This window comes from Falco peregrinus, chromosome 7 (assembly GCF_023634155.1).
Source record: "Falco peregrinus isolate bFalPer1 chromosome 7, bFalPer1.pri, whole genome shotgun sequence".
NCBI lineage: Eukaryota > Metazoa > Chordata > Aves > Falconiformes > Falconidae > Falco > Falco peregrinus.
The window spans coordinates 4474891-4615314 of NC_073727.1; the positions used below are offsets into that span (position 1 = coordinate 4474891).

General features: G+C 46.4%; 4 protein-coding genes across 8 annotated transcripts; 2 read left to right on the forward strand and 2 right to left on the reverse strand.

Moving 5' to 3' along the window:
• Positions 1-347: 347 nt before the first annotated feature.
• Positions 348-19458, forward strand: PLEK (pleckstrin). The gene is made up of 9 exons (XM_005232996.4): positions 348-534; positions 4774-4929; positions 10298-10479; positions 11635-11726; positions 12465-12649; positions 14341-14445; positions 16156-16239; positions 17419-17488; positions 18359-19458. Exons 1-9 carry the CDS (start codon positions 487-489, stop codon positions 18496-18498), a joined length of 1062 nt encoding a protein of 353 aa, XP_005233053.1. The 5' UTR covers positions 348-486; the 3' UTR covers positions 18499-19458.
• On the reverse strand, positions 19322-32598 carry FBXO48 (F-box protein 48). The gene is made up of 3 exons (XM_055810460.1): positions 32482-32598; positions 32064-32399; positions 19322-30664 (listed from the first exon to the last, which is right to left on the reverse strand). The coding sequence occupies exons 1-3, from the start codon at positions 32596-32598 to the stop codon at positions 30503-30505; spliced, it is 615 nt and encodes a 204-aa protein (XP_055666435.1). The 3' UTR covers positions 19322-30502.
• APLF (aprataxin and PNKP like factor) lies at positions 32570-58600 on the forward strand. 4 transcript variants are annotated; one of them, XM_055810000.1, is made up of 9 exons: positions 32570-32645; positions 33780-33931; positions 35333-35459; positions 38163-38344; positions 41003-41391; positions 48931-49056; positions 51487-51533; positions 52828-52870; positions 57631-57803. In XM_055810000.1, exons 2-9 carry the CDS (start codon positions 33833-33835, stop codon positions 57659-57661), a joined length of 1044 nt encoding a protein of 347 aa, XP_055665975.1. In that variant the 5' UTR covers positions 32570-32645; positions 33780-33832; the 3' UTR covers positions 57662-57803. The 4 variants fall into 4 exon arrangements, with proteins under 4 accessions (XP_055665975.1, XP_055665974.1, XP_055665976.1 ...); XM_055809999.1 differs by having other exon boundaries at positions 32573-32645; positions 52828-52866; positions 57628-58600; XM_055810001.1 differs by lacking the exons at positions 32570-32645; positions 33780-33931; positions 35333-35459 and adding an exon at positions 35904-36506 and having other exon boundaries at positions 52828-52866; positions 57628-58600.
• Positions 58601-114818: 56218 nt separating this feature from the next.
• Positions 114819-124787, reverse strand: SCCPDH (saccharopine dehydrogenase (putative)). Of its 2 annotated transcripts, none has more exons than XM_055811055.1 (12): positions 124531-124787; positions 124090-124202; positions 123311-123391; positions 122709-122838; positions 121180-121229; positions 119435-119565; positions 118788-118905; positions 117575-117694; positions 117411-117467; positions 116769-116880; positions 115899-115980; positions 114819-115472 (listed from the first exon to the last, which is right to left on the reverse strand). In XM_055811055.1, the coding sequence occupies exons 1-12, from the start codon at positions 124739-124741 to the stop codon at positions 115367-115369; spliced, it is 1311 nt and encodes a 436-aa protein (XP_055667030.1). In that variant the 5' UTR covers positions 124742-124787; the 3' UTR covers positions 114819-115366. The 2 variants fall into 2 exon arrangements, with proteins under 2 accessions (XP_055667030.1, XP_055667032.1); XM_055811057.1 differs by lacking the exon at positions 124531-124787 and adding an exon at positions 124411-124424.
• Between the last annotated feature and the right edge of the window lie 15637 nt (positions 124788-140424).

The following is a 140424-nucleotide window of genomic DNA, read 5'->3' on the forward strand; positions in this document are numbered from 1 at the left end:
CTCATGTGCTCACCCACCGGGAGACAGGCTTCAAAGGTGGGACGAAGTGACTGGACCAGTGAGTTGGAAACCTGCTGCTAAGATCCTTTTGGCATGCACCAAGCAGCAACACAGCACGCCACCTCTTTGTTGTTTTGCTAGAGTTTGTGTATTTGCAGTGGGCCTGGTTTCTTTGGATCAGGCACTAAAATGCTTATTTAATTTCCCAGGGCTCTGTCACCAAGGCTGGCTGCGTTTGATACAGTTGAGTGTTTTGTCAGGCTGTTGGCTGTTCTGTCAAAGCCAAACTATAAATACACACGTGTTTCCGCGTTTCCCTATCTCTCGCTCTGTAAGAGGAAACGGGCTTGTTTTCATGTGATTAGCAGGCAGGGGAACTTCTGAGAGTGACACAGCTGTGCTGTAAAGAACGCCAGCCCACGGACTGCGCTGCAGAAGAACTTTCCTGCCAGTGCTGATAGACCCGAGAGCTGGATTGCCTGAGCCATGGAGCGAGAACCCATGCGCATCAGGGAGGGCTACTTGGTTAAGAAGGTAAGTGAGCAGGTTTGGACTGAGCCGGGGAGGAACTAACTCTGAACAGGCTGAGGAGGTGTAGGAAAACACACTTGGGTTTCAGTTATTAACAAAATGATTTTTTTTCAAAGAAGAAAATGCAAATGAACAGAATTCCTTGAGCAGTAAAACGAGGTGGTGTTAGTGATTATAGAGGTACTTGCTAGCAGTTATAAAGCATTTTGCATGTATCTCAGATGTACCCTTGGATCAAAAGATTTGTGTTTTTATGAAGTAACCTAATGCCTTTAGTGGAAGCTTGGCAAAACAGGTAACAGCTTGAAATGGCCGCAGCCTACTTGATTGAGCTTAATCGCTGAGTTAAACATCAGGGAAGCCTAGTGAGATTAAAGAGGTCAGATCACCTTGGCCTAGAGACAGCGTGTGGGGCCACAGACACTTCCCTCTTTTGCGAAGGTAGTTGCTTTTAATTTTTTTTTTTTTTTGCCCCACAGTAACTTCTGCTCTGGAGTCTTTTGCGGTGGAGCCCATAGGGTAAAGCCTTGACTTTCATTTAAGTCCTTAGTGAGATCAGTCTGGCTGAAAGCAGCCACACTAAACAGCGTCAGTCCTGGAGCAAGAGACGAGCTCTCTCCTGTGATGTCTCTGCTCATCCAAATGAGAATTTCACTCATTAGAACAGCTGGCTGGAGGGATCTCTTAATACGGGACTGAGGCCACTCCTCAGTCTTATTTCCACTGATACTGAAAGGAAGTATGTTCATAAAGTAATCACAAAGCTCCAGTGGTGCTGTCATGAGGAAGGAGACAAATTTGTGCTGTGCAGGTTGCACATCTCTAGTTCCTGATAGATAGAGCAAGCGGCTCACGAGATGTATATTCCTCCACGATAGGGCAGTGGCTGGAAACCTGGACACTGGGACAATCCCAGACTGTGTGCCTGCTGGGTGTGCTGGGGAAAAGATGCATACAGATGTGCCAGCATCAGTCCCTCATATTCCTTGGGGTGCTGGGTCCCCAAAAAGTGTTTCTGTGCGGTACTAATGCAGTTGCTGCTGGGTGCCATTGCAGTGGTGACAGGGAAGTGGGAATTGTGGCCATTTCCCGGAACAGCCTCACAGGTGGCTCTGTCCTTCACGAGTGAGCTGATGCTGGTGGTGCTGAGCAGCAGCATGCTGGAGGGAGGGCTAGAGGGCAAAAGGAGCAGAAGGTACAGATCAGACGGGTACCAGCTGTTTGATACATCAGTGAGGCTGCTGTGCATCCCACAACCAGAGCTTCCAGCAAGGATGAGCATGCTCTTGATTAACCTTACCTGTTAATTATGTACTCTCCTCACCTTTATGCCTGTAAAGTGAAGCCAAGGATTGGACCTCTCAAAGGAGTTATCCATGCAGCCTCAGCTCTCTTTGCAGGGAGTGAAAACCATTTGTCACTGACTTTGTCCTGGTATTTACATTAGGCTGGGGACCAGTGCTGTCCCTGGGGGTCAGTGCTTTAGCTGGGACAATGTGACCTCCAGTAAATGTGGGTTCAGACTTCAGTGTTGATTTAGGTCAGCTTAAACCTCCATCTGTATCTTTTGTGGACCATGTGTCATCTTCTGAGCACAAGAAACAGTTAATTTTCAAATCTTGTAGTGCCACAGATGCTATAAAAAGAAGTCGTTCTATCAAAGGGAAGTTGCATGTGTTTTTAGGGTGGCTGGTGATTTCGGAGGGTAATTCCAGCAACACCCATCTGTATGTGCCATCTTTGGAGGGGATGTGACAATTTGTTTTTCAGTCCAGGAAAATCAAATCCAGCATCCTGCTTGCTAGGGTTTCGTGAGATGTTTTAGATGGGAACAGTGTGACCCTGTTTGGGTTTGTTTGCCGGTGGTGTGGATCTGAGACTGCCCGTCTGACGCTGCTCTGTGGTGGCTTCCATTGGCAAAGCGTGTCGGAGTCTGGTCTTCAGGAAGTGTTGGACTTGCCTCTTTATGAGCAGAAGTTTTCTAACCTGTGGTAATCCCACACGAGGAAATTGCAACAGTTCTTGTCTTGGCTCATCATTTTAATTGAGTTCTTAGCAGAAAATCAACCAGTGGGTCAGTCTGAGCTCTGAGAAAATGGTAAATTTTTACGGCTTATTAAGAAAAAAAAAAGTGAGAGAGAAAAGAAAACAGCAGTAAACCCATATGTGGTACTGAGAGGAGGCGTTTTTTTAGTAGTTCCCTGTTTAACTGGGTGTCCAGAGAACCCCCCGGGGCAGTGACTTTCCTTTGGAAGATAACATTCTTTTATGGGGCACCTCTGAGGGCCGCAGAGGCTGGAAGCGGGTCCTGCTCTTAATGAGAACTTGGCTGGAGGTTTTCCCTCCCCACCCTGTAGTTGAACATAAGGTCTGAGTCAGAGTGCAAAAAGCCTTTCTTGGAAGGTAGGGCAGCCAAAAAGGCTGTGACAAAGGGTTCATTTGGAGAATAATAACAATAATAAAAAAAGACTCAGCAGGTTTGTGCCCTGGTCACTTCTGCAGGAAAAAACATAATGCAAATGTCTCCTACCCCTGCTCAGCTCTCAGGTTTAACCAGCCGAAGGCAGGCAGTGGCACAGCACCGCGGGCTGCCTTGCTGCTGCTGCCTGCAGCTTCAGTGGTGCTCAGCTGCCACACTGGGAGAGGACAGGGATGCTGTGCACGGAGCTGTAGGGGGCGGGGGAATAAATTTAGGTCTCTCTTTGTAACAGAAGGAGCAAGGCAAGCCAGTATTTGTGATGAATAGCCTCTGATTTGGGGCCCACAAGTGTTGGTTGTGTTTTGGTAACTCTTCAGAGGAACTGTTGGTATTGAGCATGTCTAAATGTTCATTTTCCCCCTGCGCTGGGCACCGGTGAGGCCACCCCTGGACCCCTGTGTTCAGCTTTGGGCCCCTCACTGCAGGGGGACGTGGAGGGGCTGGAGCGTGTCCAGAGCCGGGCAGGGGGCTGGGGCAGGGGCTGGGGCACCAGCCTTGTGAGGGGCGGCTGAGGGACCTGGGGGGGTTGGCCTGGAGAGGAGGGGGCTCAGGGGGGACCTGATCGCTCTCCGCAGCCGCCTGACAGGGGCCGTAGGCAGCGGGGGTCGGTCTCTTCTCCTGGATAACGAGCGACAGGACAAGAGGAAACGGCCTCAAATTGTGCCAGGGGAGGTTTAGGTTGGATATTAGGAAAAATTTCTTCACTGAAAGGGTGGTGAAGCATTGGAGCAGGCTGCCCATGGAGGTGGTGGAGTCACCATCCCCGGGGGTGTTTAAAAAAACCCACATAGATGCAGCACTTAGGGACAGGGTTTAGTGGTGGGCTTGGCAGTGCTGGGCTAACAGTTGGACTTGATGATCTCAAATGTCTTTTTCAACCTAAATAATTCTGTGATTCTTTGATTGGGCTGAGCAGTAAGTCACCTGGGTGTCGGGAACTGTGACTACTTTTGAAGCTGGTTGCAGGCAGGTCCGGAGAGGTCACCTAGCTGGAGTGCAACGGTCTCAGTAATTCTAGCGGTTAATTGTGCCTGACACAGAGAAACAGGTCGTTCCTCTCGGAGTCCCTGAAAGTTTTGCTGTGTGTTGTACTATATGTAGGATCCATCCCTGTCTTTATCTCCGTATTTCTCACATCTAACAGCTGTGTTTCAGGAATAGGAAGTAAAAGCTTTAAAATAGGAAATGAAGCATTTCTATTCCTCACCACAGCAGCTGGAGATCTGTGGCCTCAGGCCCTTAAACTATTCATTACTCTTACAGTTTGTTCTTATATGTCTAGAAATCCTCCAAGATGTGTGCTTTCTTACCAGCCAGCCAAGCCTCAACAACGCACTGTACTGTAGCATCAAGCCTCAAATATAGCACAGGATGCCCAAGTTAATGAGACAGTCCTAATGTGCTAATTCACACCCTGAAATGTTGAGGATCATTCATGATATTGCCACTATGTCATCTTGAAGACAGCGGTTGGGACTACCTGACACTGGAGAACCACCTGCTCAGGCAGGCAATGCTATTTTGGGAAAACTCATGGCTGGGGTGACCGCAAGGGGAAATTAATGGTGGTCAAAAGAATAGCGACAATATTTTTTTTCCCCCTCCATCGTAAGGTGGGTGGGGTTGTGGTATGTTCCCCTTGAAACACTAACTATAGTTATTTTAGCATCAGTCAGGCACTCCCTGGAAGGTTGTATCTTAAGTGCATATCATGTGAGGAGTGATTTATTGACCATAATATACACGGTGATTTATTGATGCAGGGCAGCATGTTTAATACCTGGAAGCCAATGTGGGTCGTGCTCTTAGAAGATGGAATTGAATTCTACAAGCGGAAGGCTGACAACAGCCCCAAAGGGATGATACCACTAAAAGGAAGCTCTATTAACAGCCCATGCCAAGATTTTGGCAAAAGAATGGTAAGTACTTCTTTTGTAACAAAAATTGATGGTATACTTAGGCTCCTGGAAGCACTGAAGGGGCAAAAGGCTTGGGGTTACAAATTCCTTACACTCATCATAGTGGCAATTCTCACTTGTCTTAGAAGATCACAAGCAGGCTTGGACCTGTGTAGTATTTGAAAAGTGTGACTGCTCAGGAAAAATTCAGGATACTTCCAGAGGAGCAAATCAGAAAATGATTTTTAATTTTTTTTTTTTTTTTTTAATCTCTGAGTCTGTCAAAGAGCAAAGCTAAATTATGTTGCTGTGAGGACGCTTAGCAGCTGAATGGTGCAACTCTTGCATTAAATATAAATCTAGCTGCCACAGAATAAAGGTGTGAGAAACTATTTCATACTCGGTGGAAGCATTTATTTATTGTCCAAAAGCAAGGACTGACTTGCTCACACAGGAAGGAAATAAATGCTGTGACAAAAATGGCCAAGTAAAGCTGTATTCTAAACCTTTTTGTTACCATTTCGTAACTACCCGATGCCACACGCTTCAGATTCATGTGGTCTGTGTTAATGACCCACTGCGCTGTTACTTGTAGGGCTTTTGCAAGTGACTAAGAGTCTAAGTCACTAAGTGACTTGCAAGCAAAAAGCAAAACTGATTTAGAGAAAGTACTTCAAATGCTGCCTAGACATTTGGGATCTCTAATGTCAAGGGTAGCAAACAGACAGGCTGAGGTCCTGGTGCCCAGTGAAACACACAGGTCACCGTGTGCACAAATTCTGAGTCTTATTTGACAGAAAATAAGATGCAGGAAGATAACTGTACAAGCCAAGGTATTTTGTTACAGGGTTCCTGAAAAACATTTGCTGGTAAAACAGGGTTTCTGGTATGAGCAAAGAATCATATCTTTAGTCAGTCATTTATGTCAGCAACTCAGTTTCATCAAATAGGCATTAAAGCCCCAGGAATTCCTGTGACAAAGGGGTCCCCCACAATCGGGAAGATTATCCAGTTACGGTTTAAAGCAATTTACTGCAAGGATGCCTGACTAAAGATAGTCTTTGAGAGCATTAGAAAAATAAAAAGAAAGTAGGAGAGAGCAAGCTGCAATTTCTCATATGAGTAAACTGAGGAGAATTATCCTTGCCCTTAGGTTTTGTGGTAAGCAGAGTCAGGGTCCCTGGTGTCAAGTTTGAGCCTGCTGGCTTTCCTTTTCCATTCCTTTCTGCTTTTCTTTCTTCTGCTCCTTTCTTTCTTTTTTTGTTTTTTTTTTTTTTTTTGTTTTGTTTTTTTGTTGTTGGTTGTTTTTCTGCAGACCCCACATTTATATGGAAAAAAAAATAAGTTGATTCTTAGGGAGTCTTTTTAGACTTACATCTGTTAAGAAAAAGAGTCTCTTAGAGTTAAAGCTGTCTTTAAGGCAGTACAATAAAAGGATGGGGTAGAGAATAAAGTTTGTTGTTAATCCTGTGCTGAGTCAAAGAAGTTGTAGATGGCTGCTTCTCCTGGGAACAAAATGCTTTAGAGGGCCATTACCTTGGAAATCCCACCTGGAGCAGGATCAAGAGCTACCTGCTCTTCCTGGCTCTCTCTAGGTACTGGGAGTTGTCCACAGGAGGAGACTGTTACCATGCCTGGAAGGAGAACTGCACGATCATGCATTCCCACCCCATGCCCATCATAGGTTTTTGCTCTCTGAGCTGGCAAGGGAGATTGTCCAACTGATCCTGAAGGGTTTGACTGACTGCTGGTCAAGCCCATTTACTCTTCCTTATTGCTGGCAGCTCCTGCCTGAGCCGCTGGTGGGCATGCCTGGGAAAACCTTACTGTTTAACCCCTGCAGCTTTGGATCGGACCTCCTGCTTCAGCCAGCGTGGCTGTGTGGCACTGCACTGCCTGGGCACCAGCTGGGAGCTCTTTGTTACAGCACTTGGCTTCACATCTATTGCAAACCATTAATAATAAAGGTGAATGAGTAATTGCATCTAGGGACTAGAGCACAGGGCAGGAGCATTAAACAGCCAAAAAAAGGAACAGAAATTAAGTGTATCTGCAGACATTTACTTCTAATTCTGCCGATTATAAGCCATGTTCCTACATTATCTAATTAATATGCCTCAGCACAACTCTCCTTACTCTATACATGAGGTATAATGCATGGGGAGAAGGGTACTATGTTCAAGAGTATCACAGATCCGACATTATAATGGTAGAAATGAAATTTTTCTCACAAAGCCTTCCCTTCCAAACAATTTGGGGCAAGGCAAGGGCATTTGGTTTTGTTGTCATTTGTTTTTTAACTCCCACAGAGGCACTGACATCAGTATTGGTCTATGGTAGCTGCCTGGAAACGTCGGTAACAGTAATGCATTTAACAATCGTGAAAAGGTAATTCACCAGCGTATGTGCATTCATATTCTACAAAATAGGCAGAGAGGTCTGAAGGATCTGGTGCCTCCTGAAGAGAGATTCTCACCTGTTGAGGATGTGGCAGTTTGCAGAAGCGGCATTGTCTCTGCATCGAAGGGTGATGAAGTCTTTGAGGATCGTTCCTTCGACTGCATTGAGTTTTATGTCATGCTTTGTTTTACATTATGAGTTTACATCTGGAGTTTTGCATTATGTTTCATTGTAGTTGGTGGGGCCTTTTCTGAGGGAGAGTAGAGTAAAAAGGAAGGAGCTCAGACCTGGGGGCTGAGGCACCCAAAACACCTTTTCATAAATGAGACCTGACGCAGTTTGCTGAAGTCAGTGGAAGCAATCCAAACTATTCGGCAGGTGCTGGAGCAGATTCTCCTTACTGAGTCGGTGAGGTCGTTCTGCAGGTCCATGGACTTATAGCCCTGGCTATGTATTTTCGCTAAAAATTTGAACTGTTCCATAGTCAAAACTGCAACACACCATCACTGGGGTTGTTCTTACACATAGTTACTGCCCGATATGATTAAACCTAAATTTCTACATGTATTCCTTGGAAATGTAGTATATAAAGTATATAAAAAATGACTTCTGTATCTTAGGTTTTACAGCTTTGCTATACTGCTGAATCCAATGCCTCTGCATTCCGTCCTGCTTTCTCGTTGGTCACATGTCAAAACATACAGTTGTTCTGTTCCCGTTCTTATGGGAATTACTGTGGTTCTTAGTGGTTTGAATTCATTTACTTCATATGGCTAGAAATGCGAGTATAATTTTTAGGACAGAATTTCTGTAGGGTGAGAAGTGGGATAATTCTCATTAGGTCAGTTTTAAGTGCAGTCTCACTCACCTGACCAGTGTGGAGCAGGGACTATTGAGGACTGCTTGGAATTATTTAGCACTGTTTGGAGCAGGGACTGTGGAGCCATGAGCAGGTTTTTATATTCATCTGGTTAGATTTCAGCTTTTTGAATCGGCTTGTGTATCTGCATCAGGACCTAGCTGAAAACCTCAGGGCACATCACCAGCACCCTTTGCTTACTAAATCATTTCCAAAAAGTAGGTGCTGAGGGGAAAGGGAGCAATCCTGGATTTGTTAAACAAAAATAGCCTGTTCAGAAGAGGCTGCGACTGCGTATTTTGAGATTTTACTTCAAAATGCATTCACTGCTCTTTGCTGTTCTTGATCTGAAGTTTGATCATGGCTTAATGTGATGTTAATTCTGCTATACTTGTGCTTTCTCTGTTTCCCCACGGCTTTTCTGTGGATAGCATTATCATGTGTGCTTGCTCATAGTCAGATTAATTTGTCCTGACTTAAGCTATTTAAAATCGTGGTGTTTAGTTTGGTCTAATGGTCTAACTTTCTCAAAAGCACAAACAGATACACATCATCAGAGGGAGACTTGGTCACTTCTAGCATTGGAAACTCAACCTCTTCCCCAGTTTCAGAGGAAGCCTGGATGTCCAGCTTAGTGACCTAGCTTTCTAAAAGCTACATTTAAGAGAATTTTCCCAGTCTCCTCTGTACTGGGAACAAAAACACTTCTTTAGTATTTATCTATATGTTGCTTCTCAGCTCTTCAGCTTGAAGAATGCTGATCTTCCCTTTGCTAAAAATTTGCTTTAATGCTTTGATATTTTGTTCTGTTAATCTGGTGTGTTAGCATCACCCTTGGATATTGGGATTTGGAGAGATCTGTCTGTTTTCTTTGCACATGCACCATACATTGATTTTCAGGATGTAGCTCTTTACTGCATAATAGAAAAGGTGGATATTGCTGGAAATGCAAACAGTGTCGGATAAGAAATGGTCACATTCTGTCTGAAATGGAGTTTTGAGGACTCGCTGCTTTGTACATTTGAAATCTGTCTTCCATGAAAGCCAGCGGGACTTTGCACCATTTGAAGGTGTCAGATTTTTTTTCCATTGGCAACAATCTGGAAGATGCGTATTAGGGATGTTCAGAAATGTGCCATTTACAAACAGAAGCTTCAGGAGACTCATTCAGTGTTCTGATCTAATTGCTATAGGTTCACTGTGCGCTGCTCTCTGACGATAGTCTCTGCTTTACTTGCCCTCATATCGCCGTGCTGTTTGCTTACTGATTAGCCCCTCGTTTTTAGATGCCTGCTGAGTCAGAACCTGTTTTATTTATTCTAATAAAACTACTTATGTGGAACTATATTTTAGAAGAAGTGGAAACCGTCTTGACTGAGCAATTACATCCAGATTTTCCATCAAAAAGATCACTGAATGAAAACGAGATCAAACTGTGAACTTTGTGGTTTGGTTTGTTGTTGGTTGGGTTTTTTTTCCAGGCTGGTGTTATTTTTTTCTGCTTAGAACTACCTTTAAAAGATCTTTTCTCATTTTTGGGAAATACAGACTTTCCATTGTTTCTAGTGCGTTTAGGTAGGTAGTGATCACAAGGTTGTGACAGCCAAGCATTGGATACATCATCTCCCTACCAAGCCCCTGAGGCTTTGCTAGGGTGCAGATGTGTTCAGCTACTCTCCAGTGTGACTGTGACCTTTTTTTCCCCTATGAATCAGCAGCTAAGCAACACGATGTGGGTTTTTTCCCTCCTTCAGACTGACCACATTGCTATAAACATCAAGATGAATTTACACCCACCGTAAACCTGCAGGGGCTGGGCACTTCAGCTTTTCAGCTGCGTTGAACTTCCCAGTCAAAGTTAAAATCAGCAGCTATATCAGTGCTACTCACCTTGGCTGTACTGACATCACCAGGATTGCTCATAGGGAAATAACAAAAGGAGCACTGACCTGCACTGCCTTCTTTAGGTTTTTCTTCAGAGTGTTTTTTTTTTAATTTAACTGTGCTTCTAAGGCACTTTCCATAGTCCCTTAGGCACGGGTAGGCTGTATGTTGTGGTGGTGCTAGGTTAATTGTGCCCAACTGGCTACACCAAAGTAACTTTTAAAAACCCATCATTTATCATTCCAGTTTGTCTTCAAGCTCACTGCAGCCAAGCAGCAGGACCACTTTTTTCAAGCTGCCTACCTGGAGGAGAGAGATGCCTGGGTACGGGATATCAAGAAAGCAATTCATTGCATAGATGGAGGCCAAAGGTTTGCCAGAAAATCCACGAGAAGGTCTATCAGACTGCCTGAAACAATCAACCTGAGGTTTGTTCTCCTAGCTCTGCTCCTCCGTTTCCTTCCATCCACAAACAGTGTGCCAGGTCTGTAACCTTGGTCTGGGAGAGCTGTGAGCATGCCTGCCCATGCTGCCTCTCTGGTTTCACTGGGTCCTTTCTGCATGACTAACAGTTCCAGAGCGTACAATGTGGCAGAAATGAGCTAGTGATCAGAACTGGGAAAAGCATTTTTAATACATCATCTTTTACCAAAACATGCTGATTTATCTAAGGATTTTGCTGATGAGATTTCTGAGTATGCTGCAGTGCCAAAGGAGACTCCAGCCAAAGTGTGATTGTTCCAGGAGAGGCATTTTTATACTATATATAATTTATTGTAAAAGTATTTTAAACCTTTTGTTTGCTCTCCAGAGAAACGCTGATGTTAGCCTGGTGGTGCCTGCCAGAGGATTTGGAGCTGGCAAAGGAAGGAGAGGAGATACAGGGCACACACAGGAAGCCATCTGTTGGTCAATGCTTTAAAAAATTAGGGACAACTTATTCTGAGCGAGCCTGCAATGCTCCTTATAGGACAGTAAAACTGCCCAGGGCCAAGATGCAACTAAATCTGACTTCACAGGCTTCGGCAGAGGGTCACCCTGACTGACAAGCCAAAGGACTTAACCTCTGACATTTAATATTTGTCCTTCTTGTTATTCCAGAGCTCCAAGGAATTAGAATTCTGAGCAAGTGAGAAGTGGGTGGGAGGAACAAAGTCACACCAGGGTTCGCTGAGGTTACTTAGGGCCTCTGAGAGCGTGTGGGCTTTGGGGATGTTAGTGACAGGTTTTCTGCTCGGCCAAGGACCTTTAGGGGAACACAGGGGCCCTGTGAAGGTGCCCCAGCGGTGGGCGCTCCTCCGTTCGTACGGCAGGCCCCACACGTTGTTCCAGTCTCAGAATACGGGGGTGTGCAGGGCCGTTTGCACACTCTCCCCTCTGCTCCTGCAGCCGTGACAGCCACGTAGTGAGGCCTCCAGGCCCGGCAACGTCAATTTTTCAGCAGATTAAAGTTAAGCTATAGTACTGCAGAGAGCAATGTGCCAGCAAAATGTGAAGATCCCCTGAATGACAATGATATTATTGTACGCACTGGCTAAAGCTTTTTATTTGCTAACAGCTTTTGTGGTTCTTTTTATGCATAGCGCTTTATACCTCTCAATGAAAGATCCTGAAAAGGGAATAAAGGAGTTGAAGCTGGAAAAAGATAAAAAGGTGTTCAATCACTGCTTTACAGGTAAGGAGCTCTTGTCTCTCTTTTCCATACAATGAAGGGAGCAAAGGGCCAAGAGGCTAAAGATAGATAAAACAGCGCTAAGCTCTGTAAAGCACAGAGAAGTTTGAAAGGAAAACCTGGGAGATGTTTTCTTGACCAACACAGGAGGTGCTCAAAGGATGAGGCTTGGAAAAGTGTTCAGTTATGGCCATGGAAAGCAAGAGGGGAGGAGGAAATCTAACCAGTGCCAGAAAGTTTGAAGTAGATCTTTGTAGAAAGTCGCATGAAACACTTAACTACAAAAGAATTATTCCTTTCTGAACTTTTCATCAACAAACTGTGTCACATTGTAATTCCTGTCCTGCTCCAAGTCAAGTCTGTGAGGGCACGAGTCGAAAGTCACCCTGTGATGACAGCACTGTGTCAGTAACACAGCAGCCTGGAAGACTGGCTTCTCCAGGCTTGGCTGTCCTTCATACCTCCCCTGTCCCCGAGGCTTCCCAGCTCAGCCCTGCCTGCCCTCCCAGCTCTCCGCTCCTCTACAGTGTCCAGGAGTTGTGCTGGCCCCTGCCATCAGCTGGATCAGCTGTACCTCACTGGATGACCCCAGCATCCTTCCCGATCAGCTCTGCGTTGTCACTAAGAACATCTTTCAGGAGGTTGATGAATGGATGGAATAGGCTTGTTGCCTGTGTGTTTTCAGGCTTCGTCGTGTCTGTCTTGGGTTGTGGCTGATACTGTTTGTTCCTTTGTAACCAGGCACCTCTGTGATTGACTGGCTGGTGTCCAGCAAATCCATCCGAAATCGCAAAGAAGGTCTCATGCTTGCCTCGTCCCTCTTGAGTGAAGGCTACCTACAGCCTGCAGGGGACACGTCCAAGGCTGCTGCCGAGGGACTCTCAGACACCCCCTTCTTAGATCTCAGCGATGCCTACTATTACTTCGTGAGTGTTATATTCTGGGGTTTTTATTGTCTCACACTTACTGATGCTCTGCTTTTCTCATGCTTCTTATTGGGTTTCTTAAGTGTACCGGAGGAAAGATTGTACAGAAACGGAGAGATCCACGTTAATTGTCTTTCCCTGTGTGATTCTCAGAACAAAATGGCTCACTTGAATATTTGTAAGCAAGATTTTTTTTTTTTTCTGGCAGACTTCTAAGTGTGAACTGAGTTCTGAGCTCAAGCTGGGTTTTTTAACTTAGACTTTGTTCCTGGTAATTTCACCAGTAACCAGAATTTAGTAATCAGTTCCCCTGATGATTCAGTGGAAGGGAAGAGAGTAATTCATTATCATGGGGCTTCTCAGGGTGGCACAAGCTATAAAACCCATTTTGGTGCTGAGCCATCAAATCTGACTTAGTGTGTATGTACATGCACGCACTCACACACACACACACACACAGAGCTGTACAGAGGGAAGAAGCAACAATTTGTAATACCCCCCAATAATGCCTGTCCTGGGTAGCTTACCCAGCCTTTTCAATTTATTGCTTCGCATTCTGTGGATTGACTTGAAGAACTTGCAATATCACAATGATAGTCAAATTTTTTTTTTTGAAAGATATTTGGCTTATGAACTCAAGTTAACAAAAAAGTGCGCCTTCTGTCAAGTAAAACGCTTGAATATTAGAATTCTGTTTATATTTACCACATAGATCACTTGACTTCAGTAAAATGACTTTACCATTACTTCATTTGTTTTCCTAGAATGTGTCTGTGCTAGGGAGACTTGCCCTGTGCAGCAATGGAAGCAGAGACATTGCTGGTGAAGGTAGCCCTGTGGCCACCGCAGTTCCTGGCTACCTGGGACACTTCTCGCAGCCCACGTGCACTCTGCTTGCTTCCAGCTTCTTTCTAGTTTGATTCCACACCAATGTGGCATGAGGAGGCCACAGCAGGCCAATGTCTGACTTGCTGTCATGCAAGTAGGCAGCACAGATGTTTGCTCTAAACCGTACAAAGGGTCCCCTGCATTTACATCATTTGAACAGTGTAAAGTTTCAGTAAGTAACGTCACAGTTTATCTGGTGTGGAATGGACACGACGCGTAGGTCCTGAGACAGCCAGTGCTCAGTGCACACAGCGCAACATCACAGCTATAGGAAACTGCAGATTTCCAAAATTAGGGGTAGTTCTTGTTGGAGAAGACAGCCTAGCTGAAGAGCATTTCTTCTTCCCAAATTCTAGATGGTCGTAATGGGCGGAGGAAGAGAAAGGGTGTGTTGGGTGCAGGGATGGCCAGCCTGGAGGGTATTGGCTGTGCTGGCATTGCTTCATGTGAACTGCTGTCTGTGCATTTGAAAACCTGCAACATCATGGGATTGAGGCAGTCTGTCACGGAGGGAATGTGACACCAAGAATCACGGAGAACGGAGACACTGGCATAAACACAGATGCGCCAGCTCACTTCAGATGCCCTGAGACCCATTGGTGTAGTCCTACCTCACTCTGAAATGCTTCCGTGGTGACTTGGAGAGCTCCTCAACCTCACCAGGAGATTTTTCCAGTAAAAGGATTGATTTTCTGGGGGGCAGAAAACAGGGTGGAGGGAGGCCAAAGGGAAGGCAGATTTGTACATGTACATTAACACGCAGCACCTGTGTAACTTCTGAATTTTCTCTTGTGGTCCTGCAGCCTGACAGTGGGTTTTTCTGCGAGGGAAATTCTAGTGATGATGATGTAGTCCTGAAAGAAGAATTCAGAGGCATAGTAGTCAAACAAGGATGTTTGCTGAAACAGGTTAGTATTGAACGTGTTCCATCCTTACACTGAGATGATGTTGCATGGGTACAAGATTAGTCTTTTATACCTCAAAGCTTTAGAGAAGAGAGAAACTAGCCTATGCCACCTCCACATGTGACAGGTTTCATCTCTGTCCCTCTTGCTTTTGCACAAAGAACACTTGCTGTAGCATGGCATCAGGGCTTTTGTCCAATGTTACAAGATTTATGGCTCTTATTAGAAAATAAGATGGTTTATAGTTTTAACCAAGAAAGAGTGCTAGAGCAAGAGATGTGACAAGTCAGTGATACGATGCAGAACTGAACTTAGGTAAAAAAGGCTGCCAATCCGCTGTCCCTCTGACACACAACCGGATTCAGCTGCCAGTTTTCACAGGCTTTTTCAGCGCACCTGAGCAAAGGAGTCCCCTCAGTCACCAAAGTTTCATCCTGTCCCCTTTGTAAGATGGAAGATAACTGTGTACCTTCATTTCCAGCAAAAGTGTAAGCAATACAGCGAATGCCATGGTAAAATCCTTACTTTCTGAGGCCATTGCAAGCAGATATTAGTAAACTGAAGGCAAGACCAGAGTTCTTCAATGAATAGAATAGGTCAGTAGGAAGGGACCTGCAGTGACCATCCAGTCCAACTGCTTGCCCACTTCAGGGCAGACCAAAGGTTAAAGCATGTTATTAAGGGCGTTGTCCAAGTGCCTTTCAAACAGTGACAGACACGGGGCACCGACCACCTCTCTTGAAGCCTGTTCTGGTGTTTGACCACCCTGTCTGTAAAGAAACGTTTCCTAACAGCAAGTCTAAACCGCCACTGTTAAAATATTCCTTGGGAGCCTAAGGACGTTTTGGTGGTGCTCACTTGTGTTACTCTTGCTCAGGCGGATTACTCAGAAGCGATGGAACAAATCAGATGCACGTCTTTCTGCCAACTTTTACCCTGTCACATTCATGCCTGCCTAGTTAGTACAAGCTTCCTTGCTAACAGTGTAGCTAATTGAGAAACCGGTATTTTGAAACACTGAGAGGAAGTGTTTGGTCACCCTCAGTGACTTGTGGATCATTACTTGGAAGTGTCGCTGCTTCTGCTGAGAATGCTTTCAGCAGATCTAGATTTCCCCCACCCATCACTTCAGCCTCAAAAACAGGCAATAAGGCATCTGCGTCCACATCGGAAGGTGGGGGTATTTCTGCTTGAGCTTCTTGGCCATGAACCCTCTCCTGGGTGCCTAGGCCAGATAACCCTTTGGTGGTGGTGGTGGTTGTTGTTGTCTTTGCAGGGAGAGAAGGACCTTTGGCTCGTTCTTGCCAATAGTCCAAGGTACTTTCCTTGCAAGGTGTTTTGCAGCCATTTTCTGGCAAGCATTTAAACCCAGTTCTCCCTGACCTCATGTGAATGTCATAACTACCAGACTATGAGATGTGTTTAGAGGAATCTCCCATGTTGAGGCTGTTCTGCTTTGTACAGAAAACAAAACAAAAAAAACCAAAAACAAAAAAAAAGAGAGAGTGAAACCAGTATGATAGCCCAGTTCTTGCGCAAATCAGTGGGATGCAGAAAGGCCAGGTTCAAGTCCTAATCTGGTGAATATTTCCTGTCCAAAATATTCAGCTTTTTCCCTTTTGTATTTGCCTGTTCTCCCATGTGTGGGTAAGGTGACTGCAAGTGCTTGCAGGCAAGGCAGTCCATGACATTCCTGGTTTTGAATTTTCCTAGGGACATCGCAGGAAGAACTGGAAAGTGAGAAAGTTTGTTTTAAGAGAAGACCCTGCATACCTTCACTACTATGATCCTGCTGGAGTAAGAGACATTTGGTTTATTTCCCTGTTTGTTTTAAAGCCAATGCCTTGTGGAAGTATCTGAGTGGAGGATTTTCACGGGCATGCGTGATAGGGGAGCCCCAGCAGGACGGTAGGGCTGTTTGTGCTCACACGGCGTAGCCATCCTCAGGAAAAGCAAAGTGAAGGATGGTTTCTGGGGCTGCCAAGTCAGGGTGGCAATTGCCACCCAGACCTGGGAACAGGTAACACTGAACTGTGCTCTTATCTCTTACCTGTGATTAATTAGAATTAATGTATGCTCTCACCTGATTGAAATGAACTCGGTCATAAGTGCAGATGGACACAACAGGGACGTTTTGCAGTTTATAACCGAGGTATTTTCTGTGTCAGGCTGAGACACGGCATTTCATTTCTTCTCTAAGTCCAACAGGTCAGACCCCACCCTAAGAAAGGAAGGAGCATTGCCATGGGCAAAACCTGCCCCCCAAAAGCTGGCAGTCGGGTAGATTCAGCCCACAGGTTTTATCTCATCCTGCGTTGCTGCGGGAGCGGTGCCGTTGCAGGTTACAGGTGTTTCATGCCACGCTGTCCCCCTCGGCAGCCTAGACACGTGGAGAATCAACACCGTGGAGTTTCTGACCCCCCTGCTCCCAGCCTGCCGTTCCCTCTCCTGGCAGCCCCTCTCGAAGGGCTGAGCTGTCGGTTTATAGGGGTTGCTTCTTTGAAACTTCCGCTGACAAAAATGCATCTTCGCCTGTTCTTTAACTATCACTGTCCTGAAGTGCCCACGAGGCCAGATTGTAAATAAGGGTGTAGCTGCTCTTGCTGCTTGGTTACAATACTTCTAAGATCTACTCTTTTTCTAACTAACGTCCTTTTTCTATTCACTGTGACAGCAAAAGAAACGTTACAGTTGGCACAAGGCTTATCTTCCTCTTGTACCTTTGTTCAAGACATGCTTAACACTCTGCAGATCCTGAATTCCAAATCCCCAAACAGATTTCCTAATTATTTGTACATCTTCCCCTTATTGCACCCCCCGCTCCGTGTCACGTACAGACCGAGGGTCCCCTGGTTTCCCAGGTGACATACCCAGTCGGCAAATGTTTTTGTATCCATCTGGGAGCCGTAGCCAGATATTCACAACTGAGCAGTTCCAGAAGTGTTGCATTTCATTTTGATTTCATGTCCTCACTAGGGAGAAGAACCACTAGGAGCAATTCACTTGAGAGGCTGCGTGGTGACAGCAGTGGAAGACATGCCAGACAGTAAGGAACCATGTTGAATGAGCTGTGTAATACGTTTTTTGTACATTCTTTCAATCTGCCTGAAATCACAAGTGGCTTTTTACTCAGAAGCAATCCACGTGCAATGATTCCGTAATTTCTCTAGTAACTAGTCTCTCTGTTGCTGTCTTAATTACTGGAGAAGGACACTGTAAGGACAACAGGGTTTTGTCAGTTGTTTAGACAAGACTTGTCAAAAGGATGACACCATCCCTATGTTAGGATAACTGGCCTTAGACAGAGTAAGCAGAGTTTTCTTTTTTTAGTTGATGAATTTGTGATGAAAGCTTTACATTAGAAGTGGTTATGCCAACAAATTATTACTGCCCACGCTCTGTTCCCTCCCCAAATGAGAAGTTGTGGGAACAGCAATGGTTAAGCATTGCTGCAGGGAACAAGAAACACATTCCACATGTTCTCCTCTCCAGGGGAGAGGCCATCACACCCAGCAGAAAAGTCTGCTGGCATCTCAACACCTGCGTAGGCTTTGCCAGCAGGTATGAAAAGAACCAGGGATTCTGGATGTGGCATGACCTTGAACATCTTGGGTTTGGAGCTGACAAGGCATGGGAGGGTTTGGGGAATATGACCTGTCTGCAGGATTCCAGATCCTTCCGTGCTTGGAGATTGGTTAACCAGAGACTCCTGAAGGTGAAATGTGCAGAATTCACGGGTTGTTTCTCCAAGAGGGAGACCTGTCTCATGGGCTCCATCATGCAACCTGTCTGTGAAGGCCCAACCAGGCGCTGCTGTAGAAAGGAAAGGAATCCCCTTACAGCCTGTAAAGGGAGAAACGTTGTAAATGCAAGACTTTATTCTCTCATAGCTGACTTCCTTATTTCTTCCCCATAGCCAAGAAGTATGATGTTGACAACATCCTCTTTGAAATCATCACAGCAAATGAAATCCACTATTACTTGCAAGCAGCCTCATCTGCAGAGCGTACAGAGTGGATCAAAGCGATTCAGGCAGTTTCTAGGACTGGGAAATGAAGATGACCTGCCAGCGAGAAGACAGACAACTGAAATTAGTTGCTTAAAACAGGGACTTTAACATTTCACTGAGAGAAATCACTATCATCCAGAAAGGCATCCTAAGGCTCGTAGGATGCGGGTGAGGGTGGGTAGTAAGTTTTAATTCTATAGTGGGCACAAACAAACTAACATTTTTCCACTGGTGTGATGGTAATATTTTACTCAATGATAGCATAATCATACCTTTCCATGCTGCCACAGCTGATAGAATTTCACCATTAACAGGGGACAGAGTCATTGTCACTGACTATAAGCGAGAAACTCCAGTAGTCACCTACCATTCAGCCTGTCTCAGTATCTTCAGATATTTCAAAGTCTTCCCAAGACAAACTTGACACTTTCTTCTTTACCCAATCTTTTTACTGCTTGTTCACCTATACAAGTAATGCCATAGATGTAAGGAAAGAAATCCATTCACTTGGAAACTTGGTTCACTCCTTTATAATCCTTCAGTGTTAAGGAAGGGAAGACGGCAGGCTGCTATGGAAGGACCATGTGGAAAGCAAGTACAACTCAATGACAGTGGTATGAGGAAAAGTCCCTTCCCCCAGCATTTCAAACTCAAAGTGATCTCAGTTCAACATTTTTTCACCTGATTTTGACCTTTGCTAAATTTATCCACAAGAATCTGCCCTAGTGCCATTGTTTCCCTTCATTAAGGGCTCCAACGCAGTTGTTAGGGTGTCACGTACTGCTGATTTGACTTGTATGTGAGTTAAGAACCTTACAGGAGGAGGGAAAGAATCCATGGGTTGGTTACTTGATCTACTGGTTGAAGTGGTTTTGTTTAGCTTTTTCTTTTTTTTTTTTTTTTTTTTTTTTTAACCTCTAGCAACATATTCAGTCCTTGGTTCTGTGCCTTAGTAATATGAGAGAAACCTTATGCTTGCTGTAACTGAAATAAACATTATTATTTGACAGGGTCAGTTTATCTGATCAATCCTTATATTTTTGTCTGACTGTATCAAAGTCTTAACCTTTAAGCAGGACTTGAAAGTCCAGTTAATGTCAGATTCCGCACATAGGCTGTTCCTGATGCAGACTGAGTGCAAGTAAACTTCAAAACTTGTAAAACTATTTGTAGATCTAATAAGGTACCTTATTATCCTTATCCTTAAAAATTCTTATTTAGATTTCTTCCGTCTAAAAACAAATCTAAACGCAGCTAAAGCATCTCTTTGATTCTGCTTAATTATACCTGTATCTGAGCTAATGAGCCTGCAGGTCTTTTGCCTTAGTATTGCTTATCACAAAGCAAACACAGCCTTGCAGGGGCAGTGGGCTGGCAGGCACCGCGTCATCGTCATCGTGTCCATTTAAGACACCGGAGGCAATCAGCTCCTGGCAGGCATTTTCTGTATCTCATGCAAGCTGACAGAATCACGGAAGCCTGGTCTGTCCTTCTAAGGAAGGAAGACTCATGGCAAAAAGATACCCAGTTTGCTTAGCCTGCTTTCTTGATAATTGCTTTGTGGTTGCTGCTTTCAGAGTTCCCCAACTCAAAAATACCCTATGACACAGGAAAATAGAAAAAAAAAACAAACCCACCACACAACCAAACAGAAATTTACCCAGCTTTGCAAAGGAGGGATGCAACTACCAATTTTTAATAAAATGAAAAAGTTTTAGCAGTCTTTGACCTTGTCATTTCTCCCCGTGCCCAGCCAGGGTTACAGCTGCCCACCTATGAACAGTATGTCCTCTGGCAGATGGTGCTGGTCAGTGTATTTGTGGAAGAGCTCTGATGTTTGTACCAGACTGTGTCAACAGGGTCTCTGACACAGGTAGTTACTTTGAAGCTAGATCACAAGGGTTTGTAGGTGTCTTATTCTTGGTGGAAACAAGAAGATTGGAAATTTACGTCTGATGCCTACCTACATTTCCACCTATCAATGCTTTCATTTGTCTGAGACTGGTACTGGGAGTGACTCCAACTGTTCTTCCTTTCAGTCAGGTTCTCATGTACTCCTTGACGTCAATAACGAGCTCTACATCCCAGGGTGAATGTGCTCTAGCCCATTTCCAGACAAGGCCTGACAAGAAAACGAATACGTTTCATGGACCTCTCTTTCTCTCTGATAAGCTCTTCACAAGGGATGCGCTGGGGACCAGGGTTATTTTGGGGCTAGTTTTCACAGGCATTTAGTTTCCTAACACATGCCAGTGCTTTTGAAAATCAGAGTAGGTACCTGAATTGCCACCAGCAGCCTGACCTTAGAAACTGTGCAAGGGATGATGACAATCATCACAACCCTTGAACTGAGTCAGAAAAGTCGCTCGGGAGGGAGCTACCAGAGCTGAGACAAGGGGGTGTGGGCTACTGTCATAGATGTCTGTGTACAAGGGAAAAAAAATTAGTTTTACATCACTACCATTTCTAGAGGTACTAAATAGATCTTGTCCGAGGCAATTTAGTATTAAAAAGCAACTACGAGTCTGTCACAGATTATGAGGCCAGCCTAGTACTCAGAAGACATGGAAGGGAGGTGGCATGTACCCTGGGTACTAACCCAAGAGAAGAGAAAGCAGGCCTGGTGCAAGGAACTACCCATCGAAAGAGGAAAAACAGAAGAGCAGACCTTCATATGCCCTGCTTCCTCCATTTGTTTTCACCCTTTAACTATTTAAATCACGCTGCTTCTACGTACTCAGCACTTACTACATCAACATCAGTTCCTTTTTTACTTGTAACATGAATTAGTCTTTCTTCATAGAATAAAGGACAACAAAATAAACCATTGTGGATAAGGACTATATTTATAATGTCCAATTACTGTAAGACTTGTATGATCTACTATAAAAATCCTCTTAGGTTCGTGTTTGACTTACCACATCTTACAGTGAGGACTTTTCCCTCCCCTGGAACGTTCACTCCGTGCTTATTACAGTCAGGTTTTCAGGAATGTTTATTAACCATCCACCCATAAAAACACCCATGTAGACATGGAGCTCCTTTTGCCGTGGTTTAAAAGAAAACAGGACAAAGCAAACCACACACAGCAAAAAAATAACGTCCAGGAGAACTGCAACCACCCAACGAGCTTCCAGGTGTTAATTCTTGGTATAATGCTGTAAACACCACATCTGGAGGGAGCTCTGTCTTAGCCTGTCTCTAGCAGTGGTTTCCAAGAGCTGTTTACTTTCCCTGCTAAATGTTTTTAGAATTAAAAAACATTAGTATTATTTTGTTGCTAAATGTAGTTATTTTGGTGTGTTCTTTGCAGTGTGCCGTACTTGCTTTTTATTTGAAGGAATCGTTAACATAAAGTGTTAAAGGTTTACTGAAAATGTGGTTTTGGTAATAGAGCAGTTAATTAAGAAATCTTTAATCAAAGTTTGTTCATGAAGAGGAAAAAATAGTTAAGGTCTCTGAGGTATGATCTAGTGTATACTGTAAAATCTCTCTTTTAGACCAAGTTTTTTTTTGCATTCTTTCTTGCGATATTGCAGCTAATTCTTCAGTGCAGTAATACTGCTGCTGCCTTTGTCTTAGAGCTCACTTTGTTACAAACATTAAACACCAATTCTTTTTTTTTTTTTTCTTTCCTAATTTGTTCTCAAATACTTCAGAAGTTATTCTAGGTTTAAACTTTCTTCACAGAGTCCTGGATAAGAGCTTTTTATCTTTTTGTGATGCATCCCCATTTGTTCTGAGTTCAGGCTTGGGCAGCAGCAAAACTAAGAACCCCGAGAACTTCCCTGAACTAACCTGTTTGGTGAGGCCAGAAGTGCTGTGCCAGGGTGGGGGAGGTTGAATTGGCTTTTTTTGTGGGGAGCTTTTTTTGAGTGTGTACCATTTAAAACCGTAGGAGACTATAGGAGGAACTTTAAAAAGCAAAACAAGTAGGTAACAGTCCTCTGCTGGTTGTTGGTAGTCGGTATTTCTGGGGGTGCCTTCAGTTGGGGTTTTGGAAGTTGCATGTATTTTCCTTTGTGGACTGCGGTCTTCCCGTTGATGTGTAGATATTTTACTGTGCTCAGCGTGAACTTTTGTGTGCAGCAGAAGACTTGGGGTTGGGCTTCAAATTCCTGTCTCTTGTTTGGGGTTTCCTGCTGGGTAACTTGTGTGCTCGAAGTATTTTCTTCTTACCAGCCACCTTTCTTGGAGGAGTTTTGGGGTTCGACGGCTTTGGCAGCCTGAGAAAACTGCATGTGCCATGCAATAAACAGTGCCAAGTTCTTTAGCCCACCCACCTGAATTATTTTGAAGTAAATATATTACCTTGAGTTTGTCCTAAAGCAAATCGAAGTGGAACATATGTGCTCTCATGGGTTAATAATATGCCAGAATATGCAAGAGGTTCTTTTCACAAGCTAGGGTAACGTCAAATGCTGCACTGTTCGCACAGCCGCTGCTTTGAAGGCCTGTTTCAAGATCATACAGTTAATTACACAGCTGTATTATTTATCCCATAAGATGAGCGGTTCTCAGTGTGCAGTGTCAGATGTTAGCCCCGTTAACACCCAGAGGCAGGGTGGAAATCTCGGTCCTGCTCCTTGTGACCCGTGTCCACAGTGAGCCAAGGGGTCTTTCTTACCCTTTCTCTGCCGCTCAGGAGCAAGGTTCCCGAGTCTCTCTCTCCTACCTTTCTGTGTTACTTGGGTGACACCAGGGAACACCAAGAGGACTCAAAAAGCAAACGGCTGAGGCGGTGTCGGCGTTGTGGCCGGTGCTGTGCCAGATGACCTGGCCTGCCCACCGCACGTGGCTCGGCTGCTCGAGGGGGACTCGTTGCAATGCGGAGCCTTTGCAATGCTCACACCTGGCTTCAGCAGTCGCTGGATTGCAGCCTGGAAGAGGAGAGTGTCTTTTGCCAGCTCTGTGGAAGCAGCTTCAGTATTGGAATGAGACTTCATTCTGGCTGATCTGAAAAATGACCGTGGCAGGGAGCCGCCGCCTGTACCTATGCATTGTGTTTGTGGTGTGAGATGATGATATAATTGAATCTGGTGCATGAAGAATAATTTGAACGTGTTGACTTCATCACCTTTTGAAGGTATTTTAGGAATTGCTTTACTTCTTAAAATGGGTTGGTGTTCTGCAAGCCAAGCAAACAGAAAAATGCCCTTCAAAAATCTCTGACTGAAAACAAGGTTCTTCTTTTGTTGTTACACAGGAGGCTTGAAACAGAGCTTCTCATTTGGTTTCAAATTAAGTTTGTTTCTTTGTTTCCTGGATTAGAACATAGGACTTCCTGCTTTGCATTTAGAACCAAAACTGTGGCTCTCCATGCCTTGTTTCTGTTTCTTGTAGATTGGTATTTTTTTTTTCCTTTCAGTTTGGTTGAAGGGAAAGTAAATCTGTGTATGAAAGCTGAGGAAAATGCTGCTTTTCATACTTAGTTGGACTCCCATTGTAAGTGTAACAGGGTACAGTAACATCCTCCACCTTCCCTGCATAGACTCTGAAGATAGCAATATATTCTCCATCCCACTAAAAGATGACCGAGAAGGAGGGAGGAAAGGCATTGAAGGCAAATGCTGATGACACTGGTGGATTTTTTTGCTTTCAGCAGTTGAAAGGAAGGGAAATTATGTTAGTCAGTTTTAAAATTTTGCCTTCAGTATGTCTTTCATCAAAATCTTGAATATTAATAAACCAGAGTGATCGAGGGAGAGGAGGAGAAACTGGGGATCAACTAGTTTAATTAAAAAAAAGGCAACAAATCCCAAACTAAGACACCCCAATCTTCCCCCATCCTAATCCCCAGATATTTAAAAAAACACAGAACTTTCTTCCTAGTCTATTGCCATTAGCCCCTTCCTCTTTATCACATACACTAGAACAATCTACTGCATATTGACAATTATATAAATCAATGTATAATCAGTCTTTTCATGCACCTGCTTCCACATCATAAGAAAAAGTCTGAAAATCCTTTTTTAAGCACCATATCAAAAGAAAAACAAGACACAATCTCTTCTGTCCTTCATTGCTTCTGCTGTGTGTGTATGTAGGTGTCCTGCTCTGGAAGGCTTAAGTTGCTGTGTGTCTCCCTATAGCATGTGATGGTCAAAGGACAGTAACAAAAACAACACACATGCGTGAGATATTTTTGAATAATAGGAAGAGTTATTTATATCAGATTTTTAACACCTCTATATAGTGTTCTATTTAATAAAAGGAAATACTGCATCATTCTGGTACATAAGTGGCAAAATAGATTTGGTTCTTTTTTTTTTTAACTTAATATTTTTACTTAAAGGAAGTAAACTTTTTGCCCCAAAGTTGCATCTTAAATTTCCCCTTTCTCCTCTTCCCCCCACCCCACCTCCTTCTTCCTCAAGCTATTTTGAGGTGAACTTCCAAATCTCAAAAGAGAGCTTCTGACTCTGCTTTATAGGCATCATCAACTGAAACTCTGATACAGAAACTTAAATGCCCAGTGGCAATTCAGATGTTCCACAACACCCCATGTGGTCTTTAGTCACCCCTCCAGAACAGCAAGAACTTCCTCTCCACTCCTCGTACCTATTGCTGTGTATTGATGTTTGGTTACTGTATGGGTATCGGATGCCGTTAACAGTCTCTATTTAAGCATTTGACGAGCCCCAAGTGTTATTATCTCTAAGTACGTGTGTTGATACAAATTGCATGTTAGAATGACTTTAAAGAGCAGTGTAATTTAGTGGTAAAATTGTCTACAGACTAGTGATATTCAAAAAGAAAGGAGCATTAGAAAAGCTGATTGCTTTGGTCAGCCACATGAGATGAAACACGAGGCACCTTTCTGTTACCTGCTGTACTGTCAAATGGCTATATACTGCGTCTTGTGGAACCTAGGTGTTAGGATCTCCCAGCTAAATTAGTAGGAGATCTTGTTCTTTAGCATTGTGATAGAAAAATAGTGGAAGCTATTGAAAATGTTCCCTCAGTTGAACAGATGAGTAAAGTTATTCTGGGGCATTGTCATATTTTGTTTATTAGCTGTAAGATACTGCTGCTGCAAAAGATATTTTGTCTTTCTCAACTTTTCTTTTCTCCCCCTTTAGGATTAAAGGCTTAAGGTGGTTTGTTTGCCTGACATTTTCCTTCTGCTCCCAACTTGCTCAACCTATACGTTCAGTTCTGCCTTGGGCTCTGCAACAGGTAGCTGGTAGCATCTTGTGGTCTTTTGTATTTGGTGTTCTGGTATCACTGGGATGTTTAAAAGCAATATTTAGTGCTATGGCTGATCCATTATCAGGCATTACCATGATACATTACCAGTGGTGTCCTGTGGCATCTGGAGAAGTCTTTGTGTTCAGCTTTAAGCGTCTGGCATCTCAGCAACAGAACAGCCGGTGCAGCTGACACCCCTGTATGGGCCAAGGAGCTGCTGCTTGCCTGTTAAGATTTTCAAGGACTGTGCATTAAAACCAGCACGTGCTTTTCTAACAATATTTTAAAATGTGGATCAAAATAAGGTAATGTGGTGCCTAATTTGCATGCTCTAGCAGGCTGATATTCCCACCCTGGCTTTGTAAATCCGTGGTTGCTGGACATGGGTGGCAGTGTCGGACAGGACAATTCTGAGGAGTTTGTGGGGGCTGCAGGCAGCTGTGCTGGTACACAGAACTGTCCTCTTGGGTTTCATCTTGGTAGGTCCCCCAGGACCTCTGAGTTTCCTGTCCATCACCTCCCTCCTTCTCATCCTTCTAACCACAGTCATAGTTTGGGGTTTTTTTTGATTTACCAGAATAGCAGAAGTGGGTCTAACCCTTAGCACTGAAGCTTGAAAACCAACAAAAACCACCCCCACCCCCCAATTCTTAGTGTTGCTGTGCTGACCAGAAGCTTAAATGTTAAATGCAGCAGGTCATTTCTTCCATGGTTTTGGGGACAGTCTTTTCTGAACAAGCTATATGCTGAAAACCAACCACCAATGCTGCTCAGTCAGGATGCTCTTGGGGGTCTGATGTGCCTCTACCCAAGTTAATTTGGACAGAAAATAAAAAAAAAAATAACACTACTACCTCCCATCTGCACATCTTTATTACCTTTCTGTCAGCTCTGGTGGGCTGAAGCAGCTGATCCCAGTCCTGAGCCTAACTGCTCTGGCTAAAGCTGGGATAGCTTGGTACCTTCCAGAGATGACCTGGACAGAGACCTGAAATGTCAGTGCCAGCCTATCAGAAGAAACACTTCTCTCAACAAAATTAGCTTTGAAATTTGGGTGGTCTAATGAAGAAAAGCCTGTGGTGATTAAACTTCTCGTGCATTCTGTTGCATTTAGTCTGACTGTTAATGGCAATGGCCCAAAGCCACATCCTGCACCGTGATGAAATAAAGCCACACTATCAGCTCCTCCCTTCGAGAATGGAGCACTGCAGCGCTGGGTAGTTGCAAGTAAGGTTCTAACACCGCAAGCGGTTTGGGAAATACAGAAATAAAATACCGACCTCAGGGGACCTCAGGTTGAGCCTCAGTGCTGGGTATTTGGATGTCCAGCTGTGTGCAGCACCTCGGGACATTTTGTGCAGCAGGGGAACAGAAGCCTGGCTGGTTTAAGCCCATGTTGCGTAGTTGGGGTGTGTGGGTGGGGGACATCCTATTTACTCCGCACCGCACGGGCTCCACAGGCTCTGTCCAAAGACCTCTCTGCCTTAGGAGAGCTGGGCGGGCAGGACAGCCATGGGTCTGTTGGGGTGTCTGGGCGATGGGTGCCTCGGACACCTTTCTGCAGCCGACACCTCCTGAGTGGGAGGGTAAAAGCGGTGTGTGAATGCAGTGGGAAGGTTGTGGGGTTTGCTAAAGTAGAACTTTCCACTTCCTCAGAAACTTACGGGTAAGAGAGCAGAGCACTAGGGCAGAACGAGGGTTTCACCAGCCACCTAGGTGTGAGGATAGCTGGCGCGTGTCCTGGGCTTACACGTGGCCTTAGCTGCCAAAGATCCTCTTGGAAAGGATACCTATGTATTAGTGCTAATATAGGCACCAGTGTGATCTTTCTGTTGCTGGCATTTCAGGAGGTTTTGTTCACAGGTAGGGGGGGAAAGAGATGAGCCCAAACCAGCCAGTGCCACTGTTTGGGGGGATGGATGGTGCTGGGGTATCTTTAAAGGGAAGGGAGCACATCCAGCCTGCAGCAGAGCTGAGACACTGAGTAGGTGGTGCAGGGGCAGAGTGGGGTAGGACAGAAGACTAGAATTGATGTAGTGGAATCTCCAGGGGGAATTAAAACCCTTAAAGGAGGGGGTCAGAGTGGGGAGGGGAAGCAACTTTGTGAGAACTTGGTTTTTTTCTTTCAGTAATAGATTTTTCATGAGAAACTTACACGACGGCTACTTCACATTTAAAGATCCAGGCCTTGGCTAATTGCATAGCTGAGTGTTTAATTCCGTATGTGTTTGGAGAGGCACAGCCACCTGATCTGGACAGAGGCAGAGGCGTGACAGACAGCGATGACTCCTACACTCACACGAGAATGGGGAAAAGCTACAGCTTAAACGCAGAGTGAAACAACTCTGTGTTTAGATTTATACCAGAATAATTCTTCTATTTAAAAATTGTAGCCTGAGTCAAATATATGTGAACTGACAGCTGAGGGGCAGGAAAGGAGCAGGAAGAGGGGATAAATGTCTGGGAGTTACAGGAGGTAACGGAGGAGGCTGGGTGAGAAGGTTGAGAGACTAGATCCATTATTGTGCACTTTTTCTGTCTTATGATTAATAAATTGGGCATTCCCTAGAATGTATTGAATATTCCCTAGAATAAATGAGAATGTATTGCTAGCATTATTTTCTTCTTTATTAATATATATGCACTTTCAGCGCTCTTAAAGTCAGGGTAAAAGATACTGTGAGCAGGGAGTGAGGCAGCAGCACCTGCAGTGTAAAAACTGTTGTGCTTGGGTGTGGTGTTTGTGTATTTATTTTTTTTTTTTAATTTGAGCTAGCTAGATATGATCTTAGAGCAGAATGGGTAATAATAAAGGAAGCAGTGTTTGCAGTTCATTGAGCTTTGTGCTACACCCACTGTACTTAGCAATGCTCTTTACTCTGAGTTACACTTCAGCCATGTTTGGCAGCAGGGTGTGACAGCAGGAGCTTCGGGGAATTTTGGATACTGCATCCCTTTTGGCTAACACAGCAGCTGTCCCACAAGAACCACATCCGCTTTTCTGGCAGAAACAGGAGACGTTGCGCATCTTAGTGAAACCCAGTGCAATGGGGTCCTGATGCTGGGACTAACGCTTACCTATAACGAATAAATTACAAAAGATGTAGAAGAAACATTACCCAGTCATCGCATCATGTCATGCTATGTTGATGAGAAACTTGTCTCAATTAGATACACTACTCATGATTTCGAAAAAGTACCGGTGCTTAGGAACTGAAAACCTTTTCTAATAGGAGAAGATGTAGGAGGCTGAGGGGAAGTGGATCAGTTTTGATGAAATCTGTTGAATGCTCCAAACCAGAAAAGGGATCAAGTAACATACTGTTCTTGGAAGCATTTTACAACTACCTGTTTCACCCAGCTGTTCTGTTTCTTCCTTGGCACCTGCAACAACCAGCATGTGAGCCCAGACACTTGCAACAGAGTAAAAAACACTAGGTATTTTCACCAGATATTCTGCAATGGTTAAATAATTGTGAGAAAACAAAAATGCCCAAGTAAGACGCAAGTTTAAATTAACGGTTTGTTTAACCACCAGCATGGTCTGCATTTTCAGAAGTAAAATGCTCTGCTGCTCCAAGTGTTATTAGGCCCCGTCAAAGGGGAGGGCTGGACCTTATTTAAGTAAACTCCGTATCTAGTAAGGGCCTGATTCAGTGCCATTGAACCTCATGTTCATGACAGGACACTTCCGTCCTTACGTTGCCAGAAGGTCCTTTGCCAAAGTCTGCAGCAGTTGATTTGAGATCACTTCATGTTGACCACATTTCATAAGCATGGTAGAAGTCTTCCTCTAGAAAACTGATCCCAGATTGGTGTGACTGATTTTTGTCGGGGTGCCTCAAGCAAAAGGGACCTTCCCAGTGTTTTCCCACTTACTTTGCTGTTTAACGCAAAGTAAATAGGCAAAGGTGGTATTAATAAAGGTGGTATTAATTAAAGGTTGTAATAAATTGGTTTTGTGGAAACTTGTTACATTGAGTAACAGGACTGGCATTTCTTTTTCTACTAGCAGCAGCTTTTAAAGGGCTGCTCCATCACGAGGGGAGCCAAATACCAGTGCTGGTAAAGCAGAATCTGAGGGATGGGAGATCATCATGTAGGAAAAAACTAAGTTTCTGAATGTGTTCTAGCCTGACTACAAAAATATCTGAAGTTTACTTTATTCTGTGTATATATATATATCTATCTCTAAGGTGTTATCTCACATGGGTATCTTGAGTTATTTTGTTTGAAGGAGTAAATTTTGCTCTACTTGTCACACAAATGACTAAAGTGCATAGCTAATGGCAGAGAGGGTGTTAGTTACATGGCTGCTTCAGCCCTGCCCGGTGCCTGGATCTGCGAGTCCTCATCCAGAAACCCCACAGCTGCGCAGTGGTAGCGCAGCGCTGCTGAGCTGGGGATGTTCAGCTGACCCTGAGGCCGCTGCCTCATCCTTTTTTTTCCTTTCCAGGGTCTGGATTTGTCCTTTCCCCAGCTCGCCTTTGTGGGCTCTCATGTTGTGCTGCTGATAGGAATCACTTCAAGTCAAAAGTCAAACACAGTTTTTTTTAGAAAAGTAATCTCTTCCAAAATAAAAAGTGCAAACTGAAAGTACAATCAACATCTTTACAGCCAAATATTAAATGTAACAAATATAAAATTACAACTAAATATTTAGTCTCACTTAGAATTTTACAGAAAATTAATCAGATAAAGTGCAAATAATAAAAAAAAGACACAATGTTATTTTTTTTTAGAAGCTTTCATCATATGTTTGCAAACACAACTGATACTGAACGGCAAAATATTTACAGTTTGGCAGTCTCTAAGTTGTTGATAGGAAGTCCTTGAGCTGGAAGAACCAACACTGGTTTCTCATCTCTCAAGTTCTGCTTCCAGGATTTCTCCCCACGTGTCAACATCCATCGGATACATGCTTTTCTCTGGTAAGCTGTTTTGTGAAGGAATGTTGCTGTATTTCCCACTCAGCCATTCTTGCTTCACTTTGCTTTTCCAGTAGTTTCTCAGTAATGTGATCTGATGGAAAAACAAGACAGCTCAGATCTTGGAAATGAACTGATCTAAGCTGCATACATTATAGGTAAGTTTTGCATTGGAAGAGTAATGCTAGAAAAAGGATGTGTAACATGTCTTTGGGTATCTAGACACTAAGCCCAGGAAGGTGCACTGCTGCCAAAAAAGAGACTTGGTCTACTTTCAACTTTTCTGTTCTAAGCTGGGTGGAGAATTCCTTCTTGCCTCAATTCTTTGAGGGTCAAAGATTAAAACCCTAAACCAGGAATTTATCTTACTCCTTAAAAGAGGTGCCTTTCACCTCCTCTCCCTGTTTAGGTTATTTGTGACATTGAACTCTTGTTCGGGCTCTTAATGCAGGTTGGCTGGATTCTTCCCTTCAGTCAGGCTTTTAGTGCAAGAAAACACTGGCCTGGTGTGTTTGTGGCTTCTGCTTCAAATCCCCTCCAGTTAAAATAGAGAATCAGTGCAGGGAGTCCTGAAGATTCCTGCAAGAGTTGTAAGATCTGTGCATTCTGAGGGCAACCACTACCTGCTTGTGACTTCGCTTCACACTGAAACACCTCTACTGAAATGTCCAGAGTCCAGAACTGGGGTGCTTTTGCTGCTGCTTATCTCTTCACTCCTCCACCACCCCTCTGCTCTCAAACACAGCTGCTAAAATGAGGTGAGGATCACTCTCTAGGTGGTCTGGAGTACTAACTGTGAAACCACTTCTTTCCTGATCTACCTCAGCTTGCAGGCTGCACTCGACAGCGATAGATCTTCCAGCATGTTCCGCCCCTAAATTCTGAGAGCAGCTGTAACTGGGGGTGTATGGGGAGAGTTTTGAAATAGCTTCTCAGAGCTCCTGCTTGCTTCCTTTTCTCTACCCCAGTTTTGGTTTGTGGTTTTGTTTTTTTTTTTTTCTCCTGGATGCATGTCGCTCAAGGTATACTGCAGCAGAGCTACCCAGGATGAATTTCTGGGAAGTTACTCCTCACCAGCAGAACCACCCCCATGAAATACAACCAGAAGGCACACGCTGTCCCCTCCCAGCCCTGTCTAGTGGGATGTGGCTTCTCCTCCATGTCAGGGCTGTGCAGACTTCGACATGATGGTTATCAGCACCGTGATGGTTATCAGCACCAGCCCGTGAGGGAGGAACGAGGTGCGGTCCTGGGCTGCGGCCAGATGTGGCCCTGGGTTCAAAGCAGGGCAGCTTGCTGTCATCCTTTGGTTGGTTTCCAGCCATCCAGCCGCCGGGGTGCCCTACCCAGCCACGCCACCACTGCTGTGGCGCTCCCGTCAGGCCGTTAGGCCAGGCGGGTGAGACGGGCTGATGTCCTTTCTTTCTGTATTTTTAGTGGCAACCCCTGAAGCCTGGCTGCTGCCGAGGTGACCTCAGTGAGGTGACATTTACCTTCCAGGAGTACCCGCTGCCACGATCGCCATCGATCTCCCGCTGGCAGACGGCCCTGGCGCTCAGGCAGTGGGGCCTCCACAGCCCGTCGTCGCTCTCGATGACGCGATGCCAGCCCTTACACGTCACCGCGGCGTGACACAAGCTCTCAACGTCCAGGTCGCTGAAAATCTGAGAGCTCACCTCCGGAGGGAGGACAGCCACGAAGTCACCCCTTCCTCCTCCTCCTCCTCCTCCTCCTCCTCCTCCTCCCCGTCCTTCCCCCCCCCGCGGGTCCCGCGGCGGCCAAGCGCTCCCCCTCCATCCCCGCGGCCTCAGGGCGGGGCGGGCCACCTCCTGTCACGGCGGTGGCTGCAGCCAGCAGCACCCGGGCCCGCTTCGTCGCCCGCCGCCATGTCCCTTCGCGCCGCCGCCTCACGCCGCAGCGGCGGACGGGTGGGTGGGTGGTGGGCGGGGTTGTCCCTTCCCCGGCCCGCAGGGGGTGCTGGGGCGCCGCGCGACGTCGTTGCGTCATCAGGCGGCGCCCGCGGCTCATGCGGGCTGCGCTCCGTCCCGCCGGCGGCGGCCGCTCCCGGCCCTGAGGTGAGGCCCGGCCCGTCCGTGCAGAGCAGAACCGCGGCCTCCCGCTCCCAGGGTCCCGGCTGCAGCCTCGCCCCCCCCCCCCTCGGCCTCCCGCTCCCAGGGGCCCGGCTGCCGCCTCTCCTCGCCTCGCCTCCCCCCCCCCCCCCCCCCCGGCCTCCCGTGAGGGGAAGGGTGCAGGTCGGAGCTGTGCTGCAGGCAGATACCTTCTCCCCCCTCTCCCCCCAGGCCAGGGGCCTGTTGTGCCTTGATTCACCGCCTCTAGAGGGGCACAGGCTGGAGCCCCGGGTCCGGGCTGGCACCATCGCGGGGGGAGCCCCGGCAGCACCGAAAGCTCCCGGGAGGCACCTGGGGGGGCCTGGCTGGAGGGGGCAGGGCCTGGGCGCTGGTGGTTCTCGCCGGGAGGCGATGAGCAGCTCGGCTGGGCAGCCAGGGCCTTCCCTGTAACGCGGGACGCTGAGGGGGGCGGCAGTGGCTCCCGAGGGGTGCTGTGCAGTGAGTCCAGCAGCAATTAGGCGTCCCATCCATACACCCCATTCTTCCTGCTAGTGAATTGACTAGTGGAAGGGCAGAGTGTTGAAAGAAAACTAGTTGCAGTTATGGTGCGCTTCGTGACTGAAAGGCATTTCAGACAGGGCCTCTGAAGCTTTTAAACCCAGCAACTGAGTACGTGGTGTCAGCGCTGCAGGCTGGCAGCCTTCCATGAGTGAACTTGCCAAGGAGTGCTGGATTCGTTGGGCATCTGACCCTGAAAACCGTATCTTAACATTTCCTAACTTTTAGTATAGAATTACATTTTGGGAAGGTGCATAGCTTCACAAGAAAGCTGTGATTTCAGCTTTCTCAAAGTTTTGTCATGGCAGTGACTAGCATAAATTCTGTGCTTAAACATCAAAATGCTACAGTAGTGGTCAGCAGTGACTGGAAAACATTTTGTTCACAATACTTTCAGTTAAAGGCAGAAAGGCAGGCATGTTTATTTCCTTGATAAGTTGTTGCAAGAGTGTGTTGTTTTCAGTGTACAAGTGCACCAATGGAAAATTAATGGCATTCAGACCAACTTCTGTGTTTGAATAAAAAGTACGTGTTTACATTTGTGATGAGTTTGACTAGCTAAAAATGATTTTGATTTCTTAGAAAAAAATTGGGAGGCTGGTACAGAAGAAGCACCAACTGCTTATCCTGTTGAGATGTCTTGTAGTCCACTGTTAATAGAGGCAGCGTGTTCCAGCTCTGAGATACAGGGAGCCGCAAAAATGAGAAAAAATGATGCTACTTCCAGATGTTTGGTGAGTGCTTAATTTTTTAATTTAATGTTTGTAAGCATGTGTTGAAAATTAAAAAGGTGTTGCATGTTTTTTTTATTTTTCCTGAGAATTACAACGGTCAAATTGTGAACTCAAGATATCTGTTGTTTTATTGATTGGGATGTCATACTATACAAGTATATAAATACATTTCTATTGTGTATTTCTGTTTATGATAATTACGCTGCAGTAGTTCGTTCTCTCAAATATAAAAAAATTGCCATTGCTACAAGAATGTTTTGAACTAACAATATTGTAGCTGATTTCAGTACTACAGAACAAAGTCCAGTTCAGTCGTGTGGTCTGCATCAGTTACTGCCCTGTCAGTACTTGTGAAGGTCCAGGGGAATGAATGGCTGTTCTTCCAACCAGCCTAGAAGCCTCTAAAATGTCTCTCTGGAGAGCCTGTAGTTGCCCTGTAGATACCTTGTGCTGCCTGTAAATAGTGTCTGTTTATTGTGTCCTAGCAGCCTGTTTCATTTGAGTCGTACAGCTGTGATGGAGCTGTGTTGTCAAGATCCATTACAAACACACAGCTAAACAACCAACCCTCCAGTTTTTCTCTGGTAGCCAGCATGCTGTCCAGCAAAACAGAGTTTTCAAAAAAACCATCTTTTGCTTTTTGAAAATGTTACCAAGTCAAGTGGCTTTCAGACGGTCTGATAAATAGTGTATGGAGCAAGTGGGATTTTTCTTAGATCTTCTGTTGTGTATCCAGCTAGAAGGGACACGTTGGTCAACATCATTGTATAGTAGATAATAACTACATACAACAAATGAAGTATCAGCCTTTACTGTAGCTGAGATCCCTGGATGGCTGCTTACCTTTTAGTAAGTAAAGATTCAAACTGATAGCATTACTTGCAGTAAAGAAATATGTGTCGAACATGACTTTGGTATATTTGCATTGTTTTTGCAGCCAAGGTTTAGAGTGTGGTTCATTTCTAGAGAAGTAAGTTGAAAGAAGGGTAGCAAGACTTTTCTGGGTTTTTAGTTGGTTGGTTGGGAATTTTTTTTTTTGACAAATAAGTGTTTGTTTGTTAAACCTGCTGTTTGTGTTTACCTCTACATGTGGAAACTCTATAGCAAGGTGCTGGTAAGGCTCTTCTATGAAACTTAAGTTTGTAGCCTTTCAGATATTTACTCCAAAGGTCTAAGGAGGTTTTTTTACTGCATGAAGGTTTCTATAGATGTTGTTTTTTCTGAGTGAGGGAGAAGTGTGGGGAAAAAAAAGAAATAATTTCAGGCAATGGACACCATCCAAAAAGTAGGTAGTTGTCCAGGCTGCATTTGAAGGGCATAACTGGTACAAACTTGTGATCTATTTTTTCCTCCCCTCTTTTGTAACTGGGAAAAGGTACTAAACAGTAAATGTTTTTTCAGGTTCCTCTTTCTGGCGATAATGAAAGCAAACCATCAAAATCTATTCAAAGAAAGAGAGTGCTTCCATCTTGGATGCTGGAAAGAGACCTCCTGGTTCAGAGGATTTCTGAGCCTCTAACGGAAGGAGGTAGGTTTGCAGTGTAGTACGTTTGCATACCAATATATATTTATGTGCTTTGATATAACTTTAATTGTAATGGTGGTGGTAGAAAGTATTAATTTGTTACTTCTCTTCCTGTGCTCCATGCCTGGCAGCCAACAGAGACTGACTTCTGCCTCCTTTGTCATCAGTCCTGGGTGTGACAGAGCTCTTTCTGATCAGTTGGGTTTCATTCTGGTGGGTTTTTTTGTTTTGGTTTGGTTTGTGTTTTTTTTTTTTTAATGCCAGGTAACATACTCTCTTTGGACAGCTGCGTGTTGGGAGCCCTTTCCTATAAACTCGCCTGTTTTGTTTACCGTGCAAATTGTAGGTAGCTTCTGTACCTTTAATTCCAAGCCTTCTCAACGTTTTAAGTCACTCATGTATTGCCCTTCTAAAGTGAGATTCTTCTGATTTCACAAGTTTTGCAGGTGGGGTTTTTTGGGTGGTGGTGTGTGTTAGTTTTTGAGCTGTGACTGAATCAAACTTGATCATTTAGTCCAAAGTTACTTCGTAGAAGGAGTAATTCATCACAGCGTAGTAGTTTCTTACCAATATGAGGCTAAAATAATATTGCATTCCCTCTTGTTTGTTGTGCAAAAGGAAACTGCTGAATGTACGATAAACTGCTGCTGCTGTGTATCAGCGGTAGCGGCAGCAGAATACTGTGTGAAGTTACTATCAACGGGAGACACAAGGGTGCCGCTTTGGCACAATCCCAAGAAAATTTGCTAGCGTGTCTGGCTTTAGTCCTGGGAGCTTGTGAAGACTTCTAAAACTGCCACTAGACATTCTCTGACAAACTTCCGGCAAGGCACTTACTGCTCTGATGGCTTTTACCACGGGGACCAGAGGACTCAAGAAACAAGAGGATGATGACTACGTACATTAATACTCCTCCAGAATTTCTGTCTTTCTCTGTACTGAAGACGGCGTGCCCCACCCTGCTTGCTGTTCTGTGGGGAGGTGGTTTAGGTGCTAACTGCTGAGTTTCCTTCGGTAGTCAGTCTTCAGTGTATGAACTGTGGCAGGCGGGTGTGTGTCCGCTCCTCTGTGTCCGACAGCTAGTTTTTTAATGCCTCTCTTTCCACCTCCTGTTTCTGCCGAGGTGGTGTAATGCCCAAGCAGGCCCGCAGAAGTGTTTCATGCGGTGCCTGACCGATTGCTTCTTACATCCTATAGTAAATGCAGGTGTCTGTATAGATTGACCTGGGCCATTGTGGCTTAAAGACATTAGTTGTATGCCATTGATTACCCTGCCTATTCCTTTCCTCAGAAGCTAATTTTGAGAAAATTAGAAGAAGCAAAAGAAACTTTACTTTTTTTATTATGATTTCATTTCCCCCCCTTACTTCCCCTTTCAAACTCTAGACTGTTCCCTGCTGGCTTATTCCCTCAGATATAAAAATTGCACGTACCAGAGGACCTCTGCTGACTGTCTTTAGTCCTGCGCTAGCGTGATTGCTTTCTTGCGTTTGGAGGGGGTGTATGTGTGTAGGGTGAGGGGTTTCGTTTGTTTTGTCTCCGCAAGTACTGTAATTTTTGATATGTGTGTGTATCTAATGTTTGTTTCAAAGGCTGAATGCTTTGGTCAGGTAGCTGTAGAGATTTGAAGCTGTGTGGGCCAGGGACACCTGTGTGCTGTTGAAGGCCTGACCTTGGGGGAGCTAGGGATATGTATGAACACTACTGGAGCTGTTTAAAAAACCCCTATGTGAGGGAATGATTCTAGTTTAGGATGGGCTGCTTTAATAAAACAACCGATCTCTTCTGCAAATCTAAAATATTTCCTTAAAACTGTGAAACGGTTTGCATCTTTCTAAGGTGATATTGGGTGGGAAGGTAGAAAGGTAGAGAGTAAATCTAAAAGGCTGCCCCTTTTTTGTTTTTCTTCTCCCCCTGTCTGTCTTCTTACTGGGAAGGTAACACTGATTTGTGATTTTGAAGTCAAACATTAAAATTTGAAACATTCCTTGCTTTGTATACATGACTCTGGCACATGGCTATTTTTTGAAGGGGGAGAGTTTTTGAAGTCTTGCAAAATGGCATCAAGTATTTTCCTTCTGCATGCGTTTTGCAGCAGATGGAGCTGTATGGCCCTGGCTGTCTCCCAGCTGTGTATCCAGAAATACCACTTCAGGACAGAGATCTTGCGGTTTTCTGAGCTGTGAAGCTTTCCAATGGGAGGCACAACGTTCGCTGTCTTTCTGTTGGTTACTGGCCGATGAAATAATGGGCTGTGATGTGGGTGACTAGGCAGGTGGGCATACCCTGATTTTGCCGTGTCCTAATTGATGTTTGTGTGCATAAAGTGGTTATCTGAGGTGATAGTAACACAAAAGATCTGTGGTAAAAGTTGTCCTTGGACCGAGTAGTTTACTGATCCGCTCCTATTGTGTAAATGAAATTGTCAGTGGCACTGATACATCAATCCCGAATATCCTTTGCCACATATTTATTGTTTTCCTCCAAATTTGCCCCTCAAGCATCTGTTTCATTCTAAAATATGCTTTTTATTCCTGTAAGCAGGAAATGAAAAATGTGTGGTTGAAACGGCACATGCCCAACGCTGCTATTTCTCATGCTTTTTGCCCAATGTTCTGCTTCAGCGCAGATGTAGATTTCTAATGTGGTCAGGATTTCACTGTAAAAAGTTGCATTCCAAAAGAACCCTTTTGTTTTTCTTTTAAGGTAGTAGAATGAAAAAAGGCCAAGGGAGAGGAGGAAAAAGTAATATGGTGTCATTAAAACCAGAAGTAAATGTGCAGCAGAAAAAGAGATTAGCTTCTGAAGAAACTGCAGAGGATTTTGAAGGTGAAGAGCAAGATCAAGGGAAAAGGAGCTGTCTTTCCATGCCTGTCCCTTCATCTCAGGTAATTTTTTGGCTCAGGGAAGAACCGTGGTATTTCAAAAACTGAGACTGTAGTTCACAGTGTGGTGTTGAAGGCTGGGTCTACGTGTGTTCTGCTTGTAATTTGTTGTTCAACAGTTGTTTTGAAATGCCAGTCCATTGGAGAGCTCTATAGCGAGGGTGGTGGAAGCCTTCATGAGACTAGGTTTTTTGCACTTCTTCCTTGGGATCTGGAACTTTGGCTCCCAAAGTTCCACAGAAATACCAGACTTTTCAGCTTTACAGCAAGAGGCTGGTAGACATGGGCCAAAGTACTGGTCCTAGGAGTGGCTTGGTGTGTGGTTTCTTTCTCCGAGAACCTTTTAGGGGTAGGTGATGGTATGACACTGATGTAATGTGGTACTGGACTTTGCCCAAACTCGTGCTGTTCTCGGTAAAGTTTTATGGTCAGGGAACGATGGTACATGGCGTAGCAACTGCTGCGTTTTGAAGAAAGGTAGCATGGAGTGTGCTTATGCCACAATCTCAAAATCTGAGTCAAAAAAGAAGGAAAGACAAGAAAAAGTAATCTGAAATCCAAAATGCTCTGTGGCAATAAGTGAACAGACACTTCAGCTGGTCAATCTCTGTGTGTCCCCAAATTACAGCTGCGTTTATAGGCAGTGAAATGCTGCTAGTAATGAAAAGAGGAGGATCGTTACCAAAGTGAAACAGTATTTTGGTGAGAGCAAACTGAGGCTTTCACTGACTTTTCCTTTAAGTGAACAGCCTGGGGGAGGTGTTTCTAATCTCTAGCATTAGAATTGCCTGGATCTGTTCTAGGATCTATAAAACACTTAAAATACCGTTACTTGATAATGCTTTGTGGATTTTGACACTGAAAACTCTTAGGGTTTTGTTTTTTAATTAAATCTTAAGGTTAGCTGAAATGAATTACTCCTGGCGAGCGTACCCTTCGGGATAGTTGGGATATAAAGTAGTGGCTCTTTTTATCTGAAGAAGTGTTCTGACTTGTGAGCTTGTATGAAGCCTTACTTATTTTCTCCTAATCATTCTAGAAATATTTCTTATCTGAAGCACAGTGTACTTGCCTTCAGAACTTTGCAGAAAAAATAATAGGTTAGTTCAAGCACAAGTAATAATCTTAGAGAGCTCTAAAAGACTGGAATTTTGATATCAAAACCAGAATCACGCCGCTGCTGTCATAATGAAGGCAACTGAGAAAATGTAGTGTAGGGTAGGAACTGAAAAGATTCTTAGTTCTTTTAAGTGCCAGCAGCCACCAGATGGCAGAGAGGTCACACACGTGTCATAACGAGTGCCAGTAGCGCTGTTGTCTTTGGTTTTCTTTGATTCCAACCTGTTTTTTAACTAGTCATCATCATACCTGTGGAAGTGTTTAGTCTCATTACATACAATACAGGCATGTAATACGTAGTATGAAGTATGTAGCAGAGAAGTCACAAGTGGAAGTGGCAAATTAGAGTCATTTAGTTCTGCTTTGCAAATGAAGGCTTATTTCCTAAGCGGCAGTTGTTTACTGAGCCTTAATTTGGGAGTCTTAATAAAAAAAGTCACCTTTGTCTCCAAGCCGACTTACTAAATCTGCTGCTGTCTGGATCATTTGATACTAATTCTGACTTTGCCCTTTCTTAATCACACCGCTGCTCAAATGTAATTGCCTCGGGTTTTGGTTAACAGTTTATGAGGCTTGCATTGAAAGGAACAAAATCAAATAGGTAACTGCCACCTGATTTTCCAGCTCTGCCAAACACATCCATGTAAACTAAGTATACATCTCCTGGAGGAGGAACTTAGATCATAAACTGTAGAGAGCAGAAACTTTTGAATAGTTTGGTAATGTACCAAAGTAGTTCAGCCTTCGATACAGGTCTGCTTCTGGGTGACGTCTCAGTTGTTGGGACAGTACTCTTGTCTTGGTTACGTATCTCGTATCCTTTTTCTAAAGCACACATCTCTTATTTTCAGCGTACGTGTGTTCCAAAATTTAAAATACAGTATTTGTCAAAAGGGAAATTTTTACTTAATGGTGTCTACTGACAAACTCTTTTATGATTTAGAGTCACAAGCTGAAGTGTTTAAGATTTATTGGGGTGGGATTAAGCTCAAGGTATGTGTCATGAATTCCCTGTATCTCCTGCATATAGATAAATATATATCTTCCATCTAGCTTGCTATTTAAGGGATTGAAATTGATTATTGTATAGGAGGGTACGTTCTTATAGAGGCTACTGTATCGTCACATGTATAATCCGCATTCCTTTTTCAGGAGCAGTACTTCTAATCAAAAGTTAGTTTAAACTGAAGTCCTTGGACTATTCACAAACGAGGTGGTGAGAGAGGAGCCTGACCGTGTCGTGAGGGAACTGAAGCTGAGGACAGGAGCTCTAGAATAAGTTTTCCTTTAAAGTGCGTGTGTGTTCTGAACTTGAGCCTTTCATTCAGCAGGTGTATTTAGCAGCTAACTTGAGTTTGGAAAGTGGAGTAGAAGATTTTTAAAGGCTGGACCAGATGATCTTTTGAGGTCCTTTCCAACCTGGGCTCTTCTATGATTCTCTCACTTTGAAAACAGGAATGATGAGGCGGAGTTTACCTTAAAGCTTTTAATTCTGAAGAGTGTACATTTTCAGGTCCTTCAAAATGTAACCTTGTTCCACAGAATGCATCTGGATTTCCTCTTGAGAATACCATGAGAAACATGGAAGGAAATGGCAAGACTGGAACAAAAACCCCTGGAAGTTCTCTGGAAAAAAAAGATAGGCAGCTGCATAGTAAATTGTCTAAAAGAGTAGGTCAGATCTCCAGTAAAGAAAATAGAATTGAGGAAACAGAAAACAAAGAGCAGATTACTGGTTCTACAAGCCAACAAGCTGACTGGGGCAGGACTTCCCAATCTTTTGGTGCCCAGGAAGGGATTCTTGAGCCTGATGCAAATCTGGATTACAAGACTGAGATTTCTGATTCAACCAGAAGTGCAGATACTTCAGAAAGCTCCAAACACAACAAGCGTAAGAGGACACCTTGCATGTATGGAACAGGCTGTTACAGGTAAAGCAAAAATAAAACTAGCTTAAGCTGGCTTGTTATTAAGAAGTACTGTGTTAGCTACAGAAGAGTAAACAGTAAAGTGGTTACAAGCTTTGATTTGAAAAAGATCTTTTGGTAAACAGGGGACTGATGAGAAACCAATGGCATAACAAGAATTCTAAAAGTCTAAGAGGAGGAGCCAGGATGTCTTGCTAACTGCCAATATAACCTCAACAAGGGATGATTTACTTCAGCAAATTGAACAATGCAGTGTCGTAGGAAATAAGGAACAAAGGTCCACTTTAAAAAGAAAAGAAATAAACCCCGCTGTGTGTAGAGTACATGTACCAGCAGGGAGAAGAGATGTAAATGATTGAAATGCCCAACATAGACCCTGTAGGCTTATTTTATTAGCAGCTGAAATTTTTATGAAAGATGAAGTTATTGCATGCTTTGTGATCTGAATATTGAAAATACCTACTATTTGTTATCCCTAAATAATGAAGAACTACTTTTGTTATAACTTGGCCAGTCTGCACTTTTGGGTTTTTTTTAAAGCATTCGGTCCCCCCTTAAAACCCGAACAAGACACACTTATAAACTCCCTGTTAACCCTTATCTGGTCAGTACCTTTACCTGGTCAGTGTCTTTGGTGATACTTCAATTGAGGGACAATATATTATTTTTTTTTTTTCTGCTACTCATATCCCCTCGATTCACGGTGAAGGATCTGTCATACAGATGTTTTGTGCGCTACAAAGGTTGCAGCGAAGTTAAAAAACTCCAGTGCTGCATGCCTGGTCTCCTGCTAGTTCTTTCTGCCCAGGAAAGGTCTGTAGTGTGGTGTGTTAATGTATTGAATGGAAGATAGGAATCTAGAGGTGTTCCTGAGGCTAGGAAGTGACCAGTGACCTGCAAACTGCATTTTGGAGAAGGTTTTGAGCTCCAGGTAAATCCATGTACATTGTAAACACAAAAGATAAGGCTAATCCAGGAAACAGGGGGGCCTGTGATTATTTTTTAAGAAATTATTATTACTATTATTGCTTTTGTATTTTTTTCCTCTTCCAAGTGGCTTGAGCGATAGTAAAACCTGAGGTTGCTCAGAAAACAAGCCGGGACAAGTAAAGGGGTTCTTGTATGTATTTGGTGTGCCTATTGCTGCAGGTAACGGTATATCAAAAGCGTAAGGCTGTCGCATTAACGAACACTACAGACTTCAAGTTTACATGTAGCATACTTTCACGCATCTCAATTTTTGCCCTTAATGATTATGAGGGAAACATGTTTTATTAGGCAGTCAAGCTGATCCGGTAGTACAAATGCAGCCTTTAGTTTGCTCCAGCTGCTTTTCTTTTTGCTCAGACAAGTTTTCCCCTGTGTGGGGGTTAAGCTGGTGTAATGCTCTGACATGCTGAAGGGTTCCTAATGTTTTGGAAGGCAAGTTTTAGTTACAGGTAATATGGAATAGGAGTCTGCATGTGCACATTTCTTCTTGGGTCTTTATTCTAAAACATTTGGCGGCAGCACTTTTGGGAAGCGTTGCTTTATAAGAAAAAAGAATGCTCTGAAATAGCACATAACAAAATCTTACTTTGTTGGAGAAATTTGTCAATAGGAAGTATCAAACCCATCGGTTCTGATCTTCAGGAAATGTCATGAGACGAAACCTGCTTGTTTGCAGCAAAGAAAGGTGCTTTGTAGTCTGTCTTGGTGGGCTTGCATTAAAAGCAAATACTAAGTAGTCATTCTGCATCGATGAGATGGCTATGGTGGAGTAAAGCAAGCCGTTGCAGTTACCCCTATTTCTGACAGAAATGTACGCATGTGTGATGTGAATGGACGCTTTGAAGGAACACATGGGTAGCGTATTCAGTTTTTCATTGTGTGGTGTTTTCCTTGAGCAAAACCTGGTTTGTAGAGTTGCTAAAGAAGAGAAGCTGCTTTGAGTGCTCTTTTCAGTACAATGAGTGGTTGGTTTTCGTCTCCTTCCATTCACCTTATGAAAGGTGTCATCTGACACAAGGTGCTGTAGGAGTCAACATCTCAAATGAGGACTGCTTTGGTAACCAAGCCATTTCCTTAAAGTGTTCTTTCTAGGTGAGGTTTCATAGTTATCAAATGTCATTTATCCAATAACTAAATGCTCTTCAGTTTTCTAGTCTTTATTTTGTGAACTCCTATTGAGAGATACTTGCCTTCTGGATATGACAGGCACCTTTGGTAGGTGCCTGGTAGAACAGCACAAACTGAAAAGATGAAATGTTAGTTTAGTTGATTTTATTAGATGTCTCTTACACAACACATGGCTGAAACATTTAGGAAATAACTTTGTAACCCATAGCTCAGTTTCTTCGTTTATGAATTTGAAACCACTGCTTTTGAAAGAATCCAGCTTGATTCACAGCTCTCGCTCCAGAGATTCTTCTTGTTGTCCTCCTCAGTGTGAGATTCCCTTTCTGTGGTAGTCTGAAGCTTTTACCAAATCGAAAGAAACTGCTGTTACCACTAGGAGGCAAAGTGCTCTGTGTATGTTATGTCTGACTATATTTGTTGTCAAGGAGCTGACCCTTTGAATACTGTCTTTGGTTCATTTTCTTGTCTGCTGCTTGTTTTTCCCAAGTTAGAAGAATAGGGAATTAAAAATAAAACCAAATCCGAACCCACCCCCTGATTTCAAGGGCTGCATAGTAGTGGTGTGATACAGCTGAACTCTCATCTCTGAAACTGTCATTCACAATTTTGGTCCAGGGTTCTGTCCTTTTGCTAGCCAGTGATACTGTTCTGTGCTGGCTGGGTGTGTGTGAACCTTTCCTGGAACTGTCAAAGCAGGGCACACTCAACCAACCTTTGGATTTGTGTGTGCATTCTTCGAAGTACTTTGATCTTTGTTTGTTTGTTTATGAAAATCAGTATTTTTCATTTCACCTTAAGCTTGTACATCTGGCAGCTAAAGACTTGCATCTGTCTTTTTTTGAGACCTGTTTTCTAATAAGACTTACAATTTAGAACTTACACCGCAGGTGTGTGTAAGGTGTTTGTAACTTCAGACTTGAATTCCATGGCTTTACAGCTAGTGCTGGTAATTCATTATATTTTCACTACCAGTTTCTTTAGTAGGCTGAGAAAATAAGCCCTTGAGATGGCAGGAGTCTCCTGCGTGTGATTATGAAGAGCCAGGGATTCTGACCTTACCACTTAAATTTGCGTTAGAAGAAGCTTTTAAGATGCTTTTGGGAGCTGCATCGATGAAAACTGTCTTGAATATTTCACTGAGCAACACTCAGCTTCTGCTTGAGATGACTGCATTGATTCTGAAGAACTTTCTAAGTTTTACTTGTGTAATTATTTGTGTAATTTTCTGCAACGCAAAGTGCAAGGACACAAATTCAGAGCTTCTGTATATGTTTATGAGAAGGCAGGTCTCCTAAAACTTTATTCTTAAAATAGGCTCTTCATTGGTTAATTTTTGTGCAAGTAAAGCTTAATGATTTTCTTTTGATCATACTAATAACATATTCCTATGCAGCAAGGTTTTGTTGTAAAACTAAATAACTTTGGAGTGCAACTTCCAGCATGAAAGATGGTGTGCTCTTACAACTGACATCTCTTGTATTCAAAAAAACCCAAACAACCCTCAAACCAACCAAAGTCCCAATAAAAGGAAGAAGATTTTTGCAAGAAGGGATAATATTTGCTTAATAGAAGCTATGCACTTCTCTGCTTCTTTTCGTTTTGCTGGATATTGTTGCACAACATATAGAAGTGGAGTGAGTATAAATTATCCACATCAAGGTAAGATAAATTATGATATTTTTTTTTTTTCTAGTCCTGAGCATCTGAAGTAGGACATGTTTAAGGTGCTTCAAAGGTAAAGTATAATTTGAGGAGCATCATCCACTGGCCCAAAAAATCCTGAAGCCCAGTGATAGGAAGCATACATCAAGACCCTTTCCTTTTTCTTACTGCTTCCTCCTATACTCTTTTCTCTCTTTCCTCTCCTCTCTCTCTTTCCTCTCCTCTCTCTCTTTCCTCTCCTCTCTCTCTTTCCTCTCCTCTCTCTCTTTCCTCTCCTCTCTCTCTTTCCTCTCCTCTCTCTCTTTCCTCTCCTCTCTCTCTTTCCTCTCCTCTCTCTTTCTTTTCTCTCCTCTCTCTTTCTTTTCTCTCCTCTCTCTTTCTTTTCTCTCCTCTCTCTTTCTTTTCTCTCCTCTCTCTTTCTTTTCTCTCCTCTCTCTTTCTTTTCTCTCCTCTCTCTTTCTTTTCTCTCCTCTCTCTTTCTTTTCTCTCCTCTCTCTTTCTTTTCTCTCCTCTCTCTTTCTTTTCTCTCCTCTCTCTTTCTTTTCTCTCCTCTCTCTTTCTTTTCTCTCCTCTCTCTTTCTTTTCTCTCCTCTCTCTTTCTTTTCTCTCCTCTCTCTTTCTTTTCTCTCCTCTCTCTTTCTTTTCTCTCCTCTCTCTTTCTTTTCTCTCCTCTCTCTTTCTTTTCTCTCCTCTCTCTTTCTTTTCTCTCCTCTCTCTTTCTTTTCTCTCCTCTCTCTTTCTTTTCTCTCCTCTCTCTTTCTTTTCTCTCCTCTCTCTTTCTTTTCTCTCCTCTCTCTTTCTTTTCTCTCCTCTCTCTTTCTTTTCTCTCCTCTCTCTTTCTTTTCTCTCCTCTCTCTTCTTTTTTTTTTTCTCTCCTGCAATAAGGGCTGTTTGGTATTGGCCAAATAGCTTTTGAAGTAAATTTTTGAAAGGAACTGGCTGTCACCTAAAACAGAATAGGTTAGCTAATTGACAGCTGTTAGGCCTTCTTTCCTTGGTGACTAGGATCTTATTGTAGGAATAAGTATTAAAATGATTTCACAGAGCATTAGCTGCTTCTGTATCCCTTTGAGAAGATGAATTGTGTTTCAAATGACCGAATTAAAATTCTAGCTAGTATTGCTAGTAAGTTAGCTCTGTGCATTTAGAAAACAAAGCAAGCGGTCTCTAAAATTACTTGGTTTCATCCCATTTATTTTTCAATGGCAAAGGAAGTAGGCAGCCAGCCTGAATTTGGTGGTGTTCCCTGAGAACTTGTGGAATAAAAGACTGCTAGATGCAACTTTGCAATGATATCTAGTGAAACAGTATTGACTTACCCTACAGTCTGCAGAAATTAACAGAAAAGACCAGGACGAGGCGTCTGTCACCTGTGTAAATAGATCTGAGGGACACTGGACCTCTGATAAGTAACTCATGGAAGAGTTTATCGGTAGCTTGCTTGCTGAGTTTCCTGAATGAAAGGTGCCAGGCAAATGGAGATGTAAAGTATTAATACTAAATATCTAGTCTTTTTTTTTGGTGCCTGAATGGTTAGTAGAGCTCACAGCACTCAAGTAATCATTTTGCCAAAGCTGTAACAAAAGCTTTTTTCTTATGTTGTTAGTTGAAATGCTGAAATTAATACTGACTGTTCCGCAGAAAGTTCCGAAGAGCCAGTTGTGAATTTAAAGGAAGGAATGCCTGTGGTCAGTGGGGGAGCTGTTGTGTATGTGGCTAGCTACATACGTGTTTCTGGCTTTGTGTTTCTCAGTGCAGCAGTAACAAGTACAAATTAAAGCAGTACTCGCTCTAGTTTAAAGTTGTTCCTCTTGCTTGAGGCAAGCAGGTAACTTCTATAATTTGCACAAACATGTTGAAGATTATGTGTTCTGGGAATTAATGTGGTAAATCACAGAAGTATTTTGCGGATATCTTTTGGAAAATCATTTCTTAAAACATCTCCCATTTCTTGCTTTTAAATACGCTTGAGAAAAAGTGTCTAAAAGAAATCATTGGGGAAAAGTAGATTTGCTTTTAGTACAGTATGTTCACACTGTGACATAATTTTTATGTAATGTCTTTTGATCTGTCACATGAATTTCTCCGGAAGTCATGATGTGTTTTTCTGTGTTCTTTTTAACATCGCTTTACAGAAAATCTTCACTAAGTGATGTTGTTTATAGTTGCCGTGTCTTGTACGGTGTGCATGCAAGCCTGTTGCCTAGAAGCAGTAGAAAAGGCCTTTGAATGATGCATATATGTGTATTCACTGCTTGCTCACCTTGGATTCGACTAAGTGTTGTAGAGCACGAAGTCATGGATGCTGGTAATGCGCTCTCATCACTGACGTTGGTGTGGCTCCGAGTTGTGTCTTACGGTACAACTTCATGTCATCGTTGTGATTTGGTATTTCAAATAAAATGCCACGGTAGCCAAGGCAAACCTGAGAGCACCATCAGCGTCATGTCCAGTAGACTGCTCCGTGTTTTGCCAATTGACAGGGTCGGTAGATGGCACACAGACACCAATACACAAAATAACCTTGCTTTACTGTTTGTTTCAAATTAATGCCGAAAATAAGGCATATGCATGTACAAAAGGGTTAGCCTATGATACCCTGATTCAAGCGGTAAAAGAGATAAGCAAGGCAATGCACCCGATCATTACTATTCACCGTTAGCTGTCATGATTAAGACAGATACATCACCAGTTGCCCTAATACATTACCATCACCCAGATCCGCAGTCGCTGGGGATCTTGTTGCAGCAAGGATCTGGAGAGCCTGTCCCGGCAGCTGGGAAGTCCTACGCAGGGCATCTGGTGGGTGAGGTCTCCAACGTCACTGCGAGAGGCTCCAGCTTTTATGCTAGGGAATAAACAAGTTCACATAATTTCAAATGCAGAAACATCTGGTTTCGCTCTCCTGTCAGATCCCACCAAAGCCTGGCCAGGGCTCAGGGAGGACCCGAGGGAGATTCCTGTATCTACTGGATTTTAACCACAGAAAATACCTGGTTTCATGGCCTTGACCACCTGCCTCTAAGCAAGGCTGGACACACAGTATCTTCACTAATGATTATATTTTATCTGTCTTTTGCTGATGGTCATACATAGTTAATGATCGTGCATATTTCGCTAATGTTTGGATACTAAATATATTTAATGTTTGGTTGGTGGGTTTGTCTAGAGGTCAGCTTTGGGTCGGGGCCTGTTGCTCAGGCCTCAGTACTTCATCCCTCTGGAATAATACGCTGGCATTTGAAGTATTCAAGTGAGAAGTAACTTTCATACGGAACAGAATGATTGAGACGTATTGCCTAAAGCTCACAGGTGATCACCGGAGAGCGTGGGAAGTCTCCAGTACTGCAGTTGCTCAGCTGCCATGGGTGATCCTTGCAGCTTGAGCTGAGACTTTGCGAGAGGTTTGTACGGCACTTGCACAGCTCCAGAGGGAGTCCTAACGGAGCAAGCTGCTCAGTAAGATTCGTGCTATATGACTACATCAGTAGATTGTGTATGTGTTGGAGGTCTGAAACTTGAAGCTGGTGGCAAATAGGAGAATTCGTGTTTTAACCTCTTGTGGCATGTGCTGAGACAAAATTTTTCTTCTCTTACCCTGAAAGCAGGTCTTATATTCTGCATAAAGTTAAACGTTAAAAGCTGCTCTTTCTGTAACCACAGAAAAATGAGTTGTCACTGATTCAGTAACACCTTTCTCGTCTCCACCTTCTTGCGTAAAAATTGAATAGTCGGTTCTTGATCTATCTTTGTCTTTTGCAGGAAGAATCCCCTTCACTTTCAGCAGTTCAGTCACCCTCATGATGATGACTATCATGAAACAGAGATCGTAACTCAGGATAACAAAGATAACCGGCCTGAATGTCCGTATGGAACGGCTTGTTACAGGTAAGAAGCACTGTGCAAAATGGCTTGGCTTGTTTTACAGGTTAAGAATGTTCTCCCCTGGAGCTGCAAAATGACTATAGGATAGTGATGTTAAACCTCAACTGTGGCCTTCCAAAATTTGCTGTGGACAGACTTCTACCTTTAAAGCACCCAAGTCTGTGCAAAATTTTTTTTTGTGATTTCAGCTGGCGAACCTGAAGACTTGACTTTTGAAACCTATTCAGCGGCCCAAAAATCAAAACTTTTTCACTTTTCAACATGTAGTAAACTGTTGTTCTTGTATAGAAACAATAATTTATTGTTACGCGTTTTTCCTGATATGTAACTTTTAGTTTAGATATTGATAAAATATTTGTTGAGGTTTTGTACAAACACTCTGTTTTAATCTGTATTTGATGTGTAAGCAAGCATAATTTAGGTACCAGCAAGAAAATCCAGTTCATGGCAGACTGCTGCTTCTTTTAACCACTGTTGATTCAAAAGATCCTTTTGTTCCATTTGTTTCTCAACATCTAGGTTTTACACTTTTATTTAGCAGAGTTTAATGACTGCTTTGTAATTGGTGCAATGGACAAAAGGATATATTTTGAGGCAACAGCCCTTCTGTGGGGGCATACTGAAATGAACAGCTGCTGTTCAAGATTGTGCTTGAGCAAAACCATTTTCTCTCTCTCCTGGGAAGTGTGATGATCCTAAAGAGCGTGTTCTTTCCAAAATGTAAGAAAATGAGGGTAGCTTTTAGGAAAAAGCCATCTTACGTTCAGCTAACACAGAAGTATTTCTCATCTGAAAAACATCTGTGAGATGAATTTCTCATCTCGGGAGGAGAAATCTGGGTTTATACCGGTCATGAAATTGCCGACATGCTTTCCAGGAGTACAACGGAACTAAAACTGTCTCCCCTTGCAGGTAAGACAACTCCTGTGCTGCATTAGTTGATCTTTTCTTAATCTGTGTTTCATTCTTTTGGGGGTAGAAGCAACAGGTGTCATTTGAAGGGTTTTCATGTTATTTTTGTTGTCTTTATCCGCTGGCTACTACTTGAATACATAATTGAATTATCTAAATGCTATGCCTTGAGTTGGGATCAAATGCTCTGATGCTGACAATACTTGCAAAACACTGAATTAGGCAACTGTTTTTGTTTCAGTACAGTGTATTTAATAAAAAGGTGTACTTGCATGTTTTTATTCAGATAACTATCCCTTCTAATGCACTTGTAATGTACTTTAGGACAGCAGTAGCCATAAAACTGTAAATCAACTTGAAGTATGTGAATTTGTCACGTTATTTGACATGAAAATAAGGTATTTCTACTGAAGAGTATGCTGGTTTTGAAGAATAAGAAAACAAATAACTAGTTTTACAAGGCGGTCTTCACAGCAAGGGTGTTTTGTAAAATATCCCCAAAATTCTGCAGTTACAGAAATTAATCTTGTGTTTCAAGCAATGTCACGTGGTATGTCATTCTTAAATAGTGGGCTTTAATTCTTTTCAGAAGCAAAAATTATGACAACTGATCCAGTTTTCTTCCAAAGTTGGATATTTTTTTTTAATTTTCTGCAAAACAGTAAATTGAGCTGAAACTATTTTAACGTGCAGCCTTGAGAAAAGCCTCTAATACACTAACACAACTGATTAGCACGATGTAAGTGGGACCGAGTTAAAATATTAGAACAGCATTGGATAACTGCTTGGGGGGTGTGGGGGTGTGGAGGGGGATAAACCAGCGTGTTATGACCTGGATCACAGCCTGAATGAGGGGAGCATTTACTGCAGATCCAAGAGTAAGTTTAATTTAATTTTTTTCATTGCATTGATGCTGTTTTTTAATAGAAGACATACACACTTGTATGTTGAACTTTCTGGATTGCAGCAGCATATTGCAGAAATGAATAATCTCTCTTAACAATCCTTCTGTGTCCTTTCCCTGTGATACTACTTTGAGACAAGCAATAATTTTCCCAAACTATGTGATTTGTAGCTTTATGTTGCAGAATATTGAAGCTTTGCCTGGTATCTCAGACTTGTGATGCACTGGGCGTGCATTGTGCTTTATGCACCAGAGGTTCATGTTCTGGTTTCGTTTCTAGTGAGAGTAAATAATTGGATCAGTTCTTATTATGCTGAACAAATGCATCTCATCTTACAACTTTGGGAACTATCTCATCTCTTGGTTTTGATCAGCTTTTTTTTTTTTTTTTTAATTAAAGGCCGAAACAAGAGGAACTCTTACTGAACCCTTTTTTTTTTTTTCACCCTACATTCGATATGCTGAGACACTGCAGTAAAGCACTGGTCACAGAATTTTATTTTAAAAAGAAATTAAAATTATTCACAAAATACAAAGGGGTTCTGGGAACTTGCTGAGCTCTTGTTAAGCGTGGAACAAGGTGGCAAATCAAACTTGTGCTGTTTTCTTCTTTGCAGGAAGAATCCACAGCATAAGCTAGAATACAAGCACAGTGCACCTCCAGGTAAGCCAAGTTGTTCAGTATAGCTGAACAAACCCCAAACCCAAATTTTCCCAAATTTCCCAAATTTGGGAAAACCCCAAACCCAGTAATTGATGCCAAAACCTTGGAATAAAATGCTTTAAGTGAGTAACACTGCATTTGCGGCTTGCTCTGTATTGCCCTGCGCCCTTGCTCTTAAGCATGAGGTGCTGCCATTGACACTGATAAGGAAGTTCAGGTTGCTTGGCCGCTGCACACTTAACATTCACTTTTTTAAATGTTTTTCAACTGAAGCAAGATGGTCTGGGTCAGACACCATTGATGTAGTTTGTATGCTTTGTATCTTAGGATTTGAGAAACATGCCACGTGGCCGGTGGCTATTTTCATGAGTTTAACAGGTTTTTTTGAAAATTAAGCATGGTGTAGTGTGATCTTAGCAGATCTCTCTATTCTGCTTCCTCCATTTGGAGCTGGAGTATTACAGTGAAAACAGGGAATACACTGAAGTATTTCTCAACATTTCAAATGGATACTGCGGTAAATTTTTTCTATAGCTTTTTTTCCCATCCCCATAGCATGGATGTTCTGTTGAGGCTTGGAGAGGATATAATTAAAACTGAATCTGAGCTTATATTCTAAAAGTCTTTATATGTTCCAGTAACTAGACTTGTTGAAAAACACAGGGGAATGTACTGTTTACATTTTGTCTGTTCTTAGATAATTCAGAGATATACTTTGCATTTTTTTGTGCTTCTTCTCAATTATTGGACTTGGAGGGTTTTTTTCCAATTTAGTTCCCAATGCAAAGAGCAATACTTTAGAGCAGAACAGTTATGGAAATGTAATGATAATGCATTTTACTTTAAAAAATCAGGATTATGACTGTACTCCTGCCCCTGGCAGGAGGGGTGGAACTACATGACCTTTTAGGTCCCTTCCAACCCAAACCATTCTATGGTTCTATGGTTAATAAGGAGAAATTGCATTTATGGAAACAATGGTGTGAAATACTTAAATGCTTTGAAATACTGCAATTTTCTGCTTTAAAAACCGCAACCAGTACTGATGACATTTGTCTACAGGCAGCATGGTTCCTACTTGTAAGAGTTGTTCATCTGGGTAATCTTTCAAGAATCATTTAATTAAAAAAAAAAGGTCTTTTGGGGGCAGCAGAGTAGTTTTTACACTTGTGAAGACAGCACAACCATTGCAGCATTTCTTTTAATAAGTCAGTCTTCTGTTGTAGCAACCCCTAGGAATAACCCTTATTGCTATGTTGTACTCTGACCTGACCAATAACATTTCTTTCTTTAGTAACTGAAAGACGAACACGACAACGAACTTCAAAAAATGGTATGTTCTGATGGTATGAACGGGCACATCATCATGGGATGCAACTGATCTGCTTTGGGTTTTGGGCATTTAGTAGTGCTGGAGATGCTTGATAACACTTACCTGAGGAGAAGGTAGTCGTTATTTTAGTAAAACTCTGCTTCCTTTTTCACAAGTAATAGTGCTGAATTGGATTTGTGCCAGGCGTCCTGGCTGAGCACACCTGTACTTCCCTGGAAGCGGGCAGCGAAACAAACAAATGTTTTAAGGAGAGACGAGTGTAACCAAACCAATTCTTCCTTCCTTCCTTAAACAGGGTTCATAATAGGACGAAAGGAGCCAATAGTTCATCCACAGCTAGTTAAGGTTACCCCATGAAGACTGATGGCTCTTGAAACATTGAGATATTCCTTCTGCGTTGCATTGACCTCGAAATAACTTTCAAATGATACCTGTGGATGTGGTGATGAGCTTTTCTTATATTTACTCTGAGGTATTGATGTTACAGGCTTGTTAGGACTGAAGTGTAGAAGAAGGGTAATGCCTTTCAGCTGGGGGCGGCATTCACTGTAAACTACGCCTGTGTCCTGCAAACTTTAGTTTCTAGGCATCAGTGAGCATTACGTAGTATCACAGGCAAGCTGTAGTCTCTCTTGATAATGTAACCTGTAATACTGTGTATGAGTATCTCCTCCATTCACCAGTAGTACACCTAGCTTGCTTTGCTGCTGCCAATAATATTAGCTTACATGTTGCAGGTGCATGGGCTCCAGTTTTAAATATCCTTTAGGTCTGTTTCCAGGCATCTTTTGTCTCAGTTTCGGCTTCCAAATGTGAAGCTTCCTGTTATTTCTAAAAGAATTTAAAAGTGAGCTTTGAAGAGCAGTCTGATAATATGCCGTCTTTACGTTCACTGGCCTGAACAAGGCATGAGGATGTGGAACTGCTGCCTCTCGAGTGGAAGTGGGAACTAACTTGACGTCTTTGAGATCACCAAGGTGTGGCTGGACATTTCCTAAAGAAATCTTCAAAATAGAGAGATACGCCTTCTAGAGAAAGTAAATTGAAGTGCAAATAGCTGTAGTTTTCTAGACAAAGTGTTTTGGCCTCCATTCTCTTCTGTGACTTGCTTTCCACTCAGAAATTTATTTCCCATCCCATTTCCTTATCATGTATGTGTGTACTTTCGCTGCCACTGAATGCTTGGTGTGGTTGTATCTGTGCACTAGCGTGTTCTGAGGCATACTTGTTAGCTGTATGCTTTGCCACATCCCATGGTGCAAGTACGAGCCCCATCTTGATCGCCGCTGCCTTGCAGAAAAGTGCATTGTAGAGTGGTGAAAATTGTTAGCAGCATTGTAAGTGCAGCGAGTGGTTAAGACTTTATAATGCAGCAAGCTGGACTGTGTGCATATCTGAAGCTAATTAAAGCTAATCTTGAAGGTTTTAAATTGTAGCTGTGCCTTTCATAAGAACACCTTCCTTACTGGAATGCTAGATCCTGCGCGTGCAGCTCATGGCAGGTGGTCAGCCAGGTATGGCTATGGATGGAAAAGTGCTTCTCTTGTAAGCGTGTAAAACTTTGACGTGGGAGTGAAATTCAGTCTGTTAAATTCAACTCCTCTTCCTAAGAACGAACCAGGGAAAAATTGATATTCCATGCACAGTGGGAAGAAGGTAATTCACTCGTTAAAGTTCTGTTTGTATTTGATGATTTTTTTAAATTTATTTTTTCCCCTCAATATCTTGTTGACTGGCTTGCTTAGTTGTCTTGAGGGCAAAGCCTGTAAAAGGTTGCACTCAGCAAGCTCGCATCTGAGGCGGTCGTACCGAGCCATGCAAGATCACACAGGCAGGGTTCCATTAGCCTTTATTTCGTGCTGTTTGGCACAACTGCACTGGTAAGCACAGCAGGATTAATTTCCGTACAAGTGTACTGAAACTCCACCAGCCAAGAGAAGGAGGGTGCCATCTACATGGTACTTGCCATGTTTAGTTTTTAACATCGTTAGTGTAATTGCTACGAGATGGATTCCAAGTTGCCCATAGAGAATGTGTTCTGTGTTCTGAGAAATAGTCTAAGGCTAATTACTGGGGGAATAGCTGTAAGAGACGAAGGAAAAAAAAAAAGGAGAAAGGCTAGAGTTACGTTGTCATTACATTGTCACTGCTGAATGACCTTACTACCTTGTTGCTACTGGGATGAACAACCTGCTGTGGCTATGGACTATGCATAATTCTCCTACACACTTCTTTGTATGTTATCTAGCAAGCTGATCAGGTCACTTCCAAATACAACCCTGTGGAAAGGGGTGGTCAGCAAGCTTTTTCTCCCCACGTAAAGGACATACTTTCAGAGAATGTTTCAAGGTCATCTTTATAAATATGGAACAGGGGAAAGGCAGAATTGTGCTTAATGAGCAGCTTCAGGGGCTGTGGAGCTGAATGAGACTATAGCAGAAAGAGATGGCGTGAGAAGACCTGGACGGAAGTGCGTCATTTGCTGCTGAAATCTAAACACATTGGTGGATGGGGATGAAAAACATAGTATGCTCCTCGTACATTTGTAGGAAACATATGGAAGTCATCAGTATTTTTTGCAGAATTCCTATTTCTGTTGTAAAATACCTGCAGTGCTGTAAGAGCAGCTTTTCTTTGCTAAGCAGGTCTTGGGCTTATTATTCTCACAGGCCTCGTCTGAGAAGGGAGGTTTTGTTCTTAATGTATTTAGCATCTTTGTTTCAGCGTCTCCCTCTGAGACGTAATTCCTTCTGCACAACATAGTCCGTGATTCTTAGAAGAAATTCTGCTGTTATGGGTAAACATGGGCATGATTACTTTCCTCTAAAGTCTGGTAAACAGTAAACTAGCAAGCATCATATGGGCTTACAGCTGAAACTGACAGTTGGACATTTTCAGGATTTTCTGCTAGGTGGTGCACAGTATAGATTGCTGCCCACAGGATATCTCTCAGTTGTAGTATTGGCTGCGTCACACATGGCTGACTCTATTCGAGGTAGTCATTGGGTGCCTCTGTAGCACAGTTCACCCATAAAATTGTGTACCTTTGAGGGACTTGACTGCTACTGTAAATGCTTTTGAAAACCTTGGGTGAGAGCTGCTATAGAGTATAAAATGTTAATCAGACCATAAGATAATGTTGGAATAGTAACATTCCCACTAGCAGAAAAATGTAACTGACAGAGGATGTGATCTGACTACATCAGGTGCTGGTGTTCTTGCTTGTTCACCACACGCACAGCTTGAGTGTCTGGAGCTCTGACCCGAGGTTTCAAGAAGCTGCGAAGACATACTTGAGGTTGATATAAACATGGCTGATTTGGACTGGGTTGTGTAGCTGAGAAGAAAAGGCACATTTCTAGTTTCATATAAAAGATGATAAGAACTGCCTAACAGATAAATGACTTGTATGAGATCATTGACAGGTTATCTCCAGATGAGAGAAGAATGCAGAAAGCGGAGGCTGGGGGGAAAAGGAACAAATACAGCTTTACTCAGGGGTATGACTTAAGGGCAGCATAACATGAGTGGAACATTAACAGACGGTGGCAAGTTAGGAATTGTGGGCATGTAGGGAAAAGGGAGGTAGCATAGGCTGGTAGAGCAATGGGTGTGCACATCTGGCAAAGTCCAAAAGCAGTGGAAATCAACTTGTTAAAGGTTCACAGCTACTGGTAAGTCAAAGGAGAAGGCAATGCTGCTATGGCGGCAACTTTGCCCAGATGCTACCGAGTCAGGTAGATAAGGCTTCTTCAAAAAGCAGGATTACCCTGTCTCTGGGAATTGGTTTAAATATGCCAACGTATTTGAGCAATTAAAGGATGACTGCAAGACAAGCTGCCTAAAAAAAGTTTAAGAACATGCTGTGAGCAGCATCCATTTCTCATACATAGAGGTTTCCAAGTCTTTGATTCCTGCCAGTACAGAGTATTGTGACATACTGTGAAGACAGAAGGCAATTTAATCACAACGTGTAGGTTGTGCAGAAGATGGATAGGCAGCAGATGAGACAGCAGCGCGATAGAGTAGACTGAACTGGGAAATGGGTAGGCTGCCTCCAGCTCAGGAAAGAAGTGTTCAGCATTTGTTGTTTCCTTAACCTGTGTTCAGAAAGGAAGCACAGACTACCCAGCACAGATCCAAGTTGAGAGCGTAGGAGGCGAGTGATCTATGAGATTGTCTTTGCTCACCTGAAGCTCAGGAAGGAAGTGAATGGGAATTCAAAGCCATGTCAGATTCCAAAGCGCAAGAGTATAAAGTAGCCCTAAGTAAATATGGATGGGTGCAGGCAGAAAATTTAGGGTCAGAATAGCTGTCTAGAAAGAGCTAGGGGCTAAATGCCAAGAAAGATGCCTTGTTTAGGTACAGAAGTAACGGGAAGAAGACCAGGGAAATTGTGTATGCCACTGCTTCAGAAAAGGAGAGTTGTCAGAAGACGTTGTCTGATACTGGTTTCTTCTGATATCAGAAGATGTTGTCAGAAGAGGCCTGATTACTGTTTTCCAAGTGCTGGAAGAAAAGCCACTAGGGAGAACTTTCTTAATTGATCAGACTGGTAAGCCCTGCAGAAGTGGTCAGAGAGGGATGATACAGCTTTTCATAACAGTCTTGAAAATCAAACACAAAACTGTCAGCATTGGATAGAGTGCTTTAGTTGAGCCTTTCTCCTGTTGAGGAGAGGGGCTAACTAGATGGCCCCTGCAAGGTCTCTTTAGTTCTGTATTTATTATTCATGAATATATGGCATTGTTGTCCCTACAGGAGAAAGGGCTGTGGAGAAAGACGGTGCCAATGATGATGAACCAAATGAGTATGACCTTGGTGACAGCTTTAGAGATGATGAGGAAGAGGAGTGCGAACCTACCGACGAAGACTCTGACTGGGAACCAAGTTCAGAAGACAAGGATAACGAAGATGTTGAAATGCTTTTGCAAGAAGCGTCTAGCTTTGTTAGAACCAAAAAGTAGCTGCATGGAACGATGTTACAAATGTCCAAACTGGTTATGGTGAAACATGGGTGTGTAAGGAGGGGACCTGCTTTGAAAACTGTTTTTTCCTCAGTGATGTAGGCACTGCAGGAGGATTTTAATGAGGGTGAGGGGATTCAGCAATGCCTTTCTTTTCCATATGGGTTTTTTTGTTTTATTAAGTGGTGGAGCCAGAGGACTGAGCTCTGAAACTTTTTTGTGGTTCCCCCCCCCCCCCCCTCTCATTTATCTCTTATGCAACACCATTGGTATTTCATAGTTTGAAATACAGTTTTAAAGGTTGTTAATGCTTCTTCTTGCAGTGCTTGAAAGAAATACTGGCCTTAGGAAAGCCTTTTCTTTTGCTGAAAGACAGTATATACAGTGCTGGATGAAGGGGAGTTACACTGCCCACCTGCAGTATCGCAGACTACTTCTTGGCCATCACTGGGGGGTTTGTCTAAATTTTTTTAACGCTCTTTTGAGTTAGTGCAGTGCTACTGGCTTTCCTCTTGGGTGTCATTTCTTTGATTCTCTTGATGTGCAGGAGTTGAATACAGAATGTGTATATCACTTGAGAACAGTATATCAGCCTATCGAACCGCTTGGTTGTCTAAACAATGATTATGGTGTATTTGCTGTAATTACAGTAGGACCTCTTCCCATGCCTGTACCTCACTGGAATTATGTTCAGTTCACAACAAAGCTGAAGTCTTGGTGACTGTTTTTTTGCACAATTAAACTTGTAACATACTGCGGAAAAAACATTTGCTTGTGTCTCTGTGATTTCTAAAGACTCTTGGAAGATCTTCCCTTCCGTGTGTTCACAGCACGCCTGAGCTTTCAAGAAAGTAAGTTAAAAATTTTAGTGTGTTTCAGGACAGGTGACCGGAGCCGTGTGAATTTGGCACCTTTTTGGGCAGAGTCTGGAGATTCTGCAGGGGGAAGTGTTCTTGTGTGGCTCTGGCTGCCCTGGGAATGCCTGCCCAATGGCAGCTGGAGACAGACGTCCAGGTACACTCAAGCTTTTCAGCTGGGTGGCTTGATGTGCTCTGCTTAAAATGCAGCAGCCGTTGCTGCAAGCTGGCATTGGGCGCTTTTGGATGTGGGGACCATCTTCTGCCAATTGTGTGTCAGAAGCTTCTCTCAAAAATTGTAAAAGTCAAAAATACAAACATTTAGGATGGGCAGCTGTTGCAAATTTGGAGAACATCACCTTCTGTTGGCCAATGGCTTACTGTTTGCTAAAGTTATTCCATGCAGAAAGAATCCGTTTGGTGTTTTGTACAGTGTCTGGTGATTTCTGTGACCATAACCTTCCTCGAGCCAAAGCACTCTATATCACAGCATTATTTTGTGAATGGCTATTTAAGCTGCTCACGAGAGCTACTAGCCTTTACTTTGAAAGCAGAAATAGCTTTTTATCGCTGGACGCTCCCAGTCAGATCTGTAATCACAAAAGCACGTTTGGAAATAAACTTTGATGTTGCATGATCAGGACTGAAAAACTTGCGTGTGACCAAAGCAGCACACTGGGACAGTCAAAGCCGTCGTTGAGCTGCTCTGTGCTGGTAGGTTGAAGTTCTCTCTGTTGAAGTGCATTTCCCTGTTCTTGTATCCTTTTCTTAACAGCAGGATGCGTTTTTATTCTTCTGGCAGAATGAACTGGTACCTCCAGGTTACCGGAATCCTGATTGAAACTACTCTTGCAGATACAGATGAGAGTACCCAGGTGCTCAGCAGACCCTCAAATGTCAAGTTACCCAGTATTTGCTCAGTGAGTCAGGAATGCAGCGCAGCTCAGTGAGCTGAGTCTAGAGGTAGTCCTGTGGTGACACTGGCTCTCGGTACAGTTTATTCTGTAAATACGTTGTTGAACTAATCAAAGGCACATTCTGACTGTCTGTGCCAATTGCCTCCAAAAGGCAGAGGGTGACATTTCACCATGCAGAGCCTGCATCACATTACCCTGTAATACACGCTTTTTTGCTCTGAAAAAAACCAGACTGGTGAAATGTTTACCCCCCTGCCCCTCCCCAGCAAACGCATTTTTAAATACTGTACTTCAAACGAAGTGAATAAGAAGTGCTTCTCTTCAGCTGTCACCTGAGAGGAGGGTACCCATCCGCTTTACTAATCTGGCTATAAGATGTGTAAGCCTCTGTTCCCTGTGTGTTGGGCTGCAGACTGTAACTCCTCCCTCCTTTTATCTCGTGGTGCTACAGGCAGCTCTCAACCTGCCCCCAAACTCTTTCTGTAAGAGCTCAAATGCCTTTGCTTGCCTTCATTTAAAGCCTGGTCAACACGGAGTGTCCGTCCTCAACACAGAGCATGGGGAGAAGTTAATTACCTTTTGATTTGTAGCATCCTTTGAAGTATTTAAAGGCCTTTAGACAGCTCTTCTGTTAAGAAGATGCTGATGTTAAACAAGTCCATTCACCCGATGATTAATCCTGTGAGACCCTGTTTCCTGAAGCCCTGACCCTTCTTAGCCATAGCCTCTGGCTGCTTTCTCCTTGGCTTATGTCTTTCTGGAGGAGTGATCCTCAGAAACAGACACTGTTTCAGGTGAGAATGAGAGGAGACCCCAGCCCAGGCATGACCCTGGGAGGGGTTTTCCACTGACCATCACTAATTGGGTTGAGACAAACCTCTGCTGGCCTGTTCATGGGCACGGCAGGTGAGGGGGTGCAGAGGCCGTCTGGGGTCCGTGCCCAGGTACCTGCCCTTGACAGGGGCTTAAGGGGAGGGAGCTGCTCTGTTGCTCCTGTCGCGCAGTCCCCTCTTTATAACCATTTTTTGTTGTGGTTGCCTGAATACACATGAACTCTTGGATAATGACAATCTTGGAGTGGTACCTGCAATGCAGCTCTTTAGTTAAACTAATGTGACTTCATTTTTAACCTAAATGAATTAATTTTCAAATGAATTTAATTCTTGTCTGCTTTGCTTGCCTCTTAATTCTTCAGTATCCTGCCGTGACATCTGGGCAGACGGCAAGGGAGTAAGAGATTTCCATACGCTCAGCTGTGGAATCTCACAAAGTTTATTGCAAGTGTCTTGCAAGTTTATCGCCCAATGTATTTTGCTGAAGGGAGTCAACATGAGCGGTGTTGATGCTGACAGGGAAGCACGTTACAGGGCTTGGCCGAGTCCCCTCTCCCTGCAGCGGGGTGAAGGCCCGCTGTCCTCCCTGTGGGCGCCTGAGGAGGCCTTGGTGGACGCGGTGCCCTGTGCAACACCCCCGCCGTGTTTTTGGAGCAGCTCACGTGGTCGTGCCCCTGTGACCAGGCTCCTCTCGGGAAGGAGTCGAGGGGGGCTCAAGGGGGCCCCTCGGCTCCCGCCGTGCGCGGCCTCCGCAGCGCCGAGCCCGCCGCCCCCCGCGCTGGGCCTGTGCTGGGCCTGGCCGGGCCCGGGGCTGCCGGCGGCCTGGGGCCCCGCCGGGGCTGCGGGCGCTGTCGCCTAGCAACAGGCGCCAGGGCGCTCGCCATTGGCTGGGCCCAGAGGCGTCGAGGCCGCCGGCCAATGGGGTGGCGCCTTGTCATAAGAGAGGGAATCGGCGGGGTTCCCCGGAGCGCGTCTGGCTGCGGCGAGGGCAGTGCGCCTCGGCGCCTCCCCGCGGGCGGCTGTGCCCGGCAGCCGCTGCTGCCGCCGCTGTGGCCGAGCCCCCTCGGCGGGGAGCTGCCCTCGGGGGTGGGAGCGGCCACCGCCGCAACCCGTCCGCTCTGGGGAGAGCCGGCCTGGAGACCCTGCCCAGGGCCCGGCTGGAGCCGGGCTGCGTCAGGACGGAGCCGCCCCAGGCATGGCTTCAGGTGGGGTTCGGCCGGGGCCGGGGCTGAGGTGCGCGGTGAGGGGGGCCGGGTGGGAGCGGGCGGGGGAGCCCTGCCCTGCCAGGCGGGCTCTGCCTCGGGCGCCGCTGCCTCTCCCCTCCCTCGGGCCGCCAGAGCGGCGGGCGGGCTGCTCTGGGCTCCGGCCGGGGCTGCGGGCAGCCGCTGCGCTGCGCTCCGCTTGGCCCCGCCCCTCCCCTCCCATTGGCTGGTGCCTGCGCGGCTTCGGGAAGCTTCGGGCGGTAACTGCCGGCGCGAGGCGCGCGCGGAGCTGCCGTTAGGAGGCGGCGGCGGCGGCAGTTTCGGGGAGGACGGCCGGGTTGAGCCAAGGCCTCGTCCGGCGGGACTGGTGAGGGGAGAAAGGCGCTTTTATCGCAGAGGCAGGCGGTGGGCAGCCTGCCTGCGGGTCTGGGGCCTGTGCGCGGCCCTGCCGTGAGGAGCTGGCCCGGTGACAGGCCCCGAGTGTGGCGCTCACGCCGGGTGGTTTAGCGTCAGGCCCCACATCTGAGAGGCTGAGCCTGGCGTCAGGGACCAGGGACCTCTGGTGCTGCCTGTTTCCACCTCAAAAGAGAAGGCTGAACGCACGCATGCGCCCCTCAGCATTTGAAAACTAACGGAGTTGGTTAAGGGTGTGCCGTTGAAGTGAGGGGCAGTTAAGATGGTTCATAGGTGCCAGCACATTCAGAACGTGTTCTTAAGGCAGTTTTTCATGTGGAATATTATGCAGAAACTATCCAGGAGTTTCGTGCTCAAGGAGCTCCAGTCTGATGTGTTGTTTCTGTGGTATTTTAAATGTGTTGTTTTCTGTACTGTATTTCAAGCGCGATACTGATTGTGCTGTCCTGTCATAGAGCAGCCCGGTATCACAGCGCTGCAGGGGTGCGATTGTTGGCGAAGCGCCTCAGGAGGCCGTCGTCATGTCGCAGTGGAGCAGCCCTTTGTTACGCTGCCGAGGAGGAGCCAATGATGGCAGTGCTCTGGAGGAGCCAGTTGTTGCTTTGTGCGTGGCAAAGCCCTTGGTGTTGCCGTCCCAGAGGCATCCTTGGTGTCACCATGCTGGAGGAGCGTGTCCTGGCACCTCTCCAGAGGGTGGCTTTGTGCCGCCCCAGCAGAGCAGTGGGTAGCAGGGAGCGCCGGAGGAGCAGTTTGTTTGATGCCCAGCTCTTCTTGGAGCCCCTTTGCTGCATCGGAGGAGCCGTTGGTGGTGCCACGCTGGTGAGCCGTTGATGGTGCAGCATTTGAGGAGCCCCTGAGCGCTCGGCCGCAGGGGATCCCTTTGTGGTGCCGCTCTGGAGGAGCCATTTCTTGCTTTGTGCTTGGCAAAGCTCTTGGCGTTTGCCATCGTGGAGGCGTCCTTGGTGTCATCACGCCGGGTGATAGTGTCTTGGCGCCGGCTTAGAGGTGGGTTTGTGCCGCCCCAGCAGAGCAGTGGGTAGCAGGGAGCGCCGGAGGAGCAGTTTGTTTGATGCCCAGCTCTTCTTGGAGCCCCTTTGCTGCATCGGAGGAGCCGTTGGTGGTGCCACGCTGGTGAGCCGTTGATGGTGCGGCATTTGAGGAGCCCCTGACGGCTTGGTGGCGGAGGAGCCCTTTGTGGTGCCACTCTGGAGTAGCCATTGGCTGCACCTTCCCGCAGGAGCTCTTCATTGTGGTGCCCGGAGGCACCTTGCGTCGTGCTGTGTGGGAGGAGCCGTTGTTTGCCCCGTGCCAAAGGAGTAGTTTTGTGTGGCAGCCTGGAGGAGCCCTTCATAGGAGTCCCGTGGAGCAGTGCCACGTCGCTGAGCAGCAGTGGAGCCCGTCAGGGCAGCGGCGTGGAGGAGCCCTTGGTGGCAGCGCCCTTGAGGCGGAGGCGTTGACGCCTTTGTGCTGGAGGAGCCCTTGGTTGCGCAGCCCTGGAGGAGCCTTTCTTTGCGCCGCCCCGCAGGAGCTGCTCCTGCCTGCTAGGGCACCTGTGTCACCTTACGTTGGAGGGGCCCTGGCTGGCGCAGCCCCAGAGGAGCCGTGCATCGCAGCGCCCACGGGAGATCTTCCTGACGCTGCTGGTGTGGTAGGTATTGCACGGTAGGTACTGCAGGGCTGGTCCCTGCCTATGGCATCTCCAGTCCGGTCTGGGATGGTCTGGCATTGTAGTTGGCCTGTATTTGTGTGCTGTCTGGTACTTGCATTTCGTATTGTACCGTATGTCTTGTGTGTATTCTGTCGTCGTTCTTGTACAGTGTGCGCTGTCTGGTATACATTGCAGGGAATGGATTTAGTTTTCTGTAGAGTATTTGTTATTGTCTGTTAAGTATTGTGTGTATTCTTTGTGCTGTCTTTGATGTTGCAGGATGATTTTGATGGTATGTATTCATTTTTTGTTCTCTCTTGTATGCTATATGTATTGCATAGTTCCTTCTGTTGCGTGTGTTTGACTGGGTTTTGCCTGTATTTTCTGGTACGTATTGTCTTTTGAGGTATTTTCCCCGCAGATTGCGTTTCCTGCCTTGTCTTTTGCGTCTGTTTTTGCACGCTGTTTCTGCAAGTGTCCTGTGGCATGCGCTATGGTTTGTCATGTCCTGGCTCTTGCCACTTCTTTGGTGGTGTGTCTTGAGCGAGGCTGCAGGGGCTGGGCTTGTTTAGCCGGGGGAGCCCTGCATCGTGCCAGCCCTGGAGGACACGTTCGACACGCAGCCCAGGCCGTCTCTGTGGAGCCTTTCGTCGCCCCGCGCTGAAGGAGCCCTGAATGGCGGCGGCGCCCCGGCAGAGCCCTTCGGCACACGTCACCAGGGGAGCCGGTCACGGCTGCGTCATTGCATTTGCTGTTCTGTACGGCGTTGGGTTTGGTGTATTCGACTGTCCGGCGCCTTGTGTGTGTCTTACGTGGGGTGTATGGTATTGTTTGGTGTTTATTGGATGGTATATATTGCGGTTCTGCTATGGGTATCTGCTATCTATTCTATGGTGTGTTGTATTTTGTATTGTACGTGTTGCAGTGTCTTGTATTTTCTGCTGTATGTTTCAGCATTTATATTCTGTGTTGGCTTGTATGTATCGTACCGTGTGTACTTTGACTGAACTGTATATATTGTGTGTGTTGTGTTATATATTGTATTTTATGTATTGTGTATGTTGTCTTTTATTGTGTGGTATGGTATTTATTGTATGTCCTTCTAATTATCTTGTATGTAGCTTGCATTTTGTATTGTATTGCAGTTTTTATTGTATGTAAGGTATGTGTTCTAACGTACCGCTTGATTGTATGTAATGTATTGTCCAGTCTTTTTGTTCTTGTGTGGGTTATATTTTGTTACGTATTCTGTTGTTCATTGTATTTTATTGAATACTGCATTTTCCGTTCCGGATTGTATTTTCTGTTGTGTATGCCTTGTATTGTGTGTTGCGTGTATTGTACAGTATGGTGTGCGTTGCACGATGTGTACTGTATTGCACTGTAGTTTGTTCTGTACCGTGTAGTTTATGGGGTGTATGCATTGTGTAGTACTGTGTTTTGTGTGGTATTGCCGGTGTTTTTAGCTGTGCATAGTATTGTGTTTTATGTCCTCTGCTATGCCTTGTGTATGCTATTGCGCTGTTTGTAATGCATTCTGTGTATTTTATTTCATGGAGTGTATTTCACGTATTGTGTGTTATATATTTCAGGTATGGTATTTTATGCATGGTCTGTATTTTGGAGTGTGTATAGTATTCTATTTGGTGTATTGTTTATCTTTAAAGGATACTGCGTATTGTGTTGTTTGTATCGCCATGTATTTTGTGGTTTTAGTCTGTGTTACTGTATTTTATGGTTTCATATACATTGTGTGGTATGTATTGTGTTACAAGTTTTGTTGTTTTGTATGTGTTGAATAGTATGAATTGTATGATATGTATTCTGTTGTATTGTATTTTGTTTTGCATTGTCTTGCTCTGTATTTTGTTTAATTGTATGTATTCGATGTATGGTAGCGTGCAACAGTTTGTGTCGTATTGTGTGTTGTTATTTCTGTTTTAGCGTGCATTGTATGGTAGTGCCCACTGTTTGTATCCTATTGTGCGCTATGGTATTTATCACAGTCTGTAGTATGCAATAGCTAGTGTTTTGTATTGCATTTTGTATTTCATATTTTACCTGGTATTTCATACGTTGTGTGGTACATAGTGTACATATTGCATTTTGTATTGTACTGTCATCTGCTTTGTATGGAGTACGCCGTATGGTATGATGTTTCTGCCATGTGTTGTGTTGTATGTGTTGGTGTATCATTTGTATTGTACTGTAGGTATTGTCTTGTTTGCCTTGTACTTTATCTCCTGTTGTATGTATTGCGTTGTATTTTGTATTGTAGTGTACGTATTTTATTTTGTGTTCTATTTGTACGTTTGATTTATTGTATTTATAATCTCTTGAATTTTGTCCCGTATGTAATGCATCGTGTGTATGGTCTGTTCAGTATTTTGTAGCCTGTGGTATGTGTTTTCTGTTGGAGTGCTTTTAATGTGTTGCGTGTATTGCATTTGAAATACGGTGTAGTAGGAGTTGTATTTGAAGTACGGAATTGGATATGTGGCATTTTATTTTGTTGTATATATGGCTTTGTATTCTAGTCCATGTTTTCTGATGAATTTTTGATGATAACTTTTGTTGTATTGCCCCTTTTTTTTTTTTTTTCATGATGTATTTTTTCTTGTGCTGTAGTTTGTGTTGTATGGTGTGGTACACGTTGTGTGGTGGGTACCGTGTTCTGGTTTTTATTGCTGCGTCTTGTATATTTTGTATGTTTTGTCATCTGTTGTATCGTTTTGTAAATGTTTTCTGTATTGTGTTACATGATATTGTATGTCTTGTTTCTAGTTTGTGTCATATTCTGTGGTGGTGTTAGCAGCGTGGTGAGTATTGCGTGGTGGTACTTGATTTTTTTGTATCCTATTACCTGGTATGGCATTTATTGCAAAGTATTGCTTGTACTCTCTATGATTTAGTCTTTCGTATTGTATTTTGTGTTCTGTTTATTGTATTTTGCACGCATTGTGGTATTTGGAGTTGAACGTTTTGTACGGTCCCGCAGTTTGTTTTGTACAGTCTCCTGTGTGCGTGGTATGGTATGACGTCGGTCCCATGTATTGTATGTATGGTGTCACATTATTCATACTGTATTACCTATATTGTCTTGTTTGTATTGTCATGTATTTGGTATTGTAGTTTGCGTTGTATGTGTTGTCTTACATTTTGTATTCTTTTTGTATTGTGTTTTCTGTATATTGTGGTCTGCGCTGCCTTCTATGTATGGAGCTGTATTGCACGGCTTGTAACGTACGAGGGTTTGTAATGTGTTTTGTATTCTACGTAGTGTGTTTTCTTTTAGATGTGGTAATGTATTTTGTATGTACTGCAATGTACCTTTTTATTTCAGTGCTTTTTTGTGTTGGACTGTATTTTCCCTTGTAATGCATTTTCTCTTGTAATGCAGTATGCCTTGTAATGCATGTTGTATTTTATGTAGGGTGTGTATTGTGTGGTAAGCTATGTGACATACGGAGTTGTATGTATTGTATTCTGTATTTTGTCTTTAACGTTGTAAGTGTTGTACGTGTTGTATTGTATCGCGCATGTTGTGTCCTATCTGTTGCATGGTATGTCATGATACTGATTGTCTTGTGCTCATTGCATTGTATGTATTCTGTGTATTGCAGTCCATGTATTGTATAGTATTTGTTTTGTACCGTAGGGTTTTTCTGTATTTTGTACCAGACTTTGTGGTGTTTTGCGTATTGCATGGTATGGCGTTTATCAGGTTGCGTGTGTCAGATTGCATTTCTCCTGTTGCGTGTCTGAGACTGCATTTTGTGTTGTAGGTATTGTAGCAAATATTGTATTGTATGTCTTTTGTACTGAATTTTTTGCAATTTTTGTGTGTATTCCACTGTGTTGCGTTTTCTGTATTTTGTCTGTGATATGGTACGTATGGTATTGCCCATATTGCATGGAACATAAGGTATGGTATTTATCGTATCGGTTTTCCATATTGTGTTGTCTTTTGTAACGTGTTTTGTAATGCATTGTGTATTACGCTGTGATTTGTACTGTATTGTAAGTCGCATGGTGCTTGTTATTGCATTCTGTGTGTTGAATGGCAGGAATTGTATGGTTGATAGCCTGTACTGCCCTTTGTTTTGTACTGTGCTGTAGTGTTGTCCAATAATTTCTGTAGTACTGCAGCCGTCCTTGCGCCACCCAGGAGGGACCCGGCCATGGCACCACGCTGGGGGATCCCTTGACGGAGCAGCCCCAGAGGAGCTCTTCGTCGCAGCACCCAGGTGGTCTTGAAGTCCTTCGCCGCACCGTGCCAGAGGCACTGGGAGTGTCCGTTTTCTGTTTCGCAGGTGTGGGTTGTGCTTTATTGTGTTGCAGGCATTACATTGCACAGTGGTTTGTGTCATCTTGTTTGTTGCTGTTTGCATTTCAGTGTGTCTTGTGTGTATTTTGTGGTATTGAGTGTATTGTAATATTTGTATTGCAGAATCTTTTCTGTTTTGTAGTGCGTTTACCATTTTCTATTGCCTTTCTTATTAAGTACTGTGGGTGTTGTACTTTGCATTGTAGTGTTGTGTTGTACCGTAGTTTGTTTTCTGTTCTGTCCTGTACGTATTGTATGGTATGACGTTTATCCGATGTATTGGAGCATATCAAGGTGTATGATTTGTATGGTACTATATGTAGTGTCTTGTCTTCTATGTATTGCCTTATATTTTTATGTGCGTTACATGCATTTACTTTTGTATTCTATTTTCTCTAAATTATGGCATGCAAAGTATTGTATGTATTGGGTTGTATTGGCGGTTCGTAATGGTACGTGGTATTGTAATGTCTTGTCTTGTACGTAGTGTGTTTTCTTCTATTGCAAGTATTGTAATTTATATTGTATTACATGTATTTTGATGTTGTACTGTTGTATTCTGTAGTGTGGTGTGTTCTGTATCATATATATTGTGTCATGGTATTCTTGGTATCCTACTGTACGGTGTTTTCTTATAGGTGGCATATGTTGTTTACATTATTTTGTATTTTTTTTACTTTGGGTTTTGTTTTCTGTAGAGTATTTGTTATTGTCTGTTAAGTATACTGCATATTCTTTGTGCTGTCTTATTGTGCAGGATGATTTTGACGGTATGTATTCTTGTTTGTTTGGTATTGTATGTCATCTGTATTGCATAGTACCTTCTCTTGCGTGTGTTTGACTGGGTTTTGCCTGTATTTTCTGGTACGTATTGTCTTTTGAGGTATTTTCCCCGCAGATTGCGTTTCCTGCCTTGTCTTTTGCGTCTGTTTTTGCACGCTGTTTCTGCAAGTGTCCTGTGGCATGCGCTATGGTTTGTCATGTCCTGGCCCTTGCCACTTCTTTGGTGGTGTGTGTCTTGAGCGAGGCTGCAGGGGCTGGGCTTGTTTAGCCGGGGGAGCCCTGCATCGTGCCAGCCCTGGAGGACACGTTCGACACGCAGCCCAGGCCGTCTCTGTGGAGCCTTTCGTCGCCCCGCGCTGAAGGAGCCCTGAATGGCGGCGGCGCCCCGGCAGAGCCCTTCGGCACACGTCACCAGGGGAGCCGGTCACGGCTGCGTCATTGCGTTTGCTGTTCTGTACGGCGTTGGGTTTGGTGTATTCGACTGTCTGGCGCCTTGTGTGTGTCTTACGTGGCCTGTACAGTGTGCTTTGTCGGGGATGGGTTGTGGGGGGAGGTGTACCTGGTGGAGCATATGGTAGTTGGTTTTGTGTTCCATATTCCATATTGTATGCGCTGCATAGTCGTGTATGTACTGTGTATTGCGTGCTCTCGCCTGGGTTGTATTTGGTGCTGTATGTATTGTTTTGGTTTTGCATGGTTTAGTGTTTCTTGTACTGAGGGTCTCTTGAGTTGCATCTTGTATTTCCTGCCTCGTGTGTATGGTGTGCGTCGGGTTGTATTTTGTATCCGACGGTACATCTTGTGTTTTCTGCTGGGCTGTTTGTAATGCGTCGTATGACGGATTGTATTTCAAGTCTGTTCTTTCCAGCTTGGTATGAGTTGTGCTGTACTGCGCTCACGCCACCCCGGAGGAGGTGCTGATGCTGTTGCCCCTGGAGACCCCCAGTGGCGCTGCCCCAAAGCAGCCCTATAGCGCAGCGCCCCAGGGGAGCGGCTGGTGGCGAAGTGCCCGGGGAGCCCCTCGTCGTGCCGCAGTGGAGCACCTTTGTTACGCTGCCGAGGAGGAGCGGATGGTGGCAGCGCCCTGGAGGCGCCATTTCTTGCTTTGCGCGGGAGGAGCCCTTGGTGTCGCCGTCCCGGTGGTGTCCTTGGTGTCACCACGCCGGAGGAGCGTGTCCTGGCACCTCTCCAGAGGATGGCTTTGTGCCGCCCCAGCAGAGCAGTGGGTAGCAGGGAGCGCCGGAGGAGCAGTTTGTTTGATGCCCGGCTCTTCTTGGAGCCCCTTTGCTGGATCGGAGGAGCCGCTGGTGGTGCCACGCTGGTGAGCCGTTGATGGTGCAGCATTTGAGGAGCCCCTGACAGCTCCGCCACAGAGGAGGTGTTTGTGGAGGAGCCATTTCTTGCTTTGTGCTTGGCAAAGCTCTTGGCGTTTGCCATCCTGGACGCGTCCTGGTGTCACCACGCTGGAGGAGCGTGTCCTGGCACCTCTCCAGAGGATGGCTTTGTGCCGCCCCAGCAGAGCAGTGGGTAGCAGGGAGCGGCGGAGGGGCAGTTTGTTTGATGCCCAGCTCTTCTTGGAGCCCCTTTGCTGCATCGGAGGAGCCGTTGGTGGTGCCACGCTGGTGAGCCGTTGATGGTGCAGCATTTGAGGGGCCCTTGAGCGCTCGGCCGCAGAGGATCCCTTTGTGGAGGAGCCATTTCTTGCTTTGTGCTTGGCAAAGCTCTTGGCGTTTGCCGTCCAGGAGACGTCCTGGTGTCATCACGCCGCAGGATCGTGTCTTTGCGCCGGCTTAGAGGTGGCTTTGTGCTGCCCCAGCAGAGCAGTGGGTAGCAGGGAGCGGCGGAGGAGCAGTTTGTTTGATGCCCAGCTCTTCTTGGAGCCCCTTTGCTGCATCGGAGGAGCCGTTGGTGGTGCCACGCTGGTGAGCCGTTGATGGTGCAGCATTTGAGGAGCCCCTGAGCGCTCGGCCGCAGAGGAGCCCTTTGTGGAGGAGCTATTTCTTGCGTTGTGCTTGGCAAAGCTCTTGGCGTTTGCCATCGTGGAGGCGTCCTTGGTGTCATCACGCCGGTGGATCTTTTCTTGGCGCCGGCTTAGAGGTGGCTTTGTGCCGCCCCAGCAGAGCAGTGGGTAGCAGGGAGCGGCGGAGGAGCAGTTTGTTTGATGCCCAGCTCTTCTTGGAGCCCCTTTGCTGCATCGGAGGAGCCGTTGGTGGTGCCACGCTGGTGAGCCGTTGATGGTGCAGTATTTGAGGAGCCCCTGAGCGCTCGGCCGCAGAGGATCCCTTTCTGGGGGAGCCATTTCTTGCGTTGTGCTTGGCAAAGCTCTTGGCGTTTGCCATCGTGGAGGCGTCCTTGGTGTCATCACGCCGGTGGATCGTGTCTTGGCGCCGGCTTAGAGGTGGCTTTGTGCCGCCCCAGCAGAGCAGTGGGTAGCAGGGAGCGGCGGAGGGGCAGTTTGTTTGATGCCCAGCTCTTCTTGGAGCCCCTTTGCTGCATCGGAGGAGCCGTTGGTGGTGCCACGCTGGTGAGCCCTTGATGTTGCAGCATTTGAGGAGCCCCTGAGTGCTCGCCCTCAGAGGATCCCTTTGTGGTGCTGCTCTGGAGGAGCCATTTCTTGCTTTGTGCTTGGCAAAGCTCTTGGCGTTTGCTGTCCTGGAGGCATCCTGGTGTCACCACGCTGGAGGAGCGTGTCCTGGCACCTCTCCAGCGGATGGCTTTGTGCTGCCCCAGCAGAGCAGTGGGTAGCATGGAGCGCCGGAGGAGCAGTTTGTTTGATGCCCAGCTCTTCTTGGAGCCCCTTTGCTGCATCGGAGGAGCCGTTGGTGGTGCCACGCTGGTGAGCCGTTGATGGTGCAGCATTTGAGGAGCCCCTGAGCGCTCGGCCGCAGAGGAGCCCTTTGTGGTGCCGCTCTGGAGGAGCCATTCCTTGCGTTGTGCTTGGCAAAGCTCTTGGTGTTTGCCATCGTGGAGGCGTCCTTGGTGTCATCACGCCGGTGGATCTTTTCTTGGCGCCGGCTTAGAGGTGGCTTTGTGCCGCCCCATCAGAGCACTGGGTACCTGGGAGTGCCGGAGGAGCAGCTTGTTTGATGCCCAGCTCCTCTTGGAGCCCCTTTGCTGCATCGGAGGAGCCGTTGGTGGTGCCACACTGGTGAGCCGTTGATGGTGCAGCATTTGAGGAGCCCCTGAGCGCTCGGCCGCAGAGGAGCCCTTTGTGGAGGAGCCATTTCTTGCTTTGTGCTTGGCAAAGCTCTTGGCGTTTGCCGTCCTGGGTGCGTCCTTGTGTCACCACGCTGGAGGAGCGTGTCCTGGCACCTCTCCAGAAGATGGCTTTGTGCCACCCCAGCAGAGCAGTGGGTAGCAGGGAGCGGCGGAGGAGTAGTTTGTTCGATGCCCAGCTCTTCTTGGAGCCCCTTTGCTGCATCGGAGGAGCCGTTGGTGGTGCCACGCTGGTGAGCCGTTGATGGTGCAGCATTTGAGGAGCCCCTGAGCGCTCGGCCGCAGAGGATCCCTTTCTGGGGGAGCCATTTCTTGCGTTGTGCTTGGCAAAGCTCTTGGCGTTTGCCATCATGGAGGCGTCCTTGGTGTCATCACGCTGGTGGATCGTGTCTTGGCGCCGGCACAAAGCCACCTCTAAGCCGCCCCAGCAGAGCAGTGGGTAGCAGGGAGCGCCGGAGGAGCAGTTTGTTTGATGCCCAGCTCTTCTTGGAGCCCCTTTGCTGCATTGGAGGAGCCGTTGGTGGTGCCACGCTGGTGAGCCGTTGATGGTGCAGCATTTGAGGAGCCCCTGACGGCTCGGCCGCAGAGGAGCCGTTTGTGGAGGAGCCATTTCTTGCTTTGTGCTTGGCAAAGCTCTTGGCGTTTGCCGTCCAGGAGACGTCCTGGTGTCATCACGCCGCAGGATCGTGTCTTTGCGCCGGCTTAGAGGTGGCTTTGTGCTGCCCCAGCAGAGCAGTGGGTAGCAGGGAGCGGCGGAGGAGCAGTTTGTTTGATGCCCAGCTCTTCTTGGAGCCCCTTTGCTGCATCGGAGGAGCCGTTGGTGGTGCCACGCTGGTGAGCTGTTGATGGTGCAGCATTTGGGGAGCCCCTGAGCGCTCGGCCACAGAGGAGCCCTTTGTGGAGGAGCCATTTCTTGCGTTGTGCTTGGCAAAGCTCTTGGCGTTTGCCATCGTGGAGGCGTCCTTGGTGTCATCACGCCGGTGGATCATTTCTTGGCGCCGGCTTAGAGGTGGCTTTGTGCCGCCCCAGCAGAGCAGTGGGTAGCAGGGAGCGCCGGAGGAGCAGTTTGTTTGATGCCCAGCTCTTCTTGGAGCCCCTTTGCTGCATCGGAGGAGCCGTTGGTGGTGCCACGCTGGTGAGCCGTTGATGGTGCAGCATTTGAGGAGCCCCTGAGCGCTCGGCCACAGATGAGCCGTTTGTGGAGGAGCCATTTCTTGCTTTGTGCTTGGCAAAGCTCTTGGCGTTTGCCATCCTGGAGGCATCCTGGTGTCACCACGCTGGAGGAGCGTGTCCTGGCACCTCTCCAGAGGATGGCTTTGTGCCGCCCCAGCAGAGCAGTGGTTAGCAGGGAGCGCCGGAGGAGCAGTTTGTTTGATGCCCAGCTCTTCTTGGAGCCCCTTTGCTGCATCGGAGGAGCCGTTGGTGGTGCCACGCTGGTGAGCTGTTGATGGTGCAGCATTTGAGGAGCCCCTGAGCGCTCGGCCGCAGAGGATCCCTTTCTGGGGGAGCCATTTCTTGCTTTGTGCTTGGTAAAGCTCTTGGCGTTTGCTGTCCTGGAGGCGTCCTGGTGTCACCACGCTGGAGGAGCGTGTCCTGGCACCTCTCCAGCGGATGGCTTTGTGCCGCCCCAGCAGAGCAGTGGGTAGCAGGGCGCGCCGGAGGAGCAGTTTGTTTGATGCCCAGCTCTTCTTGGAGCCCCTTTGCTGCATCGGAGGAGCCGTTGGTGGTGCCACGCTGGTGAGCCGTTGATGGTGCAGCATTTGAGGAGCCCCTGAGCGCTCGGCCGCAGAGGAGCCGTTTGTGGAGGAGCCATTTCTTGCTTTGTGCTTGGCAAAGCTCTTGGCGTTTGCCGTCCAGGAGGCATCCTGGTGTCACCACGCTGGAGGAGCGTATCTTGGCGCCGGCTTAGAGGTGGCTTTGTGCCGCCCCAGCAGAGCAGTGGGTAGCAGGGAGCGCCGGAGGAGCAGTTTGTTTGATGCCCAGCTCTTCTTGGAGCCCCTTTGCTGCATCGGAGGAGCCGTTGGTGGTGCCACGCTGGTGAGCCGTTGATGGTGCAGCATTTGAGGAGCCCCTGAGCACTCGGCCACAGAGGATCCCTTTGTGGAGGAGCCATTTCTTGCTTTGTGCTTGGCAAAGCTCTTGGCGTTTGCCATCGTGGAGGCGGCCTTGGTGTCATCACGCCGGTGGATCATTTCTTGGCGCCGGCTTAGAAATGGCTTTGTGCCACCCCAGCAGAGCAGTGGGTAGCAGGGAGCGCCGGAGGAGCATTTTGTTTGATGCCCAGCTCTTCTTGGAGCCCCTTTGCTGCATCGGAGGAGCCGTTGGTGGTGCCACGCTGGTGAGCTGTTGATGGTGCAGCATTTGAGGAGCCCCTGAGCGCTCGGCCACAGAGGAGCCCTTTGTGGAGGAGCTATTTCTTGCGTTGTGCTTGGCAAAGCTCTTGGCGTTTGCCATCGTGGAGGCGTCCTTGGTGTCATCACGCCGGTGGATGTATTCATGGCGCCGGCTTAGAGGTGGCTTTGTGCCGCCCCAGCAGAGCAGTGGGTAGCAGGGAGCGCCGGAGGAGCAGTTTGTTTGATGCCCAGCTCTTCTTGGAGCCCCTTTGCTGCATCGGAGGAGCCGTTGGTGGTGCCACGCTGGTGAGCCATTGATGGTGCAGCATTTGAGGAGCCCCTGAGCACTCGGCCACAGAGGATCCCTTTGTGGAGGAGCCATTTCTTGCTTTGTGCTTGGCAAAGCTCTTGGCGTTTGCTGTCCTGGAGGCATCCTGGTGTCACCACGTTGGAGGAGCGTGTCCTCGCACCTCTCCAGAGGATGGCTTTGTGCCGCCCCAGCAGAGCAGTGGGTAGCAGGGAGCGCCGGAGGAGCAGTTTGTTTGATGCCCAGCTCTTCTTGGAGCCCCTTTGCTGCATCGGAGGAGCCGTTGGTGGTGCCACGCTGGTGAGCCGTTGATGGTGCAGCATTTGAGGAGCCCCTGAGCGCTCGGCCACAGAGGAGCCATTTGTGGAGGAGCCATTCTTGCTTTTTGCTTGGCAAAGCTCTTGGCGTTTGCCATCCTGGAGGCGTCCTTGGTGTCATCACGCCGGTGGATCGTGTCTTGGCGCCGGCTTAGAGGTGGCTTTGTGCCGCCCCATCAGAGCACTGGGTACCTGGGAGTGCCGGAGGAGCAGCTTGTTTGATGCCCAGCTCTTCTTGGAGCCCCTTTGCTGCATCGGAGGAGCCGTTGGTGGTGCCACGCTGGTGAGCCATTGATGGTGCAGCATTTGAGGAGCCCCTGAGCACTCGGCCACAGAGGATCCCTTTGTGGAGGAGCCATTTCTTGCTTTGTGCTTGGCAAAGCTCTTGGCGTTTGCTGTCCTGGAGGCATCCTGGTGTCACCACGTTGGAGGAGCGTGTCCTCGCACCTCTCCAGAGGATGGCTTTGTGCCGCCCCAGCAGAGCAGTGGGTAGCAGGGAGCGCCGGAGGAGCAGTTTGTTTGATGCCCAGCTCTTCTTGGAGCCCCTTTGCTGCATCGGAGGAGCCGTTGGTGGTGCCACGCTGGTGAGCCGTTGATGGTGCAGCATTTGAGGAGCCCCTGAGCGCTCGGCCACAGAGGAGCCGTTTGTGGAGGAGCCATTCTTGCTTTTTGCTTGGCAAAGCTCTTGGCGTTTGCCATCCTGGAGGCGTCCTTGGTGTCATCACGCCGGTGGATCGTGTCTTGGCGCCGGCTTAGAGGTGGCTTTGTGCCGCCCCATCAGAGCACTGGGTACCTGGGAGTGCCGGAGGAGCAGCTTGTTTGATGCCCAGCTCCTCTTGGAGCCCCTTTGCTGCATCGGAGGAGCCGTTGGTGGTGCCACACTGGTGAGCCGTTGATGGTGCAGCATTTGAGGAGCCCCTGAGCGCTCGGCCGCAGAGGAGCCCTTTGTGGAGGAGCTATTTCTTGCTTTGTGCTTGGCAAAGCTCTTGGCGTTTGCCGTCCTGGGTGCGTCCTTGTGTCACCACGCTGGAGGAGCGTGTCCTGGCACCTCTCCAGAAGATGGCTTTGTGCCGCCCCAGCAGAGCAGTGGGTAGCAGGGAGCGGCGGAGGAGTAGTTTGTTCGATGCCCAGCTCTTCTTGGAGCCCCTTTGCTGCATCGGAGGAGCCGTTGGTGGTGCCACGCTGGTGAGCCGTTGATGGTGCAGCATTTGAGGAGCCCCTGAGCGCTCGGCCGCAGAGGATCCCTTTCTGGGGGAGCCATTTCTTGCGTTGTGCTTGGCAAAGCTCTTGGCGTTTGCCATCATGGAGGCGTCCTTGGTGTCATCACGCTGGAGGATCGTGTCTTGGCGCCGGCACAAAGCCACCTCTAAGCCGCCCCAGCAGAGCAGTGGGTAGCAGGGAGCGCCGGAGGAGCAGTTTGTTTGATGCCCAGCTCTTCTTGGAGCCCCTTTGCTGCATCGGAGGAGCCGTTGGTGGTGCCACACTGGTGAGCCGTTGATGGTGCAGCATTTGAGGAGCCCCTGACGGCTCGGCCACAGAGGAGCCCTTTGTGGAGGAGCCATTTCTTGCGTTGTGCTTGGCAAAGCTCTTGGCGTTTGCCGTCGTGGAGGCGTCCTCGTGTCACCACGCTGGAGGAGTGTGTCCTGGCACCTCTCCAGAAGATGGCTTTGTGCCGCCCCAGCAGAGCAGTGGTTAGCAGGGAGCGGCGGAGGAGCAGTTTGTTTGATGCCCAGCTCTTCTTGGAGCCCCTTTGCTGCATCGGAGGAGCCGTTGGTGGTGCCACGCTGGTGAGCCGTTGATGGTGCAGCATTTGAGGAGCCCCTGAGCGCTCGGCCGCAGAGGATCCCTTTCTGGGGGAGCCATTTCTTGCTTTGTGCTTGGCAAAGCTCTTGGCGTTTGCCATCGTGGAGGCGTCCTTGGTGTCATCACGCTGGTGGATCGTGTCTTGGCGCCGGCTTAGAGGTGGCTTTGTGCCGCCCCAGCAGAGCAGTGGGTAGCAGGGAGCGCCGGAGGAGCAGTTTGTTTGATGCCCAGCTCTTCTTGGAGCCCCTTTGCTGCATCGGAGGAGCCGTTGGTGGTGCCACGCTGGTGAGCCGTTGATGGTGCAGCATTTGAGGAGCCCCTGAGCACTCGGCCACAGAGGATCCCTTTGTGGAGGAGCCATTTCTTGCTTTGTGCTTGGCAAAGCTCTTGGCGTTTGCTGTCCTGGAGGCATCCTGGTGTCACCACGCTGGAGGAGCGTGTCCTGGCACCTCTCCAGAGGATGGCTTTGTGCCGCCCCAGCAGAGCAGTGGGTAGCAGGGAGCGCCGGAGGAGCAGTTTGTTTGATGCCCAGCTCTTCTTGGAGCCCCTTTGCTGCATCGGAGGAGCCGTTGGTGGTGCCACGCTGGTGAGCCGTTGATGGTGCAGCATTTGAGGAGCCCCTGAGCGCTCGGCCGCAGAGGATCCCTTTCTGGGGGAGCCATTTCTTGCGTTGTGCTTGGCAAAGCTCTTGGCGTTTGCTGTCCTGGAGGCATCCTGGTGTCATCACGCTGGTGGATCGTGTCTTGGCGCCGGCTTAGAGGTGGCTTTGTGCCGCCCCAGCAGAGCAGTGGGTAGCAGGGAGCGCCGGAGGAGCAGTTTGTTTGATGCCCAGCTCTTCTTGGAGCCCCTTTGCTGCATCGGAGGAGCCGTTGGTGGTGCCACGCTGGTGAGCTGTTGATGGTGCAGCATTTGGGGAGCCCCTGAGCGCTCGGCCACAGAGGAGCCCTTTGTGGAGGAGCCATTTCTTGCGTTGTGCTTGGCAAAGCTCTTGGCGTTTGCCATCGTGGAGGCGTCCTTGGTGTCATCACGCCGGTGGATCATTTCTTGGCGCCGGCTTAGAAATGGCTTTGTGCCACCCCAGCAGAGCAGTGGGTAGCAGGGAGCGCCGGAGGAGCAGTTTGTTTGATGCCCAGCTCTTCTTGGAGCCCCTTTGCTGCATCGGAGGAGCCGTTGGTGGTGCCACGCTGGTGAGCCATTGATGGTGCAGCATTTGAGGAGCCCCTGAGCGCTCGGCCGCAGAGGATCCCTTTGTGGAGGAGCCATTTCTTGCTTTGTGCTTGGTAAAGCTCTTGGCGTTTGCTGTCCTGGAGGCGTCCTGGTGTCACCACGCTGGAGGAGCGTGTCCTGGCACCTCTCCAGAGGATGGCTTTGTGCCGCCCCAGCAGAGCAGTGGGTAGCAGGGAGCGCCGGAGGAGCAGTTTGTTTGATGCCCAGCTCTTCTTGGAGCCCCTTTGCTGCATCGGAGGAGCCGTTGGTGGTGCCACGCTGGTGAGCCGTTGATGGTGCAGCATTTGAGGAGCCCCTGACGGCTCGGCCACAGAGGAGCCGTTTGTGGAGGAGCCATTTCTTGCTTTGTGCTTGGCAAAGCTCTTGGCGTTTGCCATCCTGGAGGCATCCTGGTGTCACCACGCTGGAGGAGCGTGTCCTGGCACCTCTCCAGAGGATGGCTTTGTGCCGCCCCAGCAGAGCAGTGGGTAGCAGGGAGCGCCGGAGGAGCAGTTTGTTTGATGCCCAGCTCTTCTTGGAGCCCCTTTGCTGCATCGGAGGAGCCGTTGGTGGTGCCACGCTGGTGAGCCGTTGATGGTGCGGCATTTGAGGAGCCCCTGACGGCTTGGTGGCGGAGGAGCCCTTTGTGGTGCCACTCTGGAGTAGCCATTGGCTGCACCTTCCCGCAGGAGCTCTTCATTGTGGTGCCCGGAGGCACCTTGCGTCGTGCTGTGTGGGAGGAGCCGTTGTTTGCCCCGGGCCAAAGGAGTAGTTTTGTGTGGCAGCCTGGAGGAGCCCTTCATAGGAGTCCCGTGGAGCAGTGCCACGTCGCTGAGCAGCAGTGGAGCCCGTCAGGGCAGCGGCGTGGAGGAGCCCTTGGTGGCAGCGCCCTTGAGGCGGAGGCGTTGACGCCTTTGTGCTGGAGGAGCCCTTGGTTGCGCAGCCCTGGAGGAGCCTTTCTTTGCGCCGCCCCGCAGGAGCTGCTCCTGCCTGCTAGGGCACCTGTGTCACCTTACGTTGGAGGGGCCCTGGCTGGCGCAGCCCCAGAGGAGCCGTGCATCGCAGCGCCCACGGGAGATCTTCCTGACGCTGCTGGTGTGGTAGGTATTGCACGGTAGGTACTGCAGGGCTGGTCCCTGCCTATGGCATCTCCAGTCCGGTCTGGGATGGTCTGGCATTGTAGTTGGCCTGTATTTGTGTGCTGTCTGGTACTTGCATTTCGTATTGTACCGTATGTCTTGTGTGTATTCTGTCGTCGTTCTTGTACAGTGTGCGCTGTCTGGTATACATTGCAGGGAATGGATTTAGTTTTCTGTAGAGTATTTGTTATTGTCTGTTAAGTATTGTGTGTATTCTTTGTGCTGTCTTTGATGTTGCAGGATGATTTTGATGGTATGTATTCATTTTTTGTTCTCTCTTGTATGCTATATGTATTGCATAGTTCCTTCTGTTGCGTGTGTTTGACTGGGTTTTGCCTGTATTTTCTGGTACGTATTGTCTTTTGAGGTATTTTCCCCGCAGATTGCGTTTCCTGCCTTGTCTTTTGCGTCTGTTTTTGCACGCTGTTTCTGCAAGTGTCCTGTGGCATGCGCTATGGTTTGTCATGTCCTGGCTCTTGCCACTTCTTTGGTGGTGTGTCTTGAGCGAGGCTGCAGGGGCTGGGCTTGTTTAGCCGGGGGAGCCCTGCATCGTGCCAGCCCTGGAGGACACGTTCGACACGCAGCCCAGGCCGTCTCTGTGGAGCCTTTCGTCGCCCCGCGCTGAAGGAGCCCTGAATGGCGGCGGCGCCCCGGCAGAGCCCTTCGGCACACGTCACCAGGGGAGCCGGTCACGGCTGCGTCATTGCGTTTGCTGTTCTGTACGGCGTTGGGTTTGGTGTATTCGACTGTCCGGCGCCTTGTGTGTGTCTTACGTGGGGTGTATGGTATTGTTTGGTGTTTATTGGATGGTATATATTGCGGTTCTGCTATGGGTATCTGCTATCTATTCTATGGTGTGTTGTATTTTGTATTGTACGTGTTGCAGTGTCTTGTATTTTCTGCTGTATGTTTCAGCATTTATATTCTGTGTTGGCTTGTATGTATCGTACCGTGTGTACTTTGACTGAACTGTATATATTGTGTGTGTTGTGTTATATATTGTATTTTATGTATTGTGTATGTTGTCTTTTATTGTGTGGTATGGTATTTATTGTATGTCCTTCTAATTATCTTGTATGTAGCTTGCATTTTGTATTGTATTGCAGTTTTTATTGTATGTAAGGTATGTGTTCTAACGTACCGCTTGATTGTATGTAATGTATTGTCCAGTCTTTTTGTTCTTGTGTGGGTTATATTTTGTTACGTATTCTGTTGTTCATTGTATTTTATTGAATACTGCATTTTCCGTTCCGGATTGTATTTTCTGTTGTGTATGCCTTGTATTGTGTGTTGCGTGTATTGTACAGTATGGTGTGCGTTGCACGATGTGTACTGTATTGCACTGTAGTTTGTTCTGTACCGTGTAGTTTATGGGGTGTATGCATTGTGTAGTACTGTGTTTTGTGTGGTATTGCCGGTGTTTTTAGCTGTGCATAGTATTGTGTTTTATGTCCTCTGCTATGCCTTGTGTATGCTATTGCGCTGTTTGTAATGCATTCTGTGTATTTTATTTCATGGAGTGTATTTCACGTATTGTGTGTTATATATTTCAGGTATGGTATTTTATGCATGGTCTGTATTTTGGAGTGTGTATAGTATTCTATTTGGTGTATTGTTTATCTTTAAAGGATACTGCGTATTGTGTTGTTTGTATCGCCATGTATTTTGTGGTTTTAGTCTGTGTTACTGTATTTTATGGTTTCATATACATTGTGTGGTATGTATTGTGTTACAAGCTTTGTTGTTTTGTATGTGTTGAATAGTATGAATTGTACGATATGTATTCTGTTGTATTTTGTTTTGCATTGTCTTGCTCTGTATTTTGTTTAATTGTATGTATTCGATGTATGGTAGCGTGCAACAGTTTGTGTCGTATTGTGTGTTGTTATTTCTGTTTTAGCGTGCATTGTATGGTAGTGCCCACTGTTTGTATCCTATTGTGCGCTATGGTATTTATCACAGTCTGTAGTATGCAATAGCTAGTGTTTTGTATTGCATTTTGTATTTCATATTTTACCTGGTATTTCATATGTTGTGTGGTACATAGTGTACATATTGCATTTTGTATTGTACTGTCATCTGCTTTGTATGGAGTACGCCGTATGGTATGATGTTTCTGCCATGTGTTGTGTTGTATGTGTTGGTGTATCGTTTGTATTGTACTGTAGGTATTGTCTTGTTTGCCTTGTACTTTATCTCCTGTTGTATGTATTGCGTTGTATTTTGTATTGTAGTGTACGTATTTTATTTTGTGTTCTATTTGTACGTTTGATTTATTGTATTTATAATCTCTTGAATTTTGTCCCGTATGTAATGCATCGTGTGTATGGTCTGTTCAGTATTTTGTAGCCTGTGGTATGTGTTTTCTGTTGGAGTGCTTTTAATGTGTTGCGTGTATTGCATTTGAAATACGGTGTAGTAGGAGTTGTATTTGAAGTACGGAATTGGATATGTGGCATTTTATTTTGTTGTATATATGGCTTTGTATTCTAGTCCATGTTTTCTGATGAATTTTTGATGATAACTTTTGTTGTATTGCCCCTTTTTTTTTTTTTTTCATGATGTATTTTTTCTTGTGCTGTAGTTTGTGTTGTATGGTGTGGTACACGTTGTGTGGTGGGTACCGTGTTCTGGTTTTTATTGCTGCGTCTTGTATATTTTGTATGTTTTGTCATCTGTTGTATCGTTTTGTAAATGTTTTCTGTATTGTGTTACATGATATTGTATGTCTTGTTTCTAGTTTGTGTCATATTCTGTGGTGGTGTTAGCAGCGTGGTGAGTATTGCGTGGTGGTACTTGATTTTTTTGTATCCTATTACCTGGTATGGCATTTATTGCAAAGTATTGCTTGTACTCTCTATGATTTAGTCTTTCGTATTGTATTTTGTGTTCTGTTTATTGTATTTTGCACACATTGTGGTATTTGGAGTTGAACGTTTTGTACGGTCCCGCAGTTTGTTTTGTACAGTCTCCTGTGTGCGTGGTATGGTATGACGTCGGTCCCATGTATTGTATGTATGGTGTCACATTATTCATACTGTATTACCTATATTGTCTTGTTTGTATTGTCATGTATTTGGTATTGTAGTTTGCGTTGTATGTGTTGTCTTACATTTTGTATTCTTTTTGTATTGTGTTTTCTGTATATTGTGGTCTGCGCTGCCTTCTATGTATGGAGCTGCATTGCACGGCTTGTAACGTACGAGGGTTTGTAATGTGTTTTGTATTCTACGTAGTGTGTTTTCTTTTAGATGTGGTAATGTATTTTGTATGTACTGCAATGTACCTTTTTATTTCAGTGCTTTTTTGTGTTGGACTGTATTTTCCCTTGTAATGCATTTTCTCTTGTAATGCAGTATGCCTTGTAATGCATGTTGTATTTTATGTAGGGTGTGTATTGTGTGGTAAGCTATGTGACATACGGAGTTGTATGTATTGTATTCTGTATTTTGTCTTTAACGTTGTAAGTGTTGTACGTGTTGTATTGTATCGCGCATGTTGTGTCCTATCTGTTGCATGGTATGTCACGATACTGATTGTCTTGTGCTCATTGCATTGTATGTATTCTGTGTATTGCAGTCCATGTATTGTATAGTATTTGTTTTGTACCGTAGGGTTTTTCTGTATTTTGTACCAGACTTTGTGGTGTTTTGCGTATTGCATGGTATGGCGTTTATCAGGTTGCGTGTGTCAGATTGCATTTCTCCTGTTGCGTGTCTGAGACTGCATTTTGTGTTGTAGGTATTGTAGCAAATATTGTATTGTATGTCTTTTGTACTGAATTTTTTGCAATTTTTGTGTGTATTCCACTGTGTTGCGTTTTCTGTATTTTGTCTGTGATACGGTACGTATGGTATTGCCCATATTGCATGGAACATAAGGTATGGTATTTATCGTATCGGTTTTCCATATTGTGTTGTCTTTTGTAACGTGTTTTGTAATGCATTGTGTATTACGCTGTGATTTGTACTGTATTGTAAGTCGCATGGTGCTTGTTATTGCATTCTGTGTGTTGAATGGCAGGAATTGTATGGTTGATAGCCTGTACTGCCCTTTGTTTTGTACTGTGCTGTAGTGTTGTCCAATAATTTCTGTAGTACTGCAGCCGTCCTTGCGCCACCCAGGAGGGACCCGGTCATGGCACCGCGCTGGGGGATCCCTTGACGGAGCAGCCCCAGAGGAGCTCTTCGTCGCAGCACCCAGGTGGTCTTGAAGTCCTTCGCCGCACCGTGCCAGAGGCACTGGGAGTGTCCGTTTTCTGTTTCGCAGGTGTGGGTTGTGCTTTATTGTGTTGCAGGCATTACATTGCACAGTGGTTTGTGTCATCTTGTTTGTTGCTGTTTGCATTTCAGTGTGTCTTGTGTGTATTTTGTGGTATTGAGTGTATTGTAATATTTGTATTGCAGAATCTTTTCTGTTTTGTAGTGCGTTTACCATTTTCTATTGCCTTTCTTATTAAGTACTGTGGGTGTTGTACTTTGCATTGTAGTGTTGTGTTGTACCGTAGTTTGTTTTCTGTTCTGTCCTGTACGTATTGTATGGTATGACGTTTATCCGATGTATTGGAGCATATCAAGGTGTATGATTTGTATGGTACTATATGTAGTGTCTTGTCTTCTATGTATTGCCTTATATTTTTATGTGCGTTACATGCATTTACTTTTGTATTCTATTTTCTCTAAATTATGGCATGCAAAGTATTGTATGTATTGGGTTGTATTGGCGGTTCGTAATGGTACGTGGTATTGTAATGTCTTGTCTTGTACGTAGTGTGTTTTCTTCTATTGCAAGTATTGTAATTTATATTGTATTACATGTATTTTGATGTTGTACTGTTGTATTCTGTAGTGTGGTGTGTTCTGTATCATATATATTGTGTCATGGTATTCTTGGTATCCTACTGTACGGTGTTTTCTTATAGGTGGCATATGTTGTTTACATTATTTTGTATTTTTTTTACTTTGGGTTTTGTTTTCTGTAGAGTATTTGTTATTGTCTGTTAAGTATACTGCATATTCTTTGTGCTGTCTTATTGTGCAGGATGATTTTGACGGTATGTATTCTTGTTTGTTTGGTATTGTATGTCATCTGTATTGCATAGTACCTTCTCTTGCGTGTGTTTGACTGGGTTTTGCCTGTATTTTCTGGTACGTATTGTCTTTTGAGGTATTTTCCCCGCAGATTGCGTTTCCTGCCTTGTCTTTTGCGTCTGTTTTTGCACGCTGTTTCTGCAAGTGTCCTGTGGCATGCGCTATGGTTTGTCATGTCCTGGCTCTTGCCACTTCTTTGGTGGTGTGTGTCTTGAGCGAGGCTGCAGGGGCTGGGCTTGTTTAGCCGGGGGAGCCCTGCATCGTGCCAGCCCTGGAGGACACGTTCGACACGCAGCCCAGGCCGTCTCTGTGGAGCCTTTCGTCGCCCCACGCTGAAGGAGCCCTGAATGGCGGCGGCGCCCCGGCAGAGCCCTTCGGCACACGTCACCAGGGGAGCCGGTCACGGCTGCGTCATTGCGTTTGCTGTTCTGTACGGCGTTGGGTTTGGTGTATTCGACTGTCTGGCGCCTTGTGTGTGTCTTACGTGGCCTGTACAGTGTGCTTTGTCGGGGATGGGTTGTGGGGGGAGGTGTACCTGGTGGAGCATATGGTAGTTGGTTTTGTGTTCCATATTCCATATTGTATGCGCTGCATAGTTGTGTATGTACTGTGTATTGCGTGCTCTCGCCTGGGTTGTATTTGGTGCTGTATGTATTGTTTTGGTTTTGCATGGTTTAGTGTTTCTTGTACTGAGGGTCTCTTGAGTTGCATCTTGTATTTCCTGCCTCGTGTGTATGGTGTGCGTCGGGTTGTATTTTGTATCCGACGGTACATCTTGTGTTTTCTGCTGGGCTGTTTGTAATGCGTCGTATGACGGATTGTATTTCAAGTCTGTTCTTTCCAGCTTGGTATGAGTTGTGCTGTACTGCGCTCACGCCACCCCGGAGGAGGTGCTGATGCTGTTGCCCCTGGAGACCCCCAGTGGCGCTGCCCCAAAGCAGCCCTATAGCGCAGCGCCCCAGGGGAGCGGCTGGTGGCGAAGTGCCCGGGGAGCCCCTCGTCGTGCCGCAGTGGAGCACCTTTGTTACGCTGCCGAGGAGGAGCGGATGGTGGCAGCGCCCTGGAGGCGCCATTTCTTGCTTTGCGCGGGAGGAGCCCTTGGTGTCGCCGTCCCGGTGGTGTCCTTGGTGTCACCACGCCGGAGGAGCGTGTCCTGGCACCTCTCCAGAGGATGGCTTTGTGCCGCCCCAGCAGAGCAGTGGGTAGCAGGGAGCGCCGGAGGAGCAGTTTGTTTGATGCCCGGCTCTTCTTGGAGCCCCTTTGCTGCATCGGAGGAGCCGTTGGTGGTGCCACGCTGGTGAGCTGTTGATGGTGCAGCATTTGAGGAGCCCCTGAGCGCTCGGCCGCAGAGGAGCCCTTTGTGGAGGAGCTATTTCTTGCGTTGTGCTTGGCAAAGCTCTTGGCGTTTGCCATCGTGGAGGCGTCCTTGGTGTCATCACGCCGGTGGATCTTTTCTTGGCGCCGGCTTAGAGGTGGCTTTGTGCCACCCCAGCAGAGCAGTGGGTAGCAGGGAGCGCCGGAGGAGCAGTTTGTTTGATGCCCAGCTCTTCTTGGAGCCCCTTTGCTGCATCGGAGGAGCCGTTGGTGGTGCCACGCTGGTGAGCCGTTGATGGTGCAGCATTTGAGGAGCCCCTGAGCGCTCGGCCGCAGAGGAGGTGTTTGTGGAGGAGCCATTTCTTGCTTTGTGCTTGGCAAAGCTCTTGGCGTTTGCCATCATGGACGCGTCCTGGTGTCACCACGCTGGAGGAGCGTGTCCTGGCACCTCTCCAGAGGATGGCTTTGTGCCGCCCCAGCAGAGCAGTGGGTAGCAGGGAGCGCCGGAGGAGCAGTTTGTTTGATGCCCAGCTCTTCTTGGAGCCCCTTTGCTGCATCGGAGGAGCCGTTGGTGGTGCCACGCTGGTGAGCCGTTGATGGTGCAGCATTTGAGGAGCCCCTGAGCGCTCGGCCACAGAGGAGCCCTTTGTGGAGGAGCTATTTCTTGCGTTGTGCTTGGCAAAGCTCTTGGCGTTTGCCATCGTGGAGGCGTCCTTGGTGTCATCACGCCGGTGGATGTATTCATGGCGCCGGCTTAGAGGTGGCTTTGTGCCGCCCCAGCAGAGCAGTGGGTAGCAGGGAGCGCCGGAGGAGCAGTTTGTTTGATGCCCAGCTCTTCTTGGAGCCCCTTTGCTGCATCGGAGGAGCCGTTGGTGGTGCCACGCTGGTGAGCCGTTGATGGTGCAGCATTTGAGGAGCCCCTGAGCACTCGGCCACAGAGGATCCCTTTGTGGAGGAGCCATTTCTTGCGTTGTGCTTGGCAAAGCTCTTGGCGTTTGCTGTCCTGGAGGCATCCTGGTGTCACCACGCTGGAGGAGCGTGTCCTGGCACCTCTCCAGAGGATGGCTTTGTGCCGCCCGAGCAGAGCAGTGGGTAGCAGGGAGCGCCGGAGGAGCAGTTTGTTTGATGCCCAGCTCTTCTTGGAGCCCCTTTGCTGCATCGGAGGAGCCGTTGGTGGTGCCACGCTGGTGAGCCGTTGATGGTGCAGCATTTGAGGAGCCCCTGAGCGCTCGGCCGCAGAGGATCCCTTTCTGGGGGAGCCATTTCTTGCGTTGTGCTTGGCAAAGCTCTTGGCGTTTGCCATCGTGGAGGCGTCCTTGGTGTCATCACGCTGGTGGATCGTGTCTTGGCGCCGGCTTAGAGGTGGCTTTGTGCCGCCCCAGCAGAGCAGTGGGTAGCAGGGAGCGCCGGAGGAGCAGTTTGTTTGATGCCCAGCTCTTCTTGGAGCCCCTTTGCTGCATCGGAGGAGCCGTTGGTGGTGCCACGCTGGTGAGCTGTTGATGGTGCAGCATTTGGGGAGCCCCTGAGCGCTCGGCCACAGAGGAGCCCTTTGTGGAGGAGCCATTTCTTGCGTTGTGCTTGGCAAAGCTCTTGGCGTTTGCCATCGTGGAGGCGTCCTTGGTGTCATCACGCCGGTGGATCATTTCTTGGCGCCGGCTTAGAAATGGCTTTGTGCCACCCCAGCAGAGCAGTGGGTAGCAGGGAGCGCCGGAGGAGCAGTTTGTTTGATGCCCAGCTCTTCTTGGAGCCCCTTTGCTGCATCGGAGGAGCCGTTGGTGGTGCCACGCTGGTGAGCCGTTGATGGTGCAGCATTTGAGGAGCCCCTGAGCGCTCGGCCGCAGAGGATCCCTTTGTGGTGCCGCTCTGGAGGAGCCATTTCTTGCTTTGTGCTTGGCAAAGCTCTTGGCGTTTGCCATCGTGGAGGCGTCCTTGGTGTCATCACGCCGGGTGATAGTGTCTTGGCGCCGGCTTAGAGGTGGGTTTGTGCCGCCCCAGCAGAGCAGCGGGTAGCAGGGAGCGCCGGAGGAGCAGTTTGTTTGATGCCCAGCTCTTCTTGGAGCCCCTTTGCTGCATCGGAGGAGCCGTTGGTGGTGCCACGCTGGTGAGCCGTTGATGGTGCAGCATTTGAGGAGCCCCTGAGCACTCGGCCACAGAGGAGCCGTTTGTGGAGGAGCCATTTCTTGCTTTGTGCTTGGCAAAGCTCTTGGCGTTTGCCATCCTGGAGGCATCCTGGTGTCACCACGCTGGAGGAGCGTGTCCTGGCACCTCTCCAGAGGATGGCTTTGTGCCGCCCCAGCAGAGCAGTGGGTAGCAGGGAGCGCCGGAGGAGCAGTTTGTTTGATGCCCAGCTCTTCTTGGAGCCCCTTTGCTGCATCGGAGGAGCCGTTGGTGGTGCCACGCTGGTGAGCCGTTGATGGTGCGGCATTTGAGGAGCCCCTGACGGCTTGGTGGCGGAGGAGCCCTTTGTGGTGCCACTCTGGAGTAGCCATTGGCTGCACCTTCCCGCAGGAGCTCTTCATTGTGGTGCCCGGAGGCACCTTGCGTCGTGCTGTGTGGGAGGAGCCGTTGTTTGCCCCGTGCCAAAGGAGTAGTTTTGTGTGGCAGCCTGGAGGAGCCCTTCATAGGAGTCCCGTGGAGCAGTGCCACGTCGCTGAGCAGCAGTGGAGCCCGTCAGGGCAGCGGCGTGGAGGAGCCCTTGGTGGCAGCGCCCTTGAGGCGGAGGCGTTGACGCCTTTGTGCTGGAGGAGCCCTTGGTTGCGCAGCCCTGGAGGAGCCTTTCTTTGCGCCGCCCCGCAGGAGCTGCTCCTGCCTGCTAGGGCACCTGTGTCACCTTACGTTGGAGGGGCCCTGGCTGGCGCAGCCCCAGAGGAGCCGTGCATCGCAGCGCCCACGGGAGATCTTCCTGACGCTGCTGGTGTGGTAGGTATTGCACGGTAGGTACTGCAGGGCTGGTCCCTGCCTATGGCATCTCCAGTCCGGTCTGGGATGGTCTGGCATTGTAGTTGGCCTGTATTTGTGTGCTGTCTGGTACTTGCATTTCGTATTGTACCGTATGTCTTGTGTGTATTCTGTCGTCGTTCTTGTACAGTGTGCGCTGTCTGGTATACATTGCAGGGAATGGATTTAGTTTTCTGTAGAGTATTTGTTATTGTCTGTTAAGTATTGTGTGTATTCTTTGTGCTGTCTTTTTGTGCAGGATGATTTTGATGGTATGTATTCATTTTTTGTTCTCTCTTGTATGTTATATGTATTGCATAGTTCCTTCTGTTGCGTGTGTTTGACTGGGTTTTGCCTGTATTTTCTGGTACGTATTGTCTTTTGAGGTATTTTCCCCGCAGATTGCGTTTCCTGCCTTGTCTTTTGCGTCTGTTTTTGCACGCTGTTTCTGCAAGTGTCCTGTGGCATGCGCTATGGTTTGTCATGTCCTGGCTCTTGCCACTTCTTTGGTGGTGTGTGTCTTGAGCGAGGCTGCAGGGGCTGGGCTTGTTTAGCCGGGGGAGCCCTGCATCGTGCCAGCCCTGGAGGACACGTTCGACACGCAGCCCAGGCCGTCTCTGTGGAGCCTTTCGTCGCCCCGCGCTGAAGGAGCCCTGAATGGCGGCGGCGCCCCGGCAGAGCCCTTGGCACACGTCACCAGGGGAGCCGGTCACGGCTGCGTCATTGCGTTTGCTGTTCTGTACGGCGTTGGGTTTGGTGTATTCGACTGTCCGGCGCCTTGTGTGTGTCTTACGTGGGGTGTATGGTATTGTTTGGTGTTTATTGGATGGTATATATTGCGGTTCTGCTATGGGTATCTGCTATCTATTCTATGGTGTGTTGTATTTTGTATTGTACGTGTTGCAGTGTCTTGTATTTTCTGCTGTATGTTTCAGCATTTATATTCTGTGTTGGCTTGTATGTATCGTACCGTGTGTACTTTGACTGAACTGTATATATTGTGTGTGTTGTGTTATATATTGTATTTTATGTATTGTGTATGTTGTCTTTTATTGTGTGGTATGGTATTTATTGTATGTCCTTCTAATTATCTTGTATGTAGCTTGCATTTTGTATTGTATTGCAGTTTTTATTGTATGTAAGGTATGTGTTCTAACGTACCGCTTGATTGTATGTAATGTATTGTCCAGTCTTTTTGTTCTTGTGTGGGTTATATTTTGTTACGTATTCTGTTGTTCATTGTATTTTATTGAATACTGCATTTTCCGTTCCGGATTGTATTTTCTGTTGTGTATGCCTTGTATTGTGTGTTGCGTGTATTGTACAGTATGGTGTGCGTTGCACGATGTGTACTGTATTGCACTGTAGTTTGTTCTGTACCGTGTAGTTTATGGGGTGTATGCATTGTGTAGTACTGTGTTTTGTGTGGTATTGCCGGTGTTTTTAGCTGTGCATAGTATTGTGTTTTATGTCCTCTGCTATGCCTTGTGTATGCTATTGCGCTGTTTGTAATGCATTCTGTGTATTTTATTTCATGGAGTGTATTTCACGTATTGTGTGTTATATATTTCAGGTATGGTATTTTATGCATGGTCTGTATTTTGGAGTGTGTATAGTATTCTATTTGGTGTATTGTTTATCTTTAAAGGATACTGCGTATTGTGTTGTTTGTATCGCCATGTATTTTGTGGTTTTAGTCTGTGTTACTGTATTTTATGGTTTCATATACATTGTGTGGTATGTATTGTGTTACAAGTTTTGTTGTTTTGTATGTGTTGAATAGTATGAATTGTATGATATGTATTCTGTTGTATTGTATTTTGTTTTGCATTGTCTTGCTCTGTATTTTGTTTAATTGTATGTATTCGATGTATGGTAGCGTGCAACAGTTTGTGTCGTATTGTGTGTTGTTATTTCTGTTTTAGCGTGCATTGTATGGTAGTGCCCACTGTTTGTATCCTATTGTGCGCTATGGTATTTATCACAGTCTGTAGTATGCAATAGCTAGTGTTTTGTATTGCATTTTGTATTTCATATTTTACCTGGTATTTCATATGTTGTGTGGTACATAGTGTACATATTGCATTTTGTATTGTACTGTCATCTGCTTTGTATGGAGTACGCCGTATGGTATGATGTTTCTGCCATGTGTTGTGTTGTATGTGTTGGTGTATCGTTTGTATTGTACTGTAGGTATTGTCTTGTTTGCCTTGTACTTTATCTCCTGTTGTATGTATTGCGTTGTATTTTGTATTGTAGTGTACGTATTTTATTTTGTGTTCTATTTGTACGTTTGATTTATTGTATTTATAATCTCTTGAATTTTGTCCCGTATGTAATGCATCGTGTGTATGGTCTGTTCAGTATTTTGTAGCCTGTGGTATGTGTTTTCTGTTGGAGTGCTTTTAATGTGTTGCGTGTATTGCATTTGAAATACGGTGTAGTAGGAGTTGTATTTGAAGTACGGAATTGGATATGTGGCATTTTATTTTGTTGTATATATGGCTTTGTATTCTAGTCCATGTTTTCTGATGAATTTTTGATGATAACTTTTGTTGTATTGCCCCTTTTTTTTTTTTTTCATGATGTATTTTTTCTTGTGCTGTAGTTTGTGTTGTATGGTGTGGTACACGTTGTGTGGTGGGTACCGTGTTCTGGTTTTTATTGCTGCGTCTTGTATATTTTGTATGTTTTGTCATCTGTTGTATCGTTTTGTAAATGTTTTCTGTATTGTGTTACATGATATTGTATGTCTTGTTTCTAGTTTGTGTCATATTCTGTGGTGGTGTTAGCAGCGTGGTGAGTATTGCGTGGTGGTACTTGATTTTTTTGTATCCTATTACCTGGTATGGCATTTATTGCAAAGTATTGCTTGTACTCTCTATGATTTAGTCTTTCGTATTGTATTTTGTGTTCTGTTTATTGTATTTTGCACACATTGTGGTATTTGGAGTTGAACGTTTTGTACGGTCCCGCAGTTTGTTTTGTACAGTCTCCTGTGTGCGTGGTATGGTATGACGTCGGTCCCATGTATTGTATGTATGGTGTCACATTATTCATACTGTATTACCTATATTGTCTTGTTTGTATTGTCATGTATTTGGTATTGTAGTTTGCGTTGTATGTGTTGTCTTACATTTTGTATTCTTTTTGTATTGTGTTTTCTGTATATTGTGGTCTGCGCTGCCTTCTATGTATGGAGCTGTATTGCACGGCTTGTAACGTACGAGGGTTTGTAATGTGTTTTGTATTCTACGTAGTGTGTTTTCTTTTAGATGTGGTAATGTATTTTGTATGTACTGCAATGTACCTTTTTATTTCAGTGCTTTTTTGTGTTGGACTGTATTTTCCCTTGTAATGCATTTTCTCTTGTAATGCAGTATGCCTTGTAATGCATGTTGTATTTTATGTAGGGTGTGTATTGTGTGGTAAGCTATGTGACATACGGAGTTGTATGTATTGTATTCTGTATTTTGTCTTTAACGTTGTAAGTGTTGTACGTGTTGTATTGTATCGCGCATGTTGTGTCCTATCTGTTGCATGGTATGTCACGATACTGATTGTCTTGTGCTCATTGCATTGTATGTATTCTGTGTATTGCAGTCCATGTATTGTATAGTATTTGTTTTGTACCGTAGGGTTTTTCTGTATTTTGTACCAGACTTTGTGGTGTTTTGCGTATTGCATGGTATGGCGTTTATCAGGTTGCGTGTGTCAGATTGCATTTCTCCTGTTGCGTGTCTGAGACTGCATTTTGTGTTGTAGGTATTGTAGCAAATATTGTATTGTATGTCTTTTGTACTGAATTTTTTGCAATTTTTGTGTGTATTCCACTGTGTTGCGTTTTCTGTATTTTGTCTGTGATACGGTACGTATGGTATTGCCCATATTGCATGGAACATAAGGTATGGTATTTATCGTATCGGTTTTCCATATTGTGTTGTCTTTTGTAACGTGTTTTGTAATGCATTGTGTATTACGCTGTGATTTGTACTGTATTGTAAGTCGCATGGTGCTTGTTATTGCATTCTGTGTGTTGAATGGCAGGAATTGTATGGTTGATAGCCTGTACTGCCCTTTGTTTTGTACTGTGCTGTAGTGTTGTCCAATAATTTCTGTAGTACTGCAGCCGTCCTTGCGCCACCCAGGAGGGACCCGGTCATGGCACCGCGCTGGGGGATCCCTTGACGGAGCAGCCCCAGAGGAGCTCTTCGTCGCAGCACCCAGGTGGTCTTGAAGTCCTTCGCCGCACCGTGCCAGAGGCACTGGGAGTGTCCGTTTTCTGTTTCGCAGGTGTGGGTTGTGCTTTATTGTGTTGCAGGTATTACATTGCACAGTGGTTTGTGTCATCTTGTTTGTTGCTGTTTGCATTTCAGTGTGTCTTGTGTGTATTTTGTGGTATTGAGTGTATTGTAATATTTGTATTGCAGAATCTTTTCTGTTTTGTAGTGCGTTTACCATTTTCTATTGCCTTTCTTATTAAGTACTGTGGGTGTTGTACTTTGCATTGTAGTGTTGTGTTGTACCGTAGTTTGTTTTCTGTTCTGTCCTGTACGTATTGTATGGTATGACGTTTATCCGATGTATTGGAGCATATCAAGGTGTATGATTTGTATGGTACTATATGTAGTGTCTTGTCTTCTATGTATTGCCTTATATTTTTATGTGCGTTACATGCATTTACTTTTGTATTCTATTTTCTCTAAATTATGGCATGCAAAGTATTGTATGTATTGGGTTGTATTGGCGGTTCGTAATGGTACGTGGTATTGTAATGTCTTGTCTTGTACGTAGTGTGTTTTCTTCTATTGCAAGTATTGTAATTTATATTGTATTACATGTATTTTGATGTTGTACTGTTGTATTCTGTAGTGTGGTGTGTTCTGTATCATATATATTGTGTCATGGTATTCTTGGTATCCTACTGTACGGTGTTTTCTTATAGGTGGCATATGTTGTTTACATTATTTTGTATTTTTTTTACTTTGGGTTTTGTTTTCTGTAGAGTATTTGTTATTGTCTGTTAAGTATACTGCATATTCTTTGTGCTGTCTTATTGTGCAGGATGATTTTGACGGTATGTATTCTTGTTTGTTTGGTATTGTATGTCATCTGTATTGCATAGTACCTTCTCTTGCGTGTGTTTGACTGGGTTTTGCCTGTATTTTCTGGTACGTATTGTCTTTTGAGGTATTTTCCCCGCAGATTGCGTTTCCTGCCTTGTCTTTTGCGTCTGTTTTTGCACGCTGTTTCTGCAAGTGTCCTGTGGCATGCGCTATGGTTTGTCATGTCCTGGCTCTTGCCACTTCTTTGGTGGTGTGTGTCTTGAGCGAGGCTGCAGGGGCTGGGCTTGTTTAGCCGGGGGAGCCCTGCATCGTGCCAGCCCTGGAGGACACGTTCGACACGCAGCCCAGGCCGTCTCTGTGGAGCCTTTCGTCGCCCCGCGCTGAAGGAGCCCTGAATGGCGGCGGCGCCCCGGCAGAGCCCTTCGGCACACGTCACCAGGGGAGCCGGTCACGGCTGCGTCATTGCGTTTGCTGTTCTGTACGGCGTTGGGTTTGGTGTATTCGACTGTCTGGCGCCTTGTGTGTGTCTTACGTGGCCTGTACAGTGTGCTTTGTCGGGGATGGGTTGTGGGGGGAGGTGTACCTGGTGGAGCATATGGTAGTTGGTTTTGTGTTCCATATTCCATATTGTATGCGCTGCATAGTCGTGTATGTACTGTGTATTGCGTGCTCTCGCCTGGGTTGTATTTGGTGCTGTATGTATTGTTTTGGTTTTGCATGGTTTAGTGTTTCTTGTACTGAGGGTCTCTTGAGTTGCATCTTGTATTTCCTGCCTCGTGTGTATGGTGTGCGTCGGGTTGTATTTTGTATCCGACGGTACATCTTGTGTTTTCTGCTGGGCTGTTTGTAATGCGTCGTATGACGGATTGTATTTCAAGTCTGTTCTTTCCAGCTTGGTATGAGTTGTGCTGTACTGCGCTCACGCCACCCCGGAGGAGGTGCTGATGCTGTTGCCCCTGGAGACCCCCAGTGGCGCTGCCCCAAAGCAGCCCTATAGCGCAGCGCCCCAGGGGAGCGGCTGGTGGCGAAGTGCCCGGGGAGCCCCTCGTCGTGCCGCAGTGGAGCACCTTTGTTACGCTGCCGAGGAGGAGCGGATGGTGGCAGCGCCCTGGAGGCGCCATTTCTTGCTTTGCGCGGGAGGAGCCCTTGGTGTCGCCGTCCCGGTGGTGTCCTTGGTGTCACCACGCCGGAGGAGCGTGTCCTGGCACCTCTCCAGAGGATGGCTTTGTGCCGCCCCAGCAGAGCAGTGGGTAGCAGGGAGCGGCGGAGGAGCAGTTTGTTTGATGCCCAGCTCTTCTTGGAGCCCCTTTGCTGCATCGGAGGAGCCGTTGGTGGTGCCACGCTGGTGAGCTGTTGATGGTGCAGCATTTGAGGAGCCCCTGAGCGCTCGGCCGCAGAGGAGCCCTTTGTGGAGGAGCTATTTCTTGCGTTGTGCTTGGCAAAGCTCATGGCGTTTGCCATCGTGGAGGCGTCCTTGGTGTCATCACGCCGGTGGATCTTTTCTTGGCGCCGGCTTAGAGGTGGCTTTGTGCCACCCCAGCAGAGCAGTGGGTAGCAGGGAGCGCCGGAGGAGCAGTTTGTTTGATGCCCAGCTCTTCTTGGAGCCCCTTTGCTGCATCGGAGGAGCCGTTGGTGGTGCCACGCTGGTGAGCCGTTGATGGTGCAGCATTTGAGGAGCCCCTGAGCGCTCGGCCGCAGAGGAGGTGTTTGTGGAGGAGCCATTTCTTGCTTTGTGCTTGGCAAAGCTCTTGGCGTTTGCCATCATGGACGCGTCCTGGTGTCACCACGCTGGAGGAGCGTGTCCTGGCACCTCTCCAGAGGATGGCTTTGTGCCGCCCCAGCAGAGCAGTGGGTAGCAGGGAGCGCCGGAGGAGCAGTTTGTTTGATGCCCAGCTCTTCTTGGAGCCCCTTTGCTGCATCGGAGGAGCCGTTGGTGGTGCCACGCTGGTGAGCCGTTGATGGTGCAGCATTTGAGGAGCCCCTGACGGCTCGGCCGCAGAGGAGCCGTTTGTGGAGGAGCCATTTCTTGCTTTGTGCTTGGCAAAGCTCTTGGCGTTTGCCATCCAGGAGACGTCCTGGTGTCATCACGCCGCAGGATCGTGTCTTTGCGCCGGCTTAGAGGTGGCTTTGTGCCGCCCCAGCAGAGCAGTGGGTAGCAGGGAGCGCCGGAGGAGCAGTTTGTTTGATGCCCAGCTCTTCTTGGAGCCCCTTTGCTGCATCGGAGGAGCCGTTGGTGGTGCCACGCTGGTGAGCCGTTGATGGTGCAGCATTTGAGGAGCCCCTGAGCGCTCGGCCGCAGATGAGCCATTTGTGGAGGAGCCATTTCTTGCTTTGTGCTTGGCAAAGCTCTTGGCGTTTGCCATCGTGGAGGCGTCCTGGTGTCACCACGCTGGAGAAGCGTGTCCTGGCACCTCTCCAGAGGATGGCTTTGTGCTGCCCCAGCAGAGCAGTGGGTAGCAGGGAGCGCCGGAGGAGCAGTTTGTTTGATGCCCAGCTCTTCTTGGAGCCCCTTTGCTGCATCGGAGGAGCCGTTGGTGGTGCCACGCTGGTGAGCCGTTGATGGTGCAGCATTTGAGGAGCCCCTGAGCGCTCGGCCACAGAGAAGCCCTTTGTGGAGGAGCCATTTCTTGCTTTGTGCTTGGCAAAGCTCTTGGTGTTTGCTGTCCTGGTGGCGTCCTGGTGTCACCACGCTGGAGGAGCGTGTCCTGGCACCTCTCCAGAGGATGGCTTTGTGCTGCCTCAGCAGAGCAGTGGGTAGCAGGGAGCGGCGGAGGAGCAGTTTGTTTGATGCCCAGCTCTTCTTGGAGCCCCTTTGCTGCATCGGAGGAGCCGTTGGTGCCACGCTGGTGAGCCGTTGATGGTGCAGCATTTGAGGAGCCCCTGAGCGCTCGGCCGCAGATGAGCCATTTGTGGAGGAGCCATTTCTTGCTTTGTGGTTGGCAAAGCTCTTGGCGTTTGCCGTCCAGGAGACGTCCTGGTGTCATCACGCTGGAGGAGCGTGTCCTGGCACCTCTCCAGAGCATGGCTTTGTGCCGCCCCAGCAGAGCAGTGGTTAGCAGGGAGCGCCGGAGGAGCAGTTTGTTTGATGCCCAGCTCTTCTTGGAGCCCCTTTGCTGCATCGGAGGAGCCGTTGGTGGTGCCACGCTGGTGAGCCGTTGATGGTGCAGCATTTGAGGAGCCCCTGAGCGCTCGGCCGCAGAGGAGCCCTTTGTGGTGCCGCTCTGGAGGAGCCATTTCTTGCTTTGTGCTTGGCAAAGCTCTTGGCGTTTGCCATCGTGGAGGCGTCCTTGGTGTCATCACGCCGGGTGATAGTGTCTTGGCGCCGGCTTAGAGGTGGGTTTGTGCCGCCCCAGCAGAGCAGCGGGTAGCAGGGAGCGCCGGAGGAGCAGTTTGTTTGATGCCCAGCTCTTCTTGGAGCCCCTTTGCTGCATCGGAGGAGCCGTTGGTGGTGCCACGCTGGTGAGCCGTTGATGGTGCAGCATTTGAGGAGCCCCTGAGCACTCGGCCACAGAGGAGCCGTTTGTGGAGGAGCCATTTCTTGCTTTGTGCTTGGCAAAGCTCTTGGCGTTTGCCATCCTGGAGGCATCCTGGTGTCACCACGCTGGAGGAGCGTGTCCTGGCACCTCTCCAGAGGATGGCTTTGTGCCGCCCCAGCAGAGCAGTGGGTAGCAGGGAGCGCCGGAGGAGCAGTTTGTTTGATGCCCAGCTCTTCTTGGAGCCCCTTTGCTGCATCGGAGGAGCCGTTGGTGGTGCCACGCTGGTGAGCCGTTGATGGTGCGGCATTTGAGGAGCCCCTGACGGCTTGGTGGCGGAGGAGCCCTTTGTGGTGCCACTCTGGAGTAGCCATTGGCTGCACCTTCCCGCAGGAGCTCTTCATTGTGGTGCCCGGAGGCACCTTGCGTCGTGCTGTGTGGGAGGAGCCGTTGTTTGCCCCGTGCCAAAGGAGTAGTTTTGTGTGGCAGCCTGGAGGAGCCCTTCATAGGAGTCCCGTGGAGCAGTGCCACGTCGCTGAGCAGCAGTGGAGCCCGTCAGGGCAGCGGCGTGGAGGAGCCCTTGGTGGCAGCGCCCTTGAGGCGGAGGCGTTGACGCCTTTGTGCTGGAGGAGCCCTTGGTTGCGCAGCCCTGGAGGAGCCTTTCTTTGCGCCGCCCCGCAGGAGCTGCTCCTGCCTGCTAGGGCACCTGTGTCACCTTACGTTGGAGGGGCCCTGGCTGGCGCAGCCCCAGAGGAGCCGTGCATCGCAGCGCCCACGGGAGATCTTCCTGACGCTGCTGGTGTGGTAGGTATTGCACGGTAGGTACTGCAGGGCTGGTCCCTGCCTATGGCATCTCCAGTCCGGTCTGGGATGGTCTGGCATTGTAGTTGGCCTGTATTTGTGTGCTGTCTGGTACTTGCATTTCGTATTGTACCGTATGTCTTGTGTGTATTCTGTCGTCGTTCTTGTACAGTGTGCGCTGTCTGGTATACATTGCAGGGAATGGATTTAGTTTTCTGTAGAGTATTTGTTATTGTCTGTTAAGTATTGTGTGTATTCTTTGTGCTGTCTTTGATGTTGCAGGATGATTTTGATGGTATGTATTCATTTTTTGTTCTCTCTTGTATGCTATATGTATTGCATAGTTCCTTCTGTTGCGTGTGTTTGACTGGGTTTTGCCTGTATTTTCTGGTACGTATTGTCTTTTGAGGTATTTTCCCCGCAGATTGCGTTTCCTGCCTTGTCTTTTGCGTCTGTTTTTGCACGCTGTTTCTGCAAGTGTCCTGTGGCATGCGCTATGGTTTGTCATGTCCTGGCTCTTGCCACTTCTTTGGTGGTGTGTCTTGAGCGAGGCTGCAGGGGCTGGGCTTGTTTAGCCGGGGGAGCCCTGCATCGTGCCAGCCCTGGAGGACACGTTCGACACGCAGCCCAGGCCGTCTCTGTGGAGCCTTTCGTCGCCCCGCGCTGAAGGAGCCCTGAATGGCGGCGGCGCCCCGGCAGAGCCCTTCGGCACACGTCACCAGGGGAGCCGGTCACGGCTGCGTCATTGCGTTTGCTGTTCTGTACGGCGTTGGGTTTGGTGTATTCGACTGTCCGGCGCCTTGTGTGTGTCTTACGTGGGGTGTATGGTATTGTTTGGTGTTTATTGGATGGTATATATTGCGGTTCTGCTATGGGTATCTGCTATCTATTCTATGGTGTGTTGTATTTTGTATTGTACGTGTTGCAGTGTCTTGTATTTTCTGCTGTATGTTTCAGCATTTATATTCTGTGTTGGCTTGTATGTATCGTACCGTGTGTACTTTGACTGAACTGTATATATTGTGTGTGTTGTGTTATATATTGTATTTTATGTATTGTGTATGTTGTCTTTTATTGTGTGGTATGGTATTTATTGTATGTCCTTCTAATTATCTTGTATGTAGCTTGCATTTTGTATTGTATTGCAGTTTTTATTGTATGTAAGGTATGTGTTCTAACGTACCGCTTGATTGTATGTAATGTATTGTCCAGTCTTTTTGTTCTTGTGTGGGTTATATTTTGTTACGTATTCTGTTGTTCATTGTATTTTATTGAATACTGCATTTTCCGTTCCGGATTGTATTTTCTGTTGTGTATGCCTTGTATTGTGTGTTGCGTGTATTGTACAGTATGGTGTGCGTTGCACGATGTGTACTGTATTGCACTGTAGTTTGTTCTGTACCGTGTAGTTTATGGGGTGTATGCATTGTGTAGTACTGTGTTTTGTGTGGTATTGCCGGTGTTTTTAGCTGTGCATAGTATTGTGTTTTATGTCCTCTGCTATGCCTTGTGTATGCTATTGCGCTGTTTGTAATGCATTCTGTGTATTTTATTTCATGGAGTGTATTTCACGTATTGTGTGTTATATATTTCAGGTATGGTATTTTATGCATGGTCTGTATTTTGGAGTGTGTATAGTATTCTATTTGGTGTATTGTTTATCTTTAAAGGATACTGCGTATTGTGTTGTTTGTATCGCCATGTATTTTGTGGTTTTAGTCTGTGTTACTGTATTTTATGGTTTCATATACATTGTGTGGTATGTATTGTGTTACAAGTTTTGTTGTTTTGTATGTGTTGAATAGTATGAATTGTATGATATGTATTCTGTTGTATTGTATTTTGTTTTGCATTGTCTTGCTCTGTATTTTGTTTAATTGTATGTATTCGATGTATGGTAGCGTGCAACAGTTTGTGTCGTATTGTGTGTTGTTATTTCTGTTTTAGCGTGCATTGTATGGTAGTGCCCACTGTTTGTATCCTATTGTGCGCTATGGTATTTATCACAGTCTGTAGTATGCAATAGCTAGTGTTTTGTATTGCATTTTGTATTTCATATTTTACCTGGTATTTCATACGTTGTGTGGTACATAGTGTACATATTGCATTTTGTATTGTACTGTCATCTGCTTTGTATGGAGTACGCCGTATGGTATGATGTTTCTGCCATGTGTTGTGTTGTATGTGTTGGTGTATCATTTGTATTGTACTGTAGGTATTGTCTTGTTTGCCTTGTACTTTATCTCCTGTTGTATGTATTGCGTTGTATTTTGTATTGTAGTGTACGTATTTTATTTTGTGTTCTATTTGTACGTTTGATTTATTGTATTTATAATCTCTTGAATTTTGTCCCGTATGTAATGCATCGTGTGTATGGTCTGTTCAGTATTTTGTAGCCTGTGGTATGTGTTTTCTGTTGGAGTGCTTTTAATGTGTTGCGTGTATTGCATTTGAAATACGGTGTAGTAGGAGTTGTATTTGAAGTACGGAATTGGATATGTGGCATTTTATTTTGTTGTATATATGGCTTTGTATTCTAGTCCATGTTTTCTGATGAATTTTTGATGATAACTTTTGTTGTATTGCCCCTTTTTTTTTTTTTTTCATGATGTATTTTTTCTTGTGCTGTAGTTTGTGTTGTATGGTGTGGTACACGTTGTGTGGTGGGTACCGTGTTCTGGTTTTTATTGCTGCGTCTTGTATATTTTGTATGTTTTGTCATCTGTTGTATCGTTTTGTAAATGTTTTCTGTATTGTGTTACATGATATTGTATGTCTTGTTTCTAGTTTGTGTCATATTCTGTGGTGGTGTTAGCAGCGTGGTGAGTATTGCGTGGTGGTACTTGATTTTTTTGTATCCTATTACCTGGTATGGCATTTATTGCAAAGTATTGCTTGTACTCTCTATGATTTAGTCTTTCGTATTGTATTTTGTGTTCTGTTTATTGTATTTTGCACGCATTGTGGTATTTGGAGTTGAACGTTTTGTACGGTCCCGCAGTTTGTTTTGTACAGTCTCCTGTGTGCGTGGTATGGTATGACGTCGGTCCCATGTATTGTATGTATGGTGTCACATTATTCATACTGTATTACCTATATTGTCTTGTTTGTATTGTCATGTATTTGGTATTGTAGTTTGCGTTGTATGTGTTGTCTTACATTTTGTATTCTTTTTGTATTGTGTTTTCTGTATATTGTGGTCTGCGCTGCCTTCTATGTATGGAGCTGTATTGCACGGCTTGTAACGTACGAGGGTTTGTAATGTGTTTTGTATTCTACGTAGTGTGTTTTCTTTTAGATGTGGTAATGTATTTTGTATGTACTGCAATGTACCTTTTTATTTCAGTGCTTTTTTGTGTTGGACTGTATTTTCCCTTGTAATGCATTTTCTCTTGTAATGCAGTATGCCTTGTAATGCATGTTGTATTTTATGTAGGGTGTGTATTGTGTGGTAAGCTATGTGACATACGGAGTTGTATGTATTGTATTCTGTATTTTGTCTTTAACGTTGTAAGTGTTGTACGTGTTGTATTGTATCGCGCATGTTGTGTCCTATCTGTTGCATGGTATGTCATGATACTGATTGTCTTGTGCTCATTGCATTGTATGTATTCTGTGTATTGCAGTCCATGTATTGTATAGTATTTGTTTTGTACCGTAGGGTTTTTCTGTATTTTGTACCAGACTTTGTGGTGTTTTGCGTATTGCATGGTATGGCGTTTATCAGGTTGCGTGTGTCAGATTGCATTTCTCCTGTTGCGTGTCTGAGACTGCATTTTGTGTTGTAGGTATTGTAGCAAATATTGTATTGTATGTCTTTTGTACTGAATTTTTTGCAATTTTTGTGTGTATTCCACTGTGTTGCGTTTTCTGTATTTTGTCTGTGATATGGTACGTATGGTATTGCCCATATTGCATGGAACATAAGGTATGGTATTTATCGTATCGGTTTTCCATATTGTGTTGTCTTTTGTAACGTGTTTTGTAATGCATTGTGTATTACGCTGTGATTTGTACTGTATTGTAAGTCGCATGGTGCTTGTTATTGCATTCTGTGTGTTGAATGGCAGGAATTGTATGGTTGATAGCCTGTACTGCCCTTTGTTTTGTACTGTGCTGTAGTGTTGTCCAATAATTTCTGTAGTACTGCAGCCGTCCTTGCGCCACCCAGGAGGGACCCGGTCATGGCACCGCGCTGGGGGATCCCTTGACGGAGCAGCCCCAGAGGAGCTCTTCGTCGCAGCACCCAGGTGGTCTTGAAGTCCTTCGCCGCACCGTGCCAGAGGCACTGGGAGTGTCCGTTTTCTGTTTCGCAGGTGTGGGTTGTGCTTTATTGTGTTGCAGGCATTACATTGCACAGTGGTTTGTGTCATCTTGTTTGTTGCTGTTTGCATTTCAGTGTGTCTTGTGTGTATTTTGTGGTATTGAGTGTATTGTAATATTTGTATTGCAGAATCTTTTCTGTTTTGTAGTGCGTTTACCATTTTCTATTGCCTTTCTTATTAAGTACTGTGGGTGTTGTACTTTGCATTGTAGTGTTGTGTTGTACCGTAGTTTGTTTTCTGTTCTGTCCTGTACGTATTGTATGGTATGACGTTTATCCGATGTATTGGAGCATATCAAGGTGTATGATTTGTATGGTACTATATGTAGTGTCTTGTCTTCTATGTATTGCCTTATATTTTTATGTGCGTTACATGCATTTACTTTTGTATTCTATTTTCTCTAAATTATGGCATGCAAAGTATTGTATGTATTGGGTTGTATTGGCGGTTCGTAATGGTACGTGGTATTGTAATGTCTTGTCTTGTACGTAGTGTGTTTTCTTCTATTGCAAGTATTGTAATTTATATTGTATTACATGTATTTTGATGTTGTACTGTTGTATTCTGTAGTGTGGTGTGTTCTGTATCATATATATTGTGTCATGGTATTCTTGGTATCCTACTGTACGGTGTTTTCTTATAGGTGGCATATGTTGTTTACATTATTTTGTATTTTTTTTACTTTGGGTTTTGTTTTCTGTAGAGTATTTGTTATTGTCTGTTAAGTATACTGCATATTCTTTGTGCTGTCTTATTGTGCAGGATGATTTTGACGGTATGTATTCTTGTTTGTTTGGTATTGTATGTCATCTGTATTGCATAGTACCTTCTCTTGCGTGTGTTTGACTGGGTTTTGCCTGTATTTTCTGGTACGTATTGTCTTTTGAGGTATTTTCCCCGCAGATTGCGTTTCCTGCCTTGTCTTTTGCGTCTGTTTTTGCACGCTGTTTCTGCAAGTGTCCTGTGGCATGCGCTATGGTTTGTCATGTCCTGGCTCTTGCCACTTCTTTGGTGGTGTGTGTCTTGAGCGAGGCTGCAGGGGCTGGGCTTGTTTAGCCGGGGGAGCCCTGCATCGTGCCAGCCCTGGAGGACACGTTCGACACGCAGCCCAGGCCGTCTCTGTGGAGCCTTTCGTCGCCCCGCGCTGAAGGAGCCCTGAATGGCGGCGGCGCCCCGGCAGAGCCCTTCGGCACACGTCACCAGGGGAGCCGGTCACGGCTGCGTCATTGCGTTTGCTGTTCTGTACGGCGTTGGGTTTGGTGTATTCGACTGTCCGGCGCCTTGTGTGTGTCTTACGTGGCCTGTACAGTGTGCTTTGTCGGGGATGGGTTGTGGGGGGAGGTGTACCTGGTGGAGCATATGGTAGTTGGTTTTGTGTTCCATATTCCATATTGTATGCGCTGCATAGTCGTGTATGTACTGTGTATTGCGTGCTCTCGCCTGGGTTGTATTTGGTGCTGTATGTATTGTTTTGGTTTTGCATGGTTTAGTGTTTCTTGTACTGAGGGTCTCTTGAGTTGCATCTTGTATTTCCTGCCTCGTGTGTATGGTGTGCGTCGGGTTGTATTTTGTATCCGACGGTACATCTTGTGTTTTCTGCTGGGCTGTTTGTAATGCGTCGTATGACGGATTGTATTTCAAGTCTGTTCTTTCCAGCTTGGTATGAGTTGTGCTGTACTGCGCTCACGCCACCCCGGAGGAGGTGCTGATGCTGTTGCCCCTGGAGACCCCCAGTGGCGCTGCCCCAAAGCAGCCCTATAGCGCAGCGCCCCAGGGGAGCGGCTGGTGGCGAAGTGCCCGTGGAGCCCCTCGTCGTGCCGCAGTGGAGCACCTTTGTTACGCTGCCGAGGAGGAGCGGATGGTGGCAGCGCCCTGGAGGCGCCATTTCTTGCTTTGCGCGGGAGGAGCCCTTGGTGTCGCCGTCCCGGTGGTGTCCTTGGTGTCACCACGCCGGAGGAGCGTGTCCTGGCACCTCTCCAGAGGATGGCTTTGTGCCGCCCCAGCAGAGCAGTGGGTAGCAGGGAGCGCCGGAGGAGCAGTTTGTTTGATGCCCGGCTCTTCTTGGAGCCCCTTTGCTGCATCGGAGGAGCCGTTGGTGGTGCCACGCTGGTGAGCTGTTGATGGTGCAGCATTTGAGGAGCCCCTGAGCGCTCGGCCGCAGAGGAGCCCTTTGTGGAGGAGCTATTTCTTGCGTTGTGCTTGGCAAAGCTCTTGGCGTTTGCCATCGTGGAGGCGTCCTTGGTGTCATCACGCCGGTGGATCTTTTCTTGGCGCCGGCTTAGAGGTGGCTTTGTGCCACCCCAGCAGAGCAGTGGGTAGCAGGGAGCGCCGGAGGAGCAGTTTGTTTGATGCCCAGCTCTTCTTGGAGCCCCTTTGCTGCATCGGAGGAGCCGTTGGTGGTGCCACGCTGGTGAGCCGTTGATGGTGCAGCATTTGAGGAGCCCCTGAGCGCTCGGCCGCAGAGGAGGTGTTTGTGGAGGAGCCATTTCTTGCTTTGTGCTTGGCAAAGCTCTTGGCGTTTGCCATCATGGACGCGTCCTGGTGTCACCACGCTGGAGGAGCGTGTCCTGGCACCTCTCCAGAGGATGGCTTTGTGCCGCCCCAGCAGAGCAGTGGGTAGCAGGGAGCGCCGGAGGAGCAGTTTGTTTGATGCCCAGCTCTTCTTGGAGCCCCTTTGCTGCATCGGAGGAGCCGTTGGTGGTGCCACGCTGGTGAGCCGTTGATGGTGCAGCATTTGAGGAGCCCCTGAGCGCTCGGCCACAGAGGAGCCCTTTGTGGAGGAGCTATTTCTTGCGTTGTGCTTGGCAAAGCTCTTGGCGTTTGCCATCGTGGAGGCGTCCTTGGTGTCATCACGCCGGTGGATGTATTCATGGCGCCGGCTTAGAGGTGGCTTTGTGCCGCCCCAGCAGAGCAGTGGGTAGCAGGGAGCGCCGGAGGAGCAGTTTGTTTGATGCCCAGCTCTTCTTGGAGCCCCTTTGCTGCATCGGAGGAGCCGTTGGTGGTGCCACGCTGGTGAGCCGTTGATGGTGCAGCATTTGAGGAGCCCCTGAGCACTCGGCCACAGAGGATCCCTTTGTGGAGGAGCCATTTCTTGCGTTGTGCTTGGCAAAGCTCTTGGCGTTTGCTGTCCTGGAGGCATCCTGGTGTCACCACGCTGGAGGAGCGTGTCCTGGCACCTCTCCAGAGGATGGCTTTGTGCCGCCCGAGCAGAGCAGTGGGTAGCAGGGAGCGCCGGAGGAGCAGTTTGTTTGATGCCCAGCTCTTCTTGGAGCCCCTTTGCTGCATCGGAGGAGCCGTTGGTGGTGCCACGCTGGTGAGCCGTTGATGGTGCAGCATTTGAGGAGCCCCTGAGCGCTCGGCCGCAGAGGATCCCTTTCTGGGGGAGCCATTTCTTGCGTTGTGCTTGGCAAAGCTCTTGGCGTTTGCCATCGTGGAGGCGTCCTTGGTGTCATCACGCTGGTGGATCGTGTCTTGGCGCCGGCTTAGAGGTGGCTTTGTGCCGCCCCAGCAGAGCAGTGGGTAGCAGGGAGCGCCGGAGGAGCAGTTTGTTTGATGCCCAGCTCTTCTTGGAGCCCCTTTGCTGCATCGGAGGAGCCGTTGGTGGTGCCACGCTGGTGAGCTGTTGATGGTGCAGCATTTGGGGAGCCCCTGAGCGCTCGGCCACAGAGGAGCCCTTTGTGGAGGAGCCATTTCTTGCGTTGTGCTTGGCAAAGCTCTTGGCGTTTGCCATCGTGGAGGCGTCCTTGGTGTCATCACGCCGGTGGATCATTTCTTGGCGCCGGCTTAGAAATGGCTTTGTGCCACCCCAGCAGAGCAGTGGGTAGCAGGGAGCGCCGGAGGAGCAGTTTGTTTGATGCCCAGCTCTTCTTGGAGCCCCTTTGCTGCATCGGAGGAGCCGTTGGTGGTGCCACGCTGGTGAGCCGTTGATGGTGCAGCATTTGAGGAGCCCCTGAGCGCTCGGCCGCAGAGGATCCCTTTGTGGTGCCGCTCTGGAGGAGCCATTTCTTGCTTTGTGCTTGGCAAAGCTCTTGGCGTTTGCCATCGTGGAGGCGTCCTTGGTGTCATCACGCCGGGTGATAGTGTCTTGGCGCCGGCTTAGAGGTGGGTTTGTGCCGCCCCAGCAGAGCAGTGGGTAGCAGGGAGCGCCGGAGGAGCAGTTTGTTTGATGCCCAGCTCTTCTTGGAGCCCCTTTGCTGCATCGGAGGAGCCGTTGGTGGTGCCACGCTGGTGAGCCGTTGATGGTGCAGCATTTGAGGAGCCCCTGACGGCTCGGCCACAGAGGAGCCGTTTGTGGAGGAGCCATTTCTTGCTTTGTGCTTGGCAAAGCTCTTGGCGTTTGCCATCCTGGAGGCATCCTGGTGTCACCACGCTGGAGGAGCGTGTCCTGGCACCTCTCCAGAGGATGGCTTTGTGCCGCCCCAGCAGAGCAGTGGGTAGCAGGGAGCGCCGGAGGAGCAGTTTGTTTGATGCCCAGCTCTTCTTGGAGCCCCTTTGCTGCATCGGAGGAGCCGTTGGTGGTGCCACGCTGGTGAGCCGTTGATGGTGCGGCATTTGAGGAGCCCCTGACGGCTTGGTGGCGGAGGAGCCCTTTGTGGTGCCACTCTGGAGTAGCCATTGGCTGCACCTTCCCGCAGGAGCTCTTCATTGTGGTGCCCGGAGGCACCTTGCGTCGTGCTGTGTGGGAGGAGCCGTTGTTTGCCCCGTGCCAAAGGAGTAGTTTTGTGTGGCAGCCTGGAGGAGCCCTTCATAGGAGTCCCGTGGAGCAGTGCCACGTCGCTGAGCAGCAGTGGAGCCCGTCAGGGCAGCGGCGTGGAGGAGCCCTTGGTGGCAGCGCCCTTGAGGCGGAGGCGTTGACGCCTTTGTGCTGGAGGAGCCCTTGGTTGCGCAGCCCTGGAGGAGCCTTTCTTTGCGCCGCCCCGCAGGAGCTGCTCCTGCCTGCTAGGGCACCTGTGTCACCTTACGTTGGAGGGGCCCTGGCTGGCGCAGCCCCAGAGGAGCCGTGCATCGCAGCGCCCACGGGAGATCTTCCTGACGCTGCTGGTGTGGTAGGTATTGCACGGTAGGTACTGCAGGGCTGGTCCCTGCCTATGGCATCTCCAGTCCGGTCTGGGATGGTCTGGCATTGTAGTTGGCCTGTATTTGTGTGCTGTCTGGTACTTGCATTTCGTATTGTACCGTATGTCTTGTGTGTATTCTGTCGTCGTTCTTGTACAGTGTGCGCTGTCTGGTATACATTGCAGGGAATGGATTTAGTTTTCTGTAGAGTATTTGTTATTGTCTGTTAAGTATTGTGTGTATTCTTTGTGCTGTCTTTTTGTGCAGGATGATTTTGATGGTATGTATTCATTTTTTGTTCTCTCTTGTATGTTATATGTATTGCATAGTTCCTTCTGTTGCGTGTGTTTGACTGGGTTTTGCCTGTATTTTCTGGTACGTATTGTCTTTTGAGGTATTTTCCCCGCAGATTGCGTTTCCTGCCTTGTCTTTTGCGTCTGTTTTTGCACGCTGTTTCTGCAAGTGTCCTGTGGCATGCGCTATGGTTTGTCATGTCCTGGCTCTTGCCACTTCTTTGGTGGTGTGTGTCTTGAGCGAGGCTGCAGGGGCTGGGCTTGTTTAGCCGGGGGAGCCCTGCATCGTGCCAGCCCTGGAGGACACGTTCGACACGCAGCCCAGGCCGTCTCTGTGGAGCCTTTCGTCGCCCCGCGCTGAAGGAGCCCTGAATGGCGGCGGCGCCCCGGCAGAGCCCTTGGCACACGTCACCAGGGGAGCCGGTCACGGCTGCGTCATTGCGTTTGCTGTTCTGTACGGCGTTGGGTTTGGTGTATTCGACTGTCCGGCGCCTTGTGTGTGTCTTACGTGGGGTGTATGGTATTGTTTGGTGTTTATTGGATGGTATATATTGCGGTTCTGCTATGGGTATCTGCTATCTATTCTATGGTGTGTTGTATTTTGTATTGTACGTGTTGCAGTGTCTTGTATTTTCTGCTGTATGTTTCAGCATTTATATTCTGTGTTGGCTTGTATGTATCGTACCGTGTGTACTTTGACTGAACTGTATATATTGTGTGTGTTGTGTTATATATTGTATTTTATGTATTGTGTATGTTGTCTTTTATTGTGTGGTATGGTATTTATTGTATGTCCTTCTAATTATCTTGTATGTAGCTTGCATTTTGTATTGTATTGCAGTTTTTATTGTATGTAAGGTATGTGTTCTAACGTACCGCTTGATTGTATGTAATGTATTGTCCAGTCTTTTTGTTCTTGTGTGGGTTATATTTTGTTACGTATTCTGTTGTTCATTGTATTTTATTGAATACTGCATTTTCCGTTCCGGATTGTATTTTCTGTTGTGTATGCCTTGTATTGTGTGTTGCGTGTATTGTACAGTATGGTGTGCGTTGCACGATGTGTACTGTATTGCACTGTAGTTTGTTCTGTACCGTGTAGTTTATGGGGTGTATGCATTGTGTAGTACTGTGTTTTGTGTGGTATTGCCGGTGTTTTTAGCTGTGCATAGTATTGTGTTTTATGTCCTCTGCTATGCCTTGTGTATGCTATTGCGCTGTTTGTAATGCATTCTGTGTATTTTATTTCATGGAGTGTATTTCACGTATTGTGTGTTATATATTTCAGGTATGGTATTTTATGCATGGTCTGTATTTTGGAGTGTGTATAGTATTCTATTTGGTGTATTGTTTATCTTTAAAGGATACTGCGTATTGTGTTGTTTGTATCGCCATGTATTTTGTGGTTTTAGTCTGTGTTACTGTATTTTATGGTTTCATATACATTGTGTGGTATGTATTGTGTTACAAGTTTTGTTGTTTTGTATGTGTTGAATAGTATGAATTGTATGATATGTATTCTGTTGTATTGTATTTTGTTTTGCATTGTCTTGCTCTGTATTTTGTTTAATTGTATGTATTCGATGTATGGTAGCGTGCAACAGTTTGTGTCGTATTGTGTGTTGTTATTTCTGTTTTAGCGTGCATTGTATGGTAGTGCCCACTGTTTGTATCCTATTGTGCGCTATGGTATTTATCACAGTCTGTAGTATGCAATAGCTAGTGTTTTGTATTGCATTTTGTATTTCATATTTTACCTGGTATTTCATACGTTGTGTGGTACATAGTGTACATATTGCATTTTGTATTGTACTGTCATCTGCTTTGTATGGAGTACGCCGTATGGTATGATGTTTCTGCCATGTGTTGTGTTGTATGTGTTGGTGTATCGTTTGTATTGTACTGTAGGTATTGTCTTGTTTGCCTTGTACTTTATCTCCTGTTGTATGTATTGCGTTGTATTTTGTATTGTAGTGTACGTATTTTATTTTGTGTTCTATTTGTACGTTTGATTTATTGTATTTATAATCTCTTGAATTTTGTCCCGTATGTAATGCATCGTGTGTATGGTCTGTTCAGTATTTTGTAGCCTGTGGTATGTGTTTTCTGTTGGAGTGCTTTTAATGTGTTGCGTGTATTGCATTTGAAATACGGTGTAGTAGGAGTTGTATTTGAAGTACGGAATTGGATATGTGGCATTTTATTTTGTTGTATATATGGCTTTGTATTCTAGTCCATGTTTTCTGATGAATTTTTGATGATAACTTTTGTTGTATTGCCCCTTTTTTTTTTTTTTCATGATGTATTTTTTCTTGTGCTGTAGTTTGTGTTGTATGGTGTGGTACACGTTGTGTGGTGGGTACCGTGTTCTGGTTTTTATTGCTGCGTCTTGTATATTTTGTATGTTTTGTCATCTGTTGTATCGTTTTGTAAATGTTTTCTGTATTGTGTTACATGATATTGTATGTCTTGTTTCTAGTTTGTGTCATATTCTGTGGTGGTGTTAGCAGCGTGGTGAGTATTGCGTGGTGGTACTTGATTTTTTTGTATCCTATTACCTGGTATGGCATTTATTGCAAAGTATTGCTTGTACTCTCTATGATTTAGTCTTTCGTATTGTATTTTGTGTTCTGTTTATTGTATTTTGCACACATTGTGGTATTTGGAGTTGAACGTTTTGTACGGTCCCGCAGTTTGTTTTGTACAGTCTCCTGTGTGCGTGGTATGGTATGACGTCGGTCCCATGTATTGTATGTATGGTGTCACATTATTCATACTGTATTACCTATATTGTCTTGTTTGTATTGTCATGTATTTGGTATTGTAGTTTGCGTTGTATGTGTTGTCTTACATTTTGTATTCTTTTTGTATTGTGTTTTCTGTATATTGTGGTCTGCGCTGCCTTCTATGTATGGAGCTGTATTGCACGGCTTGTAACGTACGAGGGTTTGTAATGTGTTTTGTATTCTACGTAGTGTGTTTTCTTTTAGATGTGGTAATGTATTTTGTATGTACTGCAATGTACCTTTTTATTTCAGTGCTTTTTTGTGTTGGACTGTATTTTCCCTTGTAATGCATTTTCTCTTGTAATGCAGTATGCCTTGTAATGCATGTTGTATTTTATGTAGGGTGTGTATTGTGTGGTAAGCTATGTGACATACGGAGTTGTATGTATTGTATTCTGTATTTTGTCTTTAACGTTGTAAGTGTTGTACGTGTTGTATTGTATCGCGCATGTTGTGTCCTATCTGTTGCATGGTATGTCACGATACTGATTGTCTTGTGCTCATTGCATTGTATGTATTCTGTGTATTGCAGTCCATGTATTGTATAGTATTTGTTTTGTACCGTAGGGTTTTTCTGTATTTTGTACCAGACTTTGTGGTGTTTTGCGTATTGCATGGTATGGCGTTTATCAGGTTGCGTGTGTCAGATTGCATTTCTCCTGTTGCGTGTCTGAGACTGCATTTTGTGTTGTAGGTATTGTAGCAAATATTGTATTGTATGTCTTTTGTACTGAATTTTTTGCAATTTTTGTGTGTATTCCACTGTGTTGCGTTTTCTGTATTTTGTCTGTGATACGGTACGTATGGTATTGCCCATATTGCATGGAACATAAGGTATGGTATTTATCGTATCGGTTTTCCATATTGTGTTGTCTTTTGTAACGTGTTTTGTAATGCATTGTGTATTACGCTGTGATTTGTACTGTATTGTAAGTCGCATGGTGCTTGTTATTGCATTCTGTGTGTTGAATGGCAGGAATTGTATGGTTGATAGCCTGTACTGCCCTTTGTTTTGTACTGTGCTGTAGTGTTGTCCAATAATTTCTGTAGTACTGCAGCCGTCCTTGCGCCACCCAGGAGGGACCCGGTCATGGCACCGCGCTGGGGGATCCCTTGACGGAGCAGCCCCAGAGGAGCTCTTCGTCGCAGCACCCAGGTGGTCTTGAAGTCCTTCGCCGCACCGTGCCAGAGGCACTGGGAGTGTCCGTTTTCTGTTTCGCAGGTGTGGGTTGTGCTTTATTGTGTTGCAGGTATTACATTGCACAGTGGTTTGTGTCATCTTGTTTGTTGCTGTTTGCATTTCAGTGTGTCTTGTGTGTATTTTGTGGTATTGAGTGTATTGTAATATTTGTATTGCAGAATCTTTTCTGTTTTGTAGTGCGTTTACCATTTTCTATTGCCTTTCTTATTAAGTACTGTGGGTGTTGTACTTTGCATTGTAGTGTTGTGTTGTACCGTAGTTTGTTTTCTGTTCTGTCCTGTACGTATTGTATGGTATGACGTTTATCCGATGTATTGGAGCATATCAAGGTGTATGATTTGTATGGTACTATATGTAGTGTCTTGTCTTCTATGTATTGCCTTATATTTTTATGTGCGTTACATGCATTTACTTTTGTATTCTATTTTCTCTAAATTATGGCATGCAAAGTATTGTATGTATTGGGTTGTATTGGCGGTTCGTAATGGTACGTGGTATTGTAATGTCTTGTCTTGTACGTAGTGTGTTTTCTTCTATTGCAAGTATTGTAATTTATATTGTATTACATGTATTTTGATGTTGTACTGTTGTATTCTGTAGTGTGGTGTGTTCTGTATCATATATATTGTGTCATGGTATTCTTGGTATCCTACTGTACGGTGTTTTCTTATAGGTGGCATATGTTGTTTACATTATTTTGTATTTTTTTTACTTTGGGTTTTGTTTTCTGTAGAGTATTTGTTATTGTCTGTTAAGTATACTGCATATTCTTTGTGCTGTCTTATTGTGCAGGATGATTTTGACGGTATGTATTCTTGTTTGTTTGGTATTGTATGTCATCTGTATTGCATAGTACCTTCTCTTGCGTGTGTTTGACTGGGTTTTGCCTGTATTTTCTGGTACGTATTGTCTTTTGAGGTATTTTCCCCGCAGATTGCGTTTCCTGCCTTGTCTTTTGCGTCTGTTTTTGCACGCTGTTTCTGCAAGTGTCCTGTGGCATGCGCTATGGTTTGTCATGTCCTGGCTCTTGCCACTTCTTTGGTGGTGTGTGTCTTGAGCGAGGCTGCAGGGGCTGGGCTTGTTTAGCCGGGGGAGCCCTGCATCGTGCCAGCCCTGGAGGACACGTTCGACACGCAGCCCAGGCCGTCTCTGTGGAGCCTTTCGTCGCCCCGCGCTGAAGGAGCCCTGAATGGCGGCGGCGCCCCGGCAGAGCCCTTCGGCACACGTCACCAGGGGAGCCGGTCACGGCTGCGTCATTGCGTTTGCTGTTCTGTACGGCGTTGGGTTTGGTGTATTCGACTGTCTGGCGCCTTGTGTGTGTCTTACGTGGCCTGTACAGTGTGCTTTGTCGGGGATGGGTTGTGGGGGGAGGTGTACCTGGTGGAGCATATGGTAGTTGGTTTTGTGTTCCATATTCCATATTGTATGCGCTGCATAGTCGTGTATGTACTGTGTATTGCGTGCTCTCGCCTGGGTTGTATTTGGTGCTGTATGTATTGTTTTGGTTTTGCATGGTTTAGTGTTTCTTGTACTGAGGGTCTCTTGAGTTGCATCTTGTATTTCCTGCCTCGTGTGTATGGTGTGCGTCGGGTTGTATTTTGTATCCGACGGTACATCTTGTGTTTTCTGCTGGGCTGTTTGTAATGCGTCGTATGACGGATTGTATTTCAAGTCTGTTCTTTCCAGCTTGGTATGAGTTGTGCTGTACTGCGCTCACGCCACCCCGGAGGAGGTGCTGATGCTGTTGCCCCTGGAGACCCCCAGTGGCGCTGCCCCAAAGCAGCCCTATAGCGCAGCGCCCCAGGGGAGCGGCTGGTGGCGAAGTGCCCGGGGAGCCCCTCGTCGTGCCGCAGTGGAGCACCTTTGTTACGCTGCCGAGGAGGAGCGGATGGTGGCAGCGCCCTGGAGGCGCCATTTCTTGCTTTGCGCGGGAGGAGCCCTTGGTGTCGCCGTCCCGGTGGTGTCCTTGGTGTCACCACGCCGGAGGAGCGTGTCCTGGCACCTCTCCAGAGGATGGCTTTGTGCCGCCCCAGCAGAGCAGTGGGTAGCAGGGAGCGCCGGAGGAGCAGTTTGTTTGATGCCCGGCTCTTCTTGGAGCCCCTTTGCTGCATCGGAGGAGCCGTTGGTGGTGCCACGCTGGTGAGCCGTTGATGGTGCAGCATTTGAGGAGCCCCTGAGCGCTCGGCCGCAGAGGATCCCTTTCTGGGGGAGCCATTTCTTGCTTTGTGCTTGGCAAAGCTCTTGGCGTTTGCCATCCTGGAGGCATCCTGGTGTCACCACGCTGGAGGAGCGTGTCCTGGCACCTCTCCAGAGGATGGCTTTGTGCCGCCCCAGCAGAGCATTGGGTAGCAGGGAGCGCCGGAGGAGCAGTTTGTTTGATGCCCAGCTCTTCTTGGAGCCCCTTTGCTGCATCGGAGGAGCTGTTGGTGGTCGTATTGTTGTATTTTGTAGTGTGGTGTGTTCTGTATCATATGTATTGTATCACGGTTTTTTTGGTATCCTATTGTACAGTGTTTTCTTATATGTAACATACATTGTTTACATTTTTATGTATTTTGCTTTGGGTTTTGTTTATCATATATTCTTTTATTATATTTTTATTGTATGAATTGAACTGTGCTGTATTTTCCTTTGCGTTATGTAGTGTATGTACTCTACAATTACAGCATTTAGCATGTTATATGCATCACATTGTAGTGTGGTATGATATTTATCATTTCAGATTGTTTGTGCTGTATTTTTTTGTTTGTTTTCTGTGTTTTGTATTGTACGCTGTATTGTATGTATTTTGTATCATATTGCGTGTATTTAGTTTTGAGTTTTTTCATGTATGATATGTATTGAAATATATTTGTATTATAATAATTTCTTTTACTATGTAGCTACACCCCCTCAGTATCCCCCTTTGCCACTTCAATCAACACCCTGATCCTTTCCATGCTGTATGGCAGACATTTTTGACCCTCAGGTTAGCAATGGTACCACAGTTAAGGTACGAACCTCTGAAGATGCACCTGTAGCATCCCGAGACAGCGCACTGCATCCATTGGGCAAGCTCCAGTACTGCAGAGCACCAGTGTGCATGCAGTTTGCCTGCTAATAGAGAATGGTGCATATGATGCTACTGCAAGAGGGAGATCTTTCTGTCTTGAGAGTACTTCAGAAGCTCTACTCCTACAACAACAAAAAAAAAAGCCCGTGCCCATAAATAGCCCTCCCCCCCCCGGCACTGCCTTTCATCCTTGTAGTAACAGACCTACTGGGTTTTTTCTCCATTTTAGCAGAGCTCCCTCCAGGCCCACTTGTAATACAGGTGAAAGTCAACAGACCTTAACACAACAGTAGAGTCAGCTAATCTTTATTATAACCCAGGAAAAGACGACAAAACTATTCCTTTAAACTCTGGAAAACCACAACTACTCCTTTATTTCACTACAGGCACTGAGGCTTTGGAAGCAAGACCACCCCAGCGTACTAGCGCCTCTCCCAAACAGGCATGAGGAGTAACTAGCGGTTTCATCTGCTAAGGCACTTTGTTATCCAGGGCCTGCCTGCTTGTCATAGTTGCGGAACAGGGTGAAGGGAGAAGGCTGTGGTTAACTGTGAAGCAGATGCTATGGTGGTTTCATTAACTTAAAACTTACATAAGAGATTAAACAGAAGTCCAGAGCTAGTACCCAGGAAGTCACTGATTTAATGCGCTTGTGAATTAAAACTCAATACCGTTGATGGGTTTGCTCACTATAGCAAATAGTGGTATAACTGTTACCTCATTCTTCTGTAAACAATAGCACAGTGAAACTATTTTATGATTAGGCTTTTACAGCCAAATGAGTTTTATTGGAGTCACACCCAGGAAGAGTCATAGTTCATACAGTTATGTTTGGACTTCAGACTTCAGGCTTGCTAATAACAGAGAACTCAACACCACGTTTGTTGAGACGATCAATCAGTTTTGTTTTGGAGAAGGCAGCTCCTGGAGAATACACACCACCTCTGTTAAGGAAAAGAGAAAAACATGACTGGTGCAGTGATTGAACTGACACCTTGTTTTGAAGTCAAAGATGTGTTTCTCTGCCTAAGAAAGAAAAAGCCGCTTTGTCCCATAGGAGAGCATACGAGGGATTTGGCAAACCGGTTATAGTCACAGGTTCATTTCTGCACCTATTCATTTCAAACTCAATAGAAATCATTCTGTTATCTGGAAATACAGACACTGATGCACTAGGTGCTACTAAACACCTGTGACTACATCCTTTCAAACTGTAAGGTGGGCAGATGAAGAGTAAGTGGCTTTGAATCAGCATGTGGTGAAGCATTTTTATGCAGAAATCCACAGGGTTAGGAGGTCTGTATTTTCAAAGAGAAAGTGCCCAGTAGGTTTAAGGGAGATCAAGCGGTTTGGCATGGGAAAGTACTTACTGTTTAGGCAGACAAGCTGCATCTTCCAGAAGAGAGAGAGCTGCCTGAACCATGGCAATTGGGGTGGCAACATAGCCAGGCTCTGACAAAATAAAAACCAAAACCAAGATTATATTCTACACACTGTATGTGGTTTACCTACAGCATGCTGAAGAATGATCTCTTTGGCAATGAAATAGCCTTCTCCATTTAAAACCAACTTTTTTACCTGGTACTCATTCCAAGTAGCTGATGAAATCCTTAAGATCTAATCTGGACAAATCCTGCTTCAAAGGCAGGGCTCTAACCACCCAACAGCCTTGAGTGACCACAGCGCAGTGACAGAGGGCTCCTCCTGACAGCAAGAGCTTTCCCCATCCCGTGTTTAAACTCAGACTTCCTCTGTGAGACTGCTGCATTCAGTGACAGCTCTAGGTATTTAAGGAAACTCAGCTTCATTAACTCCTTCCTGAATATACATTCTGGGTGTCTCTCCCCTCAAAGGAATGATATGAACGCAAGTATGTTGTAGCTAGAAATGAAACCATGCCAGATCTGATTTCAGTTTGCTCACAGCAGACTGGAGAGAAGCAAGCGTAAAGTCTAGGCTGTAACAACTGAAAACTATTAAAGCACTCTCCCTTTAACTGCTCTACTCTGCAAAAATGAAAATTGCAACAGTGAAAGGAAGGAAAGAGAAGGGCAAGAACGCACACAAATTGGCCATTTCAAAAAAACGCTAGTGTCCAAGGTGACGCTCTGCTAAGGCTGCTGACTTTAACCCTCAAGGAGTGCTTGCTGCATGGACAAAGGCATAGCAGTGGAACCATACACCTATTTTAGAGCAGAGAATGCAAGACAAAAGCTGTGAGCTGCTACTAACGTATGTACCTGGTCCTTTCACTTCAGTGCAGATCTTGACGTTTGGTTTGCCATTCTGGGGATCTTGCCCCTCGCTGTAACCCTCACCAAAAAAAGTCATTGTAAACGAGGTTCCGTCCATCTGCAGCCGACAAGACACATGGTCACCAAAACAGTAACTCCCTTGTATCAGGCAAGCACAAGTAGTAAATACAAGTATCTACCGTACCAAATACTATGAGCTATCTAAACATGAGCATAGTTATTTTGAGCTGTTGCTTAAAAGGTGCAATCCCATTAAATTTTTAATCACTTCCACTTTGTTGGAACTGTTACTGAAGTCCATGTATTCTCTCAGTGCTTTCAGTCCTGGGTTTTTGATACTCAGTCTCACTCTGCCATCACCTATGACAGGTTGAGTGCTGTGATCCGTCCGCATAAATACATCAGACCCAGCAACATGATCTGGTTTTTTCCTCCTATAAGTTCTACACACTTCAATGTGTAATAAAAGAAGGCATGATTATTTAATAGTCAAAGCTATCTGAACAGGCACACACAATGTGCACCTAGGAATTATTTCTCTGAGGCCCAGCAGCTGCCTCTAGATCACTGTTCTACCGTTACCATAACACATTTATTCAATAATTGTGATGGAAAACAGTCAGTTACCTGTTTCTGAGTTGGTCCTTCCTTTGTGAAGCGTCCAGCAGAGAAAAAAGCCGGGTACTACATAATAAGAGGGGAAATGGGGGGAGACCAACAGTAAACTAGAGAGAAAAAAAAAAAAAAAAAAATCTACACACACTCAATTCTTTTGTGTTTTGATTACTTACTTTTGTCAGAAGTTTTCTTCCAAGGCTAAACTTCACAAGAAGAAGAAATAAAATGCCAGCAAACATCAGCTTGATAACAGAGCCAAGACCACCCACATTCACATAAGCGCCATACTGCACCTGAGGCAAAGATACACCTTCAGTGATAGAATTTACATGAAAATTCTTATATCTATTCATCTGTAAAAATAAATATCCCCAAATTAGGATGCAGTTGTTTGACACAACAGATAGCTGTTTAAATAGGGCCTTAAACAACTGTCTTAGTTCTAAACAACTCTTTGAATAATGCTTCACTTTACAAATCCTACGAGAAGACAGTATGAGGGAGCAAGCACAGTAAGTAAGAGTGGGAAACCTTAAAGATGTGTTTTGGTATCCGACTTCAGGCTTCTTTCCAGGTATCCTCCTTTCCTCCTCTTTGTGCTTTAGTTTAAAGAGAAACTGAGGCCTGCCTTTAGAATTCTGGAAGAGCAATAGCAAGCCTTGCTCCTTGGTAGTTTCCAAGTACATTTTTAGAGCCTTATCTCACCTTCATCCCTTAACTGATGCCTGTGATTCTGCACAACTGTTACACAGATTGTGGGGGCTGATCTCTCAGGGAACCACAGAAAACAAAACCTAAACATCTCTTCCACCACCACCGCTTCACACTGCCTCTACTCTGCACGCCAGAGACCCAGGCGTCAAAGTCATCTCCAGATACAAGTGAGCAGCATATGGATTCTTTATCAGAATGCTGACTGCACTATACTGGCCTGACTAGGGTTACAGAGACTATGATGCTTGTGGAAGCTCTACTACTAAAAAAAGGCTTTGCACAGGAACAGAATTTAATGCATTTGTCATTCCCCAAAATCAGGAAGCCTACCTTTCAAATATTTCTGTGACTCAGGGCTTCTGTTCCCTACAAATACACACCCAGGAATCAGACAGCATGAGAAACCTACAAGAGACGCTCAAAACTATTCGCTAGCAGCAGTAAGTGAGCACATCAGGCAGAGTATCAAGCAGTATGAAACAGGCCAACACACCCAGAACCTGGGCCACGTCACGTCAGGCAGCTTCCAAAGGTGATCAGAAGGAAAAGCACGCTGTACTTCATTACTATTTACCCTGCTACAGAAACCCTATTACACAGATCTGCACTAAGAACACTTAATACATAAAGGAAGGATTTGTGTAATAAAGACATAGCATACTTGTAACTTACAGGTGTTTCCTGCAACTCTGTGTGCAAGTAACGCTGAGACCGTTTCACAACGGAAGCATCAGATCCCATGAATGGAATGCAGTACTGTTTGAATTCCTGACTGTAAAACACAAGTCCTCTGCAAATGGGGGAAAAAAAAAAAAAAAGGGGGGGTCAGAAAAAAAGTCCTCAAGTGTTAATGTTCACGCAAACCGAAAGAAACTGATCCTAACAGCCCTACCAGTACTGGCTTTTTCTCAAGCATTCTTAGGAGATCATCATTTCTCTCATTGAAAGCAAACCATTCCAAATTTATCCCTGGTTCCATGCACTACAGCAAGGTTGAATTCGATGACCAGAATAACACTCTTCTCACATTTCTTTCTTCTGTTCTACTGCTCGCTTCCGAAATCAAACTCAGAAGTTTGCCAGGCCACTAGAAGTCTCTTAGAACAAAGTAACTTTGAGACTCCATAAATGCTGGGTCATGTTCTTTTTTCAGTGAAATACGAGCTTATCTTCAATTCTATTAGATGAGCATCTATGTGTTCATATTATAGCTAAGTCCTAAATGCATCTTTTTAGTATTCAATGGTATGTCAACAATCTCTGTAATAGATACTGAACCGTTAGAAGACGGCATGTCTCACATCTTATGTTTCTTATACCTTCTTTTAAGTTTTGCACCAACTACTGGAACAGGGGTGTATCCTATCCTTTTACGAAGCTTCCTCAGGTTGTCTTGATCTGCGAGGCCATAAACAGCTGACTTCCAGGTCCCATCATGTACACAAGAACCCTGGTGACACACCATAAACCAGTCATTAATTCAGTATCAGAAATAATACAGTTTCACGTATTGTTTTCACATGTTTTCATAATGGCCTTTAGAGTTGCCACATATGTGTATTATGATCACATGCATTGAAGTTATATTGAAATATGTATTTCAATACGCCATACACAATACAGCCAAGGTGGGTTATGGTGGCTGAACGCCAGGTGCCCACCAAGCCACTCTTATCACTCCCCCCTCCCACTCTGTAGGACAGGCAGGGGAGAAAGTAAGATGGTGAAAAAAACCCCAACCTCGTGAGTCAAGATAAAGGCAGTTTAATAAAGCAAAAGCCAAGGCCGCCTGCAGAAGCAAAGGAAAACAAGAGATCCTTTCACTCCTTCCCATCAGCGAGCAAGCGCAGCCGCTGCCTGGGAAGCAGGGCTTCAGTATGCATAGCGGTTGCTCCAGAAGACAAACGCAGTAACAAATGTCCCTCACCCCTCCTCCTTTCTCTTAGCTTTTATCGCCAAGTAGATGTCCTATGAGACAGAATATCCCTTTGGTCAGTGTGGGTCAGCTGTCCTGGCTGTGTCCCCTCCCAAGAACTTGCCCGCCCCCCGGCTGCTGGCTGTGTGTGTGGGAATGCTGGAGAGGCAGCCTCGATGCTGTGCCAGCACCGCTCAGCAGCAGCCAGAACCCTGGGGTGTTATCAGCACCTTCCTGGCTCCCAGTGCACAGCACAGCACTGTGGGGGCTGCTGCGGGGAAAATTAACTCCGTCTCAGCCAGACCCAACACTATCTCCACCCCTTATTCCATACAATTTGCATCATGCTCAGGTCCCACATAATTTAACACATAGGTATGCAATTCTCTCTCCTAACCATCCCATTGTATTTAATTCTCATTACTTAAATTCCTTCTTGTCAACAATTACAACTTATACTACAGACTTAAACCACCTTTATAGCCAACATACAGATTTATATATTCTCATTAACTGCTCTCCTCTGTCCTTTAACAGGTGGGTATTACTCTGCCATTCTATGGACTTCTGCCACTCCTCCAGATGTTCATAAGAACAGGCTGTGACTTGGGCTCCATCTGTCAAGATGGGTGCTCAGGACAGGAGAAGCAGCATGTTCAACTGCTGGGCACCAACACCAGCTTGGTTTAGGTCATCGTTGCACTATTTTAATAGTGTCCTTAGAATTATGACACTATTACAATTATGACATACACGTATTATCGTTACACGCACTAAACTGTAATGAAACACACACCCCCCAAACAAAAAAAACAAACAGCCAAACACTAGGATTGCTGGCAACACACTATGTACCTGTTACTGTGTGCGACTCCTTCCCACATCTCTGCACAAACTTAAGCATCTCTTCATACAGGTTAACACAACAAGCTTTAGGTCGACAGACAATGCAAACCAACCTTAAAAAAGGGTGCTTGCTTAGGATACTTTTATTAGCTCCTAAAGAATAATGTTCTTGGACTCATGATCATCAAAGTACTGCCAGCTCATTCCTTCGTCTGAATTAATGTCACAACATTTACTCTAATAGGCTATGGTGATGTTATCATAAATACCTCCGAGTCTCCAAGTAGGTATAAAGCAACTAACCTCAGGCCCAGACTTCACCGTCAGAAAACTTTCGACAGCAGTTAAGGTACCTTTAAGGGAGGAGAAAACATGACTTGGCATATGCACTCAGTTCACAAAGCCAGAGCACGCTCTGCTAGACTCAAACAGCCAGCCACTGACACTGGCAGTTGAAAAGGCAATCTCGCATCTTTTTCTCAAAGTAAAATAAACATAAGATGAAGTTCCGCAGCTCTTTGAGTTAGTAAATACCAAATTTCTCATGTAAAGTACTTCAATAAGGGTCACAAATATTATCTTTACCCACTACAGTTTTCATTTGTCATATCTAGTTAATGAGATCATGTAAGTAATCAATGAAAAAAAAAATATTATTAGAAGCCATATTTAAATTTTCTCCAAGTTTCAAAATAAAGGGTGACATTGGCTGTGAAGACTGAGATGGGCTTACAGATTTTGGTAGACCTTAACTACAAAAAGACCCCAACCAACCAACCCACAAAAAGCCTGAAACACACAAGGTATCGTAAAACATTCCATTTTCCAACAGCCTGTGTTTTGCAAAGAATCCTTAGTTGGGATGAGCAGCAAAACAACTCCTCCAAATTCTGCTTTGTTCTGCTTTGCTCAGTTCCTTCAGAGACTGTAAAACTACTTGTAGGGGCAAATTTCAGCAGAGGAAGCAACAAGGTGGTAATAACCATAAAGTCAAAATAGGAAGAGATAAAAACCATCTGTATTTAAAACAAGTATCAGACAGCAGATCATAATCCCATGAACAACCAGACACTCATTTCCTTGCCTCTCCCTCCAATCAGATCCAGATTGAGTTTTCTTAAACTGAAAAGTTGATGATACACTCTAATGTAAAGCAATCCCACTTAATAGCAGTTTTAATGGTACATACAAGCAAAGCACTTGCGTACTCTTACTAGCCCTTCCAATGTGAAGTCAGACCTGATGAACGAACTATCCTCATTTGAGATTAGGATCGAGTACTATTTGCATAGAATTAAATCATCTCACATCTTTTCTTGAATATATTTGCCCTCTTTCAGTTACTGTCTAGCAGCCCCTAAAGAAAAAGGCACCGTGTGGCACCACCTACTGCACTCACCCAGCAGCTTCTCGGTCCTGACGGTAGGAAAAACTTCGGACACCCCATCACCCACTGATTTTCGAGCCCTTTCCTGCAACCTTGCTGGACCCACTGTCTCTTCCCTATGAGACCCTGGGCACACGCGGCAGTGCTCTGAGGCTTGCCTAGGGACACCCACAGCCGGCTGCTGGGACCTGTGGGCTCTGTTCTCGGTCAGCAGCGTTGCCGGGAACCCCTCCTCCACCCAATGACCAGCATTGTCCAGTCTAATGGGAATACGATTTACTGTTGAAGTTCTGTCTACTGGATTTGGCTGAAACTGGTCAGCTGGTGAAGGCAGGCAAAAAGAGACAGAAAAGAGCTTCCATGTACACACAGCAGCTTTAGGAAGCGAGGTGAAGGCATGACCTGCCCTTCTTTTTCAACACAGGGTCACGCTCCAGTCACTCACCTTTCAGCTTGTCTCTGGTGTACAGGACTCCCATATCAGCTGGTATAGAGTCAAAGCCACAGCTGCCAATGACATATACTCCCTTTTCTGCTGCTTTTTCGTTATATTTCAGGTACATTCCTTCCAGAAACTAAAACACAATCAGAACAAGTATTTTAAGCGGAACTCTGGCCATACTCAGTATTAGCCATTAGCATTTTACTGTCACATTATAGCACCCTACATACGGCAAACCACTTACAGGCATCTTTAAGACAGATACATATGATTCTTGTTTTATGGCACAAAAGTGTCACAGCAGGGCAGCAGGATGTGAGCTACACCAAACTCCTACATGGCATCACAACTGAGACTTGAAGCAGAACTCAAAAATTTTTGCATTTCTAGAGAGAACCAAGAGGCTCTCGCCTGAGAGTAGGAAAAGCATACAAGGAATACACAGTAAAGGTTGTTAAAATAACGAAGGCATCTGAAAAACCATAGCTTAGGAGGCAGAAGTCATCTTCACGTTCAAAAGCGTGAGCAGAAACACAAAATGTATACCACAGAGACTCCTTTGATGGATCCTTGGTATAAGGCAGCATTTTTCCACTGTCACGTACCTGGGGCTCTCCGCTGATGTCGATGCAGCTCGCACCATTCTCAACACAAGCTTCGACCACGGGCTCTCCAAAGAACCTGTACTGTAGTAAGGCGAGAACACCGCACGTAGCAAAATAAACCCCACACCCCCCAACTCACCCAGCGTGCTTGACTTAACAAATGTACCCACAATAAAAGCAAACACTGGGTGGCTATTCATGCTGCCAAGGGGGGCACAAACGGCACAGCACCAGTGGGAAGGAGGAGCAGCACAGTTTCATGGCCTATAACAGTCTGTGGCACTGACAACCCTATTTTGTAACATAAAATCACCCAGGCCAGTTTAAGACAGCCCGTCTCACTTTATGCTTCCTCCACTCATACTAGTAGCACGTTCCCTGCTTAAATACTCTTGTAAGACGGTGCCAGGACCCGGCTTCCAGCTCATCCTTCGACCCCCTCCCCCAGTTTCAAAGGGGCCAAGGCCTGACCCAGCGGGGTGGGGGCTCCTCTCCCAGCCGCTCCCACCCCAGCACAGCTCGCACCCACCCCGGCCCGGCCCAGCGCCCCTCCCCACTTCACAAACCGTTTCTTAACGCTGCCCGTGAAAGACTTAAATAAGAAACAGGTAAAAAAACAAAAAAAAACCCCAACCAAAAGCGCGCGCACCCACAGCGGCCCCAGCCCAACCCCCACCTGCCCCAGCCCGGCCCCGCACCGCTCCCAGGGCGGGGGCTGCGGGGGGCGGCCGGGCCCGGCCCGGGGGGCGCCGGGGGTGCCCCTCCCGCCCCGCACTCACCGGGCCCACGCAGTTGAGCACCAGCCGGGTCTGCCTCGCCACGGCGGCCAGCGAGGCCGGGTCGCCCACGTCGCACAGCAGCACGGCCACCTCCGCCGCCAGCGCCGCTCTGCCTGCGCGCCGGGCACCGCCGTCACCCGCCGCGCCCCGGGGCCGCGGCCCAGCCCCGCCTCGGCCCGGCCGCTCCGCCCGCCGCCGCCACGGGACACCGGCCGCGGCCCGGCACGCCCTCCCCGCCGCGGCCCGCACCCAGCCGCTCGGGCACGGCCCATACCGCCGCCCGGCCGCCGCCCGCACCCAGGCCCCCGCCGCCGCCCGTACCCAGCCTCTCGGCCGCCCGCACCCCGTCACACCCCCCCGCCGCCGCCCGTACCCAGCCTCTCGGCCGCGGCCCGCAACCCCGACCCCCGGCCCGTCACACCCCCCCGCCGCCGCCCGTACCCAGCCTCTCGGCCGCCCGCTCCAGCACCGCCTGCAGCTTCTCCCGGCTCCGCCCGGCCACGGCCCAGCGCAGGGCCCGGCCGCCCGCCGCCCGCGCCACCTCCTCCACCACGAACTGGCCGGTGAAGCCCGAAGCCCCGAACACCACCAGCTCGTAGGGCCGCTGGGGCGCCCCGGCCCCGGCCCCGGCCCCCGCCCCGCCGGCCGCCATCAGCACGCGCCGCAGTGCCGCAGTGCCGGCCCGCGCCAGGCACCGGCCGCTATCAGCCGGCCCCGCCCACGCCCCGCCCCGGCCCCACGCCCCGCCCCCGCCCCGCGCCGCCAGGGGGAGGGGCACGGGGCCGCTGCGGACGCTGAGGGGGGCGGAGGGGACCCGAGTGGGTTGCTGAGGGGGCCGGGGGGGGCTCAGGTGAGCTGAGGGGGCTGAGGGGGCTCAGGTGAGCTGAGGGGGCAGAGGGGGCGGGGGGGGCTCAGGTGAGCTGAGGGGGCAGAGGGGGCGGGGGGGGGGCTCAGGTGAGCTGAGGGGGCTGAGGGGGCTCAGGTGAGCTGAGGGGGCAGAGGGGGCGGGGGGGGGCTCAGGTGAGCTGAGGGGGCAGAGGGGGCGGGGGGGGCTCAGGTGAGCTGAGGGGGCAGAGGGGGCGGGGGGGCTCAGGTGAGCTGAGGGGGCAGAGGGGGCGGGGGGGCTCAGGTGAGCTGAGGGGGCAGAGGGGGCGGGGGGGGGGGCTCAGGTGAGCTGAGGGGGCGGGGGGGGCTCAGGTGAGCTGAGGGGGCAGAGGGGGCGGGGGGGGGGCTCAGGTGAGCTGAGGGGGCAGAGGGACTCTGGCAGCCCCTCAGGGCCCGCAGGCCCCAGTAAGGGCAGCCCCCCCAGGCCTCGGCAAAAGGCACCTTTGCTCTCCCTGCAGCAGCTGGGGAGGAGGGCGAGCTGCTGTCCTATCTCCCTCTCTCAAGGGCTCAGCGGATTTTTGACATACCATGAACAAATAAGACTCCACCAAGAGCCCGCCGAGAGGCGCTGAGCCCAGCTGTGTAAGCAGCACTTGTGGAGGGGCCGACGTTACCGGCCCCACAGCACAATTACCTCTCCCGATGAGCGCAGCTCGTTACTAGGAGTTATTGCCCTAAGCATTCCAGCACAGGTGACTGAAATGGCATGAGGGTTGTTACTAATCAAAAAGAAAACCTTAATTACCTAGAAGTGAAATGAAGCACTCTCGTTTCCCCCACAATCACAGCAACTGCGTTTCGCTGAACAGCAAAAGCAGCCCACCACAAAATCTGGAGTCCCCGCTGCAGCGGGGAGCGGTGGCCGTGGCAAGGAGCATCCCTGGCTGCGTGGCACAGTGAGGGACAGGCGTGTCCTCTGTGCTTCTCATGGCCAGGCTACTGGAGTGCCTGGATTCCAGAGGCTGGCAGGAAGCCACCTGGGAAGCAGCCTTGCTTGCTGGCTCCTTCTCCCCCAGGGAGTGCCATATCTAAACAGCTCCTGACAGATGCCCGTCTAACCTGTTTTAAAACCTTTGGTGCTAGAGGCTTTCATGCTGTCCCCGGGGAATCTCCTCCTGTGCTTTGTTATACATAAAGGTGGGGACAAGAAGCTAGGTCTCCACATCCCATAGTTTCAACACCATACTATTTCTCTTGTTTGTAGAGGACATTGGCAAAATAGTTAATCCCTGAGGAGTATATAAAAAACACGGAAACTCCCACACATCTCCTTAGTCTTCCCTAGATGAGAAAGCACCAGTTCTTTCAATCTTGCCTCACGGGCCACATCATACATACATTTTTCCTGTTTTCCTCTGAACTCTCTCCAGCTGGTTTACATTTTTCTTGAAATCTCGTGTTCGCTGCTAGGCCCCACATTCACATTGTCAGGGCTAAATCGATTGAGGTTACGTGTTGTGCCAGAATTTATCTGTTTCTACATGCCCCAAACATTTGCCTTTTTTTTTTTTTTTCTCTTTGTTAATGGGTGTCACATCGTTGACACAGCTGCAGCTCACAATCTGTTCCACCACAGAGTTTCTTTCAAATCACTGCTGCCTGGCCAGTTTTTCCCCATCTCAGACTTGCACTGAAGGTTAATGTCCTTTCTGAATACATTCTAAACAGCTCATCTCCGAGGCAGCGGGAGATCCTCTCCTTGAGTAGTGCTGATGCAGTTGTTGGTAGGCCTCCACTATCAGCTGTATCAGTGAAGCAACTCAGTCTAACAAAAAACAAAGAGTGGGGGAGGGGAGGACAAAGACGGGTTTTGTGTTCTTTTTTAATGCAGATCATTTTGTTGATCAGATTTATAGAGCAACCCTGCAAAACCCGTTTCTTGTGCTTGAGGTCACTGAACATCTCATTAGTCAAGCTGGTCTCTTGCTACCTTCCTGTCCTTGCTACTGACTGGGATGATTTCCAGCTGTTGAACTCCTCTGAGCTGCTTTCCTCCGATGCTCAACTTTTCTGCCAGCAGTTCTCAAAGCAAAGTCTGTTTTCTTCGAGGCTGCTCTCTTTGGACTTCCACTCTCTCCTTTGCAAAAGCTTTAAAAAAACATTGCAACAATGAGCAATATTTTCCCCCTCAATTTGAAGTTAACATAAATTGTTACTTCTTCAGGCTTTGCATTAAGATTTAAAATTGTGCAGTGGCAGGTGACTGTGAGGAGCCTGCAAATTGAAGAGGGCTTCTGATGTAGCTTGCAGGGCTGGCAGGGTTCCTCAGCCTGCTTGCTCCATCCCTTTGCTCCAGAAGCGTGCCTCCCTTGCCTTCTCTCCCTCTTCCATATTATCCCCTTTTCACATCTAATCCTCCATCACTCCCAGAAAACAAGGCAATTTATAAACCTCTTGACTCAACCATTTGTAAAGAATCAGGACTGCACAAGCTTCCTCAGGCTGTATGTGACAAGACCTGCACTGTGGCGTTAGGCAGTGGCTTGGCAAGCACGAGCTTGCACGCAGTGCTGAGCGCCCGGGCTCCTCTCAGTGACTGAAATGTCACACCAAATGGGGCAGACTTACCCCTTTTATCAGTGCACAGCTCTTAAGGTGTCATCCATTCTTTCAATTTCAGCTATAATTCTTTAAAACACACCTTTTGGAGCAAGATGATACAAGTCAGTTGTATCAGATACAGGATACAGAAGCAAGAAATCAGGCTTTCGGAGCTGAGAGGGATAACTGAGTAATGACTCGAGGGACATCAAAACACCAGGCAAACCTGGGTTTTTTTTGCTTACATAAAATATCATTATTGTAGCTCCAGCCCATTTTTCTCAAGAGATCTGTTGGCAAGTGGAAGAGTTGTGTTTGCAGACGTCTCCAGCTCCACTCCAGCTCTCCCAGTTCTCCAAAAAGGAACAAAACCCAAAGTCTCTAAGCCAGTTTACATTCCTGCCTGTGAAACTAACAAGTAGACGGGTAGGTTTCAAAATAGCAAACATCAAGGCAGTGTCAAGGTTCTGATTTTAAATGGAAAGCTTACAGCAGTCTTCACTAAAGGCAAAGGTTAACCTGTCTCCCCAGTTAGTGCCACCGACGCAAGATTGCAAAAGTTACTCTGTGGGAAAGCAGTAGGACGATTTACAGTTTTTCCTCGTCCAATAGGAAGACAAGTCATGCCAGATCTGCTGCCAAGTGCAATTCTGCAAAGGAGGTTCCCACTTGGATCAGCTTTAGAGGCTCACAAAAAAAAGATACTGCTGTTTCTTTTAAAATCTTGCTTCTCAGATTTGAAGGCACTTATTTTTTTTCCATGTATATCTGCATACAGGCGCTTAAACATTTCAGTACTTCACTTAAAGCCTCGTTTAGCCAGGCTGCCTCAGTCTAAAATAATTTAATTTACTAGAGGTCCCTGCCAATTTCTTTGGGACAGAGAAGCACACACATGCATGCACACACACATACACACAAGGCCTGTCTTTTCAAATTCCGTAAATAAAAAGGGGCATACCTCCCTTTGCTCGCTTCTCCTGTTCCACCTGGAGCCTCCAGCAGGACCTGAGGAATCTGTGGAAGCACTTATATAAGCACTTGTGTGTCCCTTCATGTCCTACAGAAGATGTTCTGATAAAATCTTTCCCATCAGTATTTAGGAATTTTGGGCACCAAATCTTTGTGGTAAAGTTTTTGGTACTCATTTATAACTTCAGGGTACTTTTTGTTTATTACAGTGGAAATGCATATGCTGTTCCATGACTACTATTTAATTAAAATAATAATAAGGTAGCAGAAAGATGTCAATTGCACAATGCTGTGTGAAGGCGATTTTTGTAAACACAACATGGTAATTGTCTTCTACCCCAAAGGGTAAAGTAAGATACACTGGCTTGCGTCATTGAAAAGTTACTAAAGAACACAAGAAAATAGAGCATAAGAGTAGGCAGAAGTGTTGGGAAATAAGGTTGACTAATAATGCATGGATAATTCACTGCAGGGTATGAAGAATTATGTGGGTGAATATATAAGGGATTAAAAAAAAAAAAAAAAAAAGGCAGACATCTATGTACCTGTTACAGTTAGTAGTGTAAGACTGTGAGAACAAATGTTTCTGCAACAAAGCCAACAGTTCTTAGTGCTATGGTGTATCTTATCCTTAATTTCTGAAAGAATATTGCTTTACAATCAAGAGGCAATAGGCTCCAAAAACCCACCCCATACAGGACTTAAGAATTTATAATAAACTAGACCATTTAGACAGGGACAAAAAAAAGAGGAGCTTGAAATTAAAAACTGCAGAGAATCCAACAGAAAGTTGCTATCCATATGTGGCAGTTCAGTAATGTTTTTTTGTTTTAATTAAAGCATCACCTAACCTTTTCGGGAAAAAAGTAGATAAATCATAGAATCACTTAGGTTGGAAAAGACCCTTAAGATCACCAAGTCCAACTGTTAACCCATCGCTGCCAAGCCCACCACTAAACCATGTCCCTAAGCACTGCACCTATGCGGTTTTTTAAACACCCCCAGGGGTGGTGACTCCACCACCTCCCTGGCCAGCCTGCTCCAGTGCTTGACTGGAAATTTTTCCCAATATCCAACCTAAACCTCCCCTGGTGCAACTCGAAGCTGTTTTATCTTGTCCTATTGCTTGTTACGTGGGAGAAGAGACCGACCCCCGCTGCCTACGGCCCCTGTCAGGCGGCTGCGGAGAGCGATCAGGCCCCCCCTGAGCCCCCTCCTCTCCAGGCCAACCCCCCCAGGTCCCTCAGCCGCCCCTCACAAGGCTGGTGCCCCAGCCCCTGCCCCAGCCCCCTGCCCGGCTCTGGACACGCTCCAGCCCCTCCACGTCCCCCTGCAGTGAGGGGCCCAAAGCTGAACACAGGGGTCCAGGGGCGGCCTCACCGGTGCCCAGCGCAGGGGGACGGGCACTGCCCTGGTCCTGCTGGCCACGCCGTGTCTGCTACAAGCCAGGATGCTGCTGGCCGCCTTGGCCACCTGGGCACACTGCTGGCTCCTGTTCAGCCGGCTCCTGACCAGCACCCCCAGGCCCTTTCCCACCGGGCAGTTCCCAGCCCCCTGCCCCAGCCTGTAGCGCTGTGTGGGGTTGCTGTGACCCAAGTGCAGGACCATCTTAATATCTCATTTTATTACACATATGTAATATGTATATTGTATACATATATATATTCAACCAAATAAATATCTGGCCAAATAATAAAAGACCAAAGTTATTTCCACCTATTTTGCTTATCTCTAAATCAGGAAACTACAAAACAAATGATGGCAGCCTATGACACCTGCATATGCTGCCCTTTTATTTTTTAATAAGCTGTATGCACAGTCCCACTCACACAGAACTCTAACCAACCTCTTAACAGACGAAATGAAGGCACCATTGACCCGTAGAAGTACGGAGAGATCAAAGCTTTTGAATGCCATGGGAGTTCAGGCTCTTAATTCAACACTGACTGCGGCTGTCAATTCTCACACTGAGCCTGAAGCACTTACAGGTATGAGAAGACAGATAAATGTACAGTTTTTCCAGTAGATGGAGACCAAACAAGAAAGTGTAGGGGAAGAGCACATTTTTCTGATGACAATAAATAATAACCAACGTTGCACTAGAACACTCTGTACCAAGAATGGCTGCACAGTAAATTAAGACAAAGAGTTAAATGCCAGAGTGCTCTCGCTAGGTACTGCAGGGCTCTCTGCCCTACCTCACAGCTCAGTCGTCATTTTGATGACAACAAATAAAGATTTGAAACTTTCTCCCATAGCTGTAGAGAAATCCTTTAAAGGCAACTAAGAAATTAAAAGTGAAAGGATTCAGAAAATGCAAACTAATGATACTGAAAAAGTTAAAACCTGGAATACAGCTATACCAAAAGAAATAGGGATAAAAGTTTTGCCCAGTGGATGGCAAACGTGGGACATATTAGCAGTGTAGAAGCAGCGGATTGCACAGAAGGAAAAAGTCTGTCTCCATTTGAAAGTCTCATTTCAAACACTGCATTCCAGTTCAGCCACTTCACTACGATGAACAGAGAAATTGTGGACAGTTCCAAGAAAATTATCCACGAAAGAATGAATGACCCAGGAGCAGGAATGAAGACAGCTTCCAGGAAAAAATCCAAAGCTCAAGGTATGTATTATTAGGCTAAAAAAAAGCTATAAAGGCTCGGTAACACTTTGCAAGTCTTGGAGGATGTAACTTCTAGGGATGGGTGAAGGACTTGGAACACAAAAGGAGGCGTGCACCTGAGCAGACCAGCACAACCCCATTCCTCCCAGCAAGGGAGGTGTGGATAGGAGCATGGGACCGGGGATTTGATGAGTGCCAATGGCCAGGCCACCTGAAACGGAGCGTGTTCGAGGTGGGACAGAGCACCAGAACGTTAGCTGTGAGGAAGCCATAAGATGCAGAAGAGTAAGTGGATGGCTAGATACTGCCTGCAGTCTTCAGTATCAGAATGAGTTGTAAAATTCCCTAGCCTCTTGTCCCTCAATTACATTGTGAATATAACAAGAGTCTAACAGTTCTTAAAAAGTATTCCTTGCACCTCATTTAAGTAAGGTCATTCTAAAGGGAACAAATATCTGTATGCTATCATTAGCTAAAACTGCTTGCAGACAAAAACATACAGTTCCTTAATGTTATTCTCCGTACTTTACCAATTTCAGTTGCCTACAGAACTTCTTGGAGGCCAGTCAAGGCCTGGCCCGACAGCCAGGTGCCTGTTCAGTGCATTTGAACACTCTGTCAGAGCTCATGCAGAGTATCCACAAGTACTTTTCTCCTTTCAGGTCTGGTGGTTTTCTTTTTCTTTTTTACTTTCTTACTGTCTGTTCACACTCAAAGGAGGACACTCACATTGGCAAAACCACAACCACTCATTTTTGTCACATTTATAAATCACAGCTGAACTACTACTGTTCCCAAAAGCCTTGTAGCTGTCTGAGTTGATAATATGCTCTATTTTCAACCTCCAAAGACTTGTTTTTCCCAGTACTGTCTTGAGCAGCTCCTATGTGCAGCCATCTATCCACTGCACCAGCTTCCTTTACATCAAGGGTTGGGAAGGGTGGTACTCCACAAACTGATCTTCACCCCAGAAACTACAGCAGCTTTGCGCAAAACTCTCTCTCATTCTGCAAGCAGAGCGCATAGCTACTCCTTCTAACCCTACAGCAGTTTTAACACCTTCACACTGTCGTAACTCCCTCTTGAAGCCACCCTCTCTCACCAATGCTACCTCCTCATGACCTGTCACAGACTGAAGGGAATTCCTGGTAAGGGGAGAAGAAATGGTGCAGTGGTGGAGCTTTTCTCCCTCTTGCTCCTGTGAATGAAAGTGGGAGAAGAGAGCACACCATTTAGTTTTGTGCAGCTGCTTTCACTCTGTGTGGATGTTTTGTGCAGCAGCATTGCTGCAGAGTTTTGGGGGTGAGAGCAGAACGCCGGGTGTCCTGTGCTCTCAGCCACCATAACCTGCAGAGGTATTTCTATGCTGAAATCTGGGTGAGAAGCAACACTGCAAAGCTGTTTTACTGTGTCTCCTGTGTAGCTACTATTCAATACTCCCTAACTGTGCTTCTCACAGGATCGCTGTGATTGAATTTAGACATGTCTGTAATACGGACAGAGGCACAGATGTCTTCCATTTTCCTCACAGGAAAGATCCTAACAGGTCTCCAGTGTCTGCAATTTTGGAATGGGGCACATTTTCCAAAATGCTGCTGACAAATACATCTCATCAAGGAGGTTTTCTGAAATTGCCACAAGACAGATCAACTGTATCCTTTTGTTCATTCTGTAGAAAGCAGAAGTTTAGCTTTCAGACCACTGCCTTGTCTCAGGACTGAGTTTAGAGCTGAGCAGTCAGCACATGTAGCATTTCACGGTGAGGACGGAAAGAACAAACCCACAGAACGTAATGCAGAGACAGCAGATGCCCCTCGTTTTACAGAGCTGGCCTGCTCAGCAGCGAGCAGGGCCAGTAACTGAACTTCAAGAAATACTGAACGGTCCCACAACGCAGGGAATGTCTGCAGTGCAGCACATTTTGCCATGTTCTTGACACACCTCCAGCACCCCAGGTAGCTCTTTGAAGGCATGTGTGGGGCTCTGCCTCAGTTTGTGTCAGGACAGGGCCTCGCTGACCAACACAGAGACAGTTCTCTCGAACTTTTCTGAATTTCTGGGATAGCGTCAAGGTGTATAACCTGGACTGAGAATCAGTTATTTAAGGCTTTACTTCAGTAACACCATCTTATTTGTTACCTACCAAAGCTTGCTCAACTCATACAACATAACGAATTGACCTCATTAACCATTTTCACTACGTTGCTGAACATGTGCAGGGTGATAAGGGTAAAAGGCTCCAATCTGATCCTCTGTGACCTCCTCCTGTAGCACCTCCTCTTTAGCACAGCGCCTAAGACTGTCCTAAGCGGTTTGGATGATTTTTCTAACTCATACTGGTATATTTTAGTGTTCTCCAGCAAAAAGACTCCCAAGGTGTGTCACACAAACTCTTTCACAAGTGTTTTTTTAAAAGAAAAACACACTTATGTAGCAGCAGCAGCAGCGGGTTCCAAGTCTGCTGTGTGCTGGCTCTTGCCTGAGCAGGAGCAAACACCTCCAAGTGAACAGCCGCCCTGTGATGTGGGGAGGGCTGCCCGATGGCAGAGAGCTACCCGACCACAAAGCACCTTTACAAGGGACTTTACTCATTAATCGCTTCCTGAACATCACACAAACACTTTCACAACAGCAATTACAGGTAGTCAACACAACCTCGATGCTAGACACAGTGCCTTCAACAGCTCCTCTCAAAATGCCTCCAGCAACAACCCAGGGGTGCCTGAATCTGCACCTGCAGCTCAGGATGCTGGAGCAAGGAAAGATAAGGGGAAAAATAAGATAAAGCACAGGGTACCGATGAAACCTGATGTGCTTTAGGTAGGCAAGTAGATTAGGTTGGGAGCATGCTGTAGGTTGGCAGAGGCAAAAGGTTGGGATCCGAGTGAGGTGTGTTACCCCGACACCAGAGTAGAGCATCTGAGGTAGATACACGGGTTTGTAGGAGCAGGACATGCAGCAGAAGGATGTCAGTACATGGATCTCAGGATCTAACGAAGGGGAAGGAATGCACTAGGAGGGAAGAGGCAGGCAAGAGGGGAAACAAACCTCTTTTCGCCCATTTTTATCATCTGGAAAAAAGTATTCTGGTAATATCTACCAATGCTGCCAAACAAATTAAAGCTTGAGACCTCCCTGCCCCAGTTCAGTACCGCTTTGCAAATCACCTGCAATTAAAAGCTCAGTGTACTTTTCCTAACGCAGGCTATGCAGTTGCCCACACGGAAAACTGTTAAGTTAATTAGCGGGAGAGATGTACCGACCGAATACGGGGCAATAAGCGAGCGAGGTGCCGCAGCTGGGCTCAGGCGCTGGGTCTGAGCTCCCTCTAGTGAGTTCTGTGGGGTTCCCACGGCCAAAGCCCGCTGCTAGCTGCCGCATACCGAGGGACTGAACAGCTCAATTCAAACCCAAATACTTCAAAAACAAATAAACAGGCAAAGAATCGTTGTACGTGCCCTGTGACAGCTCACATCAGTTCTGCTTCACAAAGCTAAGTTGTTCTTCTCAGATGTTTCCAGGAACATAGAAAAGAACAAAAGTGGGTTTAATGGTGTTAGAGACAAATGGGAATTAGACAGTTTCCGAAGCACTTGTAAAACAAAAGCAGCAGGCTTGTGTAACTTCCTACAGCAGGTAACATAAATATTTTCTAAAACCCAGAAGCGAGTGTGGTAGAGGGCATTTACCATCATGAATGCAAAACAACTGTCAGAAATAAGGCTGGCATACACATCAGTTCACTTGATAGCCTATGGAATAAGGAAATAGGTGAATCACTAACTCTTTTTAAAAATTCAGGATACTCAGTTTTCTATGTGATATGTGATCAAAAACACAGCTACCGTAGGCCTAAAAAGAAGACTGTACAATTCATTTAAGTGTCAGGATTTGGGGTCCTCCCCCAGTAACATCCCCTCTGCAAATGTTAAAAAATCTTTTAAATTGCTCCATTTTGAAAGGATTTTTTTAAAAAAAACTAAACCAGACATTTTAAAAAAATTCCTCATGGAACATGCGGCTTGAGACATGTATGCTCATCCTGACGGCATTTCTCTGCCTGCCACCTTAATTATTTCCTCCTGGAATGAGGAATAGAAGGGACATTTTTGCACGCAATGGGCTTAAGCTACAGAGGCTGTGAAGTGCTGCCCCCGCTCCTTCACGCAGGCACACCCATCTGCCTATGCTTTTCCCCACAATGGGAGGAAAAAAAGAATACTTTTATTAAACCAACACTCAGCATCTTGTGGTCAGCCTAAGTGTGTCCTCCAGCTCTGCTGGTGATCTGCTGTGAGTTCACTTCACTTGTGCCTGTAGCACACAGGACCCCTTGGCTTGGCTGAGCCCTCCTTCTAGGCAGCGCTGCTGCAGCGCGCTGTGGACACCAGCATTACTGTTTGCTGCTACTGCTCTTCTCTGGCTTGTTACTGTTTCTGCTGTGCTCATGGGACTGCATTTTATTGCATCGTTCAGCCACAACTATTCTGTTCATATAGTCATCCTTTTTCAGGATTCCTGTGCCACAAAAAAAATCCCTGTCTCCTAGATATATGGCACTAACAACCTTTTACAGTCCTACCTGCTTCTGGCTGTGGCAGAGAAGTCGTTCCCTCATAGCTCCTGTCCTCACACTGCCCTGCCTCACGCAGAACTCATTTCTGTTCTCAAATCCAGGTAAATGTTTAGGAGTGGGCATGACAGCAGCCAGAAAGTTAATCAGGGCAGGGCGAGAGGTTGTTATCCCATCAGCCAAGGATGAGGGAAAGCTGCAGAGGAAGTTAATTTACCCAAATGAGAAGGAGAATGAAGAGCCAGAGCTTTGCATTTGACATTGCCAAGCAGCAATACTTCCCTGCCCACCACACCAGGCCCAGCACAGGCTCACCAACAGGAGGTTTGCTCACTCGTTTTTACAAAGGATCTCAGAAGGAGAGGAAGCACCCCAAGGCTGTGGTAGCAGAAACCACCGCAGTGTCTCTCCACCTCCCCGGCTAGCTCACCATTTGGTCATGCACCAAGTGATTGAATGGAATTTTCCAAAGCGCTAGCTTGCAGCACTCAGGGACATAGCTTCGTGGTGGACTAACGGTGCTGGGCTAATGGTTGGACTTGATGATCTTAAAGGTCTTTTCCAGTGTAAACGATTCTATGATTCTGTTCTACACAGTTCTACAAATCCAGTGGTAACTGAGGCTTCCAAGGAGAGTTACAGCCCCGCTGACATCTGTGCTCAGTCACCAGCTCTACGTGCTGCCTACAACATGCAGAATTGTCTGGGTTTTAATTGAAATGAGTAACGCTGAATGCACAGTGATACCTAACAAGAAATAGAGCACATGGAATGAAAGGTACCTTACAAGTAATTTGGAGCACTGTGGTCAGGTTCCGTATCAGAGGAAGCATATAATGCTGAAACCATCTGGCCTGCGGCTATGAAAACACAAAAGAGGCATAAACCTGAGTCAGTGGCAGCATGCCAGGGCCTTGGTAAAAACCGACGCACCACTAAAACAAAGTAAGTGCTGATGCAGCACCACCAAAGGCTCTTAAGCGGGCCTGGAGACAGCGTGCCCCTGCATTTCGTGATATACCTAACAGCAATACCTGCAGAAGAAATGTGGCTTCTAATGATCACTCTCTTACATCCTATAGTGGTTCCATACCCACAGTAAATATGAAGAGCTCTGGTTGTCCTTCTTGTCCTTTAACTTTTTTATCCAACACACCAGATTTTGCCTTTTTCTGAAAGCTGACCAGTCTTCTTTATAGGAATAAATAACAAGGTCCGGCAGGTGAAGCTGAAACCGAAACTAGGACATTTTAGCATAAAAATAACTCATTAGGATTTAAGCATGTAAGTCACCTGAAGACAAGCTATAGGTGCTCATCAGAATTACCAGTTACAAACAGATGCTCCAACCTGCACGTCTGGTTCAGAGAACATTACAAATAACCTGAAATTTACTTTCAATCATTAATGGAATAAATTGGTGATCACATGGTTGGGCACTGAAATCAGCTGGAGCAGAGAAATCACTAAGCATTGCTTCATCTGAGGAACAGACCCGTGCTGTTATCAGCTCTTACAGCCACACAATGTGGACTTATTTTCCTCTCATTAACACTTTGATCTTTTCCTGTAATTTGTAACACATACGGACAGAAGCACAGCATATCGTTACTTCAAGCAGTTTTGTTTCAGCTGCACCCATCAGTCTGCTTCACTGAACACAAGACATCTCTCACTCATACGCCCCCCCCTGTGTGGTGGTCCTGGGGGTCTCCGGTGCCTGAGGACCGAGCCCAGCTGCTGCAAAGCCAGCAGGCAGCACCGCTCCCCTGTGCCACCTCTGGTTTTCAGCGATTTCCCCGTTGCATATTCTGCAGGCGCTGGGGTGCGGACCACACGTGTGCGCTCTGGCCCACTGAGGACAGCCTTCCGTCCTTAGGGTCACGGCTGCAGAGCTGCTGTTCTTTCTTTTGATGGAAGTAGGGAGGGAATAGGAAAAATCCAAAGGAGGGCAAAGTGTGTAAAAGTTTCTATTTTTAAAGCAGTAGTCTGGAAAGTACTTGCTGCACAGAGGTCAAAACTTGTTTTGAAAGAAAAATCTGGATGCTTGTTTGGTTTTGAGGTGTCTGTTTACAAGCATTCTCAGAGACTACAGTTAACTTCCTTTTTGTAGGAGTTCTCAATACTCTCGGCTCTCAAATCATCAGCCCACACACATGCTCCGCTTTCTCTCTCTTGAAGGGACAGCAGAGGAAAGGGAAGGAATCAAAGTGAAAAATAACAATTTCTGCCAAAAATAAGACTGAAGACACACACACAACTAGACTAAACACAATGAGAAGGCACTGTTACATCTGGCCTCTTGCTTAAATGAGATTGTCTCTAGCTTTTGCCTCGATCTCCCTTCAGTTCCTGGAAGCCATCGAGGCGTGCCCAGGGCTCACTCCCTCTGTCCTCATCCTCCACCTGTGTCCTCTTCTAATTTGCTTCCTCTTTGCATTCTCTCTGGTGCACCTGGAAGTGCCACATTTGCAGACAGAATATGGACCACGTGAGCTCACACAGTTACCCGCATTTTACTGATGGGCAAGGCGGGGGAGGACATCTTAGTTTGACATGGCAAGATATCACCAAGAATTAATTTTGATTCTGCACAAGTATCTTTCAAAAACTGGAAGCATAATTTTTTTCTGGCAAATAACTAAAAAGTCCTCCTGTGTGCATTGTCTTCCTTGGATAACACTTGGAGGATCTCCCAAGGACTTTGGGGTTAGGGTTTGATGCGTGACATCTTAATAAGCTCTTAATCTTTGCAATGTTGGGTTTGCTGGCTGACTGATCTAACCCTGTTTTATAGATGTAAACAAGTAATGTCTGTGTACATGGACACTGTAATGGACAATAAATACTGACCCTGAAATATTAAAATACAACTAACAGGTAGCAAAACCAATCAAACAGATCTAGTGAATATGAGGCTTTTTATATCTAGCTTGTTAGTTTCTGACTCTTCAAGCTTCTTAAAATATTAGTTTCTCTGCAGCCACAAGGGACAGAAATTTTTACATTAAAAAATTTAGACTCTAGCAAGAATATAGACCCCTTAGTCGAAACAACAAAAATACAACTGGACCTGGGATAAAACACGAAGAGTTGGAAATATAACAACAGAGGAGGCGTTCAGCTCTGATTGTCAGTCTCCTAGGAGCAACTGATTGCATAAAATGTCTGAAATCTCAACTAGCATCTTGTGTAACCGCTTAGCAGCAGATAAGGATTCTGGACTGCAGAAAGGATATCCCTGAATGACCCTCCCAAATCAGGCCCATGAGGGGTTTCTCTCTCGTTCAAACCCAAAAGCCATAGCTTTTTCCAGTTTTACTCCCTCCCATTCCCCCGGGGCCTTTTGCTTCCTCCCGGGCTGAGCGAGCTGCGCTATTAAATACAGCTGCCGCCCTCCCATCACACAGCTCCCTGCGGCAGCCAAGCAGAACGGCAAAGGACTCCGGTGGGTATGGGTGGCACAAAGGTCTGCATGGACTGTTTCTAAATACATGCTTAGAAGGGAAAACAGCAGAAACTTTTGTAGTGAACATGTTATTACAGACTGCCGCATTAATCACCGAGCAGCTCCAGGAATGTTGCTCTGCAGATCTTGCCACTCTAGATACCTCCCAGAGGCACTTTGGGAATTCATCCAAGATTCCATCAAACTTCTGGCTAAGCGGCAATACCTTGGACCTGCATCCACATCCCAAGCACAGTCAAAAAAAGCTGAACTTACCTTAGGTCCACTGAAATTTATAACTAGTGACAATTTTGTTGTCCTTACCTACCCCAGAGGTTTATGCTGGCTCAGCTGCCCCGGAAATTAGTCACGCACTGATGGAACTGGGGCAAATTCCCATTATAGGCAGAACAAAAAATTTCACAGCCATCACCCTCACAGCTGCAACCTCTTGTCCAAGGTCAGTTGGATCCGGCTCCTCCCCAAAACCTGTTAGAAGTTGGACAAATTGCCAAGAAGCTTTGAGAGAACTCATTTCTCCTCCCAGGACTGCCAAAGTGACAGCAAGCAAGCAAGAATCGGTCACCTAGAAGGGATGGCAGGACAGGCAGAGAGCTAGCAAGAATCACTCAGATAACCCGTTTTTCTGTTCTCCTTCCACTTTTTAAAGGGGACACTCATTCTGCGCAGCACAGCAGAACCAATTACACAACAAAAGTTTCAAACCTCTAATTACAGTGGATGTTTCTGCCTTAATATCGCTGGATGGAAACATTCGTGCAATGAAGCCACGGTGTCTGTGACAACATCATCACATGCCATGCTCATCAAATACTAGTTCATGGCTAAATTCTAGTGTCACCCTTCCTGGTGGTAATGACATCTTACAGTTGAAAAAGAATCATTACCGAGGCTGTGTACAAATAAAATGTTTTCATATGAAACAAGGAACTCAATAAGCAAAATATTTTAACATATATTAATAATCTATGGCATATCTTTTCAGAAAGTCTAATTATTTTAAGGGCCAAAGGATGAAACTTCTGTGATAATGAATAGTCTAATCTTTCATAACTGGAACTAGGTCAACAACAAATTAAATTACACAGCCAGCATGAAAAAGATGAATTGCAGGAAAATTAAAACTTGCTATTAAAATAGATTTCCAGCCTCTCTTGCTAACCTACCTGGAAGGGAAAAACCAGTAGTATCAGGATGTCAGTGCTGTGAGAAGGAGTGAGGCAGTGTTGTGCTGCTTCCCAGTTTCTGAACTGCAACAGTATAAGAACCAGA

Excerpts from the sequence above, each read along its gene's own strand:
- FBXO48 (XM_055810460.1), bottom strand. The coding sequence starts at position 32,598 with ATGAGCCGCGGGCGCCGCCTGATGACGCAACGACGTCGCGCGGCGCCC. Across the intron at positions 32,400-32,481 it reads CACCCGTCCGCCGCTGCGGC|GAGGTGGCCCGCCCCGCCCT; the intron begins GTGAGGCGGCGG and ends CCGCCGTGACAG. Across the intron at positions 30,665-32,063 it reads GCAGCGGGTACTCCTGGAAG|ATCACATTACTGAGAAACTA; the intron begins GTAAATGTCACC and ends TTTTTCCATCAG.
- SCCPDH (XM_055811055.1), bottom strand. The coding sequence starts at position 124,741 with ATGGCGGCCGGCGGGGCGGGGGCCGGGGCCGGGGCCGGGGCGCCCCAG. Across the intron at positions 124,203-124,530 it reads GCGGGCGGCCGAGAGGCTGG|GCAGAGCGGCGCTGGCGGCG; the intron begins GTACGGGCGGCG and ends CCCGGCGCGCAG. Across the intron at positions 119,566-121,179 it reads CGGTGAAGTCTGGGCCTGAG|GGTTCTTGTGTACATGATGG; the intron begins GTTAGTTGCTTT and ends GTGTGTCACCAG.
- APLF (XM_055809999.1), top strand. The coding sequence starts at position 33,833 with ATGTCTTGTAGTCCACTGTTAATAGAGGCAGCGTGTTCCAGCTCTGAG. Across the intron at positions 41,392-48,930 it reads TATGGAACAGGCTGTTACAG|GAAGAATCCCCTTCACTTTC; the intron begins GTAAAGCAAAAA and ends TGTCTTTTGCAG. Across the intron at positions 49,057-51,486 it reads TATGGAACGGCTTGTTACAG|GAAGAATCCACAGCATAAGC; the intron begins GTAAGAAGCACT and ends TCTTCTTTGCAG.
- PLEK (XM_005232996.4), top strand. The coding sequence starts at position 487 with ATGGAGCGAGAACCCATGCGCATCAGGGAGGGCTACTTGGTTAAGAAG. Across the intron at positions 4,930-10,297 it reads AAGATTTTGGCAAAAGAATG|TTTGTCTTCAAGCTCACTGC; the intron begins GTAAGTACTTCT and ends TTATCATTCCAG. Across the intron at positions 16,240-17,418 it reads ACTACTATGATCCTGCTGGA|GGAGAAGAACCACTAGGAGC; the intron begins GTAAGAGACATT and ends TGTCCTCACTAG.